The sequence below is a fragment of the Lontra canadensis genome, unplaced genomic scaffold (genome assembly GCF_010015895.1).
Source record: "Lontra canadensis isolate GAN:19392208 unplaced genomic scaffold, GSC_riverotter_1.0 scaffold65, whole genome shotgun sequence".
Taxonomy (NCBI): domain Eukaryota; kingdom Metazoa; phylum Chordata; class Mammalia; order Carnivora; family Mustelidae; genus Lontra; species Lontra canadensis.
Window position 1 is genome coordinate 7,701,273 of NW_022631059.1, and position 144,179 is coordinate 7,845,451.

The following is a 144,179-nucleotide window of genomic DNA, read 5'->3' on the forward strand; positions in this document are numbered from 1 at the left end:
TCCATTGCCTAAAGGCCCTGAGTTTATGGTGTTGCCACAAGATCTCTCTCTGATCTTGACTCCTATGGCTTTCCTTCTTAAAAACTCTGCTTCAGTCAAATTGTGCTCCTTGATATTCCTGGACCTCTCAAACCCACTTGTACCTCAGTGTCTTTGCACCATCTCCCAACTCCCACCCAGGTAACCTCAAGTTCTTCTTCCTAACTTCATTCTGGTTTCTGTTGAGAAAGCACACACACGCGCACACACACACGCACACGCATGCATACACTCTTCCGTAAGGCTTTATTGCCTTAGCAGTTTTTATCTTCCTTCTTATGATTTATTCTTACATGATATATCATGTATTTTACTTATGTTTGTTCATTATCTCTCTCCATCCCAACCTCCACTAATATGTAAGCACTCTGTGAATAGGACCTTGTAAATGTTATTCCTTGCTTTATTTCCAGCACCTAAAATAGCACCAGAGACATGGCAAACATTCAATAGACGTTTGAATGCAAACATGGAGAGGTGAGTGGATGGATGGATGGATGGATGGACGGACAGACAGACAGAAGGATGAACTGACTCAATGACTGGAAGCAACAGAGCCATCATCCACTTTGTTCATTAACATGGCCCAAAAGTACGTCCACATTCCCCAACCCGAGCACAAGGTCACATACCCACGCTGAAACTCTCAGGCTGCTAAATAGCAAGCCTTCAATATTATTGAGACTCACATCAAGGATATTAGATGGATAACGTGGATCTAAACATAGTGTCTTCATTGTGGAAAAAAAAAAAGATTCAATTTCACGTGTGTCTGCAGTACTAGAAATTGTCGCTGTGGGAAAAGATGATCTTTAACACTAAATATGCTTCTACTTCATTTATCGGCTCTTCCTGGTAACCTCTTTTGCTTTTAAATCTATCTTCTTTTAATATTGTACTTTCTGGAATTTGCACCTCCAAAACAAACAGGCTCCCTTTCCCCAAACTGCCATAATGAGGTTCATTTTATTGAATATTTTAGAAATAGCCTTCATAGCCGTCCACTTAATTAGGTTATGTGGTATAGTTTGCATTCAGCATTTCACAGATTATGCCTTTTTATTTTCCCCCAGAATTTTCTGTTGGGCTTTCAAGAAAGACATTCTGTTGGCAAAGGGCTGTTTTCTGACTATAATTATCAGATTTCCCTGCCGAGTGCCCCTCTGAGCCAATGTGTTCAATTCCACAGTTGTTATTATTATTGGCCAGGTTTACTATTTTCTATTCAGGAATGTCTAAAGTTAGGTAGCTTTATGATTTACATGAATGGCCCAATGCTCAACTCTTTTAAGGAAGGGAAAATGAGTTTTTGCAATACAATTTAAACAATATGCCTAATGACGCCTTAGATAAGAAGAAAAACAAAGAAGAGTATCTCTATCTGCTAAGTATGAGTAGGAGAGAGGCATGCTGTTTACTCCTCATCTACTAAGCACAGAAGGTGGCCAGAGGAAAAGGTCAGAAGAGAACAAAGCTGGGACTCAAGGCTTTGAGACAAGACTTCCTCATTGCCATTCCAAACATCTGATCTTGAGGCCTGAGCTCTGATCAGTCTTGGTTTCTTTGGGATGTATGTCAGATGCTCTAGAAATGGAAAGTTGTCACTTTTCTGGGACTCTTTAAACCTCTGTACTCTAGAAAGAAACTAGAAATGTTCTTACTTTCCTCCATTACGATTGAACATTTCTGGAGAAGCTAATAGCCTGAATCAGGTTCCCAGTTGATATAATGACTACATTCAGATAATTAAGAGAATGTCTCTAAAAAGAAAAATCTAGTCATTTATTTGTCATTTTTCAACTGAAGTAGAATTGTTGGATTTTTTTTTTTTCATGCGGAAATGTGAGGGTGAAGAGAAGAAGGCGGGGAGGCGAAGAAAAACAATGATCTGTCCTTTGGAAATCACATGTAAATCATGTCCACAGCATCTTTTAACACATCCTTTAAAAATCATACTCCAGCTATCACATTGTTAGTAAAAGTTTACATTTATAGATTAATTCCATTTTTATAGGCAGGGTTGGAGGTGGACCATCTGTCAAAAATGTACAGGCACACTCGTGAATGAATAAATTCTACTGCTAAGAATGTACCTTTGGGTACACTTCTGCAAGTTCCCAAAGATCACCTAACGTGCATATATTCAAAGATGTCCACTGCAAAATTGTTTGTAACAGCAGACCATTGACACAACCTAAGTGTCTTTCACTAGAAGACTAGAGAAATGAATGTGTGTACATCAGACAATAGAGCTGAAATATAGAATGAGATCATCTCCAAGTCCTAATGTAAAAATAGATCTAAGATACATCATCAAGCAAAATCCAGCAAGTTGCAGTTCACACTGTGAAGTGTTAAGTGCTACAACGTCAAGTTCTGCAGACAGACTGGCTTCAAAACCCAGCTCTCGGGGAGCCTAGGTGGCTTAGTCATTAAGCATCTGCCTTGGGCTCAGGTCATGAACCCAGAGTCCTGGGATCGAGCACCATATCGGGCTCCCTGCTCGGCGGGAAGCCTGCTTCTCCCACTCCCACTCCCCCTGGTTGTGTTCCCTCTCTTGCTCTTTCTCTCTGTGTCAAATAAATAAATAAAATATAAAAAAAAACAAAAACCAGCTCTCCTATTTATGGGCTGTGTGACCTTGGACAACTACTTTCATTGCCCTCTGACATAGTTTCCTTTCTGTAAAACAGATGATATTATAACAGATGATATTATTTCCCTCAAAAAGTACTGGTTGAGGGGTGCCTGGGTAGCTCAGTCAGTTAAGTGCCCAACTGCATCTCAGCTCAGGTCTTGATCTCAGGATCATCAGTTCAAGCCCTGCATTGGGTGTGGAACTTCCTTTAAAAAAAAAATTACTGGCTGAGAGTAAATTAATTAATATATGTTAAGCACTTGAAATGAGCTCAAAAAATGCTAAACACATTGAAGTTATCTTTCAAAAATGAAGATGAAATAAAGACATTTTGAGACATACCAGAGCAGAAAAAATTCATCACCAGCATACCCCCACTACAAGGCAAATTGAAGGACATCTTTTCAGGAAGAAGGAAAACAATGCCAGGTGGAAATTCTATCTACACAAAGGAAGTAAAATCACTGGCAATGATAACTACCTGGGTAAATATCAGATTTTTTTGTCTTTCACTTAAGTATTTTTAAAAGATAATTGTTTAAGCAAAAAGGAAAACAATATAGTATTTATTGCATATATAAAACTCATAACATGTCTGTAACTTAAATAAATGACAATACCATACTGTTGGCAGGAGGGGAGCTGGAATTAGACAGTTGTAAACGTCTCATCCTATGTATAAAGTGGTCTTACACCACTTGAAAGCGAGTTGTGACAAAGTTAAAGGTGTTTGCTCTAATCCAAAAAGCAACCACTAAGTAACAAAATAACTATGGTAGCTTAAAAAATGACCAAAAAGGAGTTATATGAATATTCAGTTCATCCAAAAGAAGGTAGATAATGAGAGAAAAAACAACAAGGAAAAGATGAGAGGAATGGAAAACAAATTTCAAGATGATAGATTTAAATCAGAGTGATACAGATCTGCTGTCTACAAGGAATGGGCTCTAAATATAATGATATGGAAATATAAATATAAAAGAGTGGAAAAAATGCACTATGCTAACACTAGCCAAAAGAAAGCTTAAATGATACAGTTATTACCAAAAAAAAGGGGCTTCCCCAGTAAAGATTATTTCCAGGTATAAAGAAGTCCATCTCAAACGAAAAAGGGGTCATTTCATCAATAGGACAGAACAATCCAAAATAGGTATGCACCTAATCATAGAGTTTCTAAATACCTAAAGCAATGATCAATAGAATTGCAAGAAGAAATAAAAATCCAGAATTATATTCAAAGACATTGATACTCCTCTCTTAATAACTGATAGAACAAGGAGATAAGAAACCAGTAAGACTATAAAAGATCCGAACACTGTCAACCAACTTGACCCATTTGATGTTGATGCAACAACAGAGTACACATTGAACATTTACTAAGATAAATTGTATTCCCAGCTACAAAATAAGTATCTACAAATTTGAAAGATTTAATTCACATAAAATATTTTTTGGCCATAAGGGAATTAAATTAGAAATCAATTAACAGAGGGGTGCCTGGGTGGCTGAGTCTTTAAGCATCTGCCTTCAGCTGGGTCGTGGTCCCAGGGTCCTGGGATTGAGCCCCACATCAGGCTCCCTGCCCAGCGGGGAGCCTGCTTCTCCCTCTCCCACTCCCCCTGCTTGTGTTCCCTCTCTCGCTGTGTCTCTCTCTGTCAAATAAATATATAAAATCTCCTTTAAAAATCAATTAAGAGAAAGATTTCTAGGAAATCCACAAATATTTTGAAATTTAATACCTTCAAATACACCCCCAATATAACCCGAGGGCCAAACAAACAAACAAACAAAATCAAAAGGAAAATTAGAAAGTATTTTGAGCTAAGTGGAAATGAAACAAAAAATAACACAACAGAAAATATTTGTGAGATGTTGCTAGAGGAAACTGTATAGCACCAAATGACTATATTTGAAATGAGAGAAAATCTCAAATAACGGCCATAATATGGATGGATCTCAAAACAATTGTGCTAAGTAAAAGCAGACAGACCAAAATAGTTATACACTGTATGAGTTGACTTGTGTAAAATTCTTGAGAATACGAACTACTTTATAGTGACAGAAAGTAGATCAGTGGTGGCTGGTTATGAGTCAGGGGCGTGTGGAGGGTCAGTAAGGACTGGTCACAAAGAGGTATGAGGAAATTTGGGGGAATGATGGTTAATTCATTATCTTAATTGTAATGATGGATTCCTAAGTGTGTATATGCCAAAATTTATCAAACTCTATACTTTATGTGTGTCCAAGTTTACTGTATGTGAGTTACACTTCAATAAGCTGTTTTTTTTAAACCATACAAATTTGATTATTAACCTGTGTTAACTAGGAGTGGGGTAGTGCTGATATGTGAGTCTGGAGGACTTGAGCAACAAAGGGAAAGAAAAAAAATGAACTAACATAAATATGTACGGATAACATGTTCACGTGTATGAATGTGTGTATAATTATAATTGCATATCTGTTCATGAAGAAAAACAATTTTAGTCCATTTTGCTCTAAGAGTGTCCAACTGTGCATCCAAATCCCATCCTCTCCTAAATGATTGACAATAATGAAAGTAACAAAACTCCAGCGCCTTTTACGGAGATGCTGTGCTGTATATGGAGCACAGACATGTCCTCATTTTATTCTTCCTGACAATCTTACGAGGAAGGTATTAGCATTATCCCCATTCCTCAGATGGGGGCGGCTGCTAACCAGCCCAGACTCTCTCAACCGCTGACTTCCGACATCTTTCTGCTGTGTGTTCGCTGCTTACTGAGAATCATCTATGTTTACAGACGCCAGTCCCTACAGGAGATATACTATGTGCCAGAAGATAACAGGACCAGACCTCAGCTAAAGCAAAACTCCATTCGTAGCAAAAAGAGTTTAAAAGTAAATAAATAGAAGTGCCTGGGTGGCTCCGTCAGTTAAGCGTCTGACTCTGGCTCAGGTCATGATCTTGGAGTCCTGGGATCGAGTCCTGCATTGGGCTCCCTGCTCAGCCGGGAGTCTGCTTCTCCTTTTCCCTCTAACCCTTCCCCCATTTGTGCTCTCTCTCTCTCTCAAGTAAATAAATAAAATCTAAAAAACAAAAAAGAAAGAAAGAAAGAGAAGTAAATAAATAAAAGGGCACTCTGCTATTGGAATATATCAACTTAAGTATATAGTGAAATGGTCCAATGTCTACCCATTTATTATGTTAGCTACATACACATTTTAAATCACAGGTGTAAAATAAGAAAGTCTATTTGCAATATTTCCACTCCATTGTTGCATAAAATAACGATCTTCAAACTCCTCACATATTAGAGCCACATTTTGAGTGATCTGACACCTCCCTACAAAATACATCATCCTAGGACCAAGTCCAGAATCCCCCGGGGAGCTTCTTAGAAATGCAGATTCTCAGGCTCCACCCCAGAACAACCAGATCAGAAATTTCATTTTTTAAAATCTCCAGATGAGGGCGCGTGGGTGGGTCAGGCGGTTAAGTGTCTGCTATCAGCTCAGGTTATAATCCCAGGCTTCTGGAATCAAGTCTCGCCTGGGGTTCCCTGCTCAGCAGGGAGTGAACTTCTCCCTCTACTTCTACCCCCAGCTTATGCGCTCTCTATACCCTCTCTCAAATAAATAAATTAATTAAAAAAAAATCCCTACATGCTTTCAGTGCACATTCACGTTTCAGAAGCACTGATCTCCCACAACCATCCAGAATGGATGACATTCACTTTTATCTAAGTGAGTGAGGCTCTCCCTCAAGGTGGTTCTTGAGTCACAAGTAACCAATCATAGAACAGTAGTGAAATTACTTTTTTCCTTTATTCTGCAAGTAGAGATTCAGAGTCACTGCTCTGCCTTTTAAAGTAAAAACTAATAATGTATTGTATGGTGACTAACATAACACAATAAATCAATAGATACTTTAAAAAATAAAAAAAAGTGAACTTTAAATGGCTCATGTACGCACCCATGAATTACAATGGAGAGCTCATACTGAGAATGAGAAATAAACGGGGTTCAATATCTCCTTTTGGGGTGATTATGTCAAGTGCCCAGTATACGCACGAACCACTGGTATGAGTGCCAAAGTTTCAGAGAGCAGCCAGTCTCAAACCTGGCTGTATCTGGGAACACCGATGAGACTGCCACCTCCCAGATCCCATCCCAAAATAATCCGAGGATGCAGCTTGGACAGCCAGGGATGAAGGAAATGCAGCCAGCCTCGTATGTCCTAGTTATCCCTAGTATAACTGGGATGGAAAGCCAGTCATACCTTGGCTGCACAGTCGCGTCCTGTGGGGACACCCCGATGTCCAGGCCACACCTCAGGCTGAATTCACCAGATTCTCTGGGGGGGTGGGCCTGAACTTCCATCGTTTACAAACAGAAAAAAACTCCCCCCCGGGATTCTACCCTGTAGCTGAGATGAGCAAAGAGCCATTTGTTATTCAAAATAAAATAGAGGCATGAGCTCTCTGGAACATGAGACATTCCGGGAGGCCTTGAAAATGACTCCTTCGGGTGAGGGAACAACCATAAACATCGTCTGATCTTTGGACAGAAATGATATACAGCCAGATGTGCCCAGAAAAATCTCCAGAACCAAATCAAACAATAACAAAATCGTACCCAGTCTCCTTGGAACATCAGGAAAGTCTGGATGACTTTAACTTTAATTTCTACCCTCCTTTTCTGTTGACAGTTTTAACCACAAGCATGTGCTCTTGGGTTTTCATCATAAAAAGAAAAGAAAAGGAAGGTCGCTTTGAGCCAATCAGATTTTCTGGGTTTCCTTCCACACCGCCTTGTCACCTACAGCTTAATCTTCCTTACTAGCTCTCAAGCCTTGGCTCTTCCCCAGACGAAAATCAACTTGATCCAACAAGTCTGGCCCCACCTCCTGCTCCTGCCTTGATATTTCTGACCATTTGGAGCTAACTTCATGCCTCCATCCCTTAATTCCCACTCAAGATATTGACAATTGTCACCTGGCTATTTGAGCCCTCCGGTGTGGCCCCTGAGGTTGGGACATTCTATAAAAGGACACATGGCAGCCTATAAAAGTCTGGACCACTATGTGCCAACAACGAATATCCGTAGGCAACATGTTTACTCTGTTTTTCATGGTAACAGCCTACACATTCTGTGTGACCTAGCTTGTTGATGCCGTCGATGTTTGATGGTCTTCTACTTGGGGTTTGATGGTCGTGATGGTTCCAAAAAGCATAATCTTCAAAAGGCAGCACTGGGTGCACACATTATGCATTTATTCACTCATTCATTCATTATATGCCTTCATGGAACATGTTCTCTGGAGGTGGCATCTGCTAGGGGCCCAGGCCACAAAGCTAAGAGAAACATTCTATATCCTCAAAGGGCTTGCCACCTAGTAAGGACTTCAGACAATCAAACCAACAATTATCCTAAAGGGCGACTCACAATGAGAGAAGAAAATACAAGCTAAGCTCCGTCAGTTCTTGGCTGTGTGACCTTGGGATATCTACTTAACCTCTCTGAACCTTAGATTCCTGGTCAACAAAATAAAATTCATAAAAGCACCTGCCATTAGGGTTGCAATGTGTACTGAAAGAGTTATTCTTTGTAAAATGTTTTAAACTGTGTTTGGTATATGTAAGTGCTCAAGAAAATGGATAAATTTTTTTACAACGCTGTTATTACCAGAATAGAGAAGACCGAAATAAATCCGCATACATATTGGTCAGTAAATTTCTAACAGTGATGCAAAAGTAATTCAGTGAAGGAAAAATTGTCTTTTCAATAAATGTTTTGGAATAGTGGTTGCCCCGTACCAAAAATAGGGGACCTTGACTTACACTTCCTTCCACAGACAAAACTCAAAGTGCACTGTGGGTCCAAATGTAAAACCTAAAATTTTAAAACTTCTAGAGAGAACTCAGGAGAAAAACCTTTGTGACCCTGTTGGATGCAATAATTTCCTACATAAGACGCAAACTAATACAAATCCTAGCACACTGAAAATGTGGACGCCATCCAAAGGAAAAACCTGAGCCCTGGAAAGACTATTAAGAGAAGGATGTACACTAGCCCCAGCTAGGAGGACGGAGGTCGGGGAGGGAGGGAAGGCAGAGGTAGGCCACTCCAAAAGGGCAAGGGACAGCTCCGACCAGCAAGGGAACTTACAGACACGGAGGTCCCGGGCCGTGAGCAAGGTCTCCGCAGCGCCCGCAAGAATCTTGAGTTTACAGAGAGGCTTCATGGGGCCCATCCCTGGCCACTGCCCAGAGGAGCTCAAGGCCACCTAGTTCTCTCAGGGTCCCGACCTTGAAAATGGCTCCGGAGGTGGGAACTGGGCGGGGCGCAGAGTCCAAGGACAGGGGCGGAAATGTCCACGCAGCTTTCAGCTCAGCAGAGCTCAGGACCCTTCCGTGACCTCCCCCAGCAGGAAGGGCTATGGGTGGCAAACGAGCACGACAAAAAGGCTCAACATCATTAGTCATGGGGAAATGCAAATTAAAACACTGTTGCCACCTCTGTCAACACTACACACGGTTGCCACTGTGTGTAGACCTCTACACACCTATGAAAGTGGCTTCAAAAAGACCACTGACAATTACACGTCTAGGAGGCCAAGCAGGTGCCAAGTATGGTGCATCGCTAGTGGGAAGGCAAAACGGCACCAGCGCTGCGGGGAAGAGTTTGAAAGCATCTTATAAACAAGCACTTGCCATAGGACCCAGCAATCCATCTTCTGGGATTTCCTCAGGAAAAAATGGAAGTTTAGGCCCACACAAAACCCTCTATGCAAATGATTAAAGCAGCTTTCCACTTTACTCCCAAGTAACTCAAATATCCATCAGCTGGAAAATGCATAAGGAAGCTGTGGGCCTGCCCCAGCATGGGATGAAAAACAACAAAATTAACGCGTTACTGATACGTTCCTCAATGGATGCATTTCGAAAGCATCTGAAATGAAAGAAGTCAGATGCAAGATACCACAGACTACTGTATGAGTCCATCGGTCTGGTATTCTGGAAACAGCAGAGGTACAGGGACAGATACCACATTGGGAGCTGCTGGTGCTGGTGGCCTGGGGGGCACGGAGGGCTGCCTGACTGCAGACGGGCTTCCGTGCATTGTCGGGAATGATAGAATGTTCTCCCTCATGATTGCAGTGGTGATTACATGACTGTATACATTTGTAGAAACTCTGAGAACTGCAAAGGGTATATTTGCCTGTCTGTAAATTATGCCTCAACAGATCAGACAGAAAATTCTGATAAGAGTAATAGGTGCTTCTTATAAAAAATTAAAATACAGAGTAAAAAGTAAAAGGTTCACTGTTAACCGATTGTGTGTGTGGTTTTGCCCTGGTACACCACTGTAGGCTTTTGTTGAAATAAGTAGACTCATTTTAGATGGGTGAATTTTGCTGTAGGTAAGTAAAACAGACTTTAAAAAATTAAAAGAATGCCCTACTGAGAAGGAAAGAAAATAGAAAACCCCCTGAGAGATTCAGCAACTGGACAGATGGTTTGCATTTTATTAAAAGACAGATAACTTCTTATGGTTGGAAATTTACCATTTAAATCCTATCCCACCACCTACAGAGCCACAGAAAATCCATAGGCTTTTTTTTTTTAACTTCAAAATATACCGTAGACCTTTTTAAGAAACATATTTTGGCCTAATTGTGTCATCCTTAAGCCACTGTCAGCATCCCCTGATCGGGGCTGAAGAGCCAAAGGGTGGAAGAAAAAGTTACTAAAATAAGCCAATTTTTGACTAAAATCAAAAAACTAAAACCAAACCAAACAAAGCTGCCCAAGGATTGTCAGGGGGCCTTCCAGGAAGAGATGACGCTTCGACTGGGTTTTGAATGGTAAGCGGAAATGTATCTCTGGGGAAGATATTTGGTGGAGGTTATTTGGAGGAGGTTCTTGGTATAGGATTTGGAATTCATTCCACAAACTACATGGCACCCTCTCTCTGTGTTAACCATTATAATAGGGCAGGACCACTCCTGACAGTCGGGCTGTGTAATTCCCTGTTGTGAGGGGCTGTCTTATATGTTAGCAGCATCTCTGACCTCTACCCACTAAAGGCCGGCAGTATCCACCCCCCCCAGCTGCAACAACCAAAAATTTCTTCAGACATTGCAAATGTTTCTCAGGGAGCAAAGTCAACACCACCATGCCCTGAATCACTGCAGGAGGGTCCTGGGGACAAAATGATAAGTGAGACTTCATCCCTAAAGAAGCTGACCATCTCATTGCAGGGAGAAAAAAGTGAATAGGATTTATTCTGAGCTGGTCCATGTTACAGATTGTGTGTGTGTACATGTGTGTGTGCACATACACATAGACATTTTAAGTTAGATAGGTCTGCATAGGATGGTGGTTCGATATGCAGGATTTAGAGAACTAAAGACAGGCTCCCAGAGTCTAAGTTTGAGCCCTACCACTTAGAAAATATGTGATCTGGGGGGACATTTCACTGAAGTGCTGTATGCCCCCAGCTTCTCTGTTTGCAGAATATGGGGCAGAAACAGAACTGCCATCAGGATTGCTAAAACATTAAATAACTACAGATTGAAAATACAGCGTCCCAGACATGGTGAGGACTCAATAAATGAACTCAATAAATGTGAGTTGTTGTTAATTTCTCCCATTTCAGGCTAAAAGGGTCTTGAAAGGTGGGAACAAGTTGTCATGATATGCCTTAAGGATAGTAGATACTTCATAAATATTTGAGGGAAAGGGGAGGGAGTACATAAATAAAAACATTAGCTGGTTATAAGTTTCTCTTATCTCTAAAACAAGCCTACGCGTATCTACTTATCAGAGTGGCAGTGAGCATGAAATCTTTGGAAAGTATTCAGCGTGGTGCCTTCAGTGGTGGCTATTACTAGGAGTAGTGTTATCTTGCAGGGGTTAATCAAAAGATCTTAACTGGGTGAGGTTCTTCTGGAAAAGATCGTTTGATTCTGAACTCCTCTTCATAGACCTTAATCTTTCAAAAACATACCAGAAAGATTCCCTTGTGCTTACCAGCCAGGGAGTGAGGTCACTGTGACGCCACTAATTGAAGCTGAGAGGGAGGAGAAGGGTTGGGACTGATGGCAAGTGTTTTGGCATTAAGCTAAAATACTCGCCCACTCAGGCCGTCTGTCTGCTTATGTTCTGGTTTCACTGAACATTATGGAGATGAAGAATCAAGAAGATGTAGAAAAATAAAAACATGCAGAACTTCTGACAATGTGGAGGGCTGTCACTCTACCCAAGCATACTCTCTACATGTCGGAAGGTCATGTGTTTCCTCATCTGAGGTCGGTGATGGAAGCAGGAGTATAGGTGGAAAGAGAAGGTGGAACGAAGATGGAGCATGACATCTTTGCATGTTGTGACTGCTGGGTGTGCGGTGCAGATGTGAAAGTGTCTGGTCAGGAAGAGTCAGAGAATAGGGATGAGAGGGAGCAAGAGAAGCACAGAAAACTGCCCCTTCCCTCCTTCACTTCATTTTCATTAACACTTTCCACTGTGGACTGGATGTCTGTGTCTTCCCAAAGTTCTTATGTAGAAGCCCTTGACCTCCAGTGGGATGGTATTAGGAGGCGAGACTTTAGGGGAGGTGACTGAGGTTAGGTGACGTCATGGGGATGGGGCCCTCAGGATAAGACTAATGTCCTTATCAGAAGAGACACCAGAGGGCTTGCTTTTTTTCTCTCCCGACCATGTGAAGACACAAGAAGGTGGCCATCCACAAGTCAGGAGGAGAGCTCTCATCAGAAACCAACCACACTGGCACCCTGACCTTGGACTGCCAGCCTCCAGAATTATGAGAAAATTAATTTCTGTTGTTAGGTCAGCCAGACTGGGGTATTTCACTAAGGTAGCCTGAGTTGGCAGAGAGAGCTTCTCCTCTAGATCTCAACTTGAAGAGCTCATTCTTAAGTATTCTTTTGTCATCCAGCAGATGAGAAAAGGACCTTCAGCTACATGTTCTTGTTGAACAGTGGCTTTTTCCAAAGTAGTCCTATATGATGGGTGGGAATGTTCCAGTGACATCTATTCCCCACCGCCATCTCTACTGACCTGGAATCTCCCTGAGGACAGGACCACATATGTTTGGGATCAACCCTCTATACCTAGCATTAGCATACCAGATTAATATACATTTGTTTGGGGAACTTGGAGAACCAAAAGACTAAGACGTATTATCCCACAAAAATGTCCAGCCTTGCTCACCATCTTTCAACTGCTGAATCAGATGCTATTTCCACAATAAACATGGCATTCTGGGTCATATTTGTAGTCCCCAGACTGCTACCTCTCTTGCCTCCACCCACATCACACCACTTTGCAATTTCGATGCCACCAATGGCATGAGGATTCAAACCCTCATTTCTTTCCTCATATCACTCTTTATATCTGATTCATGTGGTTATCTTCCTGATCGATACCTGGAATTTGGCTCTGTACGGGGAGCTGTCCTTCAACACAAGCATTCTAAATATTTATGCATCTAGCAACAGAGTTTCCAAATATATGCAGCCAAACTGATAGAACTCACAGGAGAAATAGACAAACCCGTAATTGTAGTGAGAAATTTCAATATCCCTCTCCCAAAAATTGATGGGATAAGTAGACAGAAGGTCAATATGGATATACATGACTTGAGTTAATTATCAACCAACTTGCTTTCATCGACATTATTGACACTCCACCCAAGACCAGAAGAACACACATCGTTTTCAAGGGCACGTGGAGCATGTCAAGGGCACATGGAAATTCTTGAGGAAGTCAAGGGGAAAAGGAAAAACTCAAGAGATCCAAGCCTGGGCCATTACCTGCATTTGTTTTCAGAGTCCATATAAGCTTATTTCAAATCCTGCTATGGTTAATCAAGCAGTGATTAATAAAGCAGCGATCACCTTTAGTAAAATAAATAGCAGACAATGAAGGAGACTTAAAAGGCAGACAAAGATGAAGACAATGTGGAACCAAGCCCACAAGCTCATTATCAAATCCAAAAAGAGACAGAGAAATCTACTCATTATAATTACAAATAACAGTTTTCTCTGAATTAAGGTTTTCTTCAAGAAGTCATTGCATTCCTAAGTATCCAATTAGATAAGTAATAACTCTGAAGCATCTTAAAACCCTTTCAAGGTTTGGAGCGCTAAAGAAAATTCCATGTAAATATCTGGAAAGAGGATGGTACCTGTGTGTCTATAATTCCTGGCTCATCTTAGCTGTCAATAACTCTCTGTTTCTTGTTTATTTTGCAGATGGGTTCGGCCAAACAGCAGACGTACAGATTCTTTGGTGTGTGTGTGTGTGTGTGTGTGTGTGTGTGTGTGTGTGTGTTTGTGTGTGTGTATGTGAATGAATTCTGTTCCTTGAAGAAAACCATTTGGGGAAAATACACCTTTGAAATAATAAATTAAACATCAGAAATAGATGTTTATGTGTAGATCGTTTTTCATCTATTTTTTCTTCTCTCTCTTTTTCAGTTTCCTCTCTCATCAGCTCACCTTTGCCCTCCAAAGATGCGATCAGTTACTGCTTTTTGTCTTAAATCAATGTCTCACAGAAAAGGAAAATTGTTTTTTCCTAAGGACTGTAAATCATTCACATTATGCTATGTAATACAAGGTGTTCACATTCTGTTTAAACGTGTTGTTTAAAAGATTCTGTTAGAGCTAAGTCTTGGATAACCAGAAAATATAATAAAATATGACTGCATTTTGTGAGTTTGAGCCAATGATTTCTTGACAAACAATGAAAAACATAAGATTCCTTCTGCCTCATGATCTTCTCTCCTTCTTAGGGAACATTCTTCCTAATGTCAGAGACATTCTAAAGAAGGTACAGGTTTCAATGCTTTGGAGAAGCATGGCGATTACTGTCACCTTCCTGGTCTTTCTGTCCTTTTCTGGGATTGTTTTTGAATGTACTTTGTGAACACTGATTACATGGAAACCATAAACACTCAGTGAAGACTTCTCTTCCCCTTCCTCTCTCTACTTCCCTACATGTCTCACCCTATCTTTTTGTTTTTAGTTCACATTTTAACTGGAAATGACTTTTCATTTCCTAAGCCCTTTTTGGCATTTTAAGCTCTGCTAAGGGTTTTCCTTAAACTTCATTGCATTTCATTAGAAGGATAAAATAAAGTAATCTTACCATCTTTTATGAATAATTAGTGACTTAGAAACAAGACTCGGAGCCATGAAGATTTCACTGGAAGGTTGTGAAATGATAAAAATACACCAAAGCATATACTTTGATGCGCTTTAAAGAAATCATCATAGACTAATAATATGGTATCTCAAAGGAACAGATCAGACTGACAGGAAAATTACTTTTCAGGAAACAAAGTAGCTATGACATTTATAGCAACCTTTATAAAGGTTTGTAGCAAAAGAAAAAGAAGAAATTTAATTCCATTATTTCCATGTGCCTTATAAGCAACCCCAGTCAAAAGGAAAGTTCCCACATGCACGTACACACACACACACACACACACACACACACACACACATCTTTAGAACGAATACATTTCCTTTGACTCCTAAGCATAAAGGAGAACGAATAACTTTCTAGCTGATGTTACTCCTTCCTTTCCTAGAAAAGGCAAACTTCGAATAGAATCAAAACCATGTTAACATGCCAAAGTGAAAACTGGTAGAGTTGCCATGTGCCAACCCATTTATACGGCATTTTTCATCTCTATAACCCCACTTTCTATAAAACTTAACACAACAGTGTTTTCTTATGTTGTGTAGCCTTTGTTAATTCATTCAGACATTGCCAACTTGCCTCCTTTCAATTTCTCTTCAAGATGATTTATTTGTACAAAGTCATAAAGTGGATCCTGTGAAATTGAAAGTCATTTCTTCAGTAGGTGATTCCAGAGCTCTGTGGGGTTTTCTTTTTCTATTTTTCTACTCCCAAAGTAAAACCAGAAATCACCAAATATTAAGGTCTTTTCAGATGAAATCAATAATTAAGCTAGTATTTTTTTTTACTCAAACAGGGTCAGTCTGGTTGGCTAGACAGGGAAAAAAAAGTCAATCTGATTTTGAAAAATAAAGGCTCATATGGTCAACACAGGAATTTAGTAGAAACGCTTACTTTGCAGGCTAATATCTTTGGTTGCCTTAGAGATCCAGTTGTCCTATAACACAACCCTCTTAGAGAGGTGAATGGGCAGCATTCTCAGAGGGACTCCCAATGAGCCTGTCTCTCGGTTTTCCAATATTGCTTCCCATGGGGAATCCCCTCCCCTTGAGTATGAACTGGACTTATTGACCTGCTTCTAATGAAAAGAATATGACACAAGTGATAGAATGTCATTTCTGAGACTAGATTATAAAAAAAACTATGGCTTCTGTATTGGAGGCTCTCTCTCCTTCTTTCCTGCATTGCTTTCTCTGGAGGAAGCCAGATGCCATGTTGGGAGGCACACTCATGGAGGGGTCCATGTGAGTAAAACATGGGTGCATATCTTCTGAGGCCTGACAATGGCCACCTAAGTGACCTTGGAAGCAGGCCCTCCCCTAGCTGAGCCCTGTGATGGCTATATCCCTGGCTGATGACCCTTATAGTCTTGGGAGACCCTGGTCCAGAGGCCTCCCAGCACAGATTTCAGATTTACAGAAAGTGTGACATAATATATATCTGTAGTTTCCAGTGGCTAACTTTGGGGATAAGTTGTTATGCAGCCATAGATACCAGTATAAGATATAACTGAATCCCTTATACGATGTCCAAGATATGTCAACCTTATAAAAGACTCGTGCAAAGGGGCAGTGTGGTTGTTCATTGAACTGGTTTCCACGCTGATGTAATTTTGGTAGGTATTCACTTCCTTCGTATGCCAAGAATTCATCTCATTTTCCTCTTGTTTCAAATGACATATAAATATAGGAGGAGAGAAAGATGTAAGACACTTTAAAAGGTTAAACAAGAAAACTAAGGGATAATTATGAAGTCTCTATCCGTCTGCAGTAGGCACACCCCCAGTCAGTTCTTACCTTGCAGGTATACAAAATAACTTATTGTAAAAATAAATACATATACGTACGTACATAAAGTAACTTATTATACATGAAGAGTTGTATTAGAAAGCTGACTGCTAAGAGGAATGATCAAAAAGGAAATACACAGAATAAAAGCAAGGACCAAAATGACGCAAAGCTCGTACATTCACTCTACCTAAAAGGCATCGGCTATCAAATATGTAGATATTTGGAGGCTTTCTCACTTTCTAGTGAGCATTCACCATTTGTCTCCCTGATACCAATTCCCACTTCTTTGTATCCCCCTCCCTGCTCTCAGCTCGTGCATCTGCATGTGGCTCTACCCGCACCTCAGGTCAGAGCACAGGACCCAAGCTAGTGAATGAAACCCCCATACAGCCCTGCTATTGGTCAGTGATGAGCACGTGACCTAAGCCAGTCCAATCAAAAGGAACCTCCCTTTCCCTTGAGCGCTTCCAAGGAGGCTGTCATCTCCGCAGGTGGCTTCAACCTAGAAATGGAGGAAGGTAGAGCCACCAAAGCCATCCGTCTGGGGTGATGCAAGGGGCTGGGTGCTATTGCCTGTATTCTCAGAATAAAGGGCATCAGGAATAAACCCAGAGGACCCTGTATGACCCTGAATCCACCCCGCCTGAAGCTCATCCTCCCTCTGAGTGTTATTATGCACCAATAAATCTCTTTTTTTTTTTTTTTAGCTTAAATCAGTGAGAGGCAAAATTTTTAGCTGGCTGTTTTTGTTTTGTTTGTATTTGTTTCAGATCACTTGTGATAGAAAATTTCCTAATAATTTTCTTAATTATTTATTAAGGTATTAAGAAAATTAATAATTATTTATTAAGGTGTTAATTAAATACCTCCAGGCACAGGCATTTTAAAAATATTAGCCTTTTCAAGCTTGATGGATAGGGTTTGAGTGCTTTGGGTCAGCTCTCCTCAAAACATCACGGGATTTTTGTTCTATAAAGGATCTGCTGCTACCAGCCAATTCAACAATGGAGGTATAATAATCATCCTAAGATATTTTATAATCATTTTTATAATAATCGTTACCTTTTATAATAATCATCTACCACCATTATCATCACTATCATCATATGAACCACAGACTGAGCACTTAACACGCATCAGGTACTGTGTTAAGCACTTAACATATATTATCCCATTATTCGTTTTCCTACAAACAGGAGACTAGTTAAAATCGAGACTTCAGAATCCAAACACCCCAGATGTAAATCTTTTTTTTCTGCCAATTTCTGTCAGTGTGACCCTGTTTAAAATCTCTACCTCAGATTGCTTGTATATAAAATACATGCTACAGTTTTCATCAGGAAGTTGTGAGGATTAAAGGAATTAATATCTACAAAGTGCTTAGCATGGATTGTGATTGGCATGCACAAAGCACTACTTCTGTAACATGTCTGTTAATGTGTCTGTTAACGTGTCTCGTCTCTTACAATAATCCAATAACGTAATCATTCTGATGTTCTTTTTTCCCAACAAAGAATTTGGTCTTTACAGAAATCTTTTCATCTTCTACCCAAGATGACCACTTAAAAATTCAGTTCCTTTACTGAAGCAAAATTCTGTGAGAATAAGGATTCTGCCACTCTCATCTTTGTATCCCGGACATGACCTAGTACAGTGTCCTGGTAGTGATTATTAATAAGATGTGGACAGGGGCGCCTGGGTGGCTCAGCCAGTTAAGTGTCTGGCTCTAGATTTTGGCTCAGATTATGATCTCAGGGTCATGCGATTGAGCCCTGACTCAGGCTCCACACTCAGCAAGGAGTCTGCTTGAGTTCCTCTCTCTCCCTCTCCCTCTGCCACTCCCTGCCATGCTCTCTCTCTCTCAAAATGGATAAATAAATCTTTTTTATTTTTATTTCTTTAAAATATTTTATTTATTTATTTGAGAGGGTGAGAGAGAGATCATGAACAGAGGGGAGGAGTACAGGGAGAAGCAGGCTCCCCGCTGAGCAGGGAGCCCAATGTGGGGCTTGATCCCAGAACCCTGGGATCATGACCTGAGCCAAATGCAAACGCTTAACAGGCTGAGCCACGCAACTGCCCTAAATAAATCTTTTTTTTTTTTTCAAAGGAGGGGGACAAAGTAATTGGAAAAATATATACAAAGAATGTAAAGACAGACAACTGGACAAAGAACAGAGGCATAAGACTCAACAGCCCTGGGATGCTGTGTTAGTTATCTATTGCTACGTAACAAATTTCCCCCCAAAACTTAGCAGCTGAAAATAACATGCAGATATCACCTCCAGTTTCTGTGGGTTAGGCATTCATCACTTACTTAGCTGGTCATCTCTGGCTCGGGATCTCTCACGAGGATGCAACCAAGGTGTGGGCTGGTGATGCAACTTCATCCGGTTCTGAGCTGCCTCAGGTGAGCTGGATTGAGTCCCTCCAGGGCTATGGGCTGAGGGCCTCAGTTCCGGACTCAGTTCCAAGATGTTGGCAGGTGTCCTCCCTCTCAGTTCTTTGTCACAAGAGCCTCTCCAGCTGGCTTTATCAGAGAAAGCATGTAAGAAGACCCAGAAGGGGAAAGAGAGAGAGAGAGAAGGGACCAGTGAGAAAGAGAGCAAGCAAGATGGCAGCTGCTGTCTTTTATAACCTACACAGAAGTGATATCCCATCCCTCCTGTCATATTCTATTCATTAGGACCATGTCACCGGATTCAGCCCACGTTCAAAGGAAGTGGATTACTCTAGAGAAGGAGGCAGAGGTCACTGGGGTCCATTTAGAAGGTTGCCTACCACAGACATGGAACTGAAGTCGATTTTGTTTTGCTCCTTGACCCTGATCAAGTCAGACATTCTGTGCCTCAATTCTTTTTTTTTTAAGATTGTATTTATTTATTTGACAGACAGAGATCACAAGTAGGCAGAGAGGCAGGCAGAGAGAGGAGGAAGCAGACTCCCTGATGAGCGGAGATCCCAATGTGGGGCTTAATCCCAGGACCCTGGGATCATGACCTGAGCCGAAGGCAGAGGCTTTAACCCACTGAGCCACCCAGGCACCCCAATGTGCCCCAATTCTTTTATCCATAAAACTTGTGTTGTAATTCCTTAAGATCCCTTTCAGCTCCAAATTATGATTCTAAGAGGTCTCAAAAAAGATCAAAAGTGCCCTTTAGAGTCACCTTTGAGGGGTGCCTGGGTGGCTCAGTTGGTTAAGTGTCCAACTCGTAATCTCAGCTCAGGTCTTGATCTCAGGGTCATGAGTTGAAGCCCCACATTGGACTCCATGCCAGGCATGGAGTCTATTAAAAAAAAAAAAAAAGAAAAAGCTACATTTGATTTTAAAATGGCTCCAGAAGCTTGCTTGCAAAAATGAAAAGGGCTTTAACTTTCCCCCTTTAGTTAACATCACGTCTTGTGAACTTCTGTGTCAAAGACTATAGTGAAGAAAACACTAGAATGTGCCATTGGCTCAGCTTCCCACGCCAAGAGGAGACCTGAGAAAAAAGGGGCTATTGCACTTATATGCCTGTTTGTAGCATTTGAGAAAGAGGGAACATGAGTTTCCAAAATTTAATTGAAATGGAGAGTTTTATTAGTTTACCCTGAAGTGTCAATAAAAAAATGGCGCATGGCAGATGGTTTTCCTGTGATCCCAACAGCAAGTCCATCTTGAGGTTAATAACCATTTTTGCTTTATTGACTTATTGGCAAACTCTCTCTGGTGGTATTTAAGTTTGTTTAGATGTTTTCTTGACCGTTATTAAAAAAAAAAAAAAACTCTGCCCTCTACTGTTTTTTCATCTACTGAAGAAAAGTCGTACTGCTTTCCTTTTGAGCGATGTATTGAAATCTCTTTTAATCCATCATAGCAAGTAAGACATCAACCAAAACCACCTTTAGCCATTTATTGATGTTGGAAAAAATAAACCCCAGGTATTTATTAACTTTTCCCTTGAGTTGAAGATAGGGAACACATTAGTGAATAGTGTCCTTTGGTTAAAACTCCAAAGGAAAGATGGGATTTTCCTTTTTTACTATTAAATAAAAGGTGTTTTTCCGCTTTTATGGATATCTATGATGTTCACATTCCTACGTGAACTGCCTATGAACTGGGCTGTGCATACATTTGGTTTTTTGTCCCTTATTGTTCTGTTCTTCTCAGTGTCTTTTACGTCTTTGAATGATTTGACAACACTAAAAAATTGGGAGACTTCACCCTGAAAGAAATTCAAATTTCTGGCTTCCTTTAAACAACCAGAAGATTCAGCAAGTCTTGCCCACATTCCAACACAACAACAGCTGGGCAAAGCCAAAGGGTCATTTCTTCCTTTGGGTGGGGTATGCCCTTGCCTGTCTTTGCCATCTCCCCACTCCCCAATGTCATAAGAAACGAAAATACTAGCTTGAAATGGGAGACAACTAGAAATCCCTCTTCCATAAAAGTGACTCTATGGTTTAAAGGACAATGAAGGCAGGTGTGTGAACTGTGGCGAACGAGAGAATTCTGCCACAGCTATTACTCACTCAGCCTGCCTTGTTCACCGATATGAGTTCCACGGTCACGGGACGGGGACATCCGGGTTACCCAGGCATAGCATTACTGGACTGAACGTCTCTTAGTTCGGGGTAGGATGATCTCATTCATCATGATGAAGGCCAAAGGCATCAGAAAACTGCGTGGGGCCTTAACCCATTTTCTTTGCATTGACAATGGCTTTTCCTATGGGTTCCACGTTCCTCTGCTCTCCCATTACTTGGTCCTTGCAGGAATTACACCCGCCACTCTTGACAGAATGGGAAGGTACATTATCGTCTTTGCGCTGTCTTGGTTTTGTGTTCAGAGCAGCAATGATGCTGAAATTAACCCATACTTTACACTGACCCATTGTCCTGCGTGGCACACAGCTGTCGTTAAGCGCACAGAAGGAAGAAGTGTAGCATCTGTCGTGTCCTCCAGAAAATTGAGAACTTGCTCAGTGCATTATTTCTGCTCCCCTGCTCCTGTGTGTGTTTCCTTTGAAAGACCTCCACAAAAGGTTACAAACACCAGTCACTCGCTAAAAGCTATTCAAATCCCACAAACAAACACCATCTAAGTTGTGTGAGGGATGTTTTTCTTTTGTGCTTTGTCAAAGGCCTTCGAGGATGGTGCAGAATCACGGCGAGCAGGTAATTTAGAACTTCCAGGGAAACACGTGTTCTATGTGGTGGTTGGTGTTACCAGTCCCTACGTATTTAGATTGGCTCTGGCAGACGACTGTTTAACGTGAGACTAAAAGTGTGTATTTTTTGAAAGCCCAAAAGCATGATTCATTATTTACATCAAGGTCTATTTAAATTCTAGCATTTTATAGCATTTCATCAATTCCTTCTTCCCACCCCATTCCAAATCAGGCAAAATGACACAAAATACCATTTCCATGAATTGCAGTCTCTTTTTCTGGATTGTTTTCTGCGTTTTCATTAAACCAAGAAGTCTTCACTATCATTTGAACTCAAATGTCATTTCATGCTGACGGCTGAATCTTTTATAGTAACTATGGCGATTTTAAAAAGGATACGAGGAGGAGAATGTCTTCCCATTAAAAGAGAATTTTGTCTTCAGATTTCATCAAAGAGGAATTCTGTGTTTACTTGCGTTTTTCAAACACAGGTTCTCCCCAGACTCCCTCGGAGAAATCTACCATCTTCATCTCTGGCATCCGACCAGCCCACCTGCATTCGACAGAGTCTACTTCTCCCTTGGGCCCAGGGGTCATGGTGCCCACAGCCCTTGCTACCTTAGGAGCCCATCAGAGTGTTTTCTTTTCTTTTAATATTAGAAAAAATAATGACCATAATAATAAATATAAAATATACTTGTAATATAAAATATATATATACTTATAATATATATAATATATATATAAATATAATGTAAATATATATAAATATAATATAAATATAAAATATATATAAATATAATATAAATATAATATGTATATGAATATGTGTGTATATATATATAAAATATATATATACTTATAAAATATACTTTGTTGTAGTTGCCTTATGGAGGAAGGTGCTCAGGAAGGCAAAAGTGCTCAGGGCCCAGGAAAGCAGTAACAGAATGCGGCATTCAGGCTAACTATGGACGTCACTCAGAATCAAGCCACGCAATAGAATTTGCAGTAAAACTGTGCAAATGTGATGCTGCTTAGTTATATGGCCTCGAGCAACAACTTTGAGGCTCCACTTTCTTCTAGGACTAATCCCCACAGACAAAAGTTACCGATATCTTACCATGTCCCAGGCCTGGTGGGGAATGTTTTGCACGGCTTATCTCCTGCCGCCTCTTGGCATGGCAGCCTTGGGCAGTGGTTCTTGTGATCTGGGCAGTGTGATCAACTGTCCAGACACAATGAGGTCATGGGAAGCAGGAGGGGACCTCGCTTTGCCCTTACCAGCAGTATGGCCTTGGACAAGGAAGGATGAGACTGACTTTCCTCATCTGACCAATGGGTTTAAGGACGGTGTGTTAGGACATGTCAAGCACTTTCCATAGTGTCTGTGCTTGAGTACAAGCTCCATGCGTGGTAACTATTACTATCTTTCCCTAGAAGGTGAACTTCCCTTAGTCTCCACTATTTCTGAACTTCTTATATGTAGATACAGAATATCCTCTTTGAGGCCTAGCCTCTTTCACTTAACATTATATCTCTGAGATTCATAAAACTTTTTTTTTGGCATGTCATAGTAATTTGTTCTTTTTTACTGCTGTATACTATTCCATTGCATCTGTTCTCTTCTTGATGGAAATCAGGTTGTTTTCAGGTTTTGGCTATTAAGAATGAAGTTACTGTGAGTATTCTTGAATGCAATTTTTGATTGACACAAATTTCATGTCTGTTGGATTCCTCCCTAGGATCAGAGTTGCTGGATTATAAACATTGAGTACTATGGTGTGCTGGACATCATGGTAGGCAGGGGCTGGGAATATAAGAGAGAACAATACATCCATATGGCCCCTGACTTCAGCCTAATAAGGAAGATATGACAATAACTATAAATGGGATAGCTGCACATGCCAAAAGGACCAGCTGTGAGAGCGAGGGGGAGGGGAGATGATCTAGGAAGGGCACAGGTAGGTCCTACGACCAAAGCAACCATGATGAACTTGGGGAATTGGAACAAAGGCAGTCTGGTTAGTGCAAAGAGGAAAGGGGAGATGGAGAGGTTGATAGAATTCAAACCAAATGGGCCACGTGATGTGTTTTCCACTAATCTCACAAAGGAGGGGACATTAATCTTTTGAAGGGAAGGAAGAGTCCTGGGAAGAGACTGATCTAATCAGATTTGTAGTCTGAAAACATTTGCCTGGATTAAAGGAAGTGTGTGTAAGCAAGAGAGGAGGCCGGGGGACTCATTAGGAGACATGAGCCCTAGCCCTAATGACAATCGTGTCAGCCAATGCTCGGAGAGAAGGAGCTGGAGAGATGTGGACCGTGGCAAGAGCCATCTTGTATACCAGCTTCGCCATGTTCGGTGTTGGTTTAATTACAGCACATTTGCCACTGGCCCGCACTTGTGGTCCGGACTTCATCAGTTTGAGCTGGATGACTTAAAACAATAATTAGTAGATTCTTAATTAGATCCAAGTCCTCTTCAGGCCAGTTATTTTCCACCGTAACCACATTTGGAGGAGGATTCAGTTCAGTTTCACAGCACGTTTGCTCGTCCACTTCCGCATTATCCTGGGTTTTATGGACATCTATCTGGCCAACTCTAGCAATGATTCCAACATTACTCCCAACTGCAGCATGATTAGGAAAGTCAAAGATATTATTACGAGATGAATCAGAGGGTATGACTAGTGTTCATTGTCTCTTTCCAACAGAAACGACCCTTCCCAGGTCCCCAGCATTATTGTACACAGCAGTATAGAAAGCCAAATTCAAGATTCCAGATGTTCTGTGGGCACAACCGGAGGCCTCCCCTCATCTCACGGGATCAAACTGAGATGTGCTCCCAGTAGGAGGGGTCTTTTAAGGGGGCTCCTAGACCAAGGCCATCACTGCTCTGCTCTCTAACTCCCACCGGTTTCTAATGGATCTGAAGTTACTATGGGCTCTCCTTAGATCCAGGGGAATTGCTAGAAGATTCCACACTTGCCCATTAGTATAGCAGTGGGGTGGCTGGGTGCACAGATGTGAAGCCCCAGTGCTCGAATTTGAGTCTTAGCTCCTCTCCATAAGGACTGTGGAAGCTTGAGCAAGACCCCTAATTTCTCTGGGCCCCATTTCCTCATCTGTAAAATAGAGATGGTGATAATGATAGCATTGTTCCTTCCAGGGTTATAAATACTAGATTAATTCATGGAGATACAGTGCTCAGGCTGTGCCTGGCTGTCTGAACATTGACGGGTTATTACCAGCCTCTCTGATTTACTTCCCTTGGATGGAGCTAGTTAACCGTTGAACTGCTGCAGAACTGGCCACGTGAATTCTGCTCTTCATGTGCTCTGAAGCAGGCACTGAAGTTAACATCTACCACATTGCTCAAAGCTAGTGCCCACTGGGGGACAATTCTGCAGTGTTAATCCTCTGAAAACATTGTTTTTCTCCTGAGAAACTGACATATACCACTCATTCTAATGTGGTATTACTAATTTTTTCTGTCTTTGCCTTTGCTACCCAGAAACTCAGACCATGATAATGTAACATGTGGATTCTGTGGCCAATTTATTTCCTTTCCCCTTTTTCAACCAACATCCCATCTTTGTCTTTTTCTATTCTGGGAATGTCATATTTCTATTTCATCCATACACACTATACATTTGTATGCGTATTTGAGCTTTCTGAAATTCTGTTCAGTAGCTGACAAGACACAAATGAACTCACAAAACAAAATACATCTCAGAAGTACAACGAGCACGTTCATTAACAGCCTGTTTGCAAAGGAAGCTGTGAGGTGGGAGTGAGTTTAATCTCCACATCAGTACGATGAGGAGTGATGACAAAACCTACTTTAAGGGGTTATTAGAGGACAGGAAAGGATTAATCCATAAAAACCATTTAGAACCATGGCAGCAAGTCATAAGCACTCAGTGGTAGTCCTTGGTGTCACAGTCACTGGACTGATACGTAGACATCACGATGGAGGCTCTCCCAGACAACGAGTTCCTGGGAAGCACCTAACACAAATGAGCCCTAGACTGTTCTCCAGAATTTTTACACCAAACCTTCCAGCCAGCTTCTAAATTTTGTCCAGCGTGTGTGTGTGTGTGTGTGTGCGCGCGCGTGCAAAATCTTTATTAAGGCTCGTGGTTTGGATTGTTGCTGTTCTCCTACTTTCAGATGTGGAGACTCACATGCTCTATGTCAAATGACATGGAACAATGTTGAAAGCGATGCAGTGAAATACTAGCATCGACCTCACAACAGGCAGGCTTCTCCAGTTCGGATCTGTGCCATAACTAACAGGACTTCCTAGATGCATGCTGCCACCGAAGGAGCTCACGTACAGACAAGGATGTGACATTGTGGGCCCACAGACCAACTTCCTGCTTTGCCTCCCCCTCCCATCTTCATCCCCCTTCACAGTCAGTCACTGTTCTGAATCTGCATGTTTTCTATCATTTCTCCCTCAAGGGAGGGTGTTGTAAACGGTACATCTAATGTTGAGTCTTTCTGGTATGCTGCTTGTCAGAGCATGGTGGCATCAGCGACCCTTCCCGACCCTTCCCATGCTGTGTTCCACCATCATTTTTTTTTTAAGATTTTTATCTATTTATTTGACAGAGAGACACAGCAAGAGAAGGAACACAAGCAGGAGAAGTGGGAGAGGGAGAAGCAGGCTTCCCACTGAGCAGGCAACCCAACGTGGGGTTCGATCCCAAAACCCTGGGATCATGACCTGAGCCGAAGGCAGATGCTTAACAACTGAGCCACCCAGGCACCCCTGTGCTCCGCCGTCTTGTCCCCTGCCTTTTTCTCATCACTTTCTCTCTCAGATTCCTCCCTATCCACTCCTATGGGCACTCATACATCCTCCGATCTCAAAAACAAAAAACAAACCCCAAAAAGGCCCTCCTATCTACACTGCAAAGGCATTAATGGTCGTCTGTTTCCTTCCCTCCACTCTTACCTACTTTGTGAAAATACTTTTCACTTCTGTCTCCAAATCTCACATCGCCCACTGCGTAATTTTTTATAATCTGTTCGCCACCAGCAACACGACCCCATAGCTATCCTCCACCCCTAAGCTGGATGGGGCAGTCTCCTTGAATGCTTCCATATCTTGTTACTCTCCCCATCCTTAGGATTGTGCACCCAAGCATTCCTGGGCGGTGCTCAGTCTCCTTCCCCAACCCCCAGATGGACTGAATTGCTTGGGCCAGGCTCAGTCTTTAGCTGAGTCAGAATCACCGGGAGAGCTTGTTAAAACACTGAGCTCCACAAAAAAACATCAATTTTTATCCCACACCATCACATCTGATTGGGAAAATCTTGTTTTCAGGGTTGAGTTCTGCGAAAAATGTTGCATCCTAACATTTCCAGGATCCTGCCCTCCCCCGGGGTCTCTCATCACAGTTGAAGCCCCTGTCCCTTTGGCCTGTCCTTTTCCTCACACCTGCGTTCTTTCCTAAGTCTCCTGTCATGGTGGGGCGACCTTAGCGGTCACATGCACAGCCCGTGCCGCGGCAGGATCAGCAACACGGGAAGCCTGCTGGAAATGCAGATTCTCAGCCCCCAACCCCAACCCACTGGCCCAAAACCTGCATCTTAATAAAACCCGCAGGGATGTGTATGTGCCTTAAATGTTAAGAAGCACGTCTCTCTGGGATGAGAATGATCCCCTCCAGTTCTGCTTGGAGTGGAGACCGTCCCAGGCTCACAAGGGAGCTGGGAAGCGGGGACACCAATGCAGATTCCCGCCCCATAGCCCTGTTCCCTTCTGAGCCCTCAGGGAGCATTGCGGGTGCTGCCCTCGGGCCGGTGGCAGGGGGCTGGCCACAAACATTCTCTAGGGGACTCAGGGCTGATCTCACTCTTGGACCTCGGCTTTTCTGTCTTCTCAGCCCTAATGTTTTGCCACCAAATGGGGGCAGCTCTCCTGGGGACAACCGCGCGCAGCCGGTTTCCCGCCCCTCTTGTTGGGAAAACAGAGGAGAGTTTCTACTCACCTTTCCCATAGCCACCTGCCCATTTCTGCGTGGGTGCCATCCTAGCAAAAGCCGGATTCCTGCCCCTCGCTCGTCCTCCCCTTCCTGCCCGTCCTTCCACCGGCCAACCAGACACCTCCGCGGCCCTGGCTGTAATCACACCTGCGGCTGCCAGAGCTCACGGGGCCAAGGGGACAGGTGCCACCAGGTCCTGTAAATGAGGGGAGCGCGCTCAGGCCCAACCAGAGAGAGCCTGCTTCACCTGCTGGGGGAGCAGCTGAAGACTGCCCTTTGGAAATGCGGTCGTGATGTTGCCAAACTCATTTGTTTAATATGAGAGCTCCTACTTTCCTTGTGGCAAGAAATTTCTCACAACTTTTTTAAACTATGAGAGCCGATGTAAACCTGTCACCAGCTGTATCTGGCCTGTGCTCAGGAGCTGATTCTTTGACTTTGCCCTCCTCCCTTTCCCTGGTCTCTCCCCGCCTCACCTGCTCCCCACCTCCTGCTTCCTGTTCTTCCACGAGTCTGTGCACCAGAGCAAGTGTAGTATCTGGAATCCCTCCTTCCCTCTCTTTGTGATGGATCCCACCGGATAACCGCCAAATTACTCTAAAATACTGCTCTAATCATATAGCCCACCTTTCTATTCAAAGCCCTTTAGAGACTCCCCCTGGCCTCCAGCTGTCAAATTATCTCCATCGGCATTCCTTTCCCCTCCGGCCTCCCCGTTAGCCTGCTTTTGACTAGAGCTCTTAAGACTTGGACAAGCCTGGTGGTGGTTGTGGAGATGGGAAGAAATGGACAGGCTCGAGATGTATTTAAAAATTAAAGTCAGGGGCGCCTGGGTGGCTCAGTGGGTTAAGCTTCTGCCTTCGGCTCAGATCATGATCTCAGGGTCCTGGGATCGAGGCCCACATTGACAGGGAGCCTGCTTCCTCCTCTCTCTCTCTCTCTCTGCCTACTTGTGATCTCTGTCTGTCAAATAAATAAATAAAATCTTAAAAAATAATAAAATTAGTAATTGACTGATTGTATATAAAAATCAGGATTCTGGGGGGCCCTGGATGGCTCAGTCTATGAGGTGCCCAACTTCTGTTTTAGGCTCAGGTCATGATCTCAGGGGGGTGAGATGAAGTCCCATATCCAGCTCAATGCCCAGTGCAGAGACTGCTAGAGATCTCTCTCTCCCTCTCCCTCTGCCCCCTATTCCCACCCACACATTTGCTCTCCATCTCTCTCTTTAAATAAATAAAATCTTTAAAAAAAAAAAAAATCGGGATTCCTGTCAAAAAGTTAGCGGTGACAAATCCAGACCAAACTTCTATGTGGCAACTACCGGTAGAGTTGAGTGTCAGCTGCCTCTTCAGGTGCCGGGCGTGCCGTTACATCTTCATCTAGACCCACTAACAAACACAAGGCTTATGGATACTTTAGAAATGAATTTAAAATGGGAATGAAATATTCCTGTTGTCCTAGAACTCCACAGGTAACTACAGAAAACAAGGTATAAAGTTAGCAGCAACATATAAGCATCTCGTCTGCCCCTCACCCATACCCTTGGATGTTTCCTTGTATTAGGCTTCCTTGCTCAGGCTTTCACAAAATGTGAAGTACCCATCAGTTACATAATTCAGTTTCTGGCACGTAAACAAGACAAGACTTCATTGTTACAATTTCCAAATGACTCAGCTATAGCCATCCTTCTGTGCTGGATCTTCCACTGGCCTTCCAGATGCATCCATGTAGCACCCTTCTCCAGCTCTGAAACAGACCGACTTTAATTAACTACATCTGGATTCCAGTTGGGTTTGGCCAAGGGTGGGCACCAGCTGGGTTTTGGAGGGACAATGAGGCTGGCTGTCTCGTCTCCCAGACCTGTCCCTGAAGGGTTGTGGTAGGCTGGCTGGGTCCCGCTTCTAACGAAGGCAGCCCTTTCCTGAGTTCCAGAGGGAAGGCAGTGGCTGCTCCCTCCTCAGCCCTCCTAGTGGTTGCCTGCACCTCTGGAATCTTGATGAGAGTTCTCTCAAACTCTAATCTGAGGGTCTACCTATCTCTTGCCATAACCTGATGGTGTATGCCTCTAGTCTCACCCCTCTGAGCACTAACCAAATGTGTGCAGGAAAAAATATCCTCGTAAGAATCATTTTCTACAATCGGAGTATTAGTATTTGGGAACATTCAGAAGCAGCAGTTTAGAAGTTTGCTTTTATGTCTTTAAGAATTTTAGAGTTTCATATTTTCTCTTTAAGCCGGAATCGCTTCTAAGTATTTAACCAAAATATGACATATGCAATGTTTAACCTTGAAGGTTAAAAAGTGACCTAAAATTATGTATATCTAATATCTAAAATTATGTATACCTAATCCTAGAAATAGCCCATTTTTTTATTATGAGCCTTCCATTTGATCTTTTGGTGTATTAGTGCCATCTGCTGGAATGTTAAGAAAATTAGGTTTTTCCAAATCCCAAAATGTGTAAGGGTGTAGGGCAGAGAGGGGAGAATAGTAGGGGGTAAATGTACTCTTTAAATGTGTAGTCACTTGGGGTGCCTGGGTGGCTCAGTGGGTTAAAGCCTCTGCCTTTGGCTCAGGTCATGATCCCAGAGTCCTGAGATCGAGCCCTGCATCGGGCTCTCTGCTCAGCAGGGAGCCTGCTTCCTCCTCTCTCTCTGCCTGCCTCTCTGCCTACTTGTGATCTCTGTCAAATAAATAGATAAAATCTTTAAAAAAAAAAATACGTAGTTACTTAACTTCCACATCATTATCAGTATAAACCCCAGTTAATTACAAAGCTCTACAATAAAGTTTAAAAATTAGAATAAAGAAAACCCTACATATTTCTTGCTCTTGATACATTTCTTGGTTTCTAAAATATTCCGCCATTCTGCTCTATGTATGAAACTCAACACGCCCCAACATGTCTCAACACTGCCTGATTCTTTTACCACGACCCAGGACACTGATGTATATGTAAGAGACACATGCAATATGTCTAGATATAATATGCATTATGTATATACAAATGCAACGTGTACTTATTTTTAGCATCTCACGAAGTTTTGGTGGTAGAGTGAGGAGACAGATGCGGGATGGGGTCTTTCTAAAGTGCTTTTGCCACCTCCAAACAGCAACTGGAAGAGACACATATGGACAGTATGACCAAACCGTTCAAGGTTCTCATAAAAACTGCCACACGTATTCTAAATGATAATATAGAAACGTAAAAGGTTGCTTAACCGATTTTAATAACATGACATAAAGCCCCTACACTTGATAGAATCGTTATGCAAAATACATAGATGAATACTGTCTTCTCTTAAAAATATAAAATAAATAAGCAAGACATGTGAAAATAGGCAAGTTTCCATTAAATAAATGAAAATTTTAAAAAAAGAAAGTTTTGCTTTCCATATCATTTGAAGAAGGGAAATTATCATTTTAAACAATATTCAAGTTTATTAAACAAATTAAAAAAAAAGTATTATAAAATGTTTAACTGTCATCAGCTTCGAGGTTTATGTTGCTCCCAAATTTTGCATATAACTGAACTTTCAGATCCGCTAACACTCGCTGAATTGATTCCACTCTGGCTTCTAAGGCGTCGATTTCTTCTTGCAAATTTTTCTAGGGGGAAAAAAAATCGTTTAAATTAATTCTATTCAGTGCATGGTTTCTGAGCATCTGGGGATGAAATAATATTTGGGAAGAATTTTAGGTCAAACTTTCTAAACTTGGGACAGGCGGCTAAATAACAGTGATCATTAAATCTAAACCAAAAGTCTGAATGTGGCCATTTTTAATTCATGATTTATACTTGCTTATTATAGAATAAATCAAGCCCGTCGGTTTTTGCTGATTTATAAAACAAAATGGATAAGAGAAAATTAATTCCTAAATCATTACACCCTAATAAAGAAAGAACTTCTATACAAACTCTCCTGGTAAACAGTTTTATCATAGGCCTGGTTTCTAACAACTTCTTCCAACTTCCCACAAAAATAACTACAAAACTAGAAGAAACAATAAAAACTCACACGGCCACCAATAATTAAGAATAACAACTTATAGTCAGAATCTGGGAGAAATTTTCACAAACGCGAGGTCCCTGGAACTACTCTGAGGGAATGCTAACAAGGGCCTCGTTTGGGACACAGAGCAGTGCTGCCCACGTGAAATGCAGGGAACGTCAGAAGTTCCTTCCTGGCCAGGATCAAAAAAAGGATTTCTTGGGATGCCTGGTTGGCTCAGTTGGCGAAGCGTCTGCCTTCAGCACGGGTCATGATCTCAGGATCCTGGAATGGAGTCCCACATCGGGCTCCTTGCTCAGCGGGCGCCTGCTTCTCCCTCTGCCTGCTGCTCCCCCTCTCACACACAAATAAATAAATAAAATTTTAGAAAAAAAGAAAAGAAAAGAAAGAAGGATTTCTCCTAAACATGACCAAAAAAATATGAAGTTGCACAAATGGCATATCCATCAATATCAGGAAGAAGGCAAGAATGCCTAGCATTGACAGTGTTACTCTTAGAAATCTGGTTGACGAATCTCAAAAGTATGGCCCCCAGATTGCTTGGAAACTCGTTAGAAACACAAACTCTGGGGCTGCACTCCAGACTTCCTGATTTGGAAATTCCTGGGATGTCAGTGATTGGAATTTTCAACAAGCCCTCCAGGGGACTGCGATGCATGCTAAAGGCTTGAGAACCACAGCTATAAGTAACAGAAATAAGACGTATGACTATTAGAAAGGAGATAAAACTTCTCCGGTTCATGAGTGAAATTACAGCATGCCCAGAAAATGATCTTAAAAGCACAAGTGCTATCAGGTATCACTCATTTCGTCAAAGCTCCTAAAGGCTCCTCTTCGCCTTAGGGCCGGGTGAGCAGATACTGCGGCCCACGGGCCAGCCCTAGCCTGAAGCTTCCCGTGCAGTCTTCCCGGAACACAGCCACGGACATGCATTCACACGTCCTGCTTTCATGGCGATCGTGACCGAGCCCGGGGGGCTCCCGAAGCCAGAGACAGCTGCTGTCTGGCCTGACACAGAGCGCTTGCTGACCCCTGCAAAAGTCGTCAATGTATCAACTCGACTGAGTTCTTCAAGGTGGGGCCACACTTTCAGATGCTCCCAAACCTGCGGCAAAGTAACACTTCACTCAGTCACGTTTGTGTGCCATGACCTTTTCACGACCATTTACACACGACCCTCCCGCAGCAGCTGGACACCCTGCCCCCCACCCCTGCACCGGGGCGGGCAAGTATCCACTTGCTGTAGAGTCGTCTCCTTCCTGGGGGGCCCCTCCTGCCCACGCGTACTCCTCTGCTCTGTTCTTGCAGCACCTCTAGGCCCAACCACCTTCCATCTATTGCTAGTCATGCTTGCTGACGTTCCTCTTTGCAATTACACCATCTACTCCCTGCAAGCAGGCACCAGGCCTATTTCGTTGTCCTCCCCGTGCCCTGGCCCATGGCAGACCCTGACAGAGTAAGCACTCAACAAATACTTCTGGAATGAATGAATGAATGAACGAATGAATAAAGGTTCACTAGCTGTGGCAGGGGGGGAAACGGGAGGGCGGCATGTCCACAGTTGTGACAAAAACCATAAACCAGCTTGAAATACTTCCCACAAGATAAAAAGAACAAAGATTAAAAAAGATTTAACAAAGGTTAAAAAAGAACAAAATTATAAAACTTTACTGTGGAAGAAAAGATTTAAACACAAGGGGAAGCACCAATGTTTCTGCATAGAAAGATTTAGGAGTAAAATTGTTAGTTCTTCCCACAGTTTATTAAATATAGGTTTAATTCAGAGGAATTTTTGCTTTCTATGACATTTGAAGAAGGAAGACTAACACTTTAAGTAATATCCAGATTAATTAAGCAAAGTGCAAAAGAATCAGAAAATGTCTGACTGCCATCAGCTTCTCATGCATAATGTGACTGTTCCTTTCATAGACAGTTGGAGGGCGTGTGAATTGGAAACTAATTTCACAGCATCCCTCAAATGCCTCATATGTTGTCAATAAACCCATACTCTGACCCAATAATGACACCTGTCTGATTACTTCCTTAAAAGAATTTCCTAAACGTGAAAAAGACTCGGGTATAAGAATGCTCGCTGCAGCGTTCCTGTAGGAAGACACTGGAAACAAATTCATGTTAACAGGAGGCAGTGAACAGAATCGGTGTCCACCAGCATGACCTTCAACGATCGTCAAAAATGATGTTTTTAAAGCATGTGTGCTTGGCCCAGAGCAGGCCCCCGATACAGATTTGCTGGGCAAATGAACATTAAATAGAACAAGAAAGTACTTCTGGTGGGAGGCTAACTGACCAAAATGTGAAGCAAATCCAGAGAAAAGAGAAGGTGAAAACATAAAAGAACCAATGAGAATGTTCATTATGGATGATTACCTTGGGCAATGGGATTACAGGCGATTTTCCTTTTCTACCTTATAATATTCTATAGTTTCCGCACAGTTAGAGCATAGGTTCTGGAGTCAAAAAGCCTCTCCCTCTCTGTCACCTTGGTAAGTCCCCTGACCTTTCTCAGCCTCTACCCCTCAATTCTAAATTGGGAGGAACGGTCCATGTCTCACAGAGCCCTTGTCAGGATTAGATAAGATCATGCCTGCAAGGCTTTCCACACCACGCCTGGGACGTTGTAAAAACCCGTGGAATATTATTACCTCACACACATTATTTCCCTACACCTGGAATTAGCGGGTTCTTTAGAAAATGTACACCCTAATGGGAGTGTTAGCCTCCCTCACCCAGCATACCTTTGCTTCTTCTAACATTTCCTGTGTTTCTTCTTGAGAATGGCTAATGAAAACATCACCAATTTGATAAGGTATCATTAAGCAATCATCATCTGCAAGCATGATGTCCTCACAAGCATCTTCTAAATTCTGGAGTTGTTTCTAGAAACACAAAGCAAACGGCAACGAAAAGCACACTCAAAACTCCCTGTTAGAGGCAAGAAGCCAATTTTTTTAAATTATTTTTATTAACCTATAAGGTATTATGTGCCCCAGGGATACAGGTCTATGAATCATCAGGCTTATGCATCTCACCGCACTCACCATAGCACATACCCTCCCCATCGTCCATCACCCAGCCACCCTCCCCCTACTCCCCAAGCCCCCAGCAACCCTCAGTTTGTTTTGTGAGAATAAGAGTCTCTTATGGTTTGTCTCCCTCCCGATCCCATCTTATTTCATTTTTTTCCAAGAAGCCAATTTAATTTGGGGACACCAACTCCAGGAAAGACCCTTTCGCAAAGTACCGCCACACTAGCGTTAAGACTTTTTTACATTTCTAGATGGCGTTTCCTAAGGAAGCGCTCAAGAGCTCACTCATTGTCCTCCAGCTACTTCCAGACTGCTACGAGCACCTGTGGGGGACAGCAGGCCACTCAAAATGTCCTTCTCCCCTAACGGTTGCCACTTGGTGCCCTGCCTTCCTAGTGTAGAACAGAAACAGAGCAAACCGCCATTTCTCAGCCTTGCCGGATGAGAGGCTGAAAGCAGCTACGAACATAAATTCCACCCATCAACCGCACTTGAACTGGACCTCAGCTCAGAGAGTCACACAAGGCGAGGCTGGGCACAGGCCTGACGTGCGAGGCGGGCAGGGGCTGGGGTGGCCCCTGCCGGAGGTGGCAGCAGGCTCTGGGATCCCTGGAAACGGCAGCAGGTCCATCGCCAGCCCCGTTCTTGGAGATGCGGTTCTGGGGCCTGCTCCCGGAGCCCCAGCCCAGGCCCACCCCCTCAACAAGCTGTAAGTTCTCACACGGCCCTTCAACAAGGTCTTTTTTCTTTAACTAACTGGATTGGATTACATCATCTGCAACAAAGAGCCCAGACAAACAGAATCACTGAATTCAGAATTACTGAATTCAGTTTTAAAAAGCTCTAGTATGGGGCAAATGGGTGACCAAGTCCATTAAGCCTCTGACTCTTGATTTCAGCTCAGGTTGTGATCCTGGGCTTGTGGGATCGAAACCCACATTGGGCTCCATGCTGGGCGTGGAGCCTGCTTAGGATTCTCGCTCTCCCTCTCCCTCTGCCCCCCAACACCCCACTTGCATGCGTTCTCTGTCAAAAAAAGCTATAGTATAAAGACCTTTCCTTTTTCTTAAATAAGATGCACTTCTTTAGTACCTTTTTAACTTCTATTTCCTCCTTCAGCTCTGTGATTCTACTCGTGTTCCGTGCAAATTTGTTTATCTTTTGTTGATCTTCAAAAGTAACGTTGACATCTTCTGCAGCCTGAAAAAACATTTTAATTTTTTGCAGAATTAATTTTACTGGAAAAGTTATAGGTAAGCTTTTTCTCTGAAATAACTCAGTAAACTATTTGCCCTTATAGAGTCAAGAATCACAACAGGCACAGAAAATCACAAACACAGGCTTTGTAAGTTTTTGCCCCACAAGCTCAAGATTTGTTCATACATCTGCCATCTCTTCTGACAGTCTATGGAATAATGCCTAAGCTACAAAAACATTTCAAATATAAACAATTAAGTCAGCCAACTTTAGCCTAGAGCAGAATTTCTTGAGTTAGAACATTCTTTCATCAAGATAACCCAGGGAGCAAAAATGACGTGGTAGTGAGTTCTGGTGAAGGCTTCATACCAGTTTCTGCTCTTAGAGTTAAAACCTGCATAAGCTTATTGAAGCCATCAGAAATCCGACAGTTTCTAATGTTTACGCAAACGATATACTGGCTAGAGGGTTGTTACGCACTTCAGTGGCTATATTCCACACGTGGTAAAAATTATGTTTCTTTAATGTAGAACTTGTTACATGTCTTCATATACAAGTAAGGATAGTATATATAAGAATATATATAGTATATACAATATACAATAAAAGGATTAAAATCAAATGTTTAAAAATTTTAGTGATTAAATTTGTAAATTAGAGTACTTAGATGACATACAGTATCTATAAAATCATAAAATAAAATTTATTGAGCTCTTACTATGTATCAAGAACTTTCTAAGCACTTATCATCACTGTTACTCCTCCAATAAATCTTAGTAAGTAGGATCATTAGGAAGTAGCACCATTTTACAGATGGAGAAAGTACAGCACAGAGAGGGTAAAGAATTTCCCCAAAGTCACACAGCCAGTAAGTGGTGGAATTCGATGTCCACCCAGGTAACCTGACACAGGAACCCAGACAGGTCCACCAGCTCTTAGACACTGAAGGTGAAAATGCGTGTGGGCACGCAATCACACATATTTGTAAGAGTCAGCAGGAAATCCTTGGCTTTCATTAGTCTCAAAGGGGGACCATATACTTTAAAAAAAAAAAAATTAAATACCAGATTCTCCTTAGAGTTTCCCCTCGTTTATAAAATAAGAACAAGAGCACTTGATTATAATGTAAAGGAGAAAAGAGAAGCTTCAACAAAGACTATTTTTGCTCTTTGCAATGACTTACAACAACCACGCCTCACGCCTTCACCTGGTCGCTCATGACCAGTCCCATAAGAGGTGTACACTTTTATTTCTCCAGAGGTTGAAAGGCAACCTGTTGTGTCAATCACTCACTGGCACTCAGTGGACAGAACACCAAGCCAGACACCCAGAGCTCAGCCCTCCCCTGATCTGGGCTCTCAACACACAACAAACACTTGGACATGCATCAGGCTCAGCATCAGAGGTCGAGAGGACATCCTGAAAAGAATCCTTTACATCACGATACATACAGTTTTGAATGTTCAACCTTGTGCGTGATCTTTGTGAATCTGGAAGTTGGGAAACACTGCGCTGCACCAGAGAAACCAAAGGCAAGTCCATATTCAGATATCCTGGCATTCCGGTGATTTTGCCTACCTAAGAACTAGCAATTTCTGCAGCAAACAGGAACAGAGAACTCTAGAGAGTTCCTGCTTGTCTGCAGAGTTTAAATACTGAGGCCCTGAAAACCTAAATATAGATTTATAGAAGCATTTGTCATCCTCAGGCTTGAACAGGGTAACTCCCATGAAAGCAAGTACCAGGAGGCTGGCCTGACACACAACGGAGACTAATATATTCTTCCTGAATTTGAATTAAATCCTGCTGGATCAGACTTACATACACACGTTTCTGAAAAGTTGTGGAGGAATTTGGCCACCTGTTCCTAACTTTCCAAAGCAGGCATTTCCTGTCCCAGCCTCACCGCACAGCACCCCCAGCGTGTACTTGGGACCCCGAGTCTGTTTCCTTAACGGTGGTTTTCTCGCTGGGGATTACGGGCTACGGTCGGCGTGTGAAGTCCGTGGCTAACTGCGTGCCACGCAGGGCGGTTCTGTTTAGAGCAGAAAGTGAGAAGTCAGCACCTTCCATGACTAACGCCAGTGGCTTCTGTTTTCCGCTCACTGTTCTGGAACACTCCTACACTGTGTGACGTTTCATTTCGGCGGGGAGGGGCTAGTTCTTTTTGTTTTTTTTTCCCCAAAGATTTTATTTATTTATTTGACAGAGATCACAAGTAGGCAGAAAAGCAGGCAGAGAGGGAGGGGGAAGCAGGCTCCCCGCCAAGCAGAGAGCCCGATGCGGGGCTCGATCCCAGGACCCTGGGATCATGCCCTGAGCCGAAGGCAGAAGCTTACCCCACTGAGCCACCCAGGCGCCCCGGGCTAGTTCTTAACTGGGGATGCGCAGACACTAAAAGTCCCTTTACTCCCTGAACGTGTGTGCAGCCTGGCATGTCTTGTGTGTAGTTCCTCTGGAAGGATCTTCACAGTTTTTCTCAGATTCTCAAGGGGATCTACACCCCAAAGGTGAGGGACTCCTGTGTTAAGGGAAGCCAGATGTACTCACAGCTGCTCACAAAGTCACGAGAACTCAAAGAGGAAGGAGGGTTTTGTGTGTGTGTGTGTTTCTTTCCTGATGCAGCACAGAGTGGTTGAAATAGTACTGGATTCACATCCAAGCAAGCAGGAACTTGGACAAATTATTCAATTTTTTGTAGCCAACTCAGGTTTATTACTTGTAAAATGGGGGCGATAGTTCGTCCCACGTTGCAGGGAAGATGAAATGAGGACTCGAGGATGGAGTCACCTTTCAGGCAACGGGAGCTAAGAGCTTTCTTTCCTAAGCAATGTTTACCAAAAAGTCATTACAGACGAAGAACAAAGATCTACGAGAAAATTCTGCTAGGCCAGGGAGAAATAGAACTGCTCAAGATTCAAAGTGGAAATTAAAATTCCCTGGACCCTGACTGTACCCTTTTCTTCAGACTCAGCATCTTATGGGATTCTAAGAGGAAAGCGAACCACACTCAGTCTTGCCCCACTGGGTCGTGGCTATTACCAGCAGAATGTGGACTGACGGCGGAGTCCATCAGTGTAAGCCTAGAAGGAGATTCAGGCCAATTTCAGTCTGTCTTTATTTTTGTTTTTTGAAGATGTCTGCCAAGTCTCCATGATATGAAATTCTGCTTTGTATTTTTATTCACTTTTCACGCCCACAGTACAGTCATTCACTTAACAACTACTTGGTAAATGTCCCCCGTATTCCAGAGAGCTGCTGCCACAGGCCAACCTTCACGAAGGCCTGGCAGCGTACATTCTAGAGAACCGGGCGGGCAAAAGACAAGGTGAAAAAGATGATACACGTGATAAAGAAAGCAAAATAGTATAAGGGTCACAAACGCTGGCAGATAAGGAGTAAAGGGGGCTTCCTAGATAGAGGGGGTCAAAGATGGCCTCTCCGCGGAGGGACCTTTGTACTCAGGATCAGGGACAGAAACAAACACAGTCCTCTGCTGGCCAGGAACCAATCCTTGGAAAGCAAACCTTTGGAGAGGAGAGGACTGAACCACCTCACCTACACATTCTCACCAGAAAAGCCATGACCCACTGGGACGTAAACGTGTTACAAAGGCGAAGTACTCCAAATTGCAAACGGTTTTTATTAAACTCAAAAGGCTATCCCCATAATTCATGCTCACTCACTGACATGCCTGTTTGCTCCCAGGGCAGGCAGAGGGCCAGAGTGTCTGTGCAGTTAACCCATCAGAAATCGTGCACAGCACTGGAAAACACCTGCAGGAGGCTGGTGCCTCTCTCATGTCAATGTCTTACTAAGATAAGGAAGAAAATTCTCGGGCTCTGGCTGCCACCCACCCCTCAATATGTTCGTTTACTATCTTGGCTCAACCTCCCCGGATTCTCCGCCGGTCTGGCCACCCTTTCTTTAAACACTCGGGGTCTCTATAGGTGATCCTCCCCCTCTCGAATGCCTCCTCCCTTTCCAACATTCCCTTGCCCTCCTTAGGTCATCATATAGATCACACCTTCTCACGAACGCGTTCTCTGGTCACCAAACAGACCTTACTCCAGCCCTCACGTCACAAGTCCTTTTTTCATAGTTCTTAGCAGAGCTGGAAATTCTAGTTTTCTGTGTGACTATGGAGTAATACTTGCCTCTTCCCCAGAACTTTAAGTTCCCCAACGCTATGAGGATAAGGGGTAGAAGCATTATTATTGCTCACCACGGCTCATCACCTAAATCTGAAATTGTGCCACGGTACATGCTCAAGAAGTTTGCCTAGTGAATGAAAATACGTTGGTAATCAAAAGTTTTGCCAAGTCCAAGGTTCAAATCGTTTCTCTACCATTCCCTCAACCTTTACTTCATCTCTCCGCACTTCTGTCTGCATACCTGTCAAAGGGTGTTACGGAATGAAACACCGTCACTCACAAAGGGCCCAATTTAAATACAAAAGAGAGAGGTGGGGTGAATCTCACCAAGTTTCCTACTCATCTGAATCCCCTTAACCCAGTACTCAATAGGAATTTGTAGATGACAGACCAATAGCCCGTGAGCAAATCAGCCTGATTTGCTCACGTTATTGCCAGGAACCAGTCCCGGTTTCCGCACCCTACAACAGAAGTAGGGGGCTCAAACTATGCCAAGTGCTGAGTAGGAGAGCCACGGAACTTGAAGCTGAAAGCAAGCAAATCCCTCTGGGCAGGGGGCTCTTTGTCAGACCTGCTGCAAGTTAAAAACACAGGCTCTAGAGTCAGAAAGGGTGTGCTCACTTTAAACCTAACTTTGCCTGTGTACTTCAATCGTCTCATCTGTAAACTAAGGATGAAAGCAGTTTCGGGGTGTAAGACTAAAACAGGCACACAACTCTGGTAGACCCGTACCTACCCAGCACACAAGAAAAAGAAAAGCCTCGGTTACTACCAGATGCTATTAGTTCCTTGCCTCTCCCCCATTTTGCTTTTCTTCTCTCCAGGTATTTTTAAGCATCTGTGCAGACCCGGTGAGTTATAAGCTGTCCACAGGAGTTCAGCCTGCTTGGTGGGATAAAAGGTGGGCTTTGGGAAAAACAAAATTAAAACCTGAGTTTGAACTCCAGCTCTGCTATTAGCTGAGTCATTTTGAGGCCACCAACCGCTCTGTTAAGTTTCTCCATCTGTAAAGTGGGAGGAAACCGCGTCTCTGCTAAGTCGCTGGGAGCCTCAGAGAGAACAAGGAGAGGCTTCTCGGCCCTGACCCGTCGTCTACCCTCACTAGAGAGAGTTTCCGTCTGGAAGCAGAGGGACATCGAGTGTGGATGTGGGCGGCTCAGAGCTGGACACCAGGGCTCCGGGGCCAAATAACTTGGGGATGCTGTGCTCCTTACAGCTGTGTGACCTTGGGCAGGTGACTCCACCTCTCTGGGCCTCTGCTTCCTCATTTGCAAAGCACGGAGCCAGCAGCACCCCTGCTTGTCGACTTGCGGGGTTAAATGACAAACCAGGTAAAATGCAGCCCACGGGATCTTCGGCTTCTCACACCGCAACGACAGGGCCTGAGCCGCGGGGTCCTCAGGCTCTCCACGAGAGGCTGCAGCACCGCGAGAGGCGACCCAGAGGTCCCCGAGGGTCCCGGCCCGCATGCCCCGCCTCGGCGGGCCGGGGGCCTGAGAAGACGTCCAGGGAGCAGGGCGCGGGGAGGCCTCGCCGCGGGGCCGCCCTGAGGGCCGGCGGCCTCGGCCCCCAGCCCTACGCCGGGCTTCAGAGCCGCACACCCCAGGCAGCCCACGCCCGGCCCCCGGCTGCCGACCCCCGCCCGCTAGCCGAGCATCCCGCACCCGGAGCGCCCCACTCACCGCCTTCTTCATGGTGGCCGCCATCTTGGGACTGGACTACGGCGCGCGGCGGGGAGGGCCGCGAGGGCGCGCTCGGGCCCAGGGCCGTCCGTCGCTCCCTGTGGGTCCAGACCGCCCCCCGCATACGACCCTGTCTCCATATCCCTTCCTACTGCAACTTCGACCTGTGGTTCTTAACGGTCGGGACTCAGGGAGGAAATATGTCCTGGAAGGACTTGGTACATGCCAATTAAAGGCACAGGCAACGCCCTGTGGGCCGACAGAAAGTGGGGGGTGTGGCGAACCGCCCCAGGGTTCCGCGGCGGACAGCAGGGGGCGCCCCGCGCAGCGAGGCGGGGGCACGAGTGCGCGGAAGGGAAGTTCTCTTTCATCAGTTCCACGAACTTTGTAAGAAATCGGCTTAAAAAAAAATGCCTTCGCTCTAGGATGTGAGATGTATGTGCCCTGTTAATTCTCTGATAATATAAAGCAGGATGTACTCCTGTTAATTTATTCACCAATGTTAACTGAGTAATTTACCCTATGCCCCGACACTTGTGCCTCCCCAATTTTTTCCTTTTCCTGTGTGTGTGTGTGTGTGTGTGTGTGTGTGTGTCTGTGTCTGTGTGGATTCCTTTACACTCTTAACAAGTATTGAAGACTTCAAAGATCTTCCGTTTACGTAGGTTATATTCATCAATATTTCTCATTTTAGAAATTAAAACCGAGAATTTTTAAAAAATATTAATTCACTTAATAAATAAACCCATTCCATGTTAATATAAGTAACATCTTAAATTATATGAAATCTTTGGAAACTGGCATGGACTTCTGAAAACAAGGAAGAGGAAGAAGGATGTAAGTGTTGGGCCAGCATCCAACAGTGGGTTTTTTTGGTACAAGGGGCTCTGAGTGGTTGGCTGTTCATGGAGACAGTCTCATAGCCTGGGAGAGTGTCGATTGATCTGGACAGATGCACAGACAGTGGGCTGACTTCTGGCCACCATGGTATGGGCTCTTCTCCTGACTCTGCATCTCACCATCTCTATCCTCTCCCCGTACCCTCCTCAGCCCTGGTGTCCTTTGCGCTGATCTATTTCCCAGCAGGAGAACCAGTTCTATAAGTACAAATGGAGTCGTTCATGACTTCCATTAAGCATCCTCTCCTTTCCTTAAATTTGAGCATTCCCAACCTCGCTTCTGTTTTTTTTTTCCTACCTGTCTGGACCAATAAAAGAAAGAAGCTTGTGGTACCAATGGAAACCATTGGAGACTGCAGGTCAGGAAGGAAAATCAACAGTCACCTCTTAAGAATACGATCCCCACTCAAGGTGACTGAACACATCCCCTAACACCAAGCTGAAAACTGGCCATCCATTGGCTGGATCCATGATACGGTGTTTTGGGCTTTTTTTTGTCTGCTTGGGGTTTTTTTGACCCACACTGTATTTTTCTTTAATTGAACGAACATATGAAAATTAGGAGATTGTACTCAACAATATCAGATTTTTCCTTCTGCTTAAGTTTGTAAAACCAACGTCCTGGTGTCCGTGAGTGTACATACATTCCTGAATGACAGCTGTTGCTGACGATGATTAGGGAAGACCTATCGAGCTCACAGGCCCTCTCCGGGCCCCTACAAACCCCCACCTGCCTCATCCTTGTGCTTACCTGTCAGGCCCTCCGGGTATATGCACTTGTCACCAGCCAGGCTTCTGTTCTAGCAGATCTAAATGGTTTTTTTGTGTGTACATGTGTTTGTTAGAACTCTGTACCATGCTAGATGCCATTGCAAAAAGAAAGAGGAATCAGGCAAGTGACGAGTGCTTCCCATCCAGAAGCTTACAGTTGGCACACACATATATCACCACAGATTACATCACCTGGAGCTGCAGCCCTAGGACCAGGGCTGAGGGGCACTAGGGAGCAAGAGCTTGTGTCTGGCTGGAGTAGCCAGTGAAGACGCTGGAACTGGTGGCAGGCTGAATGGATCAGGAAGGGCAGCTGCTGGGATGCCTGGGTGGTACAGTTGCTTGAGTGTCCAACTCTCGGTTCTGGCTCAGGTCCTAATCTCAAGGATGTGAGACTGAGCCCTGTGTTGGGCTCTGTGCTCAGTGTGGAGTCTGCTTGGGTTCCCTCTGTCCCTGCCCCTCTGCTTTCACTCTCTCTCTCTCTCCCTCTATCCCTAAAATAAGTCAATAAACCTTTAAAAAAGGGGGGGGGAGCAGGTGCTGAAAAAAAAAAAATAGACAAAAGTCCTTATCGCCATGCAGGATACATTCTAGTGATGGGAGACAGACCATAATCAAAACATAGAAATGATTTATATAGTATGTCAGAAAGTGTTATTACTGTGTTATTAATAGCTATATGAAAGAACACTTAAAATAACATTAACACAAGACTGTGTAACTACCCGTATGAAAACTTCATGAGGAAGATACAACGAAAGAAATGGTAAGTATGTTGACTGGAAAATTGAGGGGAAAAACCCCTGTCACCCATCTATTTGGATTGACATGTAAGCTAAAAAATTCTACAGACATGTCTGGTTTAAGATTCTGTTACAAAAAAAAAAAAAAAAAAAGCATCTGTCACAGAGCAATGATGGGCCCATTTCATAGCAGTACGTGCCTGAGTGCCCTCCAAAACCCGCACCCTCCAGGCCAGGCTCCTGGTTCTGAGACTGAAACAGGAAGCCTTGATGGGCTTACCCTCCCACGTAGGTTGGCCAGAAGGAGTAAAGGGCAACAAGGAGCCAACCCTATTATCACGTGGTAATTTGTTCCGGGCCTGCAGGGGGCGCCCAAGGGTCGTGTTAGTGCCGCCGTTCGAGACAATGTGCGTACTATTTTGCCAAAATAGGTACAGGACTATTATTTTCTTAATTTTTTAAAATGTAACCTACTTTTAAAATTTAGAATAAATATATTTTAAAGGACATTTTAAAAATCTGTCTTCAAGTGAAAACGAGTCTCACTCGCCGTAGGAGCAGATCTTCAGTAAATTAAATCTCACCCCTGGGATGGGCCTTGAGAAGTTGTTTCAGCTGAGATTCGATCCAAGGGGGAAGGTAACAGGCAAAAAGGGTGCAGGACCAAGTGCCGCACCTGAGGGCCTTCCTTACATGTCCGTCTCTGGCCACTCGTCTGCCTGACCCTCTTCCCAGAGCAGTGGGGGAGGGGGGGAGTGAAGAGAAACTTCAAATGGAATAAAGGTAGTTAATCACGGTTTACTTAAAGAAACAGAAGAAAAGGTTTGGACAGGAAAGAGAAGGAGGAGAAGGGCAAGAGATGAAGTTGGGACCAGCTGACACAGCTCCTCACCTCCAACCAACTGTGGACAGGAGGGAATAGAGACCCAAGTCCCACTTCCCCTTTTTACAAAAAGCCAGAAATCTAGATTTTTATAAAAAATCTGAAGTCTCTTGTTGTTGAAATCGTCCCTCAAAACTTCACATATGCCAGACAGATGGAGAGCACAGGCCACCCACTCATTTGTGACCTCCAGTAAACCTCCCCATATGTACATATTGTAGAACATTCTTACTACCAAATTTTTCTCCTAAATGAAAGCATTAAAAAAAAAAATCCCTAGGTTTACTGAAATCAAAACCTGATACAAATTAGGAACTCTCTTACTGAAGAATTTCATCCCCAAGCTGTCTGATTACTTTCTCTTCTTGTCACCTCCTTCTCACACTTGCACCGTGGTCCCCAAAATTTCCTCTATATCCCTTCATAAATAACTCTTGACGTCTAGTGTTGCCTTTAAATCTAACTCAAGATTTACTCCATGCTCTAAAGACTTCCTTGGTTCTCACTAATCTGTTCCATCTTTAAATTCTGCACTTGCCCCATAATTTGGTACTTTTTCAAGCCTCCACTGTATATGCCTTACCATCTCTTTCTTGAACTTTTTTTTAATATTCTTACTGTGATGGGTAATGTAAAGTAGTGTGAGTTTATATATGGCTCACTGATTTTATAAATGGTTTTGTCATGCCCACCTTTGGAATTCTTCTGTGTCTTCCTGTTACACTTAAGATATAATTTAGATTTCTTACCAAGGCCTAGCCTCCATCTCTGACATCATTTCAAACCATCCTACCCCTCAATATGCTCCATCTTCTTAAGTGTCCATTTGTGAATGATATGTGCTCCTTTCTGCCTCAGGGCCTTTGCACCTGCCTATCTTGCTATTCAAGATGCCCTTCTCCTGTTATTCACCTGGCTAAATTCTGCCCTTCCTCAACACTCAGCCTCTGTGTCCCTCCGTCAAGAAATCTTTCTTCAACACATCCACCAACCAGAAAAAGCAGCACCCCACCCCGTTATAAACCCCTCTAGCACATTTTCTTTTGAAATATGTTTCTTCATCTCTGTAATCACAGCAGCAAGAGGGGGAGTAGGAGATTGACAGATACTAATGAATAAAAGTGTGAACGAATGAGTGTGTAATTAGAGATTAATACTGTAATATGTAAAACAATATAGCTGTTGATAAATTAACTCAGCAACAGTACAAGAGTCTGTAGTGTATTTCCGTTCACTGTGTGTGTGTGTGTGTGCGTGTGTGTTGCATGCACGCTAGATCTAGCACTAAGGTCTCACACAGCGATCACGTGGATTTATGGCCGGAGCAAGCCTTCCCTTCTCCACCAGGTGGCGCCGTGGCTCCAGGATCCGACGTCTTCTCTTTCTTTTTGCAACCCTTCAGGAACTGTCCACACTCTTGTCTACGCTCTGCAAAGAAAGATTAAACAAAATCAAGGAAACCTCTCTTCGGGACAAAATATAATCATCTCTCACTAGTAGGAATTCTTACTTTAATTTTTACCTGGCAAAAAGCAAAGCATTTCCCCAGAGCCCTCGACCGTAGGCATTATGTTTAGGCCTTTTTAAAACAGACCATTAACTAGCCTGTTGATTTCAAAGGTGCGAGCTTACAGCAATTCTGATATTGAGAAACGAGTCAGAACTTGTTATAAGTAACAGCCACAACATATCTTCAAATTAAAATATAAGTTCCCTGGTGTGACTCATTCAACAAGAACCTCATTTATACCCAGCACTGAGCCCAGCAGCCTCGTCACATAGATGCTGCTCTTGAAAGGATCTCTTTCATGGTGGAATGGGCATCTACTATCTTTTGGATACTTTTCTCTCTATTTAGGGACGTTTCCAGGTCCTGAGTGTCAACCCTCCATCCTGGAAGTCAGAACTTAATTTCCTAGCATCCTTGAGGCTCAGATGCAGGCCTGTGGAGGGAGGTGCCGGGAGCTTGGGGGTGGGGGTGGGGCTGGGGGACTGGGCACTCCATCCTGAAGGTGAGAGCAGCCTTGCAGAGGAGGCTCACTTGTCCTGAAGCAGCAGGAAGAGAGCCCTGGGCCTCAGTGACTCAGACCCAGTGGTGCTGAGATTGTAGCAGCGAGAAGTCCTACAAGGTCATCTCAATGTCATCCCTAGCTGTTTGCCTCCACTGTGGATCCCTGGACACCTCACAAAGGGTCTGTGCACATTTCAACTTACTTTTTCAAATTCTGCTGTATCTAGCTACAGAGTCCTGCTGCTCAACATGAAGAACCCCAAAGAGATGTTTCTTCTAAAGGAAAGTTATTCCTTTGTCCCTGGAAATTCAGCCGAGGTGATCAGGAGATGGAAATGCAAATTGGCGCCGCATCCCTTAGGCTGCCGTGAGGACGAAAATCCCCTTGCTACTTTGCCAGCACACATGCCAATGCCAACGGTGGACACTGAGCTGATTTTCAGTGCTTTTTTTGTTTTATAAATCACATACTCAAGAAACCCGTAGGTTGCATTTGTGTCAGATTGACACAGACCTTCATGAAGAGATGTCAGCGGAAGCCAACACATCCCTGAACCAGCACAACCACGGCCACAGGCCACAGAATCCTCGTGAGCTGGGGTGGGCTTCCACGTGCAAATGGGAAACTGGGTCTAGGGAGAGAGAAGGGGCCACTGCCTGGTTCTTGGAAAACCAAGTAACCTGGCTTGTTTTTTGATGACAAACAAAGGACAAGATTAAAGAGGTCATGGGACTCAGCGTTGTCAATCACTAATGCTTTGGTGGTCCCCAAGCAAAATCCTTGACAGGTGCTGAGGCCAAAGAGGGCAAGAAGCAGTCACTGGCTGCACCCAGTCACTGCCACCGGAAGAGAAAGTGATGCTAAGAACTGTGGAGAAGGCAGTTCCATGAAACAAATAAACATTTTTACTGTTTAAGAATGATTCTACTTCTGGCCACCCATTCTGAGAAAATAGGTCTAAAAACTGTAAACAGACTATTTACACAAGAGTGCTTAGGAATCCTCTGTTTATAAAAATGAAGCATCCCAACTACTCTGAACGGTTTGGCAAAAGAGACCAGTTTAAGTGGCTCATAGGGTCCTTCCCTTCATAAGCACTTGTCCTAATGCCCTTTCTGAAAAGTAGCAGCAGAGGGAAAGGTGGCAAAACAGATCAGATGCAAAATTACAATTCCAGTTTTGTTTCTAAAAATCATATGTATACAGATATAGATAGATACACTTAGAAACATATCAGAATGAAATATATAAAGATGTCAACATGTAACAGTGATTTTGTAGATATCAGGAATTGAATGTAACTTTTTCCATCTTTATAATTTTCTGTATTGCTTAAAAATTGTGAAATGAATATGGATCAATTTGTATTCAGGAATAAATTAGTATTAAGGTAATTGATATGTAATAATGCAAGATATACTGAAACCTGATGCAAGAATCACAAGAATCACAAGAATCACACATTGTGATTCTAGCTAGAATCTAAAAATCTAGAGGTAGATAGAATACATAGGAGGAAATTTACAGAACTATTCTTAGTAGTTGTCACGTGAAGTCCAATTATTTTATCTTATTTACACTTTCTTAAATTTCTTTTAATGACTATATACCACTTTAATAATGGTTGGGACGGAGCATCTGGGTGGCTCAGTTGGTTAAGCGACTGCCTTTGATTCAGGTCATGATCCTGGAGTCCCAGGATTGAGTACCACATCAGGCTCCCTGATCAGCAGGGAGTCTCCTTCTCCCTCTGACCCTCCACTTCTCATGCTCTCTCTCTCTCTCTTTCAAATAATTAAAATCTTAAAAATAATAATGGTTGAGACACTTTTTCAAGACAAGACTACGTTATTAACTTTCTCAATAAAGAAGACAAGATAATTTTCACATTCCACTAATCACAGGAGCTCAATCATCAGAAGAAAGGATTTGAATCTAAATAGGTCCTCTACACTATTGTCCTAAGTTTCTGAGAAGGAACAGGAAGCTCCTGAGATATTAAATCGTTAACAACATTTTTAAAAATCCCTAGAAATTCAATATTTAACGTAATGAGCACAAATCTTATGAAGCATGTTTGCTCTAAGAAGTAGCATTCACAGGCCCCTGGGTGGCTCAGTCAGTTAAGTGGCTGCCTTCCGCTCAAGTCATGATACCAGGGGCCTGAGACAGAGTCCCACTTCGGGCTCCTTGCTCAGCAGTCTCCCTGAGTAAGAAGCCCACTTCTCCCTCTGCCTGCTGCTCTCCTGCTTGTTCTCACTCTCTCTCTATGACAAATAAATAAATAAAATCTAAAAAAAAAAAGTAGCATTCATTTATAATCTATAAATATATTTGTTTTAAGAAATTATTTTGCTGATTCGAGCTAACTTAAATATACATTTTTATGATGAACCCAGTATTAAATATGTATATGTATAAAGATGACCTTTGATTGTCCGCCCAAGAGGAATGAGCCCTTCTAAATATACAGCATTTGCTTCTTCACATCCAATTCTCCTTCTGGCAATAACCTTGACTTTAGTTTGGAGATCTTCCTCTTACTCCCTCTGATGCTCAATATTACGTGAAACTTGCAGAGACATTTGGCCAAACATTGTTTTGCTTGTGTCAGTGAAAGTGTTTCTGGATGAGATTTATATTTGAATCGTAGACTGAGTAAAGCCCTTCCTAATAGGAGTGAGCCTGGTGCAGTCAATCGAAGATGTGAAAAGAACAAAAAAGGAGACGAAGAGTGAACTCCTGCCTGCCCGCTGAGCTGAGACACCGGTCCTTTCCAGGTTCCAGACTAGAACAGGCACATCAGTTTGGCATTTCCAGCTTGCTAACTGCAGATCTTGGGATTTTACCCCTGTAATCATGGAAGCCACGTTTTTATGATATTTGTCTATCAGTCACCTATCCAATGATCTATTCATCCACATTCTATTGGTTCTGTTTCTCTGGAGAACACAGACTATATACTCCCAACTCGTCCGTGTGGTCTGCATGGGCTCGAACACTTTCCAGGAAGGGGAGCAGAACAGGCTTCAGCCAATCAGCACCACTGTGGGCGCACGACTGTTCAGGAATCAGCCCATGATCAGAGCCAGAGCTTCTGATTAGCATGGGCACCGCAAATCTCTCTTCCAGCTAGCTGTAAAACTGTAGGGATGAAAGTTCTAGAACAGAGGCCAGCATTTTGCATGTAAAAGAGTGAGCTCATTTGAAAATGGAGCCAACACATAAGTGAAGCTGAAGAGTGGAGAGAAACGAGGGCCTGAATTTTAAAATGTGGCCCTGGACCCACAGAGCTAAGCGAGCTTCCGTTCTGAACTTTTCAATGTCTTGAGTCAATTCTGTATTTGCTGATGGGATTTTGGCTTCATTTCTTGTGATTTATAATCGGAAGAGTGTGCCCTGGTATGTTCTGGCCACAGCAATGTCATGGCAGAGCCTGATACAAAGCCTTACTACAGGGAGTTGATATTGGGAGGTGGCCCTGGGGAACCAGAGCAGGGAGCCAGGGGGTGGGGGGGGGGGGGGGGTGGCGCCGGGAAAAGTGAAAAAGAGGAGGCAGGAAGCTGTTCCCAGGGCCCTTTCCTGAGCTAGTTACCCTGTGGGCAACTGGATTGATCCTTCCTGGGGACTCTTTGGGACACTGTGTACCCCATATCACAGGATTGTTCTCACCACAAAGACAGCCCCTATCCGCCCATCCAAGGTTGGTCAAGGGTTGCCCTGGGCTGTTAACTTCTTTGTACTTCCAGGTTTGTTCTTGTCCAAGAATGGCTGCAGAAGCTACTAGAGGCTGGCAGCAAATTCCCAAGAGGTGAGGCAGAGCTGAGTAAGGTGCACCTTTGCACAGCTGTTTGTCAGGCCAGTGGCCAGGGTGGAAAGATAGGTCCAGGGAGGGTAGATGACAAGGCACTAAAGGTACCCAACACAATTAAGTATCAGTTATCAGCACAACAGATATGCCCTCTAAGGGCTTCACCATGGGTTTATGAACTTGGGGGGAAAAAAAAAAAAACAGGGCTGAATCCTGCATAGCCCAAGCAGGACTCAAACGCTGACATCTCCTGTCACTCTTACTTAAGACTAAATAATCCCCCTTGGGAATTCCCTCACGCAACGTCTTAGGAAATCATCCTGTTGCAGAACAGAGTCAGACCAATTGTGTGTAGGCGGAGGAGGGCTTTCTCCTGCCGCACAGAAGGGCCCCGCTGTCATTCATCCCTGGAAGCCATCTGTCTGAATCTGAAAGATGAGAACTGGGGAGGTGAACTTCAGATCAGGTGAAGAAAAACCTTTTTTTCACCTTGATCCAGGATTTAAGGAGGTAAGGGGGAGAGGGACCTGCCTCATTCACTCACACATTCACGTAGCATGTTACACACTGAATGTGACCAGGACCAACCACATAATTTTCAGGGCCTAGTGCAAAAGGAAATGATGGTGGGGGGATTGTTCTAACATTATTAACAATTTCATTTTGGCAACAGCAGAGCATTATACCAAGCGTGGGGAATCTTCAGACAAAAGGGCCCTAAACATCATCGGCACATCAGTCATTGAGCCCAGTTTCAGGCATATATCAGCAAGCAAGACCCACTCAGCATCCGTCCTCATGAAGAGTCTAGGCTGGGATTCATGCTGTTCCCTCTAGCAGTCTTCTTTTCCAGGTATCTTTCACAGCATGAGCACTTGCTAGAGTGAGGTTGATTCTATATTAAAGAATTTTTCATGTCACCTCTTCCTTAAACCTCTGGAACTTAACCAAAGAATCAAGGATACATTCCAGTGCAGAGTGGGGGGGGGGGGGGGGGTCCGGCTATGTTGAGGGACATCGGGTGTGTCTCCAGAAAGCACATGTGTCCCAAAGGGCAGTTTCCTAAGGGATTGTCAAGTCTAATTTTAATTATTGGCCACAGTTGGTTTATAATCTGATTTAGACCCTAAATGCTAAATAATGCAGGATAGTCCCTCCCCCCTCCCCGACACACACTGGAATTCCCACTCTCCCACACAGGAAGCTCCCACACTCCCTACCCTCTTATATCTGATGGCTTAACATAGCTACCTGGTTTGCACGACATTTGAAGATTTTTTGAGCCCAAGACCGCTGAAATCCATGGTACTCACTCAGGAATATTTACGTTGTTCCTCACTATATTTTCACAGAACATCTCTGCAGCCTCCAAAGCTTTTGCCCAACACCGACATCTGCAGAGCCAGCACCAACCCCTACTAGTCCTGCTAAGTTGGGGAGTGAGAGCAGGTGCCACACGTGAGAAGAGTGAAGGGGGCACAGGTGCAATCAGGGCACACTCAGATGTTCATGCCGCAGGTGTTCCTCGTAGGGGACTTCCTGTACTTACCTCGCCGTGGGATAACGCTGTTTACCTTACAGGAACGTGTATTTCTTATCACTGCGTTATATGAATTACTCTTATCATAGTCTTACCTGCGGGCACTTTGACTTTAGCTTGTGCTGGAACGGGTTCCGTAAATTAATGACTAAAATTGTAGGAATCCCGTGAACATCTTAATTCTGAAGGAGGCATCCCCATCGGCAGGAAATGCTATGGGGCAGTTTTGTTTCAAATATAAGAAAAGAAAAAAAAATGGAATCTTCGGGTACATTTCATTTTAAAAATCTCTAATTCATGCTTTATGATGCTTTGTGTTCAATTTGACCATAGTGAAGACAGTCCCTGATAAGTAATAGATATTGTTTTAATTTCAAAAGTGATCCTTTTTTTGTATGTACATTAAACTTCCATAAATGTTTTCTTTTTTAAAGAATTCTACTGTTTTTTTTTCTCCTGGGTTTTATGATTGCATGTGATTTTTATCTGCTTATTTTAAAATTTGTTACATTTCCTAAGTGCCAGGGATGAGCTGCTAAAGCCTTAATTCTTTCTCTCAATCCAACTTTTGTCCAAAATCGGAAATCACCTAATGAACATTCGAGAACGCAAATGTCATCCACTTGGGGCTCCTGGCCAACTGCTTTTCAGACCGGGAAGGAGATGCGTACCTGGCCCTACGCACCGAGATAACATTGTCCTCCTGAGCAAAACAAATCAGTTTCAAAAGTTTCCAAGTTACCTAGGACAAAACAAGGAAGTTTAGCTGAGATCATTTAAAAAACAAAAAATGCTTACTCATTATAAACTCACCTCTGCTTAATTATTTCCTCTGTCTTGGCTCCCTAAGAAGTTTGGAGTTTTTTCAGAGGAGTTGAAATCCGAGGCTTCGTGGGGTCCCATCTGCCAAGTGCATTATTCTGACCAAGCTCCAGGTTTGGGGTGACTTCTGTCAACAATCTTGGGTCTCAAATTCAGGTGCCTGAGAGGGACACCAAAATGTGTGATTCACCCAGCCATTTGAGAAATAAAAATGTCTAAGCATTTGGAGTCTTAAGAATTTGAAACAGGAGAGCCTGGGTGGCACAGTCTTAAGCGTCTGACTCTTGGTTTCGGCTCAGGTCCTGAGATCCGGCTCTGTGCTCAGCGTGGACTCCGCTCAAGACTCTCTCTCTTCCCCTCCCTCTGCACACCCCCCAACCCAAAGATAAGCAAATAAATATATATATATATTTTTAATATGGAATGCTTCACGAATTTGTGTGTCATCCTTGCGCAGGGGCCATGCTAATCTTCTCTGTATCGTTCCAATTTTAGTTTGTGTGCTGCTGAAACGAGCACAAGTAAATAAATCTTAAAAAAAAAAAAAAAGAATTTGAAAGCAAGAATCCTAAACAGATATTCTGCTGGTATTCAGATGATACCTGCTGCACGTCCACTCTGGGTCTTGGGTCCCAAAGTCCTGGTGCTGATAATTCTTTAGTGGTGGATTTCTATTTTGGAATCCCACATACGAACCTTGGTCATCCAGCCACGCTTCTGCAAGCCTTTGTCCTATGCCAGAAAAATCCCTTTACTAATTAGGCTGGCCAGCACCAGTTTCCATTGCTTACAATCAAAAGAATCTAAGCTGCTACCAAACCCAGAACTTCTGTCTCCACCAGGTGCCAAGAAAGGGCTGCATACGGGAACTGTTGAACCATCAGGACCCTCACTCCACATCTCCTCTGGGCTCAGCGGCTCCAGTCTTCTTTATCTCTGAGAATTTTCTTCCTGCATTGCTTCAGTTACAGGGGTATGGGGAGTAAGAGTTGGGCTCCCCATGACTCCTGATTGAGAGACCACACTAGCAAGTGGGCTATTTCCCAAATCCCAAATCAATGCTTCTGAGTGAGATCCAAGTGGCTCATTTGAATCAATTCGTCCACCCATCTTGGCTAATGTAGGGCCAGAATCCATTGTCACGTGCCATCATGGTTGCCAAGGGCTCAGGCCAGTGGCATAGGGAGAGGAGCCATGTCTCAGTCACATGGGCTTCCTTGAGGCATGGTTCTGGGCAGCTCTGCACGGGGATCTGTGATCACGGCCTGGTACCCAGCACGAACCTCTCTGTGTGCTTCGTGAGATTATTTGTCAGCAGAGACTGTGATGTTCTAAGTGTTGTGGAAGATAGTTCCTTGAAAGTTCCTCAGTGATAAAATAGTAGGGGATAGTCCCTTTAAGAAACCGAACTTGGTCATTCGTGCCTTCATTCATTGTCCATTGAAAGATCCTAGTTGATTCTACCTGACCAAAAAGAAAAATAAATAAATAAATAAAAATAAAAAATTTAAAAATTGGTCTATTTATGTCTCCTGGGCAGTAGGCATCAAGGTAGCAGAGGGACATAGAACAATACTATACTTGGGGATAACAGGGAGAATTGCTTGATTGTGATATGAATAGTTCTCAATCATTTAAATTTCACATCTCAATACATTTTTTTTTTAAATATGGATGGGGGAGCAGTATTGTCAGAGAGGTGCCGACCTTTTATTTTGCTAAGGAAAGACATTAAACCAAGGAAGCTTAAATCTAAAACCAACAACTAAAAACAAAGACTTTACCATCGAATAAAAGGCTGGAAGAGAATAAAAAACAACCTTTCTCCATAAAAAGTTGTTCCTCTCAACTTGTTCTAACTTTATAAAATCCCTAGCCACTGAGGCAGCAGACCAACCAGCAACCCTTCCCAGTGAACTTGAATTTGGAATCCACTCCACGACACAGTCTGCCTTACCAGAGAGTGAAGTTTAAAATGGGAGGGGTCAAAGACAATACCACTTCCATTAGAATTCTTCCCTCCTACAACCATGGTTTTCAACAGAAGTGAGGGCATGTTCCCCCATCTGAGTGTGGTGTCCTTCTGTGACATGAAGTGCCAGCTGGAAGCAAAACAGAGCCTTATACTACCTGCTGGCCATGGGCCAGGCACTCCACTAAATGTACACACACATTTGATACTATTTGATACATTTAATACATTTGACACATGCATAAAATCACACACACATTTGGTAATATTCTCTTTTTCACTGATGAAGAAGCCAAAGCTGGGAGACATAATATCATTTGTCCATAGACACACAGGTTGATCAGTTCTGAAGCTCGGATTTGAAGAAAACAGCATCTGCTGCCCAAGACCACTTTTCAACATGACTTTTCTCCTTAAAGATTCAAACGAGGATTTTGACAACCAAGAGACACACACACGTGTTTTCATTTTAGAAAAAAGATATTTATGAAATAACTCATTTTATTTTGGACTCCAGACTTGAGACTGTAGAAAATGTTAATAGCTCAGTTGCCTGAGTCATGGTGGTCATCTTGTTGAATAACAAAATATCTGAGTCACTTAGACTTTAGAAAAGAAAACACATGAGGAGCTTTATTTGTGATTGAATGGTTTTGAAATCAAGTCACAAGCTCAGGCATGAGGATCAAATACTTCTTTATGTTGGTGAGATGAGCTGATTGTAAGTGTTATGTAAGTAAAAGTGTATAGGCTGACACCCCCCAGGACGTTGTTAATGGTGAAACCCTATGGACTCATTGATCACCTGTCTTCAGAGCAGGGCAAGGGAGCCTTTTCATTGCATTCTATCAAATGGTTGTTTATCTCAAGGATAAAAAATAATTTCCCTCCATCCCTCTGTCTCTAGCTACATTTCAATGGCTGGATTTAATTCCTATATATTCACTTGCAGCCTTGACCTTGGGGTAGGTGGAATTGTCATCGAGTTCTGTGAGTATGGACTCTTCTGTCCCTGAAAATAACCCTTGAACTTCTACAAAGATTGCCAGTTCCTTGATCAGGATTTTCACAGTTAGAGAAAGGGCTTCATTTGAGGATATCTCAGTGAAAGAAACAAATTTAGACCTAGAGCCATGCCCAATATCAGATTCTTTTCTGAAAGCTGGTTTTGATAAAACAAAGGGTACAAAAGCAAGTGCGCATTGGATGTGATGGGAACACATAAGGCGCTAACCTGGCATTTACTACCCATCAGACATTATTCTAAGTGCTTGATCTGAATTAACTCGTTAGATCATGTTAATACCATTAGGAGGCAGGTAGTATCGTAATCCATATTTTATAGATTAAGAAACTGAGACACAGCTGCTGAGTGATTTGTCCAAGGCTGCATAGCCAGGAAGTAGGAGAGCTGGATTTAAACTCCGTTGGTCTGACTTAAATTAGTCCCTTTTAACCACTGTGCCAATGAGGCCATTGAGATGGGATGGGGGAAGGTCTGGGTGGCCACAAGAGCACCACAGAGTGTACTGGATCCCAGAAAGGACTCCAGACTTCCAGCCACACTGAGGACATCCCACTAGCGCTGTTCATATTTATTAAGATGTGAAAAGAAAATGGACAGTTTCCGCATTGATTCAAAAAGAAAAATGTCAACATTCAGAGAGTCTTCATGAAAAGTCTGTCTATTGCCCTGGGTTGGCAAGTCCCAGGACCGGGCTGCTGCTCAGGATCCTTGCAAGGTTGAAGAGGACACCCTGAAACGCTGGATGGGAATACAGACTCTTTTCTCTATGGTCTGGTCACCGCAGGCCAGATTTCTTGTTTTGGAATCAAAGATGCACCCCCCTTCTTTGGTTAAACTAAGCAGAAAAGGAACTTGTTGACAGATATCGTGGAGTCCACGGAATTGATAGCAAAACTAGACGACTAGACCTGAAAAAGCAGGCAGACCTCAAGGGGGATGAAGCCATCAAACTGTGGCCAGAATTATACCAAAAGGAAATCTGGTTAGTTAATAGTCACTGACGTGCTATAAGGACTGCTGGCAGGGCACACGGAAGTCCCTCCCGGTCACCGCCCAAGCAAATCTCAAATCCACAGGCTCCTCGAGGAAACCCCCACTCGGAGCATCCAATTGGCTCAGGCTAGTCACATGCTCTCTAGTTAGGGTCAGCTGGGAAAGGTTTTTGCTTTTTTTTTTTTTTTAACTCCAGTATAATTAATGTACAGTGTTATATTAGTTCCAGGAGCACAATATAGTAATTCAGTAATGCTAGACATTACTCGGTGCTCATCATGATAAGCGTATTCTTAATCCCCCTCCACTGTCTCCCCTTCCCCTCACCCACCACCCCTTCCGCAGCCATCGGTTTTCTCTCTATTGTCTGTTCTTCTGTTGGTCTCTTTTTCCCTCTCCATTCCTTTGTCTTGCTTCTTAAATTCCACATGTGAGTGAAATCATATGGTGTTTGTCTTTCTCTGGCTGACCTACTTCATTCAGCACAATACCCTCTAGTTCCATCCCTGTTGTTGCAAATGGCAAGACTTCTTCCCTCCTTCTGGCTGAATAATATCCCACTCACTCTATACACCAGCTCTTTTCTTGCCCTTCATCTACGGTGGACACCTGGTTGTTTCCGTATCTTGGCTACTGTAAATAATACTACAATAAACATAAGGGTGTGTGTGTCTTTCCGAATTAGTGTTTTCACTTTCTTTGGGTAAATACTCAGGAGTGGAATTACTGAGTCATATGGTATTTTTTATCTTTTATTTTTTGAGGAACCTCCATACCATTTTCCACAGTGGCTGCACCAGTTTGCAAGCAAGGGGAATTTTTTGAGCTTCCTCGGCTTCTGTAGGTGTGCCAATGTCCCTATTTTAGGGTTCCTTAAAATATTCTAGGTTCAAATATTCAGAATGGTGTATTTGCCATCTAGATTTAAGGAAAATGCAATGATCATCCAAAGTATAGAAGGATATTATCCTCAAGACGGGAGAGTATGAACGAAGCCGGATGAAGACATGCTTTGATTCTCAGCTTTCCCACAAACTTACTGTGTGGCCACGGGAAGGTCTCTCATAATTTCTGAGCCTACATTTCCTTGTTTGCAAAATGATAGTCAACCCGGTATTTACCTTCTGGATTTGTGGTGATTCCCAGAAATTGTGAGAGCAGGGAAACGCACAACATTCATAAGCTACACCTGAACATGTTACATACTGTGTATACTGATTCTGCACTTCCACTCGAGGCAGAACTAGCAGGAAGAGAGTCCTATAGTAGGAAAGGGGGGGGGCATACATTGGGGTGGACCATGAGGGATTCAGGGCTGAATGATGGAGGAAACCTCCCAAATTATCTTCCCAGTTAACATTTAGAGAAAAATCTATTCGCACCTTCTTCCAACATCCTTGAGAATGTAAGCCCTTCAGTATTTTTTCCCCTACAACTCACTGGATGGCCACGACCACTGGATGTTTTTTCTCGGTGTGTACTTTTCAAGATATCTTGCAGAAGTTTCCCTTTAGGAACCTGCTCTTTGTTCTCATGTGATAGAGGCTTCTGAAGATAGGATTATACATATAAAAAAATGCCACTTGGTCCCCAAAATTCCACCACAGATAAACCTGCCCAAAACACCCACCAAAAGCACTCCTTCTGGAATTAAGACATTCCCCTGTCTTTGCCTTCAGTTAATAGGACTTTAGCTAGGATTTACTTGCCAGTGTTGACTGCTTGTTACAGGCCTCAAATGCATTGTCTTATTTAATCCTTGAACCGATTCTATGAAGTAAGTTCCGCCATTTACAGAAGCAGAAATTGAGTCTCAGGGAGAGGATGTCATTTGTTCAAGGTCATGCTTTAAACCCAAGTTTCTCTTCCTCTAACCTTTAACCCACTACCTTACGGACAATGTATTTGACAGGATGAGTGAACACCTTGAATGTGTATGGCAAGTGTGTTGTCGGGGCAGGTTCGTGTGTTGGGGGGTGTGCGGGTATGGGAGGGTGTGACCAAAGGGCCGCTTGTGCGTAGGCAGCCGTATGTGCGTGACGGGGGTGGGCATGCTCCGTGGCTGAGCCAGATTTCCTGCCTAGGGAGCCCACCCTGGGTTCCTCCCGTCATCATGGAACTCTGAGATTCTGAGCTTTGAGGGGCAAGTTGGAATTTAAACTTGTCCTATGAGACTTTGGAGGCCCTCATTATTATACTCGTTCCCCTGGGAAGGACACGTCCACACAATCATCGTGAGACGCTCACTATTGAAATAATCCACCTCATCTCAAGTCTCTAGCTGGTAGGAAGAGCTTTTATGATGGTCACTTCTTTCCTACTGGGTCATGACTATCAGAGCCCAGAGACCTCAGGAGGTTTCCTGGCGTTAGCTCTCTCAGTGGACTTCAATGAAGGGTGGTTGTCGGACATTTTTCATTTTGGCTCCACTTCTGAGGGAGCCCCTGACTTGAGCTCCTCGGTGTCCATGGGCCCATTAAGCTTTCCCGCTGCCTGGGCAGAAATGTAATTTCTGGAATAAGAAGAGTGGGCTTTTTCTCTTTTTCCTTAACACCTTATGATAAGAAATTGTGACATACCTACCACTGTTTTAAGAGTGCATAAGGACTCATTCATTAACAACAACAGAAGAAGAGGGACGCCTGGGTGGCTCAGTTGGGTAAGCATCTGCCTTCAGCTCAATTCATGATCCCAAGGTCCTGGGATCGAGCCCCTCGTTGGGCCCCCTGCTCAATGGGGAGTCTGCTTCTCCCTCTACCCCTCCCCGCTGCTCATGCACTCTATCTCTCTCAAATAAAGAAATAAAATCTTAAAAAAAAACCCACAGAAGAACAGAAAGAAAGGAAAAAGGGAAAAAGAGAAAGAAAAAAGAGAAAGAAAAGAGAAAGTGTTAGTATGGGAGCATTCGTACCCATGGGGAAACCCTTATTTTTAGAGACAATAAACTTGTTTTTGGTTAATAATGCAGAGTAACTTTGGAGTTAGACAGACTTGGGTTTTGAACTGACCACTTTCTAACTTGGACAAAAGACTTACCCTGAGTTTCATTTCTCTTTTCTGTACAATAGAATAATAATATTCATGCTTCTCAAACTTTAATGTGACAAATCACCCAGAGGTGTGGGTAAAATACAGATTCTGGGGGAATCTGTGAGTATTCACGCAAACACACAAGATCCCAAGTTGCAATAGGATCCAACTGATCGGCTTCCTCCTCATTGCTGAAACCATCACCATTTGGTGCTGCACAAAGACCAGACACTGGGAGGTCTGGATAGCTGTTCTCTGGCGGGGGAAGGTCAGGTGGCGGGATCTAGATCGTGAGGCTTAGTTGACATTTGCTACTGAAATTTGCTACTGAACTTTGTTTTCCCTAAGGACAAAAGAGCTCTCCTAGTGTTTTCTTGTTTCAGAACAGTTCCCTTGGCGCACTTCATGAATATTGAAAAGCAATCAGATATCCAGTCCCATTCATCCTGGAGTTGACTCATGGGGGACTACACACGTACTTTCCTCCAGTCCCTTGTGGTGCTTATTGTCTATGGAAGTATGCACTGGTGGTTCCTGTTGACGCTCTGGCAAAACACAATCAGAGATCAACAATGCTCCATGCACATCAGCAACCATAAGAAGATATGTTGAGGCAGGCTCTTGACACATGGGAGCGAAGCAAAATGTATTTTGCATCCAAAATAATGAGCAATAATAATTCTACCATAGAGTTTCTCCAATTTTCACCCTGATGGAATTAGCCAAGTTATATCATGCAAGAAAAATGTAGAGTAGGTATGTGAGGATGTGATGATGGTGTCATTGTAAAAGTCAGTTATGAAACATAGATAGTACCAATGGAATTTTCCAAAATCAATGGATTGTTTCATTAGGCAGCTTAACTTGACTCTAGAGCCAATAGTTATACCTATATCTTCCAAAACTATTGTTGATAATAATAGCTAATACTGTTTACCACGTAATACTGTTTATAACATTAACTCATTTAACCAATTATGTCCATTTTCATGTGGAGATGCGTTATTAAAGAGTACACGTCTTCTTTGTACAGATTTCTGTTTTCTCCGACATTTCAAAAAAAGAAAAAATGAAATAAAATGTTCCTTTATATATAAAATTTGTCATTAAACCCATTATTTACTAGGAACTGTGTTTCACTAGAACCACAGCATCAATCAACTCAAAAAGTACAGCTATAACAAATAAGACATTTAATCTCTGTTATCTTGCAGTATATTATTTGACAAATATTTGTGGAAACTCAAAACCAATCCAAGCATAGGTACAGGTACTAAGAAAATAGCAGAGAGCAAGACAGACCGTCTTCCTGCCCTCAGGGAACTGACATCCTAAAGCAAGCTAGAATTCAAGTCATAGGATTGTGGCTATGTAATACTATTATAGCTATAATTTATAAAAGTATAGAAGAGTCACTATGATTTCCATGTTGATAGATGAGGACAAGGTGAACTAATCGGTTATATGTGGTGGGGTAAATTCAAACTCAGGTCTGGCTTAAGTGTTCTAAGAAACACATTTTCTCCTATAAAAAGGAAAATAATACTTATTTTACAGTATGACTGGGTTGGAAGCGATAGTAAAGTATCTGGCACACACATGGGAGCTCCTCAATAAATTATAATTTGTAGTAAGAGGAGGAAAATGATTCATAAACTTGAGTATCTACCTTGTGTTTTTCACCTCCTTCAAAATGGAACAGCTCCTTTAATGAGGAAACTTCTCAAAAGTTCTCCCTATGCAACTATGTTTTGGAAGATTTAAGATACATTTTTCTATAATATAACTCTAACATACCAAGAGGACTGAATTCTACTCAGAGATCATGAACATATATGGGGCCCAATGAATGTTTGTGAAGATAGTGTTTGTGTTCTACCCATTACAAGTATCCATCTCAGCCTTCCTGAGATGCAAGTATGGTAACCCCCAATTTTATGAATGAGGAAACTAGGTTCACAGAGGTTAAATAACTTGCCCTGGGCCATACAGCTTGTGAGTGGTGGATTCATGGCTCCAACCCAATACGTGGAGACCAAAACTATTATTTATACAGAATTGCTTTCTATATGACACACAAATAAAGCCTTCCAGGATTTACCAACAACTCCTTCCTCAGAACACAGAGAATGCATTGATACTGGTCTTTCTCTTTTCACTGAAGAATGAGGAAATCTTCAATAATTAAAGGTCTATTATTTGCTTATTGGGTGTTGGCCAAGGTAAACACCTCTATATCCTATGCTCCAGAAAAGGCAAAACCAAGGAGACAATGTCTGTAATTTCAAGGAGGCTTTTGTCTACTTAGGCAGAGAACTCTGAGACAAATGTCATAGAGATTATGACATTCATTTTTTGAGAGCCCAATTCCTGTACTTAGTAACTGTATTGATAAACATTTGAGAGGTTGATTATACCTTAGGGACTTTCAATGCTTTATCATCCTCAGGAAAACATCACTAGCTGGGTGCTCCCATTATCAGCACTTTGAGATGAGAAACTTGAAGCTTACAGAGATCATCTTCCCTGCTTTATGTGCCTACCAAGTTCCTGAGCTGGGATTTGAACTCATCAGCATTTCTTAGCTAATATTCCCTTGGCTTCATTCAATTTTACAGTTTCCTTTGTCAAAAGTGCAATACTAAGTTGAACACAAGGGATAATAATTGAGACATTACAAATTGCCTCTCTTGCATGCAGTTTGCAAAAACCAAGGCATGCAATATAGTAAGGCTATGAGGTAGTATTCACTGAATGCTTTCTTGTGCTAAGAACTCTGTCTGCATTGTTTTCACAGCAAATCTCATGAGGTTGGCTATTATTATTCCTGCTGTTTCCATGAAGTGTGGCGGCTTTACTAAGGTTGTGATGTTGGTTCTAACACCATCCATGCTCAGATGTGGGAGGTAAGTCCTCGACAGATCCACAGTCAGAAAGCAGATCTAGGACTTACACCAAATTCAGTCAAAGCTTTGAAGCACAAAAATATACTACTATTTAATACATTTGAAAGAATTTTGTTTTTTTCAGTAGTGGAAACCAGCTATTGTCCCTCCAAGGACTTTTCCACTCCACCCTCATCATACAAGCTCACACACATGCACACACACACACATAATCACACTTTGTCATCCGCAGTGGCTCGGTGTGACGGCTGGAGTATAACTATCCATTCAAGACTTGGTAAGATTTCCCAGAACCAAACAGAGGGCCTGGGCCTGTCTTGGTAATGATGGTGGACATTTATAAGATGCTTCCACATCTCTCATTAGTAATTCCCAGCAGAATCCCAGGCAGGATGACTCACAGAGGCGAAGTAATGAGCTAGGCATGAGGCCTGGTTAGGAAGAGTGTTTCTGGGACCGGGCTCAAAGCAGTCGTTTTGAATTGAGCTGCACCTTGTCAAGAATGGATATGTGTTGATGTCAACCAAGTTTACAAGAACCAATCTTCTTCCCTCTGCAATCCAGTATAAAAATTACCGGGAACTTTCTCCACTGGTCATGAGAAACCAATCTCCTGGAAATAAGAAAGTCCTTGCTGGCTGTTATGACACTAAAGACTGCCTGTGCTACTAAGGGTCTACTGGGAGTTTATAAGGCAACACAGTGCTAAAGTCATATGAAAATCTAGAAAATATGCTTGGATGATCTGTCCATTTCAGTGAAAATCTAGAAAATATGAAATCATTTCCCTTTCTTCTTGGGTGCACCTGCAGAGAGAAAGAAAAGAAAGCAAAGGAAGGGGAATAACTCAATGTCCGACTCAACAGCACAGCTATTTCTTGACCATTCACTATGTGCCAAGCACCTGCCAGAAGCAAGATACACAATGGTCCGCTAAACGTTTGGGGCTGCTCTTTTTTTAACCACCATTAGCACAGAAGGCAATGTTGTATCACACAGCCCCACTCAAACTGATCCCATAACCACCCCCACCCCCACCCCTGCCCCCCCCACACCCCGCCTTGGTGATACTCCCACTTAAGAATATCCCAATATCCCAATATTCTGAGATGTTCTTGGTTTAACAAAAGATGATGTAAAATTCATGATGTATATAATAAGGGCTAGAATCAGAAAATCTGGGGTCTGAATCCCACATGAGCCACATGTGACATCAGACTTAATCTCTAAGCTTCAGTCTTATTGATTCCTTTATTTTCATCATTGGGCTGAACTCCATGGGAAAACTTTTGTACAATGTCCAGCTTAAGTGCCTGGTTTATCATAAGCTCTCATATGTATACTATATAAAATGTATATAGTACATATAGTATATAATCTACCGTATGTGATATATAATATGTACTATAGAATGTGTATGTAAATAGATGTCAATGTAAGTAGATATAATGCATTTACCAACACATCATAACAGTATATAAAATACATTGTATTAACATAAGTAACTTTATAATTAATATGATACATTATATTAACAGAGTTATTTTTATTAACATTAGCAGTCATTAACAACTCAGGACAAATCTGAAATGACAAGAGTTCAAGCTCAATGTGGACTGCTGAAGATTCTCAAGAAACAAACCAGAGGTTTACAATAAACTCGCCAGGGAAGAGTGGCCAAAAGTAGGGTCAAAAAAGGCTCGGTCACGTGACTCGGGCCTTAGTTCCTGCGCGGGTCAGAATGACAGACCACGAATTACTTTAAAACGATCAACAAAAATCTCCAACTTCTCTTCCTGAATTAGTAGAGCAAGTTCTACTCTGGCCAGCCACGAAGGCTCTAGAAGTTGAGTGCGTGTGTGCGTGCGTGTGGCCCCGCGCCTGGCTAGAGGACTTTGTGGGGGTTGGTGGGGCTGCACGGGCGCATCTTTGCACGGGGCAGTCGGTGTCCAAACCAGAGGCGGCCTGTAGACGTGGGAGAGGGAAGCCAGCTCCACAGCAAACCTCGCTTTCACCACGTTTCCTAACTCCCCAGAGGGGTAACAAAAACTCTATGGGTGCTGACTACCGGCCAGGCTCTGCTGGTGGTGCTTTACCTACGGTAATCCATTAAATCTTCCTAACAACCAAACAATGGAGCCCCCAGGGAGGAAACCACAAACCCAGCGGGCTCGCCTGGCCCACGTGAACACCCGAAGGTGAAATGCCCTCTCTGGATGCCTTTCACTTAAGTCTCCAGCACCCCACCTTGGGAGGCGCAGAAAGCAAACCTTCCTCCAAAAAGAGTTCCGTCCGGGCTGGCAAGCACTGGCTCCCCGGAGGGCTGCGGGCTCCGGGGGCTCCCCAGCAGGCGCCGGCAGCCTTCCCCCGGCCGCACTCGGAGACCTCGCCCGCCCGGCAGCGCGATTGTGCAAGCGCAGGGCTGCCGCGCGGCCGCCACTGTCGGCTCCTGCCCGCCGGGGCAGGGCGGGGAGGCGCGCTGGGCGCACACCCGGTGAACTCCGGGTGGAGTCCGCCGCGCTCCCGCCCGGGGAGCAGCGCACCCGTCACCCGAAGCCCAGGCGCCCTCGCTCACCTCGCTGACTCCATCCTATTTCCACCCCCAGCCCTGCCCCCCCGCCCCGGGTCCCGAGTCCCTGCGAGCCGGGCCAGCCGGGGCCCCCTCCGCCCTACTCAGCGTGCTCATTGGCCACCCAGGGCCTACCCTGTCTCCATAAATACATGGTCCCTGGGCATGGAGCGTGGAGAGGGATCGGAGGAAACCGCCGCGCGGAGCAGCATCTCTCCACTCTCCCTGACACCTCCTCTTCGCCGCCCCAGACCTGGACGTCGGCCTCGCAGATCCACAGGCGGACCCATACCCCTTCCCATCCTCTTCAAAGAGACACCCAACCCCCAGAGGCACCCCTCCAGCCCTTGGGGCCAACGCTCGGCCTGCACCCGCGCCCTGAGGTTGCCGCACGCGGCAGCACCAAGCATCCTTGCCCAAGGTCCTTTCTTCTCCCTGCTCCTCTGCCGCGCCCTCCATCGCACCTGCCGGCCCTCTTTGCCTCTGTCACCCAGAATCGCCAAAGCCCCAGATCCTGCCGGCCCCTCTCCAGCCAAATCGCGTTTCCCGGTCCCCGCGCACTTCCAAGAGCCCGGTGTCCCCCGTTGCCATGAGCTCCCCCATCGGCAAGAGCCGCTCCCTTGTCGCCTTCCTCCAGCGGCTGCGCCACCTGGGGCAGCCACCCAGACCCGTGACGTCCGCGGCGTGCGCACCCCCTGGGCCGCGGGAGGTGCCCCTCTGCCCGCTGATGGAACCCGGCGAGGCGCAGGACGCGGCCGCCCTACCGGGCCCCACCAACTGGCCACTGCTGGGCAGCCTGCCGGAGATTCTCTGGAAGGGGGGCCTCAAGAAACAGCACGACACGCTGGTAAATGCCTCGTCGCGTCCCAATTCCCTCTCCCCTCCCTGCCCTGCGCTCCAAACCCTCGGCGGGGCGCGCGGCCCGGGCGCACAGTGCGCTCGAGTGTGGCTGTAGCTGCGGCCCCGGGAGGCGGGAGACGGGAGGCGGGAGGAGCGCTCCCGGGACTGCGAGGGACGCGCGCTGACTCGGTGCGGCCCGCTGCAGGCGGAGTACCATAGGAAGTACGGCAAGATTTTCCGCATGAAGTTGGGTTCCTTCGACTCGGTGCACCTGGGCTCGCCGTGCCTGCTGGAAGCGCTGTACCGCACGGAGAGCGCGTACCCCCAGCGGCTGGAGATCAAGCCCTGGAAGGCCTATCGCGACTATCGCAAGGAGGGCTACGGGCTGCTGATCCTGTGAGTCCAAGAGGCAGGATGGGGGCCGGCGGCTGGAGCTGACGCTTTTGAAAACTGGGAGAGGGTTTTCAGCGGTTGTTCCCCCCCCCCCCCCCGCCCCGTACGCAGGGGAAACACGAAAGCCTGCGCCCGGTGCAGTCTCGAATGCTTGCTAGATCAGAGTGGGCTGAGAAGAGCGGCACTGTGCACCCAACACCTGTCTTCTTTCTAGCAAATGGGTAGGGCCGTGCCTTTTCAATGAAAGGCCCAAAGCGTTACCCACATTGTGGTGTTCGGACTTTTGGGCGGGTTGAGGTTCGGAAGTCAGCGTGCCAGGCCAACGTATTATATACAAAGTTGTCCCTTACGATTGCCTGTAATCCCCTCTTGCGAGCTCAAACGCCAGAAATTAACTTCTTTTGCTTTTGACAGCTGCCTTCCTATCTGGAGGGGATCCGTTCCCCCTCCAGAAAGACCCCAGTCTAGTCAGAAAGGTGGGATGAGGAGGGACATCAAGGTGGCATTCTTTTAGATACATCCATTATGTGATTGGATTCCTCTGCTTTCTAATTGTTAGCATTTAACAAGTTATCGCTTCAAAAAAATTCAAATTGTAATGCCTAATAGTTGTATTTTTCAGGGTATATCACTGGAATTAAAAGCCATAGTAATGCGTTGTGCATCACAGGCTGTGTGGTCTGGTACAGGGTCAAGGAAGAAAGTGGATAATTAGAACAGACTTTTACAGCTCCAGTGAACCTCTGACTGTGTATTATTTGGAGGCAATGATAGAATTCTAGGGTTGAGGTAATCCAAGTCAATGGATTAAGAGAGGAAAAATTTTTCTCAAACAGATCTCAGTTGCTGATGAAGGGGAGGTTCGGGTGCCCACTCTTCCTTCTGAGAATTGAGGCATCTGGCCTCCCAGATCAGCCCTGGCCAGGGCACCTCAAAAGCCCTGAGCCCAAATTACCTGGACTTCACCTTTCTGGCGTCATCTTTGGCGGGGAGGAAAGGTGGTTTTTCATTCTGTTGTCAAGCCAGCCCCAAATATTCCAATGCTCATGTTCTCTGGAGAGCTCTTGCCATGATTCTGTGTTCATTTGATTATATGGTTCACATAGTTGCATAACTGGAGGGGGGTATCTTTGCTTCTCCTTTCTTTTCCTTTCGATTTGCCTTAAATATAATTCTGCTTCTCTCCTAGGGAAGGAGAAGACTGGCAGAGGGTCCGGAGTGCTTTTCAGAAAAAACTCATGAAACCAGTAGAAATTATGAAGCTGGACAACAAAATCAATGAGGTTTGCAGATTGGGAGCAGCTTTCTAGGGGTCTCCTGGGGAGGGAGAGATGTTTATGGAACTTCAAGTCATAGCTACAAAGTGCAAGCAGTTTGATGGTTCAGGGGTCTTCCTTTTCTTCCTACTTTTCTCCACATCCTCCTCCCCAAACCCTCATTCATCCTTCACTCTGTAAAGTAACGTCTCGATAAGGGAATGATTATAAGCAGAGACTGCAATAGATGACAGCCTTGAATTTGGATCTCAGCCCTCCACCCCCTAACTCTGTAACTTGACTTGACTATTCCCTTAGCTTCCCTAAGCTTCACTTTCCCAATCTATACATCAGGCGTGACAGATCCCATTCCACAAATTTGCTGGGGGAATTAAATGAGATAATGCTTGTAAAATTCCTAGGCCATGCCATTTGAGCTGGGTTTTGCTAGATAGATAGGAGCCTTCGAGACAGAAGTTGGAGAAAGGCATTCAGGCAGAGAGAGTAGCTTGCTGAAAATAGGAAGGCATGAGATACACGGTGCGTTCAGAGAATAGTATATTCAGTGCAGCCAAGTGGCAAGGCTTTCTCTGAAATGATGCTGGACAGAGGGCAGCTCTTAATGTTTCTGTACCATGGTAAGGCATTTAGACATTATCCTTTAGTCAACAGAAGGCATAAGAGGGAGGTATTTAAGCATACAGTATTCTCTTTACTTCTAATCATGCTGGGTGTTTATTTGGAACTGAACTTGAACCCAGATAGGATCAGACAGGTGTAAGATTACAAACCCAGAAGGTTTCAGGGGCCACTTAATTCATATACAGGTGTAAGGAAGGCCCAGCAGGGATTTTAACAAGCAGAACAGTGCGTGCCCTTTCTAGAAGGGACAGCGGCCCCAGCTCCAGCAAATGACTGCCACGTAGGAATGCAGAGCCAGGGTCTCCAGATTTTATCATTATTATTATTTTTTTTGATAAGTAGTGAAAATTCCATGGGTTAATGTGAAATTTCTGGAGTTTTTTCAATGGTAACAATTTCATAGTCTTTTTTAATAAGCTATGTGGACAAACTCAAAATGCCCATTGGTTACACAGATGGGCTTTGTAGTCACACTTACCCTGTTCCAGGCCCCAGCGTGGCCACTTTCCAGCTACCTGTCTAAGGGCGAGCACCTCGGCCCCACTCGAAGCCCGTTCTCTCCTCTGTTAGGCAGGATATGAGAGTAATGACAGTACTTTCTACCTCACAGGGCCGTAGGATCAGCTAAGATAACACACTTCACGTGGTCCTTGGTATGATACAAGCCTTATTAAATGTGATATGTTAATCATCTAAAACCCTGATTTTGGCAGCTGGCATCTAGAGCCCTTATGTAACTTGTCCCAGGTCACAGAGCTATTTAGTGAAGGAGCTGTGTCCCGAATTTGTGGATTTTTTTGCTTCCAAGTTCAATACGCTTGAACACAATACCAACCAGTAAAGAGATGTTTGCTGGCCCAGATATATGGAAGTGGCAGACTTCACGGGGCTTGATGGGTTGTGCCAACAAACACGTGGCTGATTCCTCCTTCATGGCTTCGTCCCCATTCTGATTAGAAGAAATGTTTTCCTTTTCTTAAATTTAGATCAGAAGCGGAAACCTAAGCTTTAGGGTGGTTTCAGGAAAAGCTGAGAAAATAACCTGGAACAAGGTTGTTAGGACAGAAGGTGAGCCCCCAGGGAGAATATATAATTAGTGTTGCTTCAGAAGGAATAACATCACAGGCAGTGAGTATACAAAGTAGCAAAACCTGAAATTAGCTTACTGAGCCTTTATACTTTTGTTTTCCTTCAATGACTGAAATGTATCTTCTGTGGATTCTTTCTTTTAAGGTGTTGGCTGATTTTATGGGTAGAATAGATGAGCTCTGTGATGAGAGGGGCCACATTGAAGACTTATACAGCGAACTGAACAAATGGTCATTTGAAAGTAAGTTGTCTTCACTGTCTTGTTTGTTTGATTTCCTGGTGACTCCGTCAATAACTCTTCTATAATCATACACTGTTGCTGGCAATGAAGGACCATTTGTGCAGTCTTCTCATGCTTTCAGGCACTCGAGTTATGCTTTGCACTATGGGTTGTTTATGTAGTCATTCAACAAACATTTATTGAACACCTGCTAAGTGCCCAGCACTGTGCTTAGTATTAGAGACACAGCAGTGAACGAAACAGGCAATGTCTGTGTTCCCATGGAGCTTCGAGTCTAGTAGGGTTGACCATCAATAAGTAAACACACTTTAATATATATTTTTCCAAGGGGTAAGGTTGCCTCTAGGTTCCTAGAGGAGGCAGGTCTGCTTTGGGAAGGAGACAGTTAACGGGAGACCGAACAGAGCAAGCCATGGGGCATCCGTGGGAAGATGGTTCCAGACTGTGGAGACAGGAAGGCCAAATACTCTCAAGGTGGAAACATGAGTGATGTCTCCCAGGCTTCCAGTTTGCTGGTGTGAGTGGATGGTAGGGAAGGGAAAGAGGGGTGAGGAAGACCAAGCCAGGGGCTGTAGGTTCTGGCCAGAACTTGAGCTTTTAGTCTGAGTCAGATAGGGAGCCATGGAGGGTTCCAAACAGAAAAGGGGATGATCCCTTTCTTTGAGGAACACTGCAGGAACAAAAAGCAGAGCTCTGCCTGGACCAGGATGCTGCCCCGTGGGAATGCAGGCAAGGAAGCTGTTTCCATGGAATGGGTAGGCACCTGACTGAGGAGGTTTGAGGCCGTGGGAGAATTTGAGAGAGCTGACTCAGCTAAGCTCGGCCAGGGACTGCTCCGTGGCGGTGGTGCCATACCAGCTGAGGCCTGGTGGATGAGTAGGAGTTCGCCAGGTGGAGGTCAAGGAAGGAGCAGAGAAGATTCTGTTGAAGGAACAGGAAGATGTCCAGAATGACCAGAGCATGACCAACAAGGGGGAGGCATGGCGAGGGCAGAGGATGGGAGGAGGGCAGGGGCTAAACCTTGTGAACCAGGGATGGGAACTTGGCTTTGAGCTTGGAAGTACCTGGGAGTGATATAGAGGGCTTTTAAGCAGAAGGTGGCTTGGACTGATTTGCTGGGAGGATCACTCTGGATGCAGATGGGAGGGTTGGAGAGGGCTCTCCAGGATGGAGCCTTTTGCTGTGACCTGTCTCCACCATCAACTCAGCCTCACTTTAAAGAGACACCATTTGACTATCTTAGCACATTAGAAAGCTCCGTGCAAAGAAGAAAACCACGGAAGGTGTTAAGGGAAAGGGGAGGAGAATAAAGTAAGGGAATGATTAGAGAGGAGAAAGGAAGTGTATGTTTTGGAAATTGTCCACTGGAAATACCCGAATGAAGGAGTATCGAATGCATGTCTTTGCAAGTCAAAGAAGATCGGTGGTTTAAAAATTATTGTCCAGCGTTATGAGATGTCTCGGGGAGGGCAGTCCACAGCTGGCACTCAGTGATGTCCTTGAGTACTCTCCATCTTTTTGCTCATCCATCCTTAACTGGTTGGCTTGTTGCAAAATGTCTGCTACCCCTCCCGGCCTCACCTCTGCATTCCAGGCAAAAACAAGAAGAAAAGAGGGAGGAGCTAAGCCAGCTGAACTTGCCCCTTTTATTAAGAAAGCAAAGGAGTGTTTTCCTTAAGCCTCATTGGCCAGACCTGGGCCATGCAGCTTCTCAGGCTGCTACAGGAAAGCCTGGGGAAATCAGGAAACAGGAATGTCACCAGATTCTTAGATCAATCCACTCTCATTGCCTGAGGATTGATACACTAATGCTCTAAATAAAATCGGAGATCTCTTAAGGAAGAAATGGGGGAGAATGAGCATCAGGGAGGCCATTAACAGTGTCTGCTACACATAATATCGATGACAAACTCTGACAAAAGCAAGCATTAGGAGACATTCATTTGCATATAAAAATGGCTATATTTTCACCATGGCATTTCTGACCAGGAGGTTCTGCAGGGGATAGGTAGGTCAGTGGACGTGGAGACAACTTCTAGAAGGTGAGAAGAGCGTCATGCCCCTTTCTCTCAGCTTTTTTGCCTTTCCTCTTAGAAAAGACCTCGTTCTTACAAAAGATGGATTCGAACTTTTAATAGCCCGCTACTCACAGACCCCAGTGCTGCTGCGATTGCGTAACTCTTGATTATTTTAAATGACAGGCATCTGCCTTGTGCTCTATGAGAAGAGGTTTGGACTCCTCCAGAAGGATGCAGGGGATGAAGCTTTGAACTTCATCATAGCCATCAAAACAGTAAGCATCCCCGCGAGGAGAGCAATTTTCCCGATTTACAGAACTTCACGCACGTGCGTCCCGTTTCCCCAGGAGGGGCCACACACCTCTATTTTATTACATTAGTTAAGTGTTCATTTCAACGCATCATATGTTTTCACATGTGTATGTGCACGTATGCTCGTAAACCAGGAATCACGCTACATCATTGTCAAGGCACGTTTAAATAGGTATTTCAGTTAAAAGACAGTCGATTAAAATACTATTTGAAAGAGTCTGAAAATGTTCAGAGGTAATATTTTTGAATCGTTTTGATCCCACATGGATGTGATAGATTCCGTGAAACTGGTGTCAAAATGTCGGACATTGGGAAATTAATGGAAATGGAAGTCAATATGGAAGAGATGGTTTTCCTTCTTTCTCCTTCTTTTTAAACGTGTAGGTCCTAAGATCACATTTTTTACTAAACACATCCAGTGGAAAATCATCCCAAAGATCATTTTCATTGTGCCACCAGGGCGGGGGAGGGCTCTGCGCCCAGCACGGGATGGGGAGAGTTTCTGCTTTGTGGAAGCATGGGGTGTGGGTCATGTAGGACGCTCTTCTCCCATGCGACAGGGGTCTCTGAGAGGTAGTTACTGGAATGAAAGGCACTGTGTTCCTCACAGATGATGAGCACGTTTGGAAGGATGATGGTGACCCCAGTTGAGCTGCACAAGAGCCTCAACACCAAGGTGTGGCAGACCCACACGCAGGCCTGGGACACCATTTTCAAATCAGGTAATGTGGACACACACACACACACACACACACACACACACACACACCTCACAGCCCCATCTCTGGAGCTGCTGCCAGAAGGCTGGAATGATCTTCTTGACTTCATGACCTTGATCCTTTGATGGAGTTGCGCCTCCTGATTATTTCCAGCTTTGGAAACATGAGTTTAGAATGCCCCTGGTATAGGAAATTCTATTTCTAAGGAAAAGATGGCTTTGTGTAGTCTTTGGGAGCCAGAAGTGGCTAAAAGCAAGAGCTCTGGAGTCAGAGATACCTGGATTCAAATCCCAGCTCTGTCATTGGGGTCACAGGTTCACCAAATGTGCTGTATCGCCTTCGTCCTCAGAAGTCTTGTCTCTCAAATGGGCTAATAATGACAATAATGATACTTACCTCAATGCAACTGTTTCTAGGTCTAATACAAATAATGTAAAAACCTGACTTATCTCAATACCTAATGATTCTGAGCTATTTCTGCCACATCACAAGGAGAATATTGGTCCTATGAGTATTGTTCTATGAGTTACCAATATGTACTAGTAAGAGGATCTATATCATATCATACCATGTCATATCTTTTATGCGCACATAAGCATATACTCATTTAATTCTCACCAACAACCCTATCAAGTAGGTCATTCTATTAGCCCTGAGGGACAGAACTGAGGCACAAAGAAGTACCTTTGTCAGGATGACATGCTGGGTGATGGCAAAAGCCAGGGTTTGAAGCCAGACCGAAGGGCTCCCAAAGCTCTAGCTTTAGCTGCTGTACCGCTTACGGTCGTCATTATTACTGTCAACCTCGCTGTTAGTATTATTCCGGTGGTGGCTTGCCTAGGGGATTGAAACGAGGGAGACATGGGTCTAGAACATTCTCTACGAACGTTAGAAATTTCTGCTACCATCGCCAGCATGCAGGGCACTGCCCTTGAGTGTGTGTGTGTTCATGTGTGTTTATGTTTGGTGACACTGGGGGAGCTTCTCTCCTCCCCTACCGTCCAGATTTAGGAGCCAAGTCCCACCATGCCTGTATTCGTGTGTGACCAGATCAGCAAGACACCTGGATCTGGGTGCAAGTTCTGATCCTGACAGCAGACCCAAATCCCATCTCTGTCTTGTGACGATCTCTTCCAAACTCTAAGCTCTTACTACTTGAAACCGTGACCTGAGAGCAGTGGCAGCAGCACCTGGGAGCCCATTAGAAATGCAGACTTCCAGGCCTGCCCCAGACCCCTGATTCAGAATCTGCACTTTAGCAAGATGCCCAGGTGATTCTTCGGCATGCTAACGTTTGAGGAGCACTGCTCCCCCAGGCACCGATCCATCCTCGGTTTCTTAACAACAAGGCAACATTAGCTCCTTGAAGAAATGATCAGTGTCCCTGAAAAGGTCTTTTAATGTCACGGGGAGGATTTTATCTGGGGTTCTCTGGCATTCTTTCTCATCATCACCATCACCTGACTTCCTTTCCCTCTTCTCTCCTCCAATAGTCAAATCTTGTGTCGACAACCGCTTAGACAAACATTCTGAGCAGCCCAGCGCGGATTTCCTCTGTGATATTTATCACCATAATCAGCTGTCCAAGAAAGAATTGTATGCAGCAGTCACAGAGCTCCAGCTGGCCGCTGTAGAAACGGTAAGGGGCATGATGTCGGTTTGCTAAATGAACGGGCTGGAAAATCTTTTTCAGGATTAATTTTAAATACTCCTTCAACTCACTCAGTCCACAAGGATTAACTGAGCAGTGGCTCAGCAGAAATAAAAAGTCTCCTACGAGATGCTGTGGGAGACCCAGGGCACAGCCTTCGTCCTTCAACAGGTGATAGCAGGTGAATTCATGCGCTCTAGAGGGGAAGGTCAAGTGTCACAATAAAGACACAGGCTGCTACGGGAATTCAGAGGCAGTAAAATGCCACATCATAGAAGGACTTTTAAAAATCGAGTATGTTCTAAAAGGTTGTGGACTTTGCCCCCGAAGTGCCTGACTATGGTTGTTACTCTAAAAATATTGGCATGCTCTCTGCCAGTCCATTTATTTTTTTCTGATTAAAAGCATAAACATAGTGAGTCCAGGAAAACTTGCTTTTGACTTATATGAAATAACCAATTTAAAATACCAAGAATCTGTCCCCAGTGTGCTGGGTTCTCCTGGCAGGTACCCAATCCAAGCAGACTCCGCAAATTCTGGCAGGTGGGTTTGACCGTCTTCGATCTGTTCTTTGCACCATCACTGGAAAGATGTGTACTAATAATCCTCATGACCCAACAGTTCATACACCTATAATTGCTAAGAAAAATATGTCCTGGTTCATTTCTTTCCATGTTTCCCCTTTCTTTCGTGTTTCGCACCCAAAGAAAAAGTAGGGTTTTCTATATCGGGTGGGGGAAGCAAGGTCTTCATTTCTCCTCATGCTCCAAGAGGCTGTTAAAAGGAGGAATTCATTTTGTTCATCATCATACTGAGTCACTTAACCTAAGAGGCTCCTTAGGGTGATAAAAGTAAAGGTTCACCGAGTATCTTTTGTTTTCAGCGGGAATGTGAGCTCCATGGAATAGAGCTCCCTCTATTCCCACCCAGGTATACTATTCATTTTCTGTATTAAACAACCTTTGATTAAACGCTTTTTTATTTTGAGATAATTAGAGAGTCACTGCAGGTCTAAGGACCTTGGTTTTGTCGGCTGCTATATTCCTAGGATTAGACTAGTACTTAGCATAAAGTAGGTGCTCAACAAATACTTGATAAATAGAAGAAAGGATTCAGAAATGACTGAGGGCCTACTGTGTGCTTGGCACTGTTCCAGGTGCTTGAGGGACCACCATGAACCAGAGGCCAAGGTTGTGGCCTTCATGGAACTGAACTTTGGGGAGGGAAGGCCAACTAGAAACATGTAGATATACCAGTAAATAGGATTATTTCAATTAATGATAGGAGACATGGAGGAAACCTTCTGAGTGTTGGGCTAGAAGGAAATGGAGAGGGGACAGGGTTCCTCTCCAAGGAAGTGATCCTGAAGCTGACTGAAATGATGAGAGAGAGGCAGCCAGGGCAAGATCCGGTGGAAGAGCTCTCCGGATAGAGGAAACAGCATGTGCAAGGGTCCTGGAGCAGAAAGACAGTGGGAGCTGGAGACCTAGCAAGTGTGGTCAGGTAGACGCTGGAGAAGTCAAGGGGCCTTAGTAAGCCATTTGGATTTTATTACACCTGTGATGGAAAGCCCTTGGGGTATTATAAGCAAGGAGCAGCCTGATCAAATTTTTGTTTTGAAAGGAGGGCTCTGGTTGGTGTAGTGAAAGAAGGCTCTAGAAGAGGCAGAGCAGAAGCCAGGAGGCCAACTGCGAGACGGATCTCCTCCACGGAGGTCAAGCCGGGATAGTTAGTGCCTTTGAGGTTTCCCAGGACATTTTCAGCGCCTGCAGTTACCCTAAAATGCCCAGGCTGTCTTACAAGGCTTTGGTGAAAGCTACAGTTATCTGCCTCTTGGAAACTCTATTTGGTACTTGTGGTAAAGGCCCCGTTGATATGGTTAAATGTTTCTTTTTTAGTCCTGGCAATTCTGGAAGTCACTTTTGGAAAATCAGAGAAATTTGAAAGTGTATCTAATTTGGTGGCTACGCCCTCTTCCTGTTTTGTAAATTGGACTCTTGTAATAATGCCGCCCACAGTTCATTTGCAGCTGAGGCTACCGCTCCTCTGACATGAAGAAGCCTGCCTTGAAGGCATCTTCTTCCCAAAATAGTAAATGCCATTGGCTCCAAATCGTCTCGAACTTTGCTCGTTTCTGTCAGGGGTACATGGCACTTAGCAAAACCGTCTTCGTGTCTGCAATGACCATTTTTACAGGAATATTCGGCTTACATTAGCTTAAAAAAAAACACAAAAAGCCTAAAAACATACATATGACTACCCTCGGTGACTATTATGAAGCTAAAAACTACACTGGCTATTTCAGCCAGTATTTTTTCTCCGCTTGTTGCGTTTGGAAAGGAAGTAAAGCATGACACTTGAAAGACCATGAGCCTCTGTCAGAAGCTGTGGCTGGGTCCTTCAAATACTCAACTCAGTGCCAGAATTTCTTACTTTGGTGTTGGCACCCTCCTACCAGGGCTCTTTGCCTGTGGCTGAAACCCAGGGTTTCATAGATAAGGCTTTTTCGTTTTTGTTGTAACTTTTTAGGGTGTGACAAAAGAAAAACCCCTCCCTTTTAAATTCCAGAAATGCAGCTTCTTATGCATTTGCACTATAAAATTAAAAAGAAAAAACCTCAGGGGTGCCTGGGTGTTTCAGTGGGTTAAGCCTCTGCCTTCGGCTCAGGTCATGATCCCAGGGTCCTGGGATCGAGCCCCGCATCGGGCTCTCTGCTCAGCAGGAAGCCTGCTTCCCCCTCTCTCTCTGCCTGTCTCTCTGCCTACTTGTGATCTCTCTCTCTCTCTGTGTCAAGTAAATAAATAAAATCTTTAAATAAAAAGAAAAAAAAAGAAAAAGACAAAAACTCATTAGAAACACTGCCATGATCTCCATCCCTCTATTCCCACCGAGGTATACTATTCATTTTCTGTATTAAACAACTTTTGATTAAACGCTTTTTTATTTTGAGATAATTAGAGAGTCACTGCAGGTCTAAGGAAAAATAGAGGGGAGCCCCTGGAATCCTTCCTGCAGCTTCCCCCAGTGGTAACATCTTGCAGCAAAAAAGCCTTATCACAGCTGGAAACTGACACAGATACAGTCCTAACCAGCTCGCTCTCCTGTCACCAGTTCCACATGCTTCTTTTGTGTTCGGACAATTTTTGTATCAAACTGAATTGTAAGTGTCCTAATGCAGCTGATTATTTCAAAGAGTCTGTTGACTAAGCTATCCTTAATTGGCATTATTTTCTAAAACAAAGCTGACTTTTCAAATACTGTGAAGTGTAGGCATCAGCTTTCATTCAGCTCATAATGGTTTTGAGGCAGTTTATTTGCCGAAACTCAAGTTTATGTCCATTTGCCTTTCAGACAGCAAACAGCTTAATGTGGGTTCTCTACAATTTATCCCGTAACCCCCATGTGCAGCAAAAGCTTCTTAAGGAAATTTGGAGTGTATTGCCTGAAAATCAGATGCCACGGGCAGAGGATTTGAGGAATATGCCATATTTAAAAGCCTGTTTGAAAGAATCTATGAGGTGAGAACACATGCTTAAGCCAACACAGATACTCTGGAAAACCATTCTCTTAAATATACAATGAGGGGCCTCCACACCCACAGACAACACCCATCGTCGACTCAGAAACATTTAACAAACTGCAAAATAAATAAATACATAAGCATTAGGATATATTCTTTCATTATTATTCATTTCTTAAATCATTTGGGCAAATGCTAATAAATCTCTAGAAAGTCAGTGTCCTCCCCTTTCAATCAGTAATAATAATAGTCTAATGAATGCTATAAGCTCTAATTAAGGTTAGGGACATAACTGAAGGATATGAGAAGAAATTTAGCAAGAAAACCATATTATTACTTGATAAGACAAAGAGGCATCTTTGTCTTTGAGCCTCTGGGATAAAATGCTCTTTGGAAATTCTTTTTACACCCTTTCTGGAAAACAAAACCCACAACATTTTAGGACTGGGAAAAAGACAGCTTTCACTTCAGGAAGAGCAGATAGGAGAAACTTAGAACAAAAGTCAGGCTTAAGGGTGATGCGAGAAACACACACATTTGCAGTCCAGAATGAAACAGGAGAAAACCAGCATTAAGAACTACTAAGCAGTTACTGGGGAGTTAACCAATACAATAAGGAACAAAAACAGGAGTTATAAGTTTAGGGAAGAAAGAGACAGAACCTCTTGGGATGTCTGGGGGTTCAATCAATTAGGTGTCCTACCCTTGATTTCAGCTCAGGTCATGATCTTGGAGTTGTGAGAACAAGCCCAGTGTCGGGCTCAGCACTGGGCTTGGAGCCTGCTTAAGATTCTTTCTCTGCCCCCCACCATATATAAATTAATTAAATAAAATAAAACTTTCTAAAAAAAAGAGACAGAACTTCTATGTGAGAGTTGTGATCATGCTCCCTTTTTGAGTGTGAACTTATGCAGGAATTATTTATTTAATCAGTATCCCCATCCCCACTGCTATTTGATCTAGAGATTGGTCTGTGCTCACCTTTACATTTTAATTTTGTTTTTTCAGACTTACCCCAAGTGTGCCATTCACAACTCGGACGCTTGACAAGGCAACGGTTCTGGGTGAATACACTTTACCCAAAGGAGTAAGTAGGATTCATGCAATCTGTACTTTATTGAGCTTTGAACGATACACTTTCCAAAATATTCGTTGGATCTCCATAAACACTTTCCCTGGGAGAACATTCATTTTGGAAATATGTGTATCTTTGTATATAACTGACATGTTGCATTGTATGGTGTTAGGACTAAATGGTTTGGGAAAAAAGAGACCTAGATTCAAGCATAGCCTTGAGTGAGTTACCTAACCTTTGTGACCTCAGCTTTGTCATCTGTAAAATGGGGATAATAATGGAACCCACCACATAGGGTGGCATGAGAATGTGATGCTAAATTTTAAACTTCAACACCCAGTATATTTCTAGCACTAAATACATATTGGCAATCATCATATTATAAACTCGTGGGTTGCGTTTAAATTTGCAAGGTGGTCCCTTTTGTCAATTTTGCTGTTCAAATGTTTCCTTCTAGTTGTTTTATACCATTTGTGTTTCTGTGTGTTTTTAGACAGTGTTGATGCTAAATACCCAGGTGTTGGGATCCAACGAAGAAAATTTTAAAGATTCAAGCCAGTTTAGGCCGGAACGTTGGCTTCAGGAGAAGAAAAAGATTCATCCTTTTGCACATCTCCCATTTGGTGTTGGGAAAAGAATGTGCATTGGTCGCCGACTAGCTGAGCTCCAGCTCCACTTGGCTCTCTGCTGGGTAAAGCTCTCATTTCTGCACTTGTGCTCTCTCGTACTCCACAAGGCAGGAGGATGGGGTGGGTAATTTTGCCTTTTTGGTGCATGTGTGTTCCAGATCGTCCGCAAATACGACATCGTGGCCACGGACAATGAGCCGGTGCAGATGCTACATCTTGGCATCCTGGTGCCCAGCCGGGAGCTCCCCATCACCTTCCGCCAGCGCTAAGAGCCTCAGGTGAGCATCTAGCGGGCTATGACCGGCCCAGGGGTGAGCTGAGCTCTGAAGTCAGCGAGACTCAGGTTTGAATCCTTGCTCGCCGCTGACTGGCTGGGGACCTGGACCAGTTCCTTAACCTTTCTGCTGTCATTTTTTTTTTTTTAATTTTTAATTTGTAGAATGGGGACCAAAATCATATCTTTCTAGAAAGTTGATATGTTACCAAATACTTAGCCTGGATCCTGGCATCCACTAAGTGCTCAGTAAAGGCAAGATGCCATTACGAGTTTTGTGTGTGAGTGTCGGGGTGGACAAGCCTTTTCTGTAAAGGACCAGCTAGCAAATAGTGTAGGCTTTGGAGGCCTTGAGATCTGCCCCAGGGCCACTGAACTCTGCCTTGTAGCATGAAAGCAGCCTCACACAATTTCTTGACAAACAGGTGTGGCTGTTTTGTTTGTTTTCTATCGCTGCTACAACAAATTACTAAAACGAATTATGTACAAATTGCTTAAAACTTGTATTAAATAATAAATGTATTACCTTGACAGTTTTGTAGATCAGAAGTCTGGCCCAGCTCTTACTGGGCTAAAATCAAGCTGCTGGCAAGGCTACATTCCTTTCTGGGAGCTCCAGGGGAGAATCTATTCTCTTGCAAATCTGGGTTGTCCGCAGAATTTAGTTTCTTAGGGTTATAGGACTGAGGTCCCTATTTTCTTGCGGGCAGCTGAGAGCTAATCCCAGTTTTCCTTAGTTCATGACCTCTTCCTCCATCTTCAAAGCTAGCCAGAGCGACCTGAGTCCCTTTCCTGGCTTCGAATCTCTTCTCCTTCTGCCATTCAGGATAATCTTCCCATCTCAAGGTCCATAAGCATAATCGCATCTGCAAAATTCCTTTTGCCATGTCTTCGCAGGCTCTGGAGATTAGAGCATACACATTTCCTCAGAGCCATTATTCTGTCTACTAAGACCATTCCAATAAAACTTTATTTATAAATACAGATGGCCAGTCTTATTTGAGCACAGGGCTTTGGCATACCGAACCCTGAAATGTAAGTGTATATTTTTACTAGCCTGTGTTAAATATCATTTACTTATACTTCTTTAATATGTAATTGGGTTTTACTTTATTTTCCAGATTCTTTTTTTAACCCCGACCAAGAACAGCAATGTTTACCCTCCCGCAAGTATGGTGCTTATGACTTCTACATTCCTGGAAAGCTAACTTCAATCACCAGAGCATGAAACAGCTAGGCCCTGGTGTTTATACTCTTTCTTCAGTACAATTGTTCTAGAAGCTGCACAGTCTGACTGTCTGTAAAGATGATGGTATTTAATAAGATTGTATCTGGCTCAGGAAACCAGATTGTTGGAATGCAAGGCACTCCGAGGGGTATACTGCTGGCTTCCTTGAACCAACGTCAGCACCATCTTGGCTTACGTAGAATTACTCATAATACCGCTTTCTCTTGCACCTTCCATGATGTGACAAGGAGGCCAGGCATTTTCCAGTTAGTCTGGCAAAGTCACTAAATGTTTCTCTTCCTTCCCTACCAAATTCACTGCTTGGTTCTTTACTTCTCAAAAGTGAGTTTACATTTCACAATGAAAGACGTAACGTATGCTAGCTATATCATCTGGGACTTGGGGTAATACTGGCAATCCGTTTATTGTAACTCTGTTTAATGTAATATTTGGGGAAACACTTGTTTATAACATAAGCAAAGCTATATGTTAAAGTTATCTGGTCTCTGTGAAACCGCATTTTTCCTGTTTTGAAATTGCAGCATTATTGGGAAATCAGAGAATAACTCTATTTTAAGAAATACTTTGATGAAGTCAGAACCTCTTATCTAAGAAGGCTTTAATGATTCACCATGGTATCATTTTGTCAAAAGATTCTGAAATTCTTTATTTAGCTAATGGATTTCCCTCTAGCATTAAGAAGTAGATCTACAGTTTTTAAATTGTGTATGTGTGTGTGTGTGTCTGTGTGCTATAATGACAATTTTCAAGTCATTTTTAAAAATATATATGGTATTTGATTTAGGACAATGTTCTAGTGTCCAGTTACAGTTTAAAAATATTCGGTGACTTCTCATGCTTTGCTTTCCCCTCTATAGAAAGGTAGTAATGTGTGCATACATTAGAGATTAACTATATAAACCATTTTATGTGATTTGACTTCCTTGAGAAAATACAGTTTCATAATGGAAAATGCATAGAGATTTACCCCATACTTAAAACTTTGTAAAAATGTTTTTACATAGTTTATTTTTAATATACATTTACTACTACTTTTCTTAAAAACATACTATATATTTCTGTATATTTGAGAAAGATTTATCTTCCTAGGTTATATTTTTAGGATATTTCAGAAGTATACATTTATATCCTTTTATTTGAATATGTACCTATCACTGAGATAAGTGCATGCTGTCTCCCTACTGTGAAATTATTTTTAGAATGGTAAATCTACATGTGTCGTCAGATCTCATTTGTATGCCTTCTTAGAATTATCTGAAAATAAAAGTTTTGAAACATTCTAGAACGGTTTCCTTTTTGTTGCATTTGTTACATCAAAATTTAAAGTTTTAAACTTTGTCTTATTGGAAGACTTTCCCAGGAAGGCCCTTTTACAAGACCCATAGCACAAAATCTGGTCTGACAAAAAAGTGGACTTCCCTAACAGTTTTACAGAAAGATGATCATTTGAGTGGCGAAATAATTTTCCCTTTTGTTTTTTCAATATTCTTCAAGCCCATCTAGTTCTGTCTGAACCACACCTGCCACCAGATGTTCGCAAACACTTCCAGCTGATCTCGTCTGTTCTTTGTACACTGGCCATTTTGGCCTTCTCAAAACCCAAAACTGATTGTCTCATTCTTGCTTCTGTGGTGTTCCATTGCTTTCATGTAAAGATGCAATTTCTTTTTTTTTTTTAAGATTTTATTTATTTATTTGACAGACAGAGATCACAAGTAGGCAGAGAGGCAGGCAGAGAGAAAGGGAAGCAGGCTCCCCACCGAGCAGAGAGCCCGATCCGGGCTCGATCCCAGCACCCTGGGATCACAACCTGAGCCGAAGGCAGAGGCTTTAACCCACTGAGCCACCCAGGCACCCCAAGATGCAATTTCTTAAGCCAGACATCAGTGTCCTGGAAAATATGGCCACACTGAACCATGGGCCCCAACCCACGTCCCCCACACCCAGATGCCTCCAGACCCCACCACACCGGCTTCTGCCAGTTTCTCTGATTCCTTCAACACTATTGACCCATGAGGTTTTGCACCCGCGGCCCCTCCTCCTGCCATCTTCCCTCCTGACGCATTCTTCCTTTACCTGCTCTTCTCCTACGCGCCACTCAGAGCTCTGAACCAGCTTCCTGCAGGAAGCCTTCCTGGATGACTGAGACGCCCCAGAGGCTGGTCCTGTCATCAGGATTCATTAAGGAAGTGATTCCGGAGGAGAGTGTGAGGGACTGAGCGCAGCAGGGTAGGAGGAGGAACCAAAGCAGGTACAATTTGGGGCGGGGGGGGCAGGGGGAGGCGCTCCAGTCTCAGCCGGATCCCCTGGGGAGCCCTGGGCATGGTGCTTACCCAGCGAGTGGGTTTGTTCTCTATGGGGCCAACCCTCTTCAGGAGGCCCCTGGAGGATGCACCCCCCGGGTACCTCTGGCTCTGAGAGATGTCCACACAGAGTGGCTCATGGAAGCCCAGATTCATCCTGTTGGCAGGACCCATGGCGAGTCATAAAACCTTGTTGCTGAGGCCTGGGAGACCGGGTGGAGTGCAGTGCTGGTCACAGGGTTAAGGTGACTCAGATCTATTATGATCGTCACCAGTGACACAGGCCATTCAGTGGCCCTTATCCTACGTCTTCTCCAGTCCCTGTTCTGCCTCCCTTGAGGCCAACTCAGTTCTTCAACTTGAGCAAATTCTAACGGATACGTACAGGAAACTGGTTCATAATGATAGACGGAGAAGGCGGTCCCCTCACTCGGTGGTGTCCGGATACTTTGTTGAGAGTGGGAGGGAAGAAAAGACGGAAGGCAAAGACGGGGAGAATGGTGAGATCAGGAGACTTGCTGGACATTTGTGGCAAAGATCCCACACGTGGCACCGCTCCTCGGAAGAAGAGAAAATCATTTATGGAGTAACTGCTTATAGGCAGGTGGCGGAGGAGAAACGTGTTCCGGCACCGGAGGGAAGGCGAGCTGTGTGGACGGGTGAGGGACGACACTTGTCTTCACGATGTAGCTTGCAGATGGGCTGTACGATAAATGTAGGCAATTTTTTTATTGCTTGCTTGCTCTGAGAACCCAAGTCTCCAATGAAACGCCTTGGAGTTACATGTCCTGTAACTCCATGTCGGTGTCGTCGGAAAAATACGGACAGAAGGTTACTCACCTCACTTGGGTTTCTGTCCCAGAGGACCGATGTCCTAGTTGTGTGACTGGGTCGTTCACTTACCCTCCCTGAGCCTTAGCTATTCCGCGCAGGCTGACAAACCTCACGCAGGAGTGTTCTTGTAGGGGCAGAAAATTTGACGTGCGCCTGGCTCAGGGCTTGGTGCAGAGCAGGAGCAGTGTCCGAAGTCATATTTCTGGATCAAAGGGGCAAACATGAAGCAACTTCCCTTGGAAGGTTTCTTTCCAGAGGATGTCCGGTGAAATGTTCTGGACCCAGATGGGAAAAATGGGACGTGATAACAACATTTAGAGAAATTTAATCATTTTTACCTCCTTATGGAGCAGAACTTAGAACACTGGGAGTCGAAGGAATTGGTATGGTTTTTATTTCTGTTCAGGGATTTCAGGAGACTGATGGAGAATTACCAGGGCAATTAAAAACAAAACAAAATATTTATTCCATCAGACCCATGGTCTAAATGTGGGAGCTTTTGTGCTAAATCCTGGAAAGTAGGAGCACCTGGGTGGCTCAGTGGGTTAAAGCCTCTGCCTTTGGCTCAGGTCATGATCTCAGGGTCCTGGGATGGAGCCCCACATAGGGCTCTCTGCTTGGCAGGGAGCCTGCTTCCCTCTCTCTCTCTGCCTGCCTCTCTGTCTACTTGTGATATCTGTCTGCAAAATAAATAAATAAAATCTTAAAAAAAATAGATTCTGGAAACTACAAACCCATAGATTACATTTCATACATTCCATTTGGTCCACACCTGGCTGCCAAGTACTGATTATTCTAATTCCATTGATCTTTCTACTTGTATTAATTGGTATTCTGTCAGGAAGAATTTTTATTGGTTTGTTTCAAGTTCTTATTTAAATTCCAGTTAGTTAACATGAAGATTTTTTTCTTCTTAATTTGTTTATGTATATAAGAGTGAGCTTGCAAATTTTTTAAAATAAGTCATAATTTTTCACTATCATTATTTATTTTGATGGCCAAATTGTCCCAGATTTGGCTGGCGGGAGCCTTTTCAGATATGTTCCTCTGTGTGTGGGAGTGTGGGAGTGTGTGTGTGTGTGTGTGTGTGTGTGTGTGTGTGTAGGAAAAGAGACAGACAGAAAAAAACAAAGCAGAAATAGTGAAACACTAATGCTTGAGGGACCTGGGTGAAAGGTACATGGAAATTATTTGTACTGCTCTTGTACATTTGAAATTATGTCAAAATAAAAAGTTTAGGGGTACCTGGGTGGCTCAGTCGGTTACATGTCTGCCTCTGGCTCGGCTCATGATCCCAGGGTCCTGAGATCAAGCCCCCGAGTAGAGCTCTCTGCTCAGCAGGGAGCCTGCTTCCCTGTCTCCCTCACTGCTTGGGCTCTCTCTCTCTCTCTCTCTCACTCTATCTCAAATAAATAAATAAATTTCTAAAAATAAAAAATAAATAAAATAAGTAAATAAAAAGTTTAAAAAACCTGAGAGGCGGTTGAGTCCGTGGTTCAGAACCGAGCACGGGAACAGGTTGATTTGGTTCAAATCCCAGCCTCTCCACTTGCCAGCTGTGTAATATTTAGGCAAATTATTTTGAGCTCTTTGTGCTTTAATTTTCTCATCTATGAAACAAGGGTAATGGTCACAGTGTACTTTGAAGAGCTGCTGAGAGAATAAATTGAAACAGCGTATTAAAACTCTTAGGTGTCTGGCCCCTTCTGAGTCCTCAATAAACAGGAGATGTTTTAAAATGCACCAGCAGGGGCACCTGGGTGGCTCAGTCGGTTAGGAGTCTGACTCTTGATTTCTGCTTAGGTCTCCAACTCAGGGTCATGAGCAGGCTCCGTGCTCAGTGCTGAGTCTGCTTGGGATTCCCTCTCCCTCTCGCTCTGCCCCAACCCGCCCCAGCTCATTCTTGAGCACTCTCTCTCCAGCAAATAAATAAATCTGTTAAAAATATATATATATATATATATAACAACATGGACCATTCTGAGATCTGGCACAGGATTTCGTATGACTAGCTTCTATGGACATGCAGGAGGACTGGCCCGGAGGACCTACAGGCACACAAGGCAATGGGCAGAATGGCTCATGGCCCAGAGGCAGGGTGTGGGCCCGGCACTGCTCTCCCCACCCACCCTGCTGCCTGATCCTACTCTTTGCCACACCTCATTTCTGAACTCCATTTTGCACATCCTAGGAATTGCCTGTGTTTTCCCCCTGGGTCTTTAGGGAATCTCATTGGATTTCACTGAAACCATAAAGCTCAATCTCCTGGCTAGAACAACCAACATTTACTGACGTTGGGCCCTTTCCTGTACCTTATTCTTCACGTACAGCTTGCTGAGAAGCCGGAAATCTTCCTATTTTTTTTAAATGGCCTTGCAGAAGTCAAATAGCTTGCTCAGGAAAACACAGCAAAGCAGGAAATGGACTCAGACCCTGATCCCTCTGACTCCATGGGCCTTGCTCATTCCCCCATACTTTGTGACGCTCGGAGAACCTGTAAATGGGTCAATTAATCTATCAGCGAGTATTTAGTATAAACCTGTTAAACAACATTGGTTGAGAGCCAAGGCTCCATTTATGGTTCAATCTAATTTGTTGAACTTCTCTTAATCTCCTGGATTGGACGTTGATCCAAATGACATAATCACTTATTGCCGTCCACGATTGTTCTGTCCTGCAGAACCTCCCTTTATCAGCAGCAAAATATTTGTGGAACTCTTAATCATCAGGACACCTTGCACAGGGGGTCCTTCCAAGTTGCATCAACTCCCAAGCACTGATGCCTTGGAATTAAGGCGAAGATTTGCACAGTGGACACTTTTCCTCCAGATTTGTTTTTGCTTTAGCGAAAAGGGGTGTGAAGTACTGCACATGTTGAGCAGAGAAAGGGGGACAAAGAGTAGAAAAAAAAAGTCTGGCAGCCAAAATTAATAGTGATCCAAGACTTGATGGCACCAACTTGAATGATGACTTCCTTGTAATAATTTCATAGTAGGGAGACATACACTTATCTCAGGGATAGGTACAGATTCAAATAAAAGGATATAAATGTATACTTCTGAAATATGCTAAAAATATAAACTATAAAGAGAAATATTTCTCAAATATATAGAAATATGTAGTATATTTTTAAAAATAAGGACATTTCCTCCCTTAGTCTATTTTCCCTCGGTTATGTCCTTGCTTCAGCAGCCCATATATGAATTCCCTTCCATTATATTTGCCCAGACCTCTTGAGACCAGAGGACATTCCCTGGAGGCTGGTGGATGTCCCCCAGGGGGACACCAACACCAACACCAATTCTCAAGTTGAGTTCAGAGACAGCAGAAAGGGAATCATGATTAGCTCACAGAGACTCACGACCTATGCTATATATTTATGCATCCCATATATAATATATTCTGGATCCAAGCCTACAGATATGTAATAAGGACGCTAACCTTTATGAAGCACTGTCTCTGTGGTTGGCACTATATTAATGGCATTACATCAACTTTTTCTCCCTGGTGCTTTTCGTAAGGGTGCATTTAGGGGTGCCTGGGTGGCTCAGTGGGTTGGGCGTCTGCCTTTGGCTCAGGTCGTGATCTTGAGGTCCTGGGATCGAGCCCTGCATCAGGTTCCCTGCCCAGTGGAGTCTGCTTCTCCTTCTGCCCCTCCTCCCACTTGAGCTCTCTCTCTGTCTGTCTCAAATAAATAAAGTCTTTTTAAAAATGCTTATGTCTCACGGAAGAATTAACTGAAAGAAAAATGATGCCTATATATCCCTCACAAGTTACACAGCATGAATTTTGGAGGTAGGCAGACAAATAATTCTCATTACTGATAATGTATATGTTTATAATTATCTTCTGGTAATACTAGTTCTTTTTAAATTTCTAGTCGAATTTTAAATTTGCTTTTTAAATGAGTTGATTTAAATTTTAAAGAGGAGATGATAATAGTAAATGTTATTTCATGAGGCATATGAATCAGACAACAATTATGAAAATGGCATAAGAGTAGCTAGAAATTAGGAATTTCTGGAAGTTGATAAGCCTGTGATGAAGAGATGAGTAGACTTTTCATTTTACGGTTGAGGAAGCTGAGGCCTGGGGATTACTGATGCTCAAGGTCCACGGAACTAGTGTGTGATAGGACCAGGATTTCAACCCAAGAAATTTGACTGTGGAGGTCAGACACTTGGATGGCCCATGGCTTCCCCACTTTTTGGTAATTACATCTTTGTGACATAAGGCCAAGTCCTGTAACTTGCTTCTAGCTAATGGGATGTGTCAATGGTGATAAGATGTCACTCGCCTGATTGTGTTACAGAAGACCATAACAAAATCTATCATCCCAGGAGACTCTCTCCTTTGTTGGTTTTCAAGAGTAAGCAGGTATGTTGGAAGGCCCACATGACCAGGAACTGAGGGCAACCTTCTATGAAAAAGGAACATCCAAAAGGAACTCTAGTAAGTCCCAAATTAATCATCAGAACCAGCATCATGCATTAATTCATCCAACAAATATCTGTTAAACCCTTATCTACTAAATTGCATACTCGTTAAGGATAGTGGCTTTCTGTTCTCATATTACAAGAGCTATTCCTTATTCCCACCTTGAAATTGTTTCTACGGTGTAGTTCACAGAGGGACAAGCTCAACCCACCTTTCAAGCTTGACTTTATTAGTTCTGTTTAAATAGTGACATAGCAGGAAATGGTCTGAGATCATCGTTCTCAAATAATTTCCAGGTAGGAAAGCCCCACATAGGAGTTAGCGACCTCTCCATTGGAAATAAATAAATTAAAGCAAGGAAGAAAACATAAGAAAGTAAGAAGAGAAGCACTGATGTTTTTGAGACATCCCCGAAGTACATTCTAGTTTCCGTTAAATCACAGAAGCAGATTGTTAATTCAAACAAGCAACAAACATCAAAAGGCCACAAAGATTACCCCATAGCTGCCTTGTGGAGTTAGGGTGTTGGCTAAATCAAACTATAGAAACAGCAGAAAAAGAAATATGTTGCCATTGTGTTTGTAATGAGATTTCTGAGACTAGTTTCATTTTTTTACTCTAGAGTTTCCGGAGCAAGGTGCTTAGTCAGACCTTGGGTGACCATTAAATAAACTTGCCAAATCTTTCCAAAGTTCATGAGCAAGTGACCTGGAAAAAAAAGTCATATTAAGGCTTTAAAAGTGGACAAGAGCCGGAAGAACTTAAAATGGTTAACTCATCAACTTGCCCAGAATGAACTTGGGATGAGCTTGTCTTGCATGTTCCTTGTAGGGACCAGAAAAAAAAAAGTCAGAAAACAACTTCATTTCAGGGAAGGACAATTCCATTGTATAGGTCAATATCAAACTTTTTAGGTAATGAATGACTATGGTAGTTATTCATGTTCGAGTCAATCTGATGAAATCACATTTTATCCCATAATTTCTAAGTGACTGACCAGGAGATTTTGGAAGTTCACTACGTTATGCTACCCTTCTAAAATGAGCTGCATAACCAGCTTTCTTCTGCCTTTCTTTCAGAAAATCTTTGTATTATCAGTACCTTAAAAGTTTCTTGTAAAACTCACCTATAAAACTATACAGGTGTGAACAGGACTGGCTACATAATTTGCAGGGTCCAATATACAATGAAAATGAGGAGCTCCTTGTTTAAAAAAAAAAAAAAACAACCACAACAATTAAGAATTTCAAGATAGTGCCTCACAGAGCATTAAACCAAACACACGGCCATTGTAGGCAATTTCACTTGCCCCATGCACCTGCCTAGCTAAGGTCCCACCCATGCTGGGCCAGCCCTTGATATGGGCACAGAGATGTTTAGCCATGTTTGGCCATGACATTAATTCCTGTCATTGGAATGGTTACTGCTTTATTCAGATTTTCTTTTTTGGGGTGGGGGGGTCAGTTAAAGGAATTCAGACCCTGGTTCTGGTGAGTGACCTAAGCTGCACAGGAAAAGGAAGCTGGGAAATCACCAAATGACTCCCATCAGCCTGCCTTGTAAATTACGTGATTCTAATTCCATCTTGGAGACTGCTACCACTGTTGTCTACACAGAGAAGCTAATAATAGTAACATCTTTTATTAAATTGTTTCTTATATGCCAAGAAGGTACTCTACACTCTGCGTACGTTATTTCATGTTAAACATACTGTCACTGACGTTAGGATACAAATGAATACTATGCTTGATTTTAGCCAAAAGGCTGAGAAGCAATAGGTTACAAATAATAAACAGGTTTGGGTAAATGAAGAAATTTGTCTGCAGTCATCTGCCTAGAGAGGGAGAGCCTAGATGTGGATCTCAGATTTGACTGGAAAGGCCAAAGTCTTAAGAACTATATTTTACCACTTCATTTTATATGATTTTTTTTAAACAGAATTATTCTGACCAACCACAGGGGATCAGGGTTTCTCCGCCTCATCATTGGTGACATTTACAGCTCAACAGCTCGGTCGTGGGGGTGCTGCCCTGTGCTTTGTGGTCCCTACCTACTAGATGCCAATAATACCTTCTCTCAGTTGTGACAAAAAGCTGTCACCAGACATTGTCAAATGTCCCCCAGGGTGGGGGTAGGGGGTAGTGAAATCACCCTGGCTGAGAACTACTCTTCTAGATCTCCCTCTCACTAAATTTTTTATAAAAAGATTTTATTTACTGAGAGAGAGAGAGACAGAGAGAGAGAGAGAGAACAGGGGCAGAAGGAGAGGGAGACAGAATCTCAAGCAGGCTCCCCGCTGAGCAAGGAGGTTGACGCCGGGCTCGATCTCACAGCGCTGAGATCATGACCTGAGCTGAAATCAAGAGTGGGATGGTCAACTGACTGAGCCACGCCAGCGCCCCTCTCACTAGACTATTTTAGTGCAAAATTTCAAGAGTTAGATGCAAATTCTATTCATCAGAATGAGAATTTTTAAAGGAGCATGCATTCATTGCACAAACATTTACTGTTTCCCTAGGGACCTGTACACACAACTTTAAAAATACCTACATTGGCAGTGTGAACTTTCCAAGATATGTAGGAATGAAGTATTAATTGTTGGAGATTACAATCTGCACTATGGATTAGCCATGGAACAAAAAAATTGGCTTCTTGGGCCAGATTAGGCTGACCAACAGATGACCCACAGGACCAACTCAGTTAGTTGTAACAAGAGGTACAGTTGACAGAATGCATTCCATTTACCCAATGCAGAAGGAATCTCACTTGCATTTGAAGAAAGTTTAGGGAATGTATACATTTCCATGCCAGTGTCGAAATTGCTTTGGGAATTTATTCCTTACTAACATATTTACCTTGCAATACAAACAGTTCCCATGGATCTTGTATCAGCCCTCAGAAAGTCAACTGAGAAAAATGACTTGTCATCATGATACTGTTGCCCAAACCATGTTGTTGGTAATTCAGTTTTAGGCAGGGGCTTTGGGAAACACGGTTGTCTCAACAAGTTAATGCATTTTTATCTATTATGGAATAATTAGGCTGCTAATTAACTGGGTACAAATGTTTCATGGGGAAAAAAATAGCACTCCCCCCCCCACGCCTATCACAAATGCTACTTATTTGAATATACAGATGGTAATCCCTCAAGCTTCTAGCAATTTCTGGCAACTTGTAAAAACCTAAGCCATCAAACAAAATAATAGGAGCTATGTGTTCAGTCTGGCTGTTGACTTCATCTTTGAACACTATGGAAGTTGGGGTGCAGGCGGTTTGTTCTTATCTGCTTTGCCAGAACCTTGCCTAGTATCTGGTATACAGTAGGTGCTCAAAACCTTAGTCGAAAAAAATGAATGCTCTTTAAAATTCCACTAGCTTCAATCCCTGGAAGACTCACCAAAAAATGTAATTCGGGAATGAATATGAAACCTAGTTTCTTATCCCCTGCCATGTTCCAAATAATCTTTTAACACCTTTTGATATAAATACCTGAATCATCAGCTCATTCTTCGACCTTGAGAGTTGATTAGATTTTTGCATCGGGGCTGAACTTAGATGCTCCTGCGGCACATACCCAATGCTTGAGTCACAGGACAGCTGAGGATGAACGGAGATGCTACCAAATTCAACCATGTGGAGGGGAAGTTTTTTAGTACACGTCTGAGCTTCTGGCATCCTGAATATGCATTCCCAGGGCTCACCAGGAACACTAAACTAACTATCCTTCCAATCTAAACTGATTGCGTGCTTGGCTTCCCAGATGTGTTACCAAACTTCATGAAAGCCTTCAAAAAGTAACTGCATTCTGGAGTAATCAAAAAGGGAATATGAGCCAGGGCAGTGGTAGAGAACATACATGGAGAATGTGTGTGTCAGCCATTATGGTTGTTTGTTATAAGCGTTGTCTCACTCTCATCTTCCTATCAGTCATGAGCTTTGAGGTAGTATTATCTCCATGGATGAGGGGACAGAAGCTTGGAGAGGTTAAGAGATGGGCCAGGGGGCCACACAGCTAATAAATGGCAGACTTGGTTTCTGAACCTAGTATTCTTTTGACCTCAGAGCATAAGTTCACAATCACCATGATTTATGTCCCCAAATGAGTATCTGAAAAGAAAAATCAAGATGATAGCTACCACATAAGTTCAATTTCATATTTAAAAGGGATGGATAGCCTTCCATGTTGTGCTCTCTTGGGTCACTCTCCATGAGGACATCAGCCATCATGTCATGAGGACACTCAAGAAATCCCATACAGATGCCCACGTGACAAGAAACGAAGTCCTCTTGCCAACATCCAGGACTAACTTACCAGGCATATGAGTGGGTCAACTTGGAAGTAGATCCTGGATTACTGCAGTGCCAGCTGACACCTCCCCAGTCAAGCCCTCGGATAACTACAGTGCCAGGGGACATCTTGCAATCTCATGAGAGATTCTCAGAAAGAACTGCCCAAGTGAACCACTCTGGATCCTTGATTTACAAACACTGTGAGATTAAAAAAAAAATCCCTTTCTTTTTAATCCACTAAGTTGTGTGCGTGTGTGTGTGTGTGTGTGTGTGTGTGAAATTTGTTACATGGCATTAGATAACTAAAACAAAGTGGGAGAATATTTTCAAGGGAGTGGTCCTAATGATGAACCATGGAACCTACTGTAGATAAGGAGGGAAATGAAGAAATGCAGGACGTGCAAGAAAGCGGATGGCTGTACTTGCAGTAAAATCCCAGCTCTTCATAACAATCAAGATGACCCTTGAGGCACTCCGATGTACTCTCTCACCCCTCACTCTCCAGTTCACTAGGAGAGCCACATACTGACCTGCTGGTGCTCTTGGTATCATTCCTTCAGTGAACCAACCTCATTCCTGCCTGACAGCTTTTCGCAATGACGATTCCTTTACCCAGGACACTCTTCTTCCAGATCATTATCTGGCTGCCTCCTTCTCATTCTTTGTCTCCACATAAAAATCACTTATTCAGAGAAAACCACTTCCTCTAATGCTGCCATCCCACTACTCGTCCTGAGCTGCCCTCTACCATCACCTTATTTTAGTTCCTTCAGATTTCTTAGCCCTTATCTAAAATTTGTCTTTGTTTGCTTGCTTGTTTACTTATTTATTTCTTCAGCAAGAATATAAGGAAAGAGGGACTTTATCTCATTCACTGCTGTGTTCCCAGCATCTTGAATAGTATGTTGGTCATAGTGGGATCATAATAAACAGTCTACGGAATGGCTGGATGGATAAAAAGAAGCCAAGAGAGAGAACAGCTTGAATGCTGGCTCGGACACACAGTACAAAGTACAGACGACCGGGAAGTACAATTATACAATAACTGAGAATGCTGAGAGGAGCCGTGCAGAAGCTGGACAAAGACCACCTTTGGCCTTGGACGATTCTATACCACTCTTCATGACTCAACCCCGGGAAGGAAGCCAAGCACAATGAAACCAGATCCTGGCTTCTGAGTGGAAACGGCACATTAGCCACATTAGCAAGGGTGCAACCCTGTCAGGGAAGAGAAAGGAAGGAATCTTGCATGAGTGGTTGACCCTCCATCCCTACGCTGTAGCTCATCTTATCTTGGGAAGATTCTGAAGCCTGCAAGGCCACCACAACTTCTTTGGTCCTCTGAACATGGCCACACAGTGACGTTACTGTTATCCGGAAAGCCATTCCCCCAGTTTCTTAGAACACATCGCAGTTTCAAAGAAAATTCCACCAAAACATGAGTGATCTTGTGTTCATTCGCTGCCACACACTGTTTGACGTTCCACCCTAATTGGACACCATGAACCTGACATTAACACATTATTGGCAACTAGAGCCCCGGTAGCCTCACCCCAATTATGAAATTATAAGCCGTTGACACATCGTATGTGGGCATTTTTAATCATTAAAGACAAACCTGGGAATAGTTGAGATTTTAATGCCCAACTGCAGTGTTGCTCAATGTCTACAGTTGGGCAACTCGAGACTTCAAAGGGCGTGAAATCCAATTCCTTGTCTTCATGAATCACCACCCCCTGAGAGTAGACCTCAGCACATTGTAGGACCGTTAAACAAAGGCTTCATATCTGAACCCGGAAAATAAATTCCTGTTTCGAAAAGGAAACAGTTCTCCCTTATTCTGATGAAAGTCATGAGTTTATGTTTGGAAAACTGTTACCAGAACAATAATGAAATCATACTCCTATTTGGGAACTGAGATGATTAATAACCAATAATTTTGAATAGGAGGCTGATTTATGCGGCACCTTTGTCAGCCCACAGACATTGTGTGGAGCAACCGAAGTGGCTTCATATCACTGAAGCCTGAAACACAGCTTTGGCATGTGTCCCAAGAGTCACTTGAGGGACAGAGCCAATGCTCAGCATAGAAACGGAAAACAGCAAACACAAAAATGTTGTGTAAGGCAATGAGGAAATAGCAATGATCTTCTTCTGGGAAAAGATATACAATATTTATGATTTTTTTCCCTTCCTTTCTTTTGGGGATTTTCTATTCTCTTGCTACAGGATGTCAGCAGTCCTTATGTATCTGAAAGAACTCTACCAAAAGTTATGGTTCCTTCTGATAATCAAGACCAATGCTCATACCTTGAAGAATTCCTGAGCAATTTTTTCAGCTTCAGAATTGGAACTGTCCTACTGAATCCTCCAGATTCGCTGGAGAAAGGAATTTACAAAGGAGATTTTGGTGGTTTTCAATGGAAGTTTATGACCTTCCTTGGGCTGAAAATGTCTCCAAGAATAGGAGAGATGTTGAGCAGAAGAAGAGAGAGCAGGAGAGAAGATGATGAATAAAAAAACAGAGAAGAAAATGAAGTGTAGGAGATGCTAAGCAGGCAGGAGACACTGCGTAGAAGCAAAACAAAGTCAAAGAAGTTCATGTGCCGATTGGTCTGAGTCCTTTGTTGGTGAGAAGCCATGTAGCTCTGGCTGGGGCAAAGGCTTTTGAGACAGGATGCCGGAGGTGGAGGAGTTTCTCTGGGGTCACATTCCCCTTATCCATGTGTTTGTCTCCCCACCCGGCTCCATCTTTGCCCTTCTCTATTCCTGAGAGTCTGACCTCCATCGTAGGCACCACTTGGATTCCAGATCCTTCTGCAGTGGTTGCATTTGGGTTTAGCCGCTGGGAGAGAGCCAAGAGCAGTATATCAGAGAATGGGAAGTGAGAGAGGTCAGATTATGACTTCTATCACCACTCTGACCTCATATCAGGCACTGGCTTCCTCCCACTAGACGACAGCTCCTTCCAGATGGTCTCTCCCCTCCCTGATTCAACTCTTGCTGGGCACCTGCAAGAAATAGTTCTTCCACTTGCCCTTTTAGGCTATAACCCTAGACCTCAGCCCTGGTAGGGTTTCAAAACAGTATCTCAACTGAATGGAAGAAATGAAAGAAACATGTTTGTTTCCAATAACCAACGGGGAGTCCATCCCATCAGCTACTCTTAATGTGAACACATTCCCCACTGCAAAAAAAAAACAAAAAAGAGAATTAATGCCCTTTTCCTACAGTGGCTAGTAAATGACCTCATCATTATAGACTAGGGCCATGGCAGCAAGCTAATTCTTCTGTTTTTAAAGTAGAGATAAAGCATTCTTCCAGACAAAAGAACTTCAGTCCCTAATACCATTTCTAGACATGGCCTCTAAGAAAAAAGAAATGATTTGTGATGAGAAAAAAAAAAAAAAACAACAACACTTAGAAACGCAGTGAAAGAGTGAACTAGAACCCCAACTTCAAAGGGGTCAACTAGATGCACAATTCTGTGAAACATATGTGGAACCTTAGAGACCTCCTCTGAGCCACATTTACAGCCCCACATGCTAACCCATTGCTCAAGCCAAGGAAAGAAACAATCTAGAAAAAGAAACCAAAAAGACTTGAATTCCCTCGCTGAGCATTTTGTTGCCAATTTTGTTTACCTAATCCAAGGGTCTTCAGGGTTCCCTGTGAGATACTTCCTCCCACACAGCATGGCCCACGGCTAGTTACAAACCCCTTGAGTGCAGTTATGGCCCAAGAAGAATCACTATCCCCACCAGGGATGTGATAAAATTATTGGGTGAACTCATCAGGAATTCTGCATACAGGAAAAAAAAAAAAAAGACAAAATAAGGAAAACACTGTCCTCTTGGGGATGGGGCCAAAATCCTTTGGGACTTAGGGACACTTTATCTCAAAATAGATGTATTACCTGCTTTCCCATCAGCCTCAACTACTACTGTATTTGAATGCCAAGGTCACAGCATCCAGATTGAGGAACAGTTTATGACCCCATGCTGGTAATTCTGAGGAAGACCAACAAAAATAACCCAGTAAAAAATGGCCAGTGGGCCAAAAATAAGTGGTAGAGAGAATGCCAGAGAATTGTGAAGGGAAATGGAGTAACTACTTTGTTAAGACAAAACACGCCTCTCTGGGTTGAAGACTTCTCTGTGTCCCACAGAATAAGCACCCCAAAATTCTGATTTGACAGTAATAATATTTCTCTTGAAGAAAGGACTATGCTGCTGCACACAGGAATCTTCGAGGCCGACTTGCCAAAGCCAGTCATGAACTGCAGTGTACTGAAGCCGTGGGGGCAAGGTCATGGTGTCTTGTGTTGTTTTTTAAACACAGATTGGGATCATGACGGAATATTATGCGAATGGCCCAGAACACCTCCAGTAAGGAATGCACTGCATCTAACACCAGCTCTTCCAAGGAAATCCACATAAGTTCATCATGTCTGGGGCCCAGATCGTCAAGATTCTTTTGCCGCTTTCCTTCTCTCTCTCTCCTTCAGCACACCTGGGCCAAGTCTGTAATATTCGTGTGGGGAGAGGAATTCATTCTTGACCCAAAGATGATCTCGATCCACAGGATGAGAACTACGAGATGAACATCTCTGCGATGCTTCATTCCCCTTAGCTACCAGCTTTGTAAACAACCATGGATGATGTAGCCCTTTCCCAAAAGCACTCCAGAGCACTCACCTCCATGACCTTCTGCTAAATTCCTTTCAGCTGGGAGTCATTTTGAAGCCTTTTCCCTTTCTTGTCTCCCCTGAGTATTCTTTGACTTTCTGGCAGATGTCAGCAATAATTAAAACCCATGCATCTGTTTCTGGTGGCCTATGACCTAGAAGACGCTGGTTGGAACGCCTGCTGCTCTTTCTCCTCCCTCCTCCAAGTGTTAGAATCGCTCCAAAAGCCCATCCTGCTTATAGACATGACCAAGATACATTTTTCACGTTGCCAAAATAAAACGCAAACCTGTTTCCACAAACTGAAGATGTGCGAGCCACAAATGGTTTAAAGCTGAGTTTGACACAGCAGCAAATGTTCAGAAATCGCAATCACACGTTTTCTCTTTTTCCTTGATGCAACTTACCAGACTGCTTATTTACAAAGAAGAAAATAACCAAAATCACCCATAATACACTTTGACACTAAGAGTGCAGAGCATAACCCATTAAAACATAATTAAAAGCATTAAGTCAGCAAGAATCTAGGGAGAGTTCTATTTAGAAAAACTGGCACCTGAAAAACAAAAGTATGTACAACCTATCCAAAGGAACTTTTTTCATTATGTCCATTTTACAGATGAGGAAACCAAGACACAGGCAGGAGTAACCTACCCAAAAGTAAGCAACAGAGCTGGGCTCAATCGCTGGCAGGTCGTTAAGGCAAACCCTGGCCACGCACACACACATAATGACTACACTATGATGCCTTAGTCCAGGAAAGGGGTAAATAAGAAAATTTATTTAGAACTTACTAAATGCCTGGCAATGGATATCACACAGGAAGCAAAAAGCAGGCCCAGGTCCTGCTGTCAGGAAGCTCTCAGTCTGGTTGGGGATGGAGCCAAAATGGGGAAGAGAAGGACATTCCATCAGACATTACCTAACTGGGGTGGTGCACAGAGCTTCGAGTGTGGTTCCAATCCCAGGCGAGGGTCTTTGATCATTGAGAATTGCTGCTACAGAGACCCTCTGATATGTTGCCTTCCTTTGAGGATGACATGTCTAAGAGCATGTGACTTGCTCAAATTCAAATTATTTAAAACACAGATTCCTCTCCGTTCAAAATGTCTTTCATGAGGGACCTCCTTTCCATGTCTCCTGCCCCTTTGGGAGCGGGAAGTTATTTGGTTATTTCCTCCCTTCATGAGTCAAAGACCCATGGTGTCCAATCAGCCAGCCCCAGGATGGCACCACTTTGATTTGTCAAGTCTATAAACTGAAAACCTTGGGCATTGTCTAGCCCTAGAGGAGCTTCGAGAACAAGTTTATTTAACGGTGAGACCATAAACCTATATTCCCCTAAAGGTCATTCATCTCAGCTACGTTAGAAACCGAAGGAGGGTCTGGTTTCCACAGGGTCTAGGATGGGACTTGAAAAAGAAAAAAAAACTGTGTGAAGAAGAAACATCAAAATCTCATGCAATCGATATTTAGCTAAATATGTACAAAACATCAAGCTGTGTCGATAATCAACTATTACTCTGACTTGTGTCTGAGTGTACATACATGCGTGTGTATGCATACATCAACACGGGTCTTAGTGTGGGATGCGGGTAAGGTTAAATCTGTCATTGCGTGTGGGAGAACACTTCAGATTTATGAGAAGAAGGAATCTGTGAAAAATCGTGGGGTCAAAGCCCAAACTGCATTTTGGGTTAGGCTTCTAAAGAGCAACCTAAAACAATTATTTTCTGTTTGCTGCTGGTCCGATTTTTAAAATATCTCTTTTAATTAATTGTCTGAAACCAGTGGCCCATGTTTGTGGCAGGGGTTCCCTTGAATTCATGCCCCAGGTGTTCATGATGTGTCTACACTGCTGAACGACCGTCCCACTCCTCTTTAAGACTTAACCTAATCTGTACCTTCAAAGCCCTCTTGGGTTCTGCTCTGGCACCAAGACATGGAGACAGAATCAACAGTGTCTTTTTGCCTGACTCTGGCAAGAGACAACTTGACTTCCCTTCCTGGTGAGGGTGAGGAATGTTGCCCGATGAACCTGTTCACCTCCACTCCCTCCATCTGGTGAGTGATTCAGAGGGAGACCTGCCCTCCGATGTCTCCTCACTGGATTTGGCGAGCCTGATAAACAGGCAGTTTGCCTTTTGATGTGTCTAGACACAGAAATGATTCAGAAAGTCCCTCTCAAGAGCTCCAACAAGGGCGCTGAGGAACTCAGGAGAGGGAAGGCGGCCTTTCTGCCCCCCTGCCTCCCCAAGCAGGCCCCGGCAGGGCCAAACACTCTCAATTACTCCTTCCTCCCTTGAAGGAACCAGAGGATGAATCAGCAGCTTGAAAGAGCTTGTTCTTTTCCTTCCTAAAACACAATGATAAAACCTGCAGGTGCCTGTGAAATGTTCCCTCCACCAGCCCCCGTTTTCCTATTTATGCTGCTGTGGTTCAAGGAAGACAGGGCTCGAGGGACGTTTGCATAAGTAAGCACGCTTTTCCAGGGGCCTTTCAGGTGTTTTCTGGACACGGGGTCTGAAGCTGGGAGTTAGGTGGGTGCAGAGATCTGTGAACCCTTGAAAGGCCATCAAAACTTGGAGGGGGTGTGCATGAGCCTTTTTGGGGTCGGAGTCCTTCCCTGGGGGCTGGGAAGTCCAGAATCTGTCAGCGCTCTAAACTGGCTGAGCTGGTCGGGCTCCTATTTCCTGAATCCGTACAGGAGGCGGGCATTGTCCTAAGTATTCATTTAGTCCTCCCAACCAGGTGAGGAGTTGGCACCATTATTTTCATCAAACAAACCCCAAATTAACAAACCAATAAGTGGCACAATGAGAAGTCTGACACAGACACCTGGTTCTAGCATTCCTGCCCCTCCTCACCATCGCAGGCTGACCACAAAAGTGAAACGAGGCAAAGGGACCCATTTATTTCCATTTTAGTGGTACCCGGTCTGTGCGGGAAACTGGGAAGAGAAAGTGGGTCCAACAAAGAAATGCTGGATTATCTGGGTGATTTTTTTTATTATTGTTAAAATACCACACTCTGGGGGCACCTGGGTAGCAGTTGGGTGAGCGTCTGCCTTCAGCTCAGGGTCCTGGGATCAGAGTCCCACATCAGACTCCCTGCTCAGGGGGAGTCTGGCCCCTCCCCCTGCTTGTGCTCTCCCTCTCCCTCTCTCTCCCTCTCAATAAGTAAATAAAATCTTAAAAAAAAAAAAAAAGCACATTATTTAGCAAACTTCCCTGCGTGTTCCAGGCACACCCTATATAAGACCTCACGAGCAGCAGTCACCTGCAAAACTCATCTGACACATCCAGAATTACATCTCTTCCCTGAGGACTTCAATGTCCTCAGACAGATACTGGCTCCTGCCATCATGTCATTTACAGGGACATTTACATGTCATTACAGTGAACCAGATGGGCCATTCCCAGGCACAAACACTCTCACATTTGGTGAGACAAACACCACCCAACGTTCTCGACTTTCTTGCCTCTCCTGGGATGCGGTAAGTGGGCTCAGGGTAGGAATTCTGTGGTGTTTACACTGCTCTGGGGCCTCAAAAGGAGTGTGTGCTCTGGAATCCGATAGCTCAGTCTGCATCCTTTAGTGGCTGGAAGCAGGGGACATGTAGGACATCGGGGTAGGTGTCAGGAGCACTATAGCCTCCCTCACACTTATTAATGTTTAGTTCAGGCTTCAGCTCCTGTATCACGAGCGCTGTGTTTTATGTCATTTTATCTTCACGGCTCTCTCACGGGAGCCGCAATTACTGCTTACCTTTTACAGATGGAACAGGGTGAGAAGACTAGAACCAACTTCACGGAGAGTGAAGCTCAGAACCAAGAAATGAGCCCACGCGACTGGTCAGGCTGAATATTTGCTCACTGCCTTGCGTCTTGGAAGTGGTGTGTGTGTGTGTGTGTGTGTGTGTGTGTGTAATCTGCGAGCCACATTTTAATAGGGGAAAACTCGGATTTCTATCCCCAATTATTTTATTATAATGTCTTTTTTTCTGACCTCAAGTGTTTGAAGCATGGTAACGATTCTAGCATTTCTTTGAAAGATGGTGTCTGTTCAGTGACTTCATTGATAAGCATTTTAAAGTAAACACATTTGTTCACTAAATAGGAAAAATTATAACCTGGGGAAACTGCTTTGTCTTAAATGAAGGGAGTTACCGGAAACTGAAGGTCATGGGTTTATAACTCACCTCTGACTCATTTTCCAGGGTTCCATGGAAATTCAGGAAAAAGATTTATAATTAAGTCCGGTGTTAAGCTTCTGGTTTTCTTATTGTTGTCTTATAGATTCTCATGTGGAATCAAGAAATAGAATCGAGGGGTGCCTGGGTAGGCCAGTCAGTGAAGTGTCTGACGTTGGCTCAGGTCATGATGTCAGGGTCCTAGGATCGAGTCACGTGTAGGTTCAGGACTGAGTCTGCTTGTCCCCTCCCTCTGCCTTTGCCCCTCTCCCTGTTCATGTTCTCTCTCTCTAATAATAAAATAAAATAAAATAAAAAACAGAATAAAGAGGAGTACATGAAAAGTGGAAGTCACCTGTCGGTCAGTGCCTTGTTCCAACTGCAGAGGTGGGAGCCGTTCCAGTGGCCGCCTTCGTGCAGGGAAGGAGTAGTATTTGAACATTAAAGTTTGACCAGATTGTATTTTTGCCATTCTATTTTTGGGCTCTGCTGATCCAACAACCCTGCCCTTATGAAACTGGACTCTGAACATCCTCTCTCTAGTTTACTATAAAAAGATTCTTTAATAAAAAACAGAGCTCAGATGGCAGTTTGAAAGGTTCGTCAGTTTTTAGTTTTCCTTGCAGGTCCCGAATTTCTGGCTGAACAAGCACAGCCCCGTGGGAGGTAGGAAGGAAACAAAAGTAAAATATTGTCTTTCTTTGAGGTCCTTACTCAGAATGGAGAGTTAAGGAAATTATCAAAACAAGGGTTCCTGACTTCCTTTGGAGAAAACAAACAAACAAACAAAACACTGACAGAAAGTGAGAGGAGAGGTACGTTATCAGGAAAACAAGTGGGGTGCTGGAAAATTCTCTAATATAGGTCACAAACTGCCAGGTTTTGAGCCAAATGCGGACCTCAGAAATGCTTTGTTTGGCTTCCATGGTGCGCTTTAAACTTTGAACTAGTTGACAACTTTTAAAAAGACAGATTTCCTCCTCAGAATTGGGATTTGCAATTCTCTTCAAAAGTGAGCACCATGTGGTGTGAGGCCAACCCCTTGCTTGGCCCAGCAGGTCACAAGAACCCCTGTGGGCGGGCCAGGCCCTCTCTGGTGCGCCCCAGGCCCCTCCATTCCCCAATGCCTCCCCCTGGGTCTGGCTCACTCATTTGAATCTCTTGCCTTTCCCTCATGCTTTGGAGTTCCCAGCAAGCGCTGTGGGCCATGGGGAAGTCCTCTAGCCACTCCAGCCTCCATTTTATTTACTTCCAGAATGAAAAAAAAAGAAAGTTTAAAAAGTAAAGTTTTGGGGGGACGCCTGGGTGGCTCAGCCAGTTAGGTGTCCAACTCTTGACTTTCGGCTCAGGTCATGATCTCGGGGTGCTGATATCGAGCCCCCCGTCAGGCCCTGTGCTCAGTGAAGAGTCTGCAGGAGTCTCTCTCCCTCCCCCTGCCCCTCCCCCTCTGCTCCTCCTCAGGTTTTCTCTCTCTCTGAAATAATTGATCTAAAAAAAAAAAAGGTAAAGTTTTTAGTTCTGTTCAGCTGTAGAATTCTGTAAGAGAAATGCTCCCTGCACTCCTGAAATATCTCACTGAGGAAGGTAGGAAGAGAGACTTGACATCATTTTGCTGGTGGTTTCTGGGTTTGGGATTTTCTCCAGAGAGCATGGATTTGCACGTCCAATTTTTCTTTATTCCCTCATTTCATCCTCTCTTATTCCTCCCCCTAAAGAAAATCAGTCTGTTCTCTGGATCCTGCTTGACCCCTCTCCCAGCCCTGCCTTCTCTTCCTAGTGACATCTGCGGGCTCCCAGATGGACGATCTCAGCAATGATGTCAGACCAACTGACCGAACACTCCATTTTTGACTGACATGAGCTACGTCCCCCAATGAAGCTCTCAACTCCACCCTAAAAGCACGGGGACCCTTGGACACAGGTTACTGGGGTGCCTACAAGTCAGGCAGACACCGACTGGATGTGTACTTTCCATTTAAAGTTGATCATAAACCAGTATCACATGCACACACGTGTACACACACATAGCGGTCTGCGCCCAGCTTTGCCATGCATTTCACGAATGCCATTTTGTGGTCTTTAAAAATGTAATCCATTGCTAATACACACAACAAGAGACATTTCACATAAAATCCGGGTACCTGGCCACTCATTAAACAGAAGGTAGTGGAATGTGGGCCATGGCCCCGGATGGCAAGAATGGGCCAGGCTGCACGGCAGCTTCCCCCAGAGAAGGCTCTGTGCTCTCCGGGCTGCCGGAGGCCCGTGTCACCTACCCACTTCTGCAGTCCCAGAAAGCAGTGGAATCTGATCTACAAGTTTCGTTTGGATCCCAGCTGCCTTTGTACTTCAAGGATAGGATGCAAATCTGTGTATTATACACCCGCTCCGTGGAGGCACGATCCACTCACCTAACCCATTTCATGCCCTGAAATAACTGACTTCAGTTAGCAACACAGGCCATGGCTCCAGAACCTTCTTGCCTCTCCCTTACCAGGAGGGCACAGAGAAATCACGCCCTCGTGAGATCATGGTTCATTTTCCCGCCTACTAACAATCAGCACCCTCGCTGATATCGTCAAAACCTCTGTGAAGAAGCTCCCCGTCTTCTGTTGTGTTGTCCCCTATTAGTAAGAAGCAGTAATTCATTAAGTTCTTGCCTCGGGACTACCAGAGGGTCAGGTTTTGTGTCCCCCACCGGTCCCAAGAAGCCCCGCCGCACTCCCATGGTCAGTGCCAAGGGACAGAACTTGAGGTGGACTGAAAGGTCAGCCAGTCACACCCCCAACACAGAGAGACCTCCCCGGCTTTTAGGGCTTTCCGATGCTTTCTAGAAATAACACCTGAAGCCTCACTGGGCAGGTACTCAACCGGCTACATTCATCACACACTTGGCAAGAGAAACAACGGTCCCGGGGGCTTCAGCTGCTCAGTTCACTTACTCCTCCAGATGCATTCTTAAAAAAATAACTAGAGGTGGTAGAGTAGAGCAGTTAGGGGCTCAGCTCCCCCGAAGAAAAGATGAACAAACAGGCTGGTGGCTTTGACCCCTGCTCTCACCCTTCTAATGGCTTCTCCAAGGGGAACAGCCCTAGGAGCTGAAAACAATTAGGCATGCAATGCACTTTGCTCAGACCTTTGCCCTTGGCTAATCATCATGATAAGGGCAGCGAAAATAACAACCAGTACTTACTGAGCACCTACTATGTGCCAGGCTGCTAACGGCTCTGCATACCTGGTGGCATGCAGCCCTCACACAAGTTCAATGCCGTGGCTGCTTATTCCCAGGCTTGGCTAATGAGGTCCAGAAACAGATTGAGAGACATTAGGTAATTTTCCTAAGGTCACACAGCGATGAAGTGTTGGTACCAGAATCCATATCTAACGTTTGCCGTCCTCCTCACACTGCTATTTACTCCTTTAATGTTCGTGAAAACTTCACCGAGTGGACACTATCAATAGCTCCATTTTACGGATGAGGAAGTTGAGGCACAGGAACGTTCATGAACTCGTCCCCGGTCACCTAAGTCAGACATTCTCTTATTCGCTGCCCTGGGTGCCGGGCACCCTACAGAGTCCTTACAGAGTAAGGACTTACAAGGACTTACAAGACAGTCCCACTTGACCTTTGCAAACACTATGAGAAAGGGATTATCACCCCACCTTATAAAACAAGATACCGAGCCTCCAAGACATGCTGTAAATTGCTTTTGGCTACTCAGCAATCATACAGGGTCATTGAGATCCAACTCTGGTTCTGGCTGACTGCAGAGCTTGAGCTCTCAACTGTCACAAAACCCAAGGACCTCTTCCCTGTGTCCCAATGGCCCAGATCTCATGTAGATACTTCTCTTCCTCTTCTGTGTCTCCTTTCCCCATAGATCCCCCAAATTCAGATCCCGTAGATCCGGCCTGAAATTGGGACTGAACTTTGGTCTCAGGAACTCAACTTAAAGGTCACAGCTCCCAAACAGAGGAGCCAGGGGTCTGCCAATGATTGCCAGCTGCACTTGATCACCTCCATGACTTACCGCGGAGTCATTCCGTGCACATATTGCAAAACCGAATCAGAGACAAGCTCTTCCATTCCTCTTGGACAAACAATTAAAAAACAACTCTCTTACCAAATATCTATAAAACCCGAGAAGAACCACGCTCATCCATTTGAAAGGTTCTTTTTTTTTTTTTTTGGTATATTTAGATAAGCATTGTTGGTTCCAGAATAAATAAGAGGTTGACCAATTATAAACTGACCTTAAGAAAATTAATAGTATTTCTCTAAAATTCATTAAAGTTCAAGAAGCTCTAAGGTTGGTAAACACTCAGAATCAGCTTGGATCATTGAGGGTTTGTTCGTGGGGGTAAAGCCACAATGAGTGGCCCAGAAAAGGGACTTATTATGTGATAAGACTTTACACAATTGTGGGAGCTGAGAGATGAGCCTCAAATGTCATAGTTCTGGTTCTTGTGCAAGACCTGAAGTCAGCAGAACTGGTAGGTGGGAAGATGGACAGAAAGTAGGGGACACCAAAGACAATCCAGAACCTCCAAGATACACCAGAACCATGTCTTTTCCCTTTGCCTCTTATCTCCATGAGGGGAAGGGGCTGACCAGGGGCCTGGCGGAGACTCCATCCCATGCCGACAGGTGAGCCCAGAGATCAGCGGCAGCTTGAGAGAGCTGCAGAGATGACAAAAATGGCTGCTCCTTCACTTCCCTCTTCTGATTCATAGTGGAATTTCTCCTGCAGGCAACCCCCTTCTGGAAATCTACAGGAAAGCAAATTCTGCAGGAATGTCCTACCTTAGCTAATCAACATAATGCAAATGTACCAACCATCTGATGAGTTTCTATGCCTGAACATTAATAATAATAGAAGCAAACGTATTGTTCCTTCCATCCATCCATCCATCCATCCATTTAGCAAACACTTAGCGTCCCTCATTAAGCACAGGGAGACACAGGCGAGCAAAATGAGCTCACAGTTCTCCTGAAGGCCACTTCTTTCATCTGGATACTGGTCTCCCTGCTTCCTTGGGCACAGCCCCGCCCACCACCCTTCATCGGGTTCTCTACAAAATCGTCAAAGTGATACTTTTAAAATATGGATCACATTGTTCCCGGCTCTCAGCCTCGCAATGGCTTCCCATCGCACGAAAGGTAAAAATCTGAGTCCTTGCCATGGCCTAGAAGCCCTCCACAGTCTCAACCCAGCCGTGCCTCAGTTCCTATTTCCTGGGGCTTCTCTGCACACCGTACCCAGGGTGGGGGCAGGGAGGCTCCTGCTTTCCCTCCAGCTCACCCAGCAGGGCCCCCCCTCCATGTCTGTGCACACACCATCCCCTCAGCCTGGACCATCCCCGCCAGGGCCTCCTGCCTTTGTCTTCCCCTCATTTCAGTGTCCATCAGATGGCACCTCCTGAACAAGGTCATCCATGTTCCACATAGAAACCCTTCCAGGACACCCTCTGCTTTAGCAGCTTCCCATTTCCTCGTGACTCACTATGAATCTGTTCATTTCCTGGTCTTCCCACCGCCAAGGATGCTCCTGGAAGGCAAGGGCTCGTTTAACTGGAGTGACTTTATCCCTGGCTTACTCTCTGTCCCATTGCCTAGTTTAATCTCCTTCACAACACTTAGCACAACTTAAACTGACTTACTATTCACAGAGATTGCTTGCTGCCTGTCCCTCTCCATTAGAAGGTGGGCTCTGGGGGGGCTGGGAGGATAGGAGGGGGCCTTTTAAGTTCTAGGCCGCAGCTGGCAGACACTCAGCTCTCTCCTGGAGGATTTAAGAAGGGCCCTCCTGAGGCCAGACACCCTCTCCAGCAACCTGGATGCTCCAGGGAGCTAATCGTGGCAACAAACTCTTTCCAGTGAGTGACATCTGAAAAGTGTCAAAACCCACACCTCACCAAGAGATCCCAATTCCCGCCACCAATCGAGGCACAAGCTGATAGCAGCCTTCCTGGCCAGAGGCCCTGATGCGCAGACAACACCACGCATGGAGGGATCCTGTCAAGATGCTTCACCTGAATCCAGTCAGGTGGAAGGAATCAGAAAAACAAACCCAAACTGAGAGTAGTTTGGCCCAACAGCTGGCCTGTTCTCTCCAAAACTGTCAACGTCAGGAAGACAAAGACAAGAACTATTCTAGCATAAAGGGAATGAAAGGAACATGACGGGGCCATATGGGACCTTGGATCTGGGATCAGAAAACTGATTGCTTGAAATAGCATTTGGGGGTGGGGCACAACTGAGAGATTTGCGTGTGGACGAGACTGGTGATAGCATTGTGCCAACATTAAACGCTCAGAATTTCGGGGCGCCTGGGTGGCTCAGTGGGTTAAAGCCTCTGCCTTCGGCTCAGGTCATGATCTCAGGGTCCTGGGATCGAGCCCCGCATCGGGCTCTCTGCTCAGCGGGGAGCCTGCTTCCTCCTCTCTCTCTGCCTGCCTCCCTGCCTACTTGTGATCTCTCTCTCTGTCAAATAAATAAATAAAATCTTTTAAAAAAATAATAAAGAGAGGGAGAAAGTAATTGTGACAAAATGCTAATAGTTTGAAGAACCTGGGTGAAAGGTAAAAAATGCACTTACGGTGTTATTCTTCCAGTGTTTCCATCCCTTGAGGTTTTCAAAGCGGAAAGTTGAAACTTTTGAGAGCACCCAACGGAAGAATGGATAGAGACCACGTGGTCTATACACGAAACGGCGCGCGGCACTGGGCCTAGAGAGAACCACCCAGCAGAACATACTTAAAAATCTGTGAAGGGGATAGATGTCATTTCTCAGCGTTCTGACCTCCATAAGAACAATTTTTTTTTCCTTCGTCCAACCTACCACAAACCAGCCCACAGAGAATTCTCCTGTGTTTGCACCTGGCTTCCTGGGAATACAAGCTCTTCAAGGGAGACAAAAGCACTCTTGTATCAGATGAGTCATTTCGGTGTCTGTGAGCGCAAGGTTAGACATTCCACAGCTCCCAGCGGGCTGAGCTGGGAGCGCAGACGCTATTCTATACCAAGTTAGTTACATTACATTTAATGCATGTATTTTAATGTACTGCTTTGCTTGTACACACACACACACACACACACGCGCGCGTCGTCCCACTGGACTCGTCCCGGGTGACGCTGATCTCATCTGTGAACTCGATGCCTCACCTGCTCTGCTGGTCCTCCTCGCCCTTCAGCGGCCAAGTCACACGTTGGCCGGAAGGTCCGACCTTCCTGGCCTCTCTGAACCCTCCCTTCGGAGGTCAGTCGTAACTGCACAAACACGCAGCTCCCTCGGCAGGTCCGATCCACCCCGCTGACGAGCAGCTGAGCCTGCCAGCTGACCAGCAGGGATGCGAGGGACCCGGCCTTTGTTCTCCCTCTGCGGCCGCTGTGGCCGAGGCAGCAAGTGCCAGCACTGCTCACGCAGCTCATACCTACCCAGCGGGAGCTGCTCTGGATAATTAACTCAACCCCGACCCCGCGTGTGCTTACGACTTCTCATCAGGACACCGCGGAGAACAAGTCCTAACCCTTGGTACCGGAAACCCCTAAACCCAACGCCTTTGTAGAGAAGGCTCGGAGCGGGAAGAAAATGCTGTTCTAAGAAAATGGACATCAAAGCGTTAGGTGCTAAAGACACTGCAGCTACAAAACAGACCTGGAGGAAAAGGTCCGGTGGGACTGCCCTGATTTCCTTCCAGCGACTCCAGCCATATCTCCTCTCTCCCAGAAATAACTGCCACCTTGAATTCCTGAATTTGGCGTTCATCATTTCCAAGCACATTTCATGTGGTTGTTACTCGGGAACATATTCATAATAAATCGATGGTATTATCTGCAGGTCTCGTGAGGCACGTGCCTTTCTGTAATTTGCTTTTCATCCAACATTATGGTTTTAAGAGCATACCTTGCTGATACTTACATTTCCAATTCATTGATTTTAACTTCACTGTAATATTCCACGGCCCGTCACCTTGTCGCTGGACCTTCTGTGTGTTTCCATATTTTATTATTTCACGTCTCCCTGTGGTCGACGTTCCATCCGTGTCTCCTTGTGTACGGTGGGAGGAGGGGGGAGGGGGACTCCTCCAGGCTCCTCTGGGATTTCTGGGTCATGGGGATATACAGCCTTATCTTTATTAGATCTGGCCACATTGACTTTCTAAAGTGGTTGCTGCACATTGTGGTCCCCGCCGGTTCCCACACTTGTATATTTCCATATGCTTTTGTTCCAAGTTGTTAGCCCCCATAAGACTCTTTACGAACAACTTTAACACACTGGGGAAGAAACTGCATAAACTTACGACTTTAAAGAGCATAGCTTTTATCCCTTATGCCACGTACACCTTTTATGTTTGCATTTTATATAAAAAGCACTTACCCCTGAGACAGAATTACGGCGTTGTAACACATATGTCAATATAGTAATAATGACGATGATTTAAAAATAAATGCTAACATTTATTGAGTATTGAGCGTGTGTCAAACTTTCTGCAATCACCCTGATATTTAGATACTATTATGATTCCAGTGTTGCAAAGGTGCCAACAGAGCTTAAAGCAGATGGGCAATTTGCCTGAGGCCACATGATTAAGAATTGGTGAGCTCAGAATTTGGACCGTCCCCCTAACAAGATGCGTGCTTTTGGAAATTTGGCTTACTTAGTCTGTCTCCATTTCCTCACCGGCAGAAAGGGGGAAAGTAAAAGGACCTGTCTCATAGGGACGGAGCTATTGCTGGGATGAGAACAGACAGGCTCATCCTAAGCACATGGTAGGCACTTAGCAGCTAGTGATGATCACGATTTTTCTGCGTAGCAGTTCTATCATTTAAGAATATGATAAATCAGCACACTATTAAAAGGAAAAGCTAAAATGAGAGATGTTTGTTGTCATAGCCGTCCTGCTCTGATTCAGATAGTTCTGACAGCTTGACATCTTGATACCTCTTCATCTGCGTGCCTGAACTCATGTTGGGGCTGGCTCGCCATCCTCTTCCTCGATACTCAGAATACCAGTATCACTTTGCCCTTGACTCCAACACCAGGTTCAGTCCTTTAAAATCTGTAGGAGCCAGCGATGCAATTGAAGTGTCTCTCCAGTTTAAATGAGGGGAAAAGTATCAAATGATCGTGTCTATCTCCGGAGATAAAAGAGAAAGAGGTTTTGCCTTATCAATAACCTTAAGTCCTAAGAAGAAACGTTTTGTTGCTGTCCTCGGAAGAACCAGCCATTCGGGATGTCTGGGTGGTTCTGTTGATTGGGCGATTTCAGCTCAGGTTGTGATCTCAGGGTTGTGGGATGGAGCCCGGCCACTTCGCCCTGAGCGTGGAACCTGCCTGAGATTTTCCCTCTCCCCCTCCCTATTCACTCTTGCTCTCTTTATCAAAGAAACAAAAAACCCACAAAAAAAAAAACAAAACAAACAAAACCCCAGCCATTCTACATGGCCCAAATATTCAAATCACAGAATTTCAGGTCTAGAAGCATTTCATAGATGATTGAGTGAAGTGATTCCAAAGTGTCTTTCAAGTTAGTTTGGGAAACCATCTACCACACACCGTCTTAGAGATCTGCCACATCACAGGCACCTTAAAGGCTCTGATAAGTCCCATAATCATAACTTAAACATCTGTTTAATTTGCTTAGCACCTTATTTCCCTGTATAATTGGATCACAGCCTGTGTAATTATTAAGACCCCTGTACCCATCCCTGGGAACCAATACCCCAGACTTCATTCCCCTTAGAGGTTCTCGATCTAAAGAAACCGACTTTATGCCATGAGAACCGCGAGGCCCCGAGGCAAGGGGGCAGACAGCAGCTGGGGTTCTCTGATACAAGTTTAGTGCCTTCTCCATCATCCCACACATTCCCCTTTCTGGAAAAGAAGATCTACCTCCGTACCCCGCCTCATCCCACTGCTCAGAGAAAACAGGTCACATTTTCTTACAGAACTCAGCATCCGTGACTGGAGACAATTGTTTTGTGTCTCCTCTTCCCCATTAATAATGACATTATAGTCACCTACTAAGTACCTATAAGCCCTGAACTAAATGACTTAAATCATTTCATTCTCACAACCTAGACCTTAGTGTCCCCATTTTAAAGGTGGTTAATTGAGGTTTAATGAGAAAACTAGTGGAGCTGGCATCTGCCTCGTTGAAAGTCCTGCTGCTTCTATGGATGGTGGGAAGCCGACGCAGCCTGCTCATTAGTGATGGATAGGAAGGCTGGCAACGTACTCTAGAAAAGGCAAAGCACTTTACAGTTGGCTGTTAGCTGCTCTGTCAAGCAAAGAGAACATCATCTAAATTCATATGTGAGCTAAAGGCCCGGAGAGAGTAAGTCAGTTCCATGGTTTCAGAAAAAGAAAAGGTGCCACCCGGTTCCAGCTCGAGATTCTACTTTTCCAGTGTGACAGGGGCTCTCTGAGCTGTGTTAATGTCATCCTCTCAGCCACGCCTTCGCCTCATGTCATGGAAGCACCTTGAGTTTGGTGTTAGGTCTAGACCCACATCCTGGGGTGGTCCTGACCCACATCCATGTTCTAGGGACGTGCCCTTGGGTAACTTCAGGCGCCTCTTTGAGACTCAGTTTCCACATCTGTAAGAGGACCACCTCGCGGAACACTTGGCGTGTACTTGGCCTTCAGGAAGTGGTAGCTGTTCTCCTCTTACATACCCGGTGATTCTCGCCTTATTGTATCCTCCACATGTTGCTTGCAGGCCCCATAGATGCCCCTGGTCCCCCGTGTGTGTGTGCTGACAACGGGGACGTTTCCCCATCTCTGTCAATAGAGACAAGCTTTGGGCCGGGACGTTCCACCACCTCTGCCCTCAGTGACTCCACTGACCTGGGAAACATTATTGCTCAAAAACTCCCAGGGAATGTACCGCGCTCCAATGGGAGAACATATGTTATCGGGAAATCCTAGCTGAACTAGGAGTCCTGCACCCGCAGAAGGAAAACGGGCCATCAACTACCATCCAAAGGTAGATTGGAGGAGAGCTCAGCGGTTGTCAGGTGCTTGTCCTGTTTCTTTGTGATTCGCCTGCCCAGAATTTTGAAAAAATCTGCTTGCTCTCATCTTTTAAGTTTATCCAAGTGACGAATGCCACGATGTCGGACTAGCCTCGTTTGCTCTCAGTTCGCTCAGCTGGGAGCTTGGCACAAATCCAACCTCGTACATCACTTCTGCGTCCTCGGGAGAGGCCTGCCTCACTTTGGGTCTTTTCATTTCATCAGTTGGCTCCTCCCCAAGGTCTGCCTTGGGGCTTTGTTGTATCTTCCGTGAGAAAGGAAGGACATAGAGGAAAAGGGAAATATGTATAGGGGGACATCAGTGGGTTTTGGGGCGAGGCTGTATTATAGCTCTGGGGTGCATATTAGTATCCTAATTTTGCTCAGAGAAGTCAAATAGGATACTTAAGCTCACAGCCAGTGAGCAAGGATTTGAGCCCAGAACCCATGACACAAAGCACAAATTCTTTGACCGCGTGGCACGGTCGGCATCAGAGAAAGTCAACTATGGATCGAGTTCCTACAATCTATGATGATAAGGGGAGCAGGAAGCAATACAGCAGAACCCCATTAACTCGTGACCCATGTGGTTCAGGCCCAGAAAGGAGGCACCATAAAAGAAACACGATCTGCCACCAAAAAAAAAAAAGAAATTATTATAATTCAAGGTTTTTACATAGATCTCTCCATAATTGTGAGAAAATTCACAATCAAGAGAGGAAGACAGGTGGGTATTGGATTCAGCATCCTACGTGCTAACATGAGGGGCAGACAGGGACAGGCAAACAGAGCTGGGAGAGACTGGTCCCTTGTGGATGAAAGCAAGAGCCTGCCTCATCGACCCCATCTGCTCCCTACCGTGCTGACCTCACCTGCTGCAGTCTCTCTCCTGGTATCGCCTCAGAGTCTCAAAATGGCTGCAGAAGTCCGAGGAGTACAACCTCCCCAGCAGGAAGGAAGGGGAGGAGCCTTCTTCCCATAGCAGTCAAGAAAAAAGGTCTTTCCCAGAAGCACCCAGCAGATTTTCCCATATATCTCGTTGGCCAGACTGGGTTATCTGCCCATCCCTGGACCGGTGAGCTGGATGGCTTCCATTCCGCCCCCGGATCAACACTGTGCTCTAAAACATCCCCCACAGATCAATAAAGGACTACCAGGAAGGTCTTCAAGGTTCCCATCTTCCCGGACTAATTTCAGCCACTGGGGGAGCCCAGCAGCTGGGTGGAGGCAGAGGGACAGTGATGGGGTGGGGGGTGGGGGGCAACTCCCCTGACGCCTTCTTTGAGTGGAACCTCAGGCGGGACATGGACTTTCCTCCTCTCGAGATGGCTCCCCTACCTGACTCTCCTCAATTCTACGATACCTTCCTGATCCCTCTGGCCACAGGAAGGTAATGGCTCTGTGGCTCCGAGTCTGTGGTTCTTTCTCAACCCCTTGAATTGCCGTGGATGCCCGGAGTCCAGAAGACCCCTCTGGGCAGAAGCAGCCCCGACCGGAAGCTCCAGAGAGAGAGTGGCATCGGGGCACCAGCCAGAAACCCATCCAGAGGTCTCCATCCTCCCCTCTTGCCTTCCTTCGTCCACCTTCACTCAGGCAGGCAGTTTGCGGTCACGACCCAGTGTTGCCGGGACGATCTAGAATTTCAAGTTATGTATCAGAGGCTCACGCCCAGCGGAGCCCTCCTTGCCGGGGGAATCGTCCAGTGTTGGTTCAGGTGAGAAGAAATACCTCAGGCAAGGTATTTCCGAGCAGGAGATGGAAAGGCCTTTCCTCCCTCCATCCTTCGGTCCTGGTGCCTGCGCAGCCTGCACTCCTGGGTTCACAGGCAGGACTGTTGCTGAAAAAGTGAGAGTTGAGGAGAGCCAAAGGAAGGATGGGGGGAGTAGGAAAAGAGAAAGAAAGAGCTTGTACAGAATATCTGGGACCTGGTTAACATGCCAATTCTGGTCCCGCGGGTCTGGGAGCGCCCAGAGATGGCATTTCTAACATCCCCCACATTGTCGTCAAAAATGGGGATCCCCAGACTCACCCAAAGCCCTTCTTTACCTACTTACATTTGGAGTCAAAACTGAGGGCTGGCTGTGGCTGCGGAGCACTGCTCTAGCGCGGAGGTTCTCCGACCCAGGGGCCTCGGCCTCCCACGGGGCTTGGGCAAAAGGGGACAGCTGGGTCCAGCCCCAGAGGCTCTCCTTCAGCCCCGGGAGAGGGGAGGCTGGAGAATTTGCATCTCCGAGTCCCCCGGGTGATGCCAGTGAGGCTGGCCGTTTGGGAACCGGTGCTGCCACTGAACTTTGTCTTTGCTCTTCTATAGCATTAAGGGATCAAGAGAGCCTTTATTTATTCTAGCTGCAGATAATTTCGGGTGTTGGACATTTAAAAAGACAAGGCCCACGACGGCCTAAAATGTAATCCGACCGCACCGCCTGCTGGTCATCCTAGGAAGTGCACGAGGGGTGTGGCGGTCCCGGCGAAAATCGCTCTCTGTAAATTCATCTTGGCGAACGCGATATGACGCTAGACACGAATCCCGCCTTCCTCGCCTTTCTTTCTTTAGGAAATAAATATGATTCATGTCTTTAAAAAACAGTCCTCCGATTCTCACCTAAGTTGTGTCTGGCACATGGTAGTAAAACTGTTGGCTAACACTGGCTGACGTTTGCAATAGGCCCAGCTTTGGCACTTTGGCAATTGTTGTGTTTGACCTCCACTGCCCTCGTGAGTCCTGTGGAAAACCCAGGTGCAGGGCATTTTAGGAACTCAGTTAAAGTCATACAGCAAAGATTGATGGAGACGGAATTCAGACCAGGCCAACTGCCCCCCAGAGTTTCCGGCTCTGAACCCCCGTGCTATGCTCCCTCACAAAAAATAGTTGGAAGAAGTGCCCGCCCAGTAAACGTGTTTCGGACTAGTTAACTCGCCTCTCCCAGAAGCTTAGCGCTAGAAAGTGCTTTAGATGCAAACTTTTCTATCCCCTTAGTTTTATAAAGAAAATAAAAACGTGGCACAGAGTGATGAAGTGACTTGCCTAAGGTCACACAGCAACTTGGTGACGGATCAGCCAGGTCACTGGGCTCCTTCAGCCACACCACACATTCAACACCATTAACGGAGGGGAGATTGCCAGGTGTCCAGCACCAGGCTGTGCCCCATGGGAAAAGCGTTGTTGTGAATATGCCCCCAGCCCCGGACAATTAGGGGTTCTGATTATATTATACTATGATCCTAGAAATAATGACTTAACTCATTCAAAGTATAGAGTCAAGGGCCCACTACGTTCTCTATTCCACCATTTGAAAAATTATTCTCTAGGGGCACTTGGGTGGCTCAGTTGGTTAAGCATCGACTTTTGATTTTGGCTCAGGTCATGATTTCACAGTCATGAGTTCAAGCCCCACGACGGGCTCCAAGCTCAGCATGGAGTCTGCTTGAGATTTTCTCTCTCTGCCCCTGCCCCTGCTCAAGTTCTCTCCCTCTCTCGCTCTCTCAAAATAAATAAATAAAATCTTTAAAAAATTATTCTCTAGTCATTCCAAGAAGCTATTAACATTTGTGACATGTAATATCTACATTATTATTTATTCAATATTTTCTCTGTAAACCATTCATTTTGTGTTTGTGTGTCCTTGTCCTAAGTAATAATATTTCTCAATTATGTGTATAACATTCCTTGATATGTTTATTTATTCATTTCAAACACACAGGATTCATGTGTGTGATGCCTAAAAGCATCTTGCTCTCCACCACTGACAACCTACCATGTGTTGGGGAGAAGCAGCTGGGTCCTTGGTAGTCCTCACACCGGCATTGCTGTCTTGGCAATGACATCTATAGGTCGTGTGATGTGGGACATTACACTCATTAAGACTTATCATACTCGGTGGGGCATTAACCTCCCCGAATCCCGGTTTTAGCACCTGAGAAGTGGGGTTAATATCATTTCCTATCCGCTATGGCTATTATCGGGATCAGGTGAGACCACTGACGCCAGAATTCCACAAGATGCCCCACACCTAGGAATGATCCCATCGATGTCAGCTATTGTAATGAACTATAACAACAGCTTTTACGAAGTGTTACACTGTTTGTTTGTTTTTTTTAACGAAGATCCCTGAATCTCCTGGCTAGCTGTACATCTGAACTTCATCATTGTCTGCGAGAACGTAGGTCTCTCTTTGGAAGAAGGAACTGTGTTACCCCACTTAACAGCTGGACACACAGAGGTATGAAAAGGTCATTATTGTGAATTCCCCGGAGTTTTTGTGAAACTCAGTGGGAATATGGGCATTTTCAAGTTTTGATATTAGTAGGAGATTTTCATTCTTATTTATTTTTGAAATCTGTGGGTTGGGAGTTTATGCTATTAAAGAGACGCGTACTTTTTCCATATCAGGAAACAAAGCATGAATTCTTTTTTTCTTTTTTTTTTTTTTTTTATTTGACAGATCACAAGTAGGCAGAGAGGCAGGCAGAGAGAGGAGGAAGCAGGCTCCCTACTGAGCAGAGAGCCTGAGGCGGGGCTCGATCCCAGGACCCTGAGATCATGATCTGAGCTGAAGGCAGAGGCTTTAACCCACTGAGCCACCCAGGCGCCCCCAAAGCATGAATTCTTGATGTCAGAGGAGCTGGTCTCTGCTTCAGTGAGGGCGATCTCCTCCATGATTCAGGAAGGACATTTCTCCTGCTCCAAGAATAAATTGTTCACATGGAAAAACCTCTTAGAATTCAGAAAGTCTTCAATCTATTCAGGAGGAGAAAATTCAACGTGACTGTATTCTTTGGGCTTTTGATGCCACAGATATGAAAAGAAGGCAGGCTTCCAACCCAGAGGAGGACCTTACGACCCAGGGCATTTAAATAATTATATGCGAACAGAAAAAGCCAGAATTATTAAAGCAGATTCCGATTCAAGCTACAAATCCTATTCAATGGGAGGTACTGTTCTTCTCTGCTCAAGGGAAGGTTGAATGAAAGTGAATGGTTCCAGACAAAATCCAAAAAGCTCACTCCGTTTTGTCCTCCCCACAGCTGGTTATGCGGTGGGACCACATACTTGTGAGCCAGCTGGGGCAAGAGGGAAACAGCGCTGCGATTGAAAGAGCACTGCGTTTGGCACACGTGCTTGCTTTAATAATACGCTTGGTGTTTCTGCTTGTGCGCATTATTTGATCTCTGGTTACAAATGCCCCAGCGCATTAGCAAGGCGGCCGTCTCTGCCCCCACCGATGTGGGAAGAGGTGAGAGCCTGACACAGCTCTTTCCTCCAGGGATTCTCCTCCTGGATGGACACGGAATGAGCTGAGTTGTGTTAAAATAATACAAAGTACCTCTCCGCGTGTGCACCTGGGACCTTTGGAAACTTCATCCCACGGAGGGCAGCCCCGGTGACCTCGGTGTGCAGGAACCCTGGAGTCAGCCGACAGGTGGGAGCGACAGGACCGCTCCCCCTCAGGAAGCAAGCTGAGCTCTTGCTGTCCTCATAGAGATGCTCTGTGCCAGGCTGCAGGGCTGCCTGGTGGCCATCAGCTTTCCGAGCCGGACTTGGTCCAACGCCAGCGCGACACTGATTGGCTGCCTGTCTTCGGGCCTCTTCTGGAAACTGCCTGCCCTTCTCCCCGAATTTCTGTTCTGTGAACTGAGCACAGGAACTCAAACTACTCACATCAACATTGTGGCTCACAAGAATTTTTTTTTTTTTTTTAAGAATCGGATACAGTAGAATATAATTGAAATAAAATGTATCTCTTAGAGTAACCAGTAGCATTTTTTTTTCAGATGTGTGTGTATGCACCTGCACAGGTGTGTAGGAACAGGGCCCTAATCAAACGTGTATGTCTTTTTAAAAAATATTTATTTATTTATCTCAGGGAGAAATAGAGAGAGTGCAGCGGGGAGGGGCAGAGGGGGAGAGTCTGAAGCCGACTCCACATTGGGCACGGAGCCCGATGGCGGCGGGGCTAGCTTAATCTCACGACCTTGAGATCGTGACCTGAGCTGAAACTAAGAATCCATCACTCAATGAACTGTGCCACCCAGGCGCCCCGTAAAATGTATGTCTTGATTGTAAGTGACCATCAGGAATGTCTGAAAACCCCTGTTCTCACCTCCAGGGTTTTGGTGAGGGTTAAATGAGAAAATGTTGTATGGAGCACTATATGAATTAGGTAGGTCGATGGGTGGGCAGATGGATGGATTGACAGACAGGGTCTCTAAAGTACAACGGGCCTGAGGTACCTGGGTGGCTCAGTGGGTTAAGCCTCTGCCTTCGGCTCAGGTCATGAGCCCGGGGTCCTGGGATCGAGCCCCACATCGGGCTCTCTGCTCAGCAGGGAGCCTGCTTCCCCCTCTCTCTCTGCCTGCCTCTCTGCCTGCTTGTGATCTCTGTCTGTCAAATAAATAAATAAAATCTTAAAAAAAAAAAAAAGTACAACGTGCCTCATTCAGGGCAGAGATGACAGAAACAGTGGGATGAAAGTGGGACCGCTTCGGCTGTGGTACCACGAGTGATAGAACTGGAAGGTCAGCGTTCCTAAAAGAGCATGATTTCCAAAGAGACTTGAACCCTTGGTTAATTCCCTAATGTAAGGAATGGGAATTTGTCCCCCTCCCACCCCCCCATTTAGATTCCAGAAATGTTGCATCCCTTCTTTTTTTCTTTTTCAAATGAACCCAGCAGCAAATCTTCACCAACTTATGACCGAGAAATTCAATCTCAGTCCTGGTTATAGGATCTCTGCTAAAAAAAAAAAAAAATAAATAAATCATACAATATTAGAAAATGATCATACTAATATAATAGCTACTATTTATGAACTTCATTATGTTGCAGGCACTGTGCTAAGCACTCAAACATATGGTGTTGTTTACTCTTACTTATGAGGTAGATACACTTATTACCCCTATTTTGTGGGTTGGAAACTGGGGCTTCGGTGTTCCCAGATGTTCACTCTGAGGTCACAATCACTGTTTTCTGTTCCTGACCTGTTCTTCCTCCATCTGCGGAACCCAGATGCTTCAAGTGGTCTCAAGGATGCTCCTTTTGGCAAGTCTTCCCCCTGACCACAGGCTCGGGGTCTAGACTCTCAATGCCGTTTTTAGAACCTCCGCTCCAGATGCTGGTTTCCACTGGTATCCCTAAGTTGCCCCCAGACAGAAACAGGAGAGCAAGGCTGGTGCTGGACCCTGGCACCCACAGAAACAGCAATCCCGCCAAGGAAGGGTTGTCCCTTTCTTGGTATCGGGCAGCAGGGTAGAAACACCTGCACTTTCTCAACCACCAGCCCCTGCTTCCCTTCTCTGACCTTCTCTGATCTTCTCTGCATCTCCATGGCCCCAGACAAACCTAAATGCTGTTTTTTGAATGTGTAGAAATCTTTCTCTTTGATCTTGAGACACAAATGCACAGATAGTTGGGCTAATTTCTTGGGGGACCTCTCATGATTTCAAAACTCCTACCTTAAAAGTAAACCCCTCAATATTTGAGATATACCATGGGAACAAAAACTGGCAGCGGGCACGGTTCATTCCTCACCTCTTTGCAAAGAGAACCAGGTTCATTACTGCAGATGGTGGTGCATCTAGCCCTGGGGATGAGGCACACTTGCTTCAAGGCAATGGCAGCTCATGGCAACGTGTTACATTTTGCCAGTGATTTGTGTGCAGGTGGACTGCTGGCCCATATGGCTGAGGTCTGATCAAGGAGGAGAGGGAAACACCTTTGGGGGTTCTTGGAAAGATTTTTGTCCCATCAGAGAAAGCCACACAAAGAAGATAAGACACCCCTTCTTGCTTTGGATGATGCTGTATTAAATATCAGAATATGATATTTAGGTCAGTACAACCATGAGCTAATGAACCCAAGGACAAAAGTCAGTGTTCTGAGGAGAGTTCAATGGCATGCCTATATGTTTTAGTTTCCTTATTAAGGACATTATTAAGCCACATCATCATCCCTGGAGTGGCAATTCCGTGGACTTGTTAAGTTATAAATAAGTGTACTTATGGTTCAAACCACTGCTTTGGGGGCATTCTACTACTCGTGACCAAGTGTAGTCCCTACAGATACATGAATCTTTCAGGCAAAGAGAAGAAACATGTCATTAGAAAGAAAAATCTGAACAAACTTAGGGGACAAAATTCCTTGACCTAACAGTGTCTTGATCATTTCTGCCTTTACTTATTTACTTATACAGACTCATTGTTAGCAAGCTGAAGCCCCAAAGCTCCCTCAAGTTTAAAGGGTTTGCATAGTATTATATTACCTACAAATATAAAGTTTTTGGGTCCCTTTGTGTCTCTGACAATATTCTTCAAAAACCTTTCAGATAATTCAACAAAACTTTATTGAGCACTTAGAATGTTCCAGAAGGTACTGGGCAGTGAGGAAACCAAGACACCTGAGACTCATGTCCAGTCCTTGTGGGCTCGCCATCTAGTGGAGAGACAGGGAAGAAGATGCCATGAGACCAGAGAGGAGGGACGCTCTTACTCGAAACATTCTCCGCTCCCTTGGGGAATTTGGCTATAAAGCAGAAACATGTCCCATCCTTGGTAAAGTTAAAAAACCAAGAAGGAAAGCTTTACAGATATCTCTGAAGTACAAGAGAGGAAGGGGCATGATAAAAGTTGGGGGATGAGTAAAATGATGTCGGAGATTCTAGGAAATACCAAGGCTTTAGCTGAAGTGATTTCAGCAGAAGCTTCTTTCTGTCCTTCTTGAATCCCTCAAGGCAAGAACTCTAACGTCAGGCTATTGGCTTGAATTGGGGATGAGGGGAAAATATGTGCCTAACAACCATAACTTATAAATAGGTTTTTCTAGGTTCTTAGGGTTTCCCCCATCATCCACTGTTGCCGTGTTCATAGCTGGTTTGACAGCAATTGTCCTTTTTTTTTTTTTTTTTTTTAAGCTGGCCTTTGCTGAGTTCCCCCCACCCACCCACCAGGAACTTATAACTTATCAGTAAAAAAACTGATTTTTTACTGAATCAATAATTCCCTTTATTTTGATCCTTATAGTTTCCTGAATTCTTTATTATTCATTTCAATGACCACTAACAGGTATGACCGGCATAAGCGGGTATGAACGCAAACAGAAATGGCTCTTGGGGAGTATACACTCCAACAAGTGGGAACAAAGGCTACCCAGAGCACAGCAGAGCGAGCCCCCATGTGCCGTCAACTGCTGGAGGCACTCTCAGAGCATCTTACCAGCCGTGTGTGCTCAAACAAGAGAATCACATGTTGGCAGAGGATGTGGAGGGAAAGTGAATCCATAGGTGAATAATAAGATCCATTTTCCTTCAGTCAAACATTCTGTTATCTGGGCTTTGCAATATGCTCCCCCAAGAAAGACAGGGCAGTTCTTGGGATGGAAGGCAGCATGATGTTCTTGTTTTCAAAGATTTGTCCAACTTTCATTGGTACCTTGAGTTATGATCTCAATGGTGAGTCAACAACTCCATTGGTCCTACAGGACCAGCTCCTCCAGTGCCTTCAAATCCACATGGCCCGTTAGCCATGCCTCTCCAGGGGCATTTCTTCTGCTTGGCCTTCTGACCCCTCTCAATCTGCTCTCTGCCTCCCAAGGCCTGGCTGATGGACTATATGTCAACACACGGTTGGTGTGGTGATGTGTCCTTGGGCTTCCAGTTGGGTTTGGCCAATGAGGATACCAGACAGGAAATTAGAGGAAGAAAGGAGAGTTAGGTGACCCCTGTGTCCTCCCATGGAAGGTCACTGCTCCTAAAGTAACCAGCTTTATCCCATTCTCTTTCTTGCTGGGTCCATCAATGTTACCCTTTGGGTTTTTATGCTGTCTTTGTCTTCTGCCAAGCCATGCTCACAACTCGATAATCGGTCTCTCGGGAGACAAATCTTCCTTGAGTTGTTCTCATTTGAGTGTGCCGTCTGTTTCCTTTTGACTCTCACTGAGACCCTGATGGATGGTTCTCTTGGATTCTGGCCATTGCCATGATTCCATAGTCACAGGAGGAGAAAACCAATGGGGGAAGATCCAGTCACTGAAATTCTTTCCTTTGAGAGGAGATGTCATCAAGAATGCAGAACTGCCCTTCAGAAAACAAACATGGTGGCAAGGGTGTGGGATTGCTTGAGAAGCTCCTTATAGCATACTATCTGTGAACAGCTGTAGTTGGCTTTCAAACAAGGCAGTATACTTTTGTGAAAGTTTACACACTGTAACTTAGACAAGAGGAAGTATGATTCCTGGGACATTGGTAGCAATAAATGTGTCATCATGATAGCATGATAAGGAGAGGAAGCTGTGGCCCCTGGTCTTCAAAATCCTCTTCTCTCTTGGGAGTTTAGAATAGTGTTAAAAGTGGGCTGAATCATTAGAGAAGTAAAAGTTGCTGTAAATTACTCATTACAGACATGGAGCACTTACCGTGTATAAGGTACAACCATCACAGGGTTCCTCTGGCCCGTCTCAGTTGGTCTTCACCCAGGCTTTCAGAGTAGCTACTTTTTTCTTCATAGTTTACAGATAAAGAATTTGAAACAAAAGAAAGTGCAAAAACTCATACTTGGTCACCAAGACTCAGAATCCACATTTCTAAAAGAAGGCTAATATAACTTGTGTCCCAGGACTGTGGTCAAGATGAATCGAAGTCCTCTCTAACTCCTATAGAGGTCCTTGCATGGTGGACACTCAAGGACATGCAGAAGGGCAGGGAGTCAAAGTTACAAGGGCACGGAGTATGCTTTGCTGGTGCCCTTCTGATCTAATAACTATTTGGCCAACTTATCTGGAACTTCAGCTGAGGAGTAAGAATAACACTGAACAAAACAACCACCATTTATTTTATGTTAAGATTCTACCAAGAGCTTTGTGCAGACTACCTCCCGTCAATCCCACATAGTCCTAAGAGGAAGAAAGTGTTCTTATGCTTATTCTGGGTAGTGAATAAACTAAGTCCCAAAGAAATTCAGTGACTTGCCCAGCTAAGAAGTGGTAGAGCTCACATTAGAACCCAAATCCGCCTAGCTTCTGCACCTTTGCTCTTAACCTCTACTTCACGCCCTGTGCCTATTTTTATTGCATTTAACAAACATTTCAGTGTTTACTCTATGCTAGGAACTGTTCTGAACACTACAAATACTAACGTTTTTAGTTCTCATAAAAACTTCGTGGTAGGTACTAGTGTCATCTCATTATTATGAGTGGAGAAAACTGAAGCCCAGAGAAGTTAAGTAACTTGCCCAAGATCACACAGCCTTTGCAATCCCAAGCTCACTTTTTCTCAATTTTCAGATGAAGATATTTTCAGGAACTACCGTATTTTGGGAGAGACAGGTCTGAGTTGTCTGCAGACTTATTGATGTGAACCTCTAAGCTATAAAGTTGAGTCCTTTGCAAAAGAGTGAAGGACATATATTGGTTTTCAACTCTCAGCCTTACCATAAAACAAGTGGAGGTAGATCATGGATCTCATTGGGGACACCAAGAAGATGTGAAGAGCAGATCCTGTACTGGTTTAACTTCAGTTGTCTGGGAGAACCGTCACAACATTTGTCCACAGGCAAAAGAATTCGGCACCGAATGTCTACCAACAGGCAGCCTTAGGCTGGGAGAAATGAACTGGAGAAAAGCCCAGTCTCTTGTTGGACAGGGGCACAGTGGATATGCTGGGCTGAACACTAAAGGTTAATTGCTCTGAGTAATACTGTGGCATTTAGCCCTGGTGCCAAATGAACTGAGACAATATTGACCAAGATTCGGCCAACATCAGAATGCAAACACAAATGAAAATCCAAGTCCTTAGGCAGAGGGAGTCCAGGCAAGAATCTGAATATCCAGGAAGATCAACCAAGGCAGAGGCAAGTCTCCTCAAAACCTCAAGGGCCTTATACACCCTCATAAACCAGGTATGCTACGACAAGGGCCATATGGGCAGGGTCTTTGCATATGCAACTCTGTGTGTTAGAAACCACTTTCTCTACTCTGCCAGGCCCCTGGATTTCACCTGACAGATGTCACTTCTTATGCAGCTCTCATGTATAAGATGTTTCCTTCAGGATGGCTTTTTCCCCCACCATAGGCTGAGCTAGGACATCTCATCCTCAGCTTTGTATCCCCTTTGCTGACTGCTGTTTGAATATTTTTTTCCAGATTATACACATATGTTTCTCCCTGTTATTCTGTGGCCCAGAGAGTGACTATATTCTTTTATTCTTTTTATCTTTGTGTCCTTTTATAATCTCAACATGTAGTACAGATGCTGGCGCATATATACTTGCTAAATGTTGAAAGCAGAAAGAATGGGGGGGTGGATGGGTGGATGGATGGACAGATGGACAGATGGATGGACGGAAGAAGAGAGGACTGGCTGCCTAGCTGGGGAGATGATGACTGGACCAGTGGGTGGAGGGGTGGATGAATTAATGGTTGGGTCCTTGGATGGATGGGTGCGTAGGTGGGAGGATGGAGGATTGAGCGGATGGTTGAATGGAAGCATGAATGGACAAACACATAGGGGCCTCTTGAAGGCAGTTGAGGATGGAATGACAGGATCTTCCATCTCCTGGGATTCAGAGAAACGAAGTCTTCTCAACTATAATTGGTCCATAAAATTCTGTAAATCCATTCCTGTGGAAGAAGACACCGGCCATACTTCCCTTTTCTCAGAAGGTACATGGTGTCATTTTTGGATTTCTATTCTCCTTTGAGATGGTCTAGTTTTTTTTTTCTTTAAAGCAGATTTCACTTGGGTAAAAATAGGTCAATGTGGGTCACATCTGTGATTGGTCCCAAGAGTCAAAACCACACGTGTACCTGTGCCTAAGGAAGAATAACACTCGGTGGGAGTTTCCTATCCTAGCTCTCTGGCAGGGGAAAGCTACTGGAACACCACTGTTTTCTTAAGGGGGGGTGTGGGGGCTTGAGGAGCAAAACCATAGTGAAGTTGGTCACTGATCTATAGGGTAAATAACATCAACCTATGATAAGTAAAATCATGTCTGCATTTGAATTTCAACTCTATTCCCTTACTAGTTGAGAATTTAGCTAAGTTTCTTAACCTCCCTAAGCCTGACTTGGGTTAGCTACAAAATGAGAAGTTGTAATGATGGAGAAGGAGTGTGAAAGAATAGCTCGGAGACTTGTGTCCGGATTTTAAAAAAGAAGAAATAGCACAATGTGCTGATTGTTCAACCAACAATAGGTTGACATAGTCGCTGGGAGGCAAAAGAACTGAAATAGTAATACAAATATTCTCACTTCAATGAACAAATGATTAATAGTTCACTAGGAGAGCATTTCACAAATTACAGACTACATGCCCGTGATGACAGAGAAGACAAACTTACATGGTATGTAAACTGAGCCTTAAATAATGTTAAATCACAAAGAAGGGGAGAACGTCATACCCTGGACAACTTGATTTCAATGATGATTTAGTGCTTCTCATTGTGTCAAGGAGAAAGTCTTGGTCTGATGCCAGAATTTCTTTAACATCTTTTAGCAACACGATCAGGACTTGGGTGCAGATGTTGGACAGGCAAGGAAATCTAGCTAGAATGTCAGATTTTTCTTTACGGTTTTTGCATTATTTTTTAGTGGTACCTCTTATTTGTGGAAAATAGCACTGGTTTTCCTTTCGGGGTGGCCACATCCACGTTCCTTTGTAAATAAGTAAGATCTGAGTCAGTTTAAAGAAAATATATATGTAAGAGTTCAGGTGGCGTGGAGTCATGGTAGAACCAGCGGTGAGTAACACGCGTGTGGGTAACCTTGAAAAAGGTGGAAGAAGGTGTAAATATCTGGTTATACTGAGTAATACACACGCCCACCTGCGAAAAACTCGCCGTCTTTTTTTCTAGGTTTCTGTTTAGATCCAACTGAGTGAATGGTATGGCTCCACAGAGATGGTCTCTCATCTGCTCAACTTCAGTTCTCTAGGGAGGCTATGACTCCCCAGATGTCCCCCCCGAGGTGGGGGGAGTTGGGAAATCGCCTTCCCCCAATGGGAGAAACACTTTCACAAAACTCCCCGCAGGCCACTTCTCCACAAGTGCAACAGGAAGATGTGTGGACGTCGCTTGACAGCTTGGTCAGGATTCACAGACTCAAGCGTCTACAGGGGTCAAAAAGACCCAGGGCACAGGATACACACTTTGGTATAAATGTTCCACCTAAAAAAGAACTTGATGCCAGGGCATTTTTTTCAGTTTGCGTGTTTTTTTTAAATACAATAATGATAAAAATTTAATCATTATATATATGCATATATATATGTATATATATATAAAAAAGTGATGTGTCAGGTGAAAAAAATCATCCTTGCAGTTTGAAAGACAGACATACTTTGCATGTGAAGTGTATGCAATCCTATTTCTATACATAGAGAAACAATGTATTATGGGTTAGATTATATAACTTGTGGCAGCTCGAGGATGAGGATAAATAGGAAAGGATGCTGGGACTCGGGGCCGGACACAGAGGGAGAGAGAGTCATGGGGACCCAGGTGAACTGCAGAGCACGTGTTGCTTTAGAAAGTGCATCAAACGTTTAGTCCCGATCAACTACGGTAAAAGAATGTTGCCAAACCCTCATATTTTTTAATAAGAATTTTAAACTGTGAATTTTTATATGCAGCTCCCTGCTTATTAAATGTTGGCAATTAACTTCTTTTTAAAAACATTCTTTCCTGGGGCGCTTGGGTGGCGAAGCTGGTTAAATGTCTCACTCTTGGTTCCAGTTTGGGTCATGATCTCAGGGTTCTGAGATCGAGCCCCGTGTCAGGCTCCATGCTCAGTGCAGAGTCTGGTTAAGACCCTCCCTCCTTCTGCCCTTCCCCACTGTGCTCTCTCTCTCCTTAAATAAATGATTTAAAAAAATATTTTAATTAAAAAATAAAAAAAACAAAAAGCACTCTTTCCTCCGCAACATCATGGAGAATTAGTCACTGAGATTGTGACCCTCATCTGATTTACTCTACCTTGGATGAGTTATGAGACCTGATCAGTGTGGAGCTTGAGTGCTGGCCGGAGAAAGAGGTTGGGTGTCAGGATTCAGTTGTTTTGGCAGCTGACAAAGAATAAAAACAAATGTCTAGTAAGCACACGATGACATTTTCAACCTTGTGTTACCAAGGGGAAAACATCCAAGACAGAATACTGATGAGAGACCATCATTTTTTACTAAGCAGATGCAACATATTTTTTTTTACTGCTAATGCTCGATTTCAACCTGTACGCAAACAGTCCTTCTCACACATTGATGTATTCATTCATCCATCCATCCATCTGTGGAAATACAGATTTGAGTGATAGAGACTCAGTCCCTGGCTTCAGGAGGTCCTTTAATTGGAGAGGAATTTGGCTACACACACACACACACACACACACACACACACACACACACGTATACCCAGGCACCCCAGAACATGACTACCCTTTGATCCAACACTGTAACATCTTGGAAATGCTTCTGAGAGAAAATACCAGAACAAGTCTGCATTAAGGTTGCTACAAAGGTGTTCATCCCTCTGTTGTGTTTATAACGGCAGAACATGTCATGTGTCAAACACTTAAATGTCCAACATGGCCAGATGGTTGATTTGTCTGTGGCACAGCCACTCAAAGAGACCCCTGGCCCTATTTTGGATGATGTATTTGGCGTGGTATAGAAGGGTAAACAAGCAAACAAGATGTTGACTTCAAAACAGTATTTCAGAATCTCTAATATATGTGTGATATTGATATGAAAGAAGAGAAATACTAAAAGAGAGAATATTTCTCAGTGATAGGATTATAGACTTATGTCTTTCATATGTTGCTCCCTGTATCTTCAATAAGAACATCTATTCCTTCTGCAATGAGGGGGAGAAAAGGAGCAGTATTTTAAGTTTTGATCTTTAGAACTCCTCACACGGTTAGAAATTCTTGGGGACCCCAATATGCTTTTATTCATTTCAGTTAGATCTATCAATGTTAACCATATAAGAAATTAAAACTAAAAATTTTAGGGGCGCCTGGATGGCTCAGTGGTTTAAAGCCTCTGCCTTCAGCTCAGGTCATGATCCCAGGGTCCTGGGATCGAGCCCCGCATCGGACTCTCTGCTCAGCAGGGAGCCTGCTTCCTCCTCTCTCTCTGCCTGCCTCTCTGCCTACTTGTGATCTCTGTCTGTCAAATAAGTAAATAAAACCTTTAAAAAAAAACCTAAAACTAAAACTTTTTAAAATATTATTTCGTTTTAAAATAATAACAATAATAAACTCATTCTGTGTTAACAAAAATAACATTTTGATGAAAAATACCTATTTTTTCCCAATAATTTCCAATTAATCTATTTGGTTTGTTCCAAAGAAGGGGGGGAAGCAAAAATATGGTATTGACATATTTAAAAATATGAAATATTTGAAATACCATATTGAAAACATGGTATTGACATATTAAACAGATTTGCAAAAATAGAGAACATTCTTCATTTTGGCAAATCTCTTTAATTTCCGCCCTAACGGAAGATAGCTGGATTCTCATATCCGCTCCTGCGTTCTGTATGTTTCCATAAGTTGTTGGGTTCAAGTACATGAAGAAAATCCAGCCCCATACAGTTCTGCACTTAGAAGAGGAAGAAGTATTTTAATAGTCTTTTCAAGTTATAAAGTGCACTGTGATCCTACACTTGACAAGGGATAGCTCCTGAAAATCAGTTGCAGGGCGAAATCTAAAACCTTATCAATGAACTTCGTGTTCTCTCTGCACCTGTGACGGGACGAGAGTGGAAAAGACAAAAAGACTGTCAGTATTATGATGAAGACTGTGTGACTTCTCGGGCTCCTTGAGAGGGTCAAGGATATCCATGAATTCCTGGACCACACTTTGGGAATCACCATCGAAATCATACACAAGCAAGTGGGTCATTCTAGGGAGGTGGCCTAGGACGGCTAACTCCATTTTTGTTGTTTTTTGTTTCCATTTTTTAGATGACATTTTGAATTATTCTGCTTTTCTCATGGGCATCTCAATGTAAAAAAAATTTCTCAAGGCCGTCCTCATAGACTGGTCCCACGGGCAGCAGATTCTGAGATGGGAATTCATGCAGGAATGCTGCTCTGAATCACCCGAGAGGGACAGAAGGAAGCAGGGCTGGGCAGCAGGAGGCAGACCATGCTGTCTGGTCTCACCGTGCTCTCGGTCAGCTGGGGAGCTTCCCGCTAAGTCAACCCTTGACAGCTGCCCCCCATTGAAGCAGGTGGACCAGGTCTTTATCTCTATACCAACAAGTCCTTGGAGGCTGACTGCCACAGGAGGGAACAAGGTGTGGGGAGAGAGTGAGTCCCAGAAGGAGAAAGAGCTGTCTGCAGCCAGCCCTTCCAGAAGCTGGGGAATGTGCCGTTGGTCCTGGAGGGGTGGTCTGGGCAGGGCACCTCAGCTACATGGTTGTCCATGCCCGAGTTGGGATGAGAACCCGTCCCTCTGTTTGCCTCTCGAGCCTCCGTAAAGAGACCCCCTGAACACTTGCTTCATCTCATGTCGGCTCTGCACATCCACACAATGTCGATGACCATGACCCCGGGCACAGGAAGAAAGGATGAAGGCCGCGCAGCTGGCATTCAGCTCTCCGCTCCCCTTGCTGGGAGAATGCTTCCCACCTGTCCTAGGCAAATCTGCAAATCAGGCTCCTGTGCCGTTCGCTCTGGTGATGAGAATAAGCTTATGAATCAAGAAAGGGAGAGGAAAGCATGGAAATTATGCCTTGAGAAGACCGTCTTGCATCTGAAGTGTTAATACTGATCAAGTGAAATATTTGACATGGAAATCCAAACCCATCATTTAAGACCAGGGTGAGGGGTCACAGGTCCTGGGGTCGCAAAGGCCCATGACAGCCCCAGAGCCTTAGCGAGCACAGCAGCAGCCTGGGTCTCTCCGGCACAATAACCTTCTCTCTGTTCTGGAAGCCCCACAGAAAGAAATCTCCAGTCGGCTTCCGTCTTGTAGCTCACGTTTGCTCTCATGCAGCGAGGAAAAACCAAGGATGTTTCCTATCAGGGCTGCTCAGGAACTCCCGCCCCCTTTCCTGTAAGCAGGAAGAGAAAACAAGACAGACCTTGCCCGTCCTCGGGTCTGTGTTTATCACCTCTTACTTCATTCGCTGCGAGAAGGAAAACCTCCTGAGAGTCCACGCGATGAGGGAAAATTATTCACACCTCATCATCCCGTATTTCCAACTCTCCCTGCAGGAGAATTTACAGATGCTTCTAATTTAAAACAGCTTTCTGGCCGACATCCCCCTGCAGCAGAGCCCATCAGCAACCTCACAGGGTCTGCAGTTTTGTGTTATCCTAGGTTCACCATAAGGAAGACTTGGAACACGCCAGAAAAGCAGCGGAAGAGAGAGTCCTCTCCTCTTGCCACCCCCAAGAACACGATTTAGCACGGAAGCCATTCATTGTCATGACGAAAGGAAAGAACCCAATGCCTGAAATTGTGGGGGTCTCACAGGGTTTGATTTCCTTGCTACTTCGTGAAGATTCAGGTGCTTTCTCAGTGGCCTCTCCGGGCTGCGCTGTCCCTCCCACGGCTTTGACCTCCGCGCAGACTCTGAGACATTCCTCTTCTCCGAGCCTCTATTTCCTCCTTACCCAAATAGAAACTTGTTGGGTGAAGTTTATTATAAAGAACGCACTGGCTAACATATAAGAAAAAGATCTGAAAAATACCCAGTGATGGGGGCGTGCAAAAAAACAAAAGCGCATATTGGATTTTTCTGGCTCAGCCAAAGCAGGGTGGACAGGCAGGACCCCTGGCTCAGTGATGATAAACTCAGCTGACGCGGGCTCCATGTGACACGAGGGTCTGCACGTAGGAGGACGGATTGTTGGCAAGGCTGGCTCGGGAGGGGTCCCCGTGGGGTGCTGGAGAAGATTCAGATTTCCGGGGGACCCTTTGTGACACAGCGACCGACTGCAATCCAGATTCCCGGAAAGCAGTTGGATCTCTGACAACTTGGTGAGTCTGTCAATATTTGCTGAGGGGTGGAGACTGTGAAGTAAGAAGATGAAGAAGTAAACCGAGTCAGATGTTGATGGCGTACACCACCTAATGTCTGCAGGGCCAAGAGAAACTCTTTTCTTCGTGAGTTCCTGCAGTGTGGACACTAGGAAGTGAATTCTTCCACCAGAACGTTCGTGTTTCCGAGCACCGGCGGCTACCTCCCTCCAGACAGGGCCCTGAGCTGGGATGAATGCTCTGTGGTCCCCATTTTGAAATTCTTGAATAATTTTGTCTTTGAACTTGTATTGGGGAAGCAAGCCAGACCCGGCTCCCCGACGGTACCCCACACCAGCCAGGATGGGCAGCAACTGGCACCGGGGAAGCAAAATGGCCTGGATGTTTAGCGAGGCAATGCGGTGACTTCTTGTAAAACAAAACACGCCCTGACCAGAGGGCCCAGCGTTTGTGCTCCTCGGCGTTTGCCCAGAGGAGTTGAAAATATACATCCACGCGAACGCCTGCGCATCGATGTTTACAGCAGCTCTTTTCACAATGGCCAAAACTTGAGAATAACGGAGAGGTCCTTAGCAGGTGAATACTATTATTATTATGTTATTCAGCATAAGAAGATACAAACTATCAAGCCGTGAAAAGGCATGGAGGAAACTTAAACGTAGATTACTGACAGACGTCAGTCTGAAAAGGCTACATCTTGTATGAACCCAATATAAGACACTTAAACAGGAAAAAGGATGGGATGTTAAAAAAATTACTGGTTTCCCAGGGCTGGGGGAGAGGAGGAATGCCTAGGCAGAGCACAGAGGACCTTTCGGGTAGTGGTGTTACTCTGTGGGGTACAAGAGCCGCCCAGTGTCATTATACATTTGCCCGATCCCATAGAATGGATAACCCCAGAAGGAACTCTAGCATAACTACGGACTTGGTGTGATTATGATGTGTCCACGTAGGTTCATCAAGTTGTAAAAGATGTCCCACTCTGGTGGGGGCTGCGATCACGGCAGAGGCTGTGCGCTGGAGGGATATGAGTTCTCTGAAAAAAGGGAAAGTCTTTTTTAAAAAGCTGATGGTCGGGGCACCTGGGTGGCTCGGTGGGTTAAAGCCTCTGCCTTCAGCTTGGGACATGATCTTAGGGTCCTGGGATCGAGCCCTGCATCGGGCTCTCTGCTCAGCGGGGAGCCTGCTTCCCCCTCTCTCTGCCTGCCTCTTTGCCTACTTGTGATCTCTGTCTGCCAAATAAATAAATAAAATTAAAAAAAAGGAAAAAAGCTGATGGTCCCTGAGGCATATCTGTGAGCAGAGAAGTCATGCACGGTGCACATCCCCCCAGTCCATCGTGTCCCGCTCACACGTAGCCTCCGTGACGCCCCACAGGCAAAGAACCCCAGAGGGACCCAGGGTGGGTGGGTGACCAGCCAACCTCAGCATGAGTTCCAGGTAAGTGTGTTATACCTACAGCTGAATGTGTAGGGACGCTGACAGCCCTGAGAAGTCATGCTTTCTTCAAATCGGAAATTGTTTCAAGTGCTCAAAGAAGGCAACACATTCTTGAAAACATGAATAAACAAAGAACTCTGTCCTATCCTTTCTTCCTCTTGTCACCTCCCTAGAACAGCCAAGGGCTGAAAATGATGTCACGGAAAGGGAGAGATGGGGCGGTCCGCAGTTTTCCTTTTAACCCTTCCTTACTCACCAACTAACTGAAGGTGGAGAGTGTTGGTCGAGTGTGTGAGTATCTAAAAGTGAAGTTAACTCCACTATGTTTGTGTGACATTTACTCTAAGTAAGAATGAGATATAGACGCTCACACAAGCTACGAATACGTTGTGGGATTCTCGGGATTCTGCCCGTGAACGCATTGCACTTAAACCCACGTTGCACAGTATTCGGATGAATGGTAAAATTCACATGAATAATTTAACATTTTAATTCTTCCTTACTTAGAACAACTTTGAATAGCAAAGGAAATACCTAAGAAGCCGAGAGAAAGACTATGGAAAAAAGGAAAATGCTTTATATGTATATTTTAGGATTTTATTTATTTATCTGACAGAGAGAGGGAGAGAGAGCACAAGCAGGGGGAGCGGCAGGCAGAGGGAGAGGGAGAAGCAGACTCCCCGCTGAGCAAGGAGCCTGATTTGGGACTCGATCCCTGGACCCTGAGACTGTGACCTGAGCCAAAGGCAGATTCTCAACCGACTGAGCCACCCAGGTGCCCCTGAAAGTGCTTTATTCTTTAGCACCTCAAATAGTACTTTCCCTGCTTTGAGAACAAGGGGCTCTGCATTTTCCTTTCTCACTGGCTCCTGTAAATCCCAGAGCCAGCCCTGCCCCCACTGCTATGAAGTTAACATCGACCGGGGGCCACGATATGCCAGACATGCTGTTAAGAGTCCCACACAGATAATGACCCTTAATGGCCTGGGTCGTTCCTACCCCCAAAGAGTAAGACGTCGTCCACACAGCAGTTACTGTCACAACAACTGCAAGTGAGCCGGTCCAAACGAGAAGGACTTGTCGAGCACCCGCTCTGTGGCCGGAAGGCGCCCATCTCGTTTTGCCGAGCGCTAGGACCGGGGGTACAAAGATAAGCACAAAACAAACACAAGGTTGCTCACAGAGAGGGGGGCCAACAGAGACAGGGGGCAAAGTGACTGCTTGCCATCACACAGCCCGTTGATCAGAGTCACGATCTGAACCCAGGCCCGGAGCCCAAGCTCATGAGCCCCTGGGGCAGACTGCCTCTGTGATGATGCTGGCCTGGGTGCGTGCGTGGCAGATGCTTAATAATTGCATGTATTACATTCCAGATTTAAAGATCCAGAGCTGAGCTAGAACTGAGTTTACTGCCTTCGTTGTGGGGTGTCCGATTGTGAATTCACTATCTGTTTAAATAGTTTGCCTGTCCCTGAAATGTTGCTCTCTGAAAGGGGCTTTCTCTGGCTCTCCCTGTTTCTCTCTCTCTCTCTGCAGTCTTGGCTTTGTTTCATGATGAGGATCACACTCTGTAATTCTATGTTTGTTTGTAGGACTCTGTGTTCAATTGCAGTGAGTCTAGAGTGGGGCGGGGACACGGTTCCTCCCCAGTTTAAGCCCAGGGCTATATATAGCCTGATTCTCAGCAAGTAGTTGACCAAAATGGGCGCTTGGGTGAGCACATTAATGAATAAAGCCACAATAATTATTAGTTCGCATTTCTCCTGCGTGTTTTCCCAAGAACACTGAATACTTTTGCCATGTTTCTCTTTTTGCATTGGCTATTAGGAAGCTCAAAGCCACATCTGTGAAGCCATCACAGCAAGCCTGTAAATCCACCTGAATATTTATTTCTGATCCTGAATGCACACATTGATGTATTCACTCTTACTGTCCCTCTTCTTTTGTTATTTTTTTAATTTCCAATATGTCACTGCAATTTTTAAATTTTTCATATTTTTTAAAGATTTTATTTATTTGACAAAGAGAAAGATCACAAGTAGGCAGAGAGGCAGGCAGAGAGAGAGGAGGAAGCAGGCTCCCGGCTGAGCAGAGAGCCCGATGAGGGGCTCGATCCCACGACCCTGAGATCGTGACCTAGGCCGAAGGCAGTCGCTTAACCCACTGAGCCACTCGGATGCCCCTCTTTTGCTATTTTTAACTGATGCTCCCATCTTGTATTACATATGCCCTTGTGAGACACTTTAATAAATATCCCTGCTGAAATTCAGTAAATTCAGCAGGTTGTCTTGAATTTCTAGCCTGCAGAGAAAAAGAATGTCCTTTTCCATGCCGTCCTCGGTCTTCAGAACAATAAGCCACCCTTAGATTACCTGCTTTCCCGTGTCCAAAGCCCGCTGGGAGGGATGTTTCTGTGCCTGGGGCCGGCGTGGTGGGTGAGATGCTCGTTCCTTCAAACGAGGCGGGCGGTGGAGGTGATGTTCTAGAAGAAATGAAGGTGAAAGGCAGACAGAACTGCAAACCCTTACAGAACGTGTTTTCCCAGCTCTGGCCATGGCCCGTGGTTACTGGGGAAGGGAATCAGCAACCCAGGTCAACCCGAGCAGGTACGGGGGCGGGGGGTGGGGGAGCTGGCCAGGATGCTTGAAGTGCCCGGCAGGCCTTAGTGCGGGAGAAATCAGGTGCTGGGTTCTGATTGGAGAGGTGAGAAAAGCTCCTGCAGCCAGGAAGAGAACCTGCTTCTGTGGGCGGATCCCTGGGGAGGAGGGCCTCACCCAGACCAGTGTTTGCCCTGCTCTGTGTGTTCCGCCAGCAGGCTCCGGAGGAGGAAGCAAAGGGCAGGGAGCCGGGCTCAGCTGCCTGCCTAGCTCTGGGCGGCACCAGCTGGAGACAAGGCACCCTGAGCAGGAGCAGCTCCAGGGGACTCCAGGGGACTGCAGACACTCCCGCCAGGGGCTCGACAGGTAACAGCTTCCAGATTAGGCTTGTTTGTGGTCGGCAGCAAAATCTAGACGCCAGGCATCGAGGATTGAGTTCAACCCCAGCTCTGCCACTGATTGACCGTGTGGCCTTGGGTGTGTGTGAGCCTCAGTTTCACCATCTATGAAATGGATTCAGGGATAGCCGTACCAAATGTATTATAGAAAGATTGTATGACCATGTAGGTGGTGTCAGGTGTGAAGCAATAGAAAGAGCTCCAGTTTGCTTGGAACGATGGAGAGCCATTTCAAGTGTAAGACCTGGGGTAAGAAATCAGCAGACAAAGAGGTGTGTTATGGGATTTGGGGACCATTGTCAGGACAAGAGTCCCCCATAGGAAGCTGACTTTGAGTCTCTGCCAAGGGGCATGGTCTAAGGATGTGGAGGAGAAGGGAAGAAGGACTCCTTGTGTGAATCTGGTTATTTACATAAATTGTCTTATTTAACATTCAAAAGCTGTCCTTCGAGGTGGGTGCTGGGTTCAAATCCCAGCGGCAGGACTCCAGAAGTTGGCATTGCCCTCTGAAACTCCTTCCTGCCTTGAAGCGTCAAGGTGATGAGAGGGTGGGTGTCCTGGGGCCAGATGCCTCAGGCTGGCTGGGCGTTCTAGGGCGGGTTACTTCTCCTCCCTGGGCTTCCTTTCCTCTGGTGTTGAGATCCAAGCAGACACCTGTGCACTGATAAATGCTGGCTTTTGTTTCTATCGTCATCATCACCTCTGCCTGACAATTCGGGAGAGGAGGTAGGGCCAGTGGGGAGAACTTCTAGGTCTCCCAGGTCTCCCAGAATGGAGCTGAGATCCAACCCATTTGGGATTCAAGTGAAGGGAGTGAGGCACGCACGGGTGTGCAGAATTTAAGAGACACCAAGAAACTCAGTCATCCAGATAAATTTTATATATATATATATATATATGTATATATATATATATATATATATATATATATTTGGGGGGTGTAGGGGCAGAAAGAGAGGGAGAAAGAATCTTGAGCAGGAACCTGACACAGGGCTCGATCTCACAACCCTGAGATCATGACCTGAGCTGAAATCAATAATTGGATGCTTAACCAACTGAGCCACCCGGGTGCCCCAAGATAAATTATATTTTAAAGCAATATTTAAAAAATAAAATTAATGTCAAAACATCCACAAGGAACAAAATAACAGGTTAAGTAAAGACAGGTTCAGTAACAGCATTACTGGGTTTTTTTAAATGCTGTGTTAAAAATATAATCTTCGTCTTGATGGCTTGAGTTTTCCGGCTCCCCCTTAAATTTTGCACGAGGGGCGAGTGCCTGATGCACCCACCATCCACGGGGGGGGGCCTGCTGAGACACCGCTGGCTTCAGGCCTGGGGTTTATTTGTCCTGCTTTGCCCCCAAAGTAGCCAAGAGAGGAGTGTGCTAAAGTCGTTTTCTATTTAAGGGGGAGTAAGGGACACAAGGCCAAGTCCCCAGTCATGGAGAATTCTTTTTTTCGCAAGGTTTCTGAAACTCGGGAACAGTTGGTTGTCTTTTTACCAAGAAGTCCTGTGCTTCTGGAGAGCCAACGGCCCGTCGGGACCCATCCTGGCCGGTTTCCCAAGACAGCAGATGCTCACACTGAGGGACGGGTCTCCTCCATCCTGCTGGAGGGACACGTGCTGACGGTCGCACTGCTGGTAGCTCCTCTTACCGTTGCCCGGCACTGGGAATAGTTATGGACGTGACAGCCTGACGCACCGGAGCCAGGATCGACCCCTGCTCTGCCTCCTTCGGGCTTTCTGATCTGAGGCAGGGGAGGCAGAGAGGGTGGGAGTTACTCTTATTTATACATTTAATCACCAACGTCCATTAAAGAAAGCAGGACCAGCCTTGCACCTGTCCTCGCCGGGTGTGTACTCTGGAGGCGAGGGGAATGCCTCCCTGCGCCTCAGTTTCCTTATCTGTGTAGTGGCGGAACCGTGGGGTGCTCTAAGGAAAAACGGAGACAATGAAAGTAAAGTTCCTGGCCCCAGGGCCAGGACTAGGATGTAGCAAGCAAGGCACCGGAGGGCAAAATCCAGGGCTGGGGGAGGGGATGCTCATTTTCCCAAGTACAGATTCTGCACTTGGAAAGAGAGTGGCTGCTTGCATTCCGTACCTGGGGGCCTCTCTGGCCCTGCCTGGCTCAGAGGGAGCCTTCAGATAATGCTACCCGCTGCACGATTAGCTGGAAGATGCTTGGTGACACGAAGAGTAAGAGAGTAAGCTCTAAGCCTTCTAGGGACATCCACCATTTGTATGCACATAACTTGAGCATTCCCATAGCAAGATATCAACTACCGAGTGTTCCTGAAACACCCGGTGTGATTCTGATAAGGGGACCTCTTCTCCTGGGCCCACATGGTTCATTCTACGGCACAGGGCTAGGGGAGCACAGCGAAGGATGGATTTCAGTCCTCACGTGCCCCCTTGTGCAGGAGGCAACCTGTACCACCGTACGTTGAAGGCCCTCAGAGTGTCTACCGCTCCCAGCACTGTGCTGGGGAACACAAGGAGACGCAGGGTCATGGGACCTGGCAGAGCAGGTCTGGTCTCTTTACTCATTTGATCTTCCCTTTGGAGTCGGGGGGCAGAGAGCTTGCTCTGCTGGGTGCGCCAGATGACTCTGTTGGCACGGCCCTCAACTGGGTGGTAGGGAGGACCCACGGCTTGCCTACATTCCATGGCGTTGATCTAAGGTGTTTCTGCTTACTTGGTGACTAATCCTGTCACCACTGTTTGAGAACCTCCCCTTCCCACTGGACAGTCCTTTTGCTCCTTGCTGGAAGGCAGCTTTCAGAAATGCTTCCTCCTGGGCAGCTTGTCCCATGTTTAGGGTTGACTCTGTTCCCTGGAGGGGGCTTTATAGTTAACCTCTCACTGCAAGGAGGTGACCTAAACACCAACCACTTGTGTGAAAGAGGAGGGAGGAGTTCAAGGACCACTTCCGGGCTGACTAATTCTCCCAGGGAACACACCACAGAGCTAAAGGGATCATAACATTCGTAAGAGAAATAAATAGTATTAGGAAGGACTAACGTTTTCTCACCTGACTACTGCCAAGCGCTTGTGCTAAATCTTTGCCCAAAGATTGCCGATGACCCTTCGGTTGCGTGTCCCTCCTCAAGTGTGCACTGACTGTAGATCAGACCACACTCCTTGACTGGGTGTGATTTTCATTTCTTATTGCACAGACAGCTACGCAATATTTTATATTCTATAGTGTATCACATTACATAGAAACATTTAATAAAATAAGAGCATAACTTAAACGGCAGAGGACACAGTAGAAGGTAAGAAGGAAAAAGTTAAGAGTTTGAGCTGCAGAAGCAGGCTGCCAAGGGTTAAAGCCTGAGTTACCAGTTACCAGCAGATAACCTGTATTCATCAGCTCGTGCCATTTTAACAAAAACGCCGTAGGCTTGGTGACTTAAACAACAGATATGTATTTTCTGACAGCTCTGGCGGCTGGAAGTCCATGATGAAGGTCGTGGCAGACTCTGATCCTGGTGGGGCCTCTTTTCCTGCCCCTCTTGCTCTGCTGTCCTCTCGCTGCGGCCTCACATGGCGGAGAATGAGCAAGCTCTCTCGGTGTCCCCTCTTCCAAAGACGCTAATCCTCTGAGATCGGGGCCCCACCCCGCTAACCTCCTCTGACCTTACTGACTTCCTTAGGGACCCTGTCTCCGGACACAGCGGCAGTTAGGGCTTCACCATGTGAATTTGGAGGGAGACGCAGGTCAGTCCATAGCACAATCTTAGGCAAGGAGCGTCGGCTTCCTGTAGCAGGTTTGGCATCTGTAGGATGGGACAATATAAATGCGTGCCTCGTGGGGCTCTTGGCAGGACGTGATATACCCATATAAGACAGCACTCGGGGCAGGGTCCAGCATAGAGAGCGGGCGCTGTGGAGATACGAGCTATTATGATTCTGAAGGCATAGCACATTTGACGTGGCCCTTATTATAATGGCTAATGGTCAGTCCTTCGCTGCTGTATATGAACCGCAGGACTAAACGCGGTGAGGACGAACCTGCTGCCATCTTTCCTCCACCCCTCACCCCTCACCCCTACAGAATGGGGGCCGAAGCTATGCCCACAGCTGGTGTGAGTCAGGACAGAGGGCTACTCTGTTTCCCCACCAGGGACTAGACCCCCAGCAGCTCCTCAGAAACGTAGGTCACTAGGGACACTGGGCCATAAGTGCGAGGAGAAAACTACCAAGTCCAGCCCCTAGAGCCAGATCCCACTACTTCCACGCTGGTCGCATTTGGGGGCAGGTCATTCTCTGCTGGGGGCTGTCCTGTGCCCTGCGCGATGGTCAGCAGCGTCTCTGGTCTCTGCTCGCTGGGCGCCAGCAGCAGTCCCCCGGCCCTGAGTTGTGACCCTCAGAAATGTCTCCTAGAGGGCAATACGGTCCTCGCTTGGAAGAGTGGGGCTGGCTGGAGCCACGGTGCCCTGCACACCCATTCTCAGGGAAGGGCAGCTGGAGGCCTAGGTTCCCCGGCATTTGCAGGCTGACAGCACAAAGGACCCACAAAGATGGCCCTGGCAAGATTGGGGGGCATTTCAGATGCCTACGCTGATGATGATTATGGGGCCCGAAGGCAGAGGCCCTTCCTCCATCTGAGAATCCGTGTTCTGTGTGTCAGGTTAGGCAACATCTGGGGGAGACCCCTCGCCCAGGGGAAGCTTCCACACCCCAAAGTGTCCAAAACAGCGGCCCTGGCTGTCACAGAGATCACCTGGAGATCATGAAAACGTACTGGTGCCACGGGCTCCAGCCTGGAAAATCTGAGGGATTGGGTCCAGCTGGGGCCCGGGCACGGGGATTTAAGTCCCCCCCTGTGTCTCTTGCACCCACTGATTGTGGCCTCAAGGACATAGTGGAGGTGGAGAACTAAAAGGATTTTCTATCCCAACGACCCCTCGCAAAGACTGACCCCACGTTCTCAAAATGCTAAGGGCTCCAACATGAGTCCAATTTCAAAAACAAAATGCCCCACCATATGGCCTGGCTGCTGTTTAATGTCAGAATAGGTCATTAAAAACAAAACAACTCACACCATTGGTTCACTAAAGAAAAGGCATTACCTTCAAATGTGTTTTTGTTTTTTTCCCTTTTTGTTGTTTTTTTTGTTTTCCAACTAAAAACTGGTTCTTTCAAATGAATACAGCTTTCTTGATGGAAAAACTCCTGATCTGATTAATTTTTCACATTTGTTGGACACCGGAGAAAACCCCAGCCCAGAAAGGAGTTGTTGTCTGAACCATCTGAGCCTCAGTTTTGCTATCCATTAACTGGGGGTAAAGAGGCCTCACGTCCCAGAGTCCTTGAGCTGGGTTATAGGGAGCTCAGCTCATCCTACTTTCCCCGTGGTGGTGGGGGGGTGGGGGACGTGCTTTCCTGGTTTTAGCATGAAAGTCCTACGCCCCTGAACACCTTCTTTCCCAGGACATCCTGGACAGACGCTCACCATCGTGGTACTCTCTGTATGTGCCTGATTATGAGACTGCCTTGTGCCTTTACTAAAAATACAGATCCAGGGCTCCAACCCAACTTTTTGGTGAGAGAATGTTGAGAATCAGAGGTGGTGCCGCGTTCCTTAGCTGATTCCCACGATCAGAGAGCTTTGGGGGAAACTGCCTGCAAATACACTTGGATGTAATGGTGATAACTGTAATCACGGCTTCCCCGGGCGCAGTGCCCACTGTGAGCCACACTCTCTTCCCCACACCTCGCATAGAATAACTCATTCAATTCTTGCAACAACCTCTTAAGGTAGGTCCTAGTGCCATCCCCATTTTTAGAATTTTTGTTTAAAGATTTTATTTATTTGAGAGAGAGAGAGAGAGTGAACGTAAGTGGGGAGGAGGGGTAGAGGGAAAGGGAGAGGGAGAAGCAGACCCTCCACTTAGCAGGAAGCCCGATGCTGGGGGTCCATCCCAGAACCCTAAGATCATAACCTGAACTGAAGGCAGACGCTTGACTGACTGAGCCACCCAGGTACCCCTGTTACCCCCATTTTACAGAAGAGGAAGCTGAGGTCCTTCGAGGCTCAGTAACTTGCCCTGGCTCACTCCCATCCTTATCCTATGTGCCACGTGGCTCTTTACCTAGAGCGTTCAGCACTGGGCTGGCACAGGGCTGGCTCTCCCTACACATCAGATGTGATTATCATGATTGTTTTATCAGCTGTACTATCTTTTTTTTTTTTCAAGATTTATTGATTGATTGATTTGACAGAGAGAGAGAGAGAGACATTGAACAGAAGGAGCACAAGCAGGGAGCCTGATACGGGTCTTGATCCCAGGACCCCAGATCATGACCTGAGCTGAAGGCAGAGGCTTAACCCACTGAGCCACCCAGTGGCTGTACTATCTTTAGAGCAGGGGAGGACTTGCCATGCTCGAGCCAGCTTTTAACAGAAGACGTAATTGCTAAATGTGAAATTGTTCCCCTTGCCCTCCCCAAAAGTCTGACCTCGCCTTAGAGACTGACTGTATTCATTTCTGCTGATACTGACGACGGCCAATAGGTGGCAGGAACCTTTTGTGTTTGTCGCTGGAAATCCTCTTCTTCACAAAATCCGAAGGAAGAGCAGGAACAATTTCACAACACCTGTGTTGTGACTGTGGGTGGGAAGCAGTATTATCTGAACCCAGGTTCTCTCCCTGCAAAAGACGGAGAATGCAGTGTCCTTCCTTCCATCCGCTTGGCCCTGAATTTGCGAAGAGCCTACTTCAAATGCTACTTCAAATGCGCAATTATCAGGAAAAGGGAGCCCCAGCTCCTTGGGAGGAAACATTCTCCTGCCTGCTCACATCATGACCTCAGACATTTTTTGAAAGTAGCCCCCAGATTGGACTGAATCTGCATTGAATAAGAAGAACTTAAAAAATCTGCAGACCCCTTGGTGACTCATTCGTAATTTTGTTAAAAGCTGGGCTCAGGTGCTGACATAATCTGCGTGTCTATCCTTGTGCGTGGCTTTGGTCAAGGCATCTCACCCACTGACCTCAGTTTCCTTGTCCGTAAAATTGGAATAATGACACGACTGCCTTACCGATTTGCTGCAAGGAGTCAACAAGTTTATTATAAGTAAAGCCCTTTGAATAGCTGCTCAACACATGGTAATCACTCACCAATTTCGTTGTTGTTGTTCCTATTTTGTCATGCCTGTGGTTGTTAGAGGTGTCATCTTAATTTTTATACAC

The 144,179-nt window shown here is 44.7% G+C and overlaps 3 protein-coding genes and 1 non-coding gene across 13 annotated transcripts in view; 2 read left to right on the forward strand and 2 right to left on the reverse strand.

Annotated features, from left to right (window-relative positions):
- Positions 1 to 17,111: 17,111 nt before the first annotated feature.
- On the reverse strand, positions 17,112 to 42,019 carry PFDN4 (prefoldin subunit 4). The gene is made up of 7 exons (XM_032878714.1): positions 41,919 to 42,019; positions 35,978 to 36,085; positions 34,595 to 34,735; positions 31,308 to 31,434; positions 30,898 to 30,941; positions 19,687 to 19,724; positions 17,112 to 17,178 (listed from the first exon to the last, which is right to left on the reverse strand). The coding sequence occupies exons 1-7, from the start codon at positions 41,940 to 41,942 to the stop codon at positions 17,112 to 17,114; spliced, it is 549 nt and encodes a 182-aa protein (XP_032734605.1). The 5' UTR covers positions 41,943 to 42,019.
- Positions 42,020 to 53,811: 11,792 nt separating this feature from the next.
- On the reverse strand, positions 53,812 to 53,918 carry LOC116880169. The gene has a single exon (XR_004385179.1). It is a non-coding gene; the product is annotated as a U6 spliceosomal RNA (small nuclear RNA).
- Positions 53,919 to 66,049: 12,131 nt separating this feature from the next.
- On the forward strand, positions 66,050 to 81,789 carry LOC116880118 (1,25-dihydroxyvitamin D(3) 24-hydroxylase, mitochondrial). 4 transcript variants are annotated; one of them, XM_032878936.1, is made up of 13 exons: positions 66,050 to 66,743; positions 66,942 to 67,132; positions 68,319 to 68,412; positions 70,261 to 70,357; positions 72,559 to 72,650; positions 73,298 to 73,409; positions 74,900 to 75,045; positions 78,409 to 78,575; positions 79,586 to 79,664; positions 80,146 to 80,342; positions 80,443 to 80,559; positions 80,691 to 80,699; positions 81,681 to 81,789. In XM_032878936.1, the coding sequence occupies exons 1-13, from the start codon at positions 66,486 to 66,488 to the stop codon at positions 81,781 to 81,783; spliced, it is 1,662 nt and encodes a 553-aa protein (XP_032734827.1). In that variant the 5' UTR covers positions 66,050 to 66,485; the 3' UTR covers positions 81,784 to 81,789. The 4 variants fall into 4 exon arrangements, with proteins under 4 accessions (XP_032734827.1, XP_032734830.1, XP_032734829.1 ...); XM_032878939.1 differs by having other exon boundaries at positions 80,146 to 80,343; positions 80,440 to 80,559; positions 81,681 to 81,780; XM_032878938.1 differs by lacking the exon at positions 80,691 to 80,699 and having other exon boundaries at positions 80,146 to 80,343; positions 80,440 to 80,559; positions 81,677 to 81,780.
- Positions 81,790 to 136,808: 55,019 nt separating this feature from the next.
- The window catches only part of BCAS1 (brain enriched myelin associated protein 1), a 90,769-nt gene continuing 83,398 nt past the window's right edge, over positions 136,809 to 144,179 (forward strand). For 2 of the 7 annotated variants that reach the window (XM_032878942.1, XM_032878947.1), the window contains exon 1: positions 136,809 to 136,944. The gene's annotated coding sequence lies outside the window, so the exon portion shown is untranslated. The remainder of the gene's footprint in view (positions 136,945 to 144,179) is intronic. The other 5 variants (XM_032878940.1, XM_032878941.1, XM_032878946.1 and 2 more) reach the window with 4 other exon arrangements.

What these genes read in the sequence shown, in the direction of transcription:
- PFDN4 (XM_032878714.1), bottom strand. Translation starts at nt 41,942, where the DNA reads ATGGCGGCCACCATGAAGAAGGCG. An exon ending in AGGAAATAGAAGTTAAAAAG is followed by an intron (nt 34,736 to 35,977) that starts GTACTAAAGAAG and finishes TTGTGTTTCTAG; the next exon opens with AAACAACTCCAGAATTTAGA. An exon ending in AAACCTCGAAGCTGATGACA is followed by an intron (nt 30,942 to 31,307) that starts GTTAAACATTTT and finishes TGTCTCTTCCAG; the next exon opens with TTGCTGTTTGGAGGTGGCAA.
- LOC116880118 (XM_032878936.1), top strand. Translation starts at nt 66,486, where the DNA reads ATGAGCTCCCCCATCGGCAAGAGCCGCTCCCTTGTCGCCTTCCTCCAG. An exon ending in GAACAAATGGTCATTTGAAA is followed by an intron (nt 70,358 to 72,558) that starts GTAAGTTGTCTT and finishes TTTAAATGACAG; the next exon opens with GCATCTGCCTTGTGCTCTAT. An exon ending in TGTTTGAAAGAATCTATGAG is followed by an intron (nt 78,576 to 79,585) that starts GTGAGAACACAT and finishes TTGTTTTTTCAG; the next exon opens with ACTTACCCCAAGTGTGCCAT.